The 144179-nt window shown below is 41.4% G+C and overlaps 8 protein-coding genes across 27 annotated transcripts in view; 3 read left to right on the top strand and 5 right to left on the bottom strand.

The window, feature by feature from the left end:
- Window positions 1-13248, bottom strand: part of npas2 (neuronal PAS domain protein 2) — a 66673-nt gene extending 53425 nt beyond the window's left edge. For 4 of the 9 annotated variants that reach the window (XM_042091787.1, XM_042091785.1, XM_042091788.1 and 1 more), the window contains exon 1: window positions 12544-13247. The gene's annotated coding sequence lies outside the window, so the exon portion shown is untranslated. Of the gene's footprint in view, window positions 1-12543 lie in introns of all 9 variants that reach the window. The other 5 variants (XM_042091792.1, XM_042091793.1, XM_042091794.1 and 2 more) reach the window with 3 other exon arrangements.
- A 17957-nt stretch (window positions 13249-31205) lies between these two features.
- Window positions 31206-36669, bottom strand: vma21 (vacuolar ATPase assembly factor VMA21). The gene is made up of 3 exons (XM_042093452.1): window positions 36500-36669; window positions 35865-35974; window positions 31206-32270 (listed from the first exon to the last, which is right to left on the bottom strand). The coding sequence occupies exons 1-3, from the start codon at window positions 36523-36525 to the stop codon at window positions 32128-32130; spliced, it is 279 nt and encodes a 92-aa protein (XP_041949386.1). The 5' UTR covers window positions 36526-36669; the 3' UTR covers window positions 31206-32127.
- A 1521-nt stretch (window positions 36670-38190) lies between these two features.
- mtnr1c (melatonin receptor 1C) lies at window positions 38191-63847 on the bottom strand. The gene is made up of 2 exons (XM_042092360.1): window positions 63280-63847; window positions 38191-39095 (listed from the first exon to the last, which is right to left on the bottom strand). Exons 1-2 carry the CDS (start codon window positions 63473-63475, stop codon window positions 38221-38223), a joined length of 1071 nt encoding a protein of 356 aa, XP_041948294.1. The 5' UTR covers window positions 63476-63847; the 3' UTR covers window positions 38191-38220.
- A 3942-nt stretch (window positions 63848-67789) lies between these two features.
- On the top strand, window positions 67790-81436 carry zgc:113208 (uncharacterized protein LOC550591 homolog). 3 transcript variants are annotated; one of them, XM_042092362.1, is made up of 7 exons: window positions 67790-68069; window positions 68283-68471; window positions 68551-68649; window positions 69728-69798; window positions 72008-72138; window positions 72608-72855; window positions 81291-81436. In XM_042092362.1, exons 1-6 carry the CDS (start codon window positions 67922-67924, stop codon window positions 72840-72842), a joined length of 873 nt encoding a protein of 290 aa, XP_041948296.1. In that variant the 5' UTR covers window positions 67790-67921; the 3' UTR covers window positions 72843-72855; window positions 81291-81436. The 3 variants fall into 3 exon arrangements, with proteins under 3 accessions (XP_041948296.1, XP_041948295.1, XP_041948297.1); XM_042092361.1 differs by lacking the exon at window positions 81291-81436 and having other exon boundaries at window positions 72608-73017; XM_042092363.1 differs by lacking the exons at window positions 68283-68471; window positions 81291-81436 and having other exon boundaries at window positions 72608-73017.
- nono (non-POU domain containing, octamer-binding) lies at window positions 77383-89948 on the bottom strand. 3 transcript variants are annotated; one of them, XM_042092357.1, is made up of 10 exons: window positions 89819-89948; window positions 89033-89171; window positions 88713-88906; window positions 88266-88567; window positions 87782-87877; window positions 87388-87584; window positions 86816-87009; window positions 79190-79223; window positions 78816-78880; window positions 77383-77833 (listed from the first exon to the last, which is right to left on the bottom strand). In XM_042092357.1, the coding sequence occupies exons 2-10, from the start codon at window positions 89169-89171 to the stop codon at window positions 77708-77710; spliced, it is 1347 nt and encodes a 448-aa protein (XP_041948291.1). In that variant the 5' UTR covers window positions 89819-89948; the 3' UTR covers window positions 77383-77707. The 3 variants fall into 3 exon arrangements, with proteins under 3 accessions (XP_041948291.1, XP_041948292.1, XP_041948293.1); XM_042092358.1 differs by having other exon boundaries at window positions 77383-77827; XM_042092359.1 differs by having other exon boundaries at window positions 89051-89171.
- A 9442-nt stretch (window positions 89949-99390) lies between these two features.
- tnfsf10l4 (tumor necrosis factor (ligand) superfamily, member 10 like 4) lies at window positions 99391-101632 on the bottom strand. The gene is made up of 5 exons (XM_042092320.1): window positions 101057-101632; window positions 100761-100901; window positions 100619-100664; window positions 100453-100533; window positions 99391-100080 (listed from the first exon to the last, which is right to left on the bottom strand). The coding sequence occupies exons 1-5, from the start codon at window positions 101234-101236 to the stop codon at window positions 99659-99661; spliced, it is 870 nt and encodes a 289-aa protein (XP_041948254.1). The 5' UTR covers window positions 101237-101632; the 3' UTR covers window positions 99391-99658.
- A 142-nt stretch (window positions 101633-101774) lies between these two features.
- On the top strand, window positions 101775-124579 carry aifm1 (apoptosis inducing factor mitochondrion associated 1). Of its 6 annotated transcripts, none has more exons than XM_042092255.1 (26): window positions 101775-102009; window positions 102900-103033; window positions 103642-103747; window positions 104508-104528; window positions 109404-109517; window positions 110401-110466; window positions 110649-110702; window positions 110789-110854; window positions 110949-111125; window positions 111356-111415; window positions 111526-111591; window positions 111702-111770; window positions 111906-111986; window positions 112555-112709; window positions 113441-113571; window positions 115437-115527; window positions 115866-115950; window positions 117658-117734; window positions 118652-118760; window positions 119041-119148; window positions 119459-119547; window positions 119649-119789; window positions 120781-120923; window positions 122382-122506; window positions 122824-123014; window positions 124068-124579. In XM_042092255.1, the coding sequence occupies exons 1-26, from the start codon at window positions 101922-101924 to the stop codon at window positions 124137-124139; spliced, it is 2619 nt and encodes an 872-aa protein (XP_041948189.1). In that variant the 5' UTR covers window positions 101775-101921; the 3' UTR covers window positions 124140-124579. The 6 variants fall into 6 exon arrangements, with proteins under 6 accessions (XP_041948189.1, XP_041948188.1, XP_041948190.1 ...); XM_042092254.1 differs by having other exon boundaries at window positions 112534-112709; XM_042092256.1 differs by lacking the exon at window positions 109404-109517 and having other exon boundaries at window positions 112534-112709.
- A 2577-nt stretch (window positions 124580-127156) lies between these two features.
- The window catches only part of glra4b (glycine receptor, alpha 4b), an 18120-nt gene continuing 1097 nt past the window's right edge, over window positions 127157-144179 (top strand). For 2 of the 3 annotated variants that reach the window (XM_042093266.1, XM_042093268.1), the window contains exons 1-10: window positions 127157-127297; window positions 128956-130104; window positions 132014-132138; window positions 134299-134366; window positions 135077-135300; window positions 136740-136822; window positions 137563-137700; window positions 138009-138223; window positions 142665-142823; window positions 144093-144179. The exon at window positions 144093-144179 is cut by the window's right edge and continues 6 nt beyond it. In XM_042093266.1, the coding sequence (XP_041949200.1) occupies window positions 129893-130104; window positions 132014-132138; window positions 134299-134366; window positions 135077-135300; window positions 136740-136822; window positions 137563-137700; window positions 138009-138223; window positions 142665-142823; window positions 144093-144179 (1311 nt within the window). In that variant the 5' untranslated portion in view covers window positions 127157-127297; window positions 128956-129892. The remainder of the gene's footprint in view (window positions 127298-128955; window positions 130105-132013; window positions 132139-134298; window positions 134367-135076; window positions 135301-136739; window positions 136823-137562; window positions 137701-138008; window positions 138224-142664; window positions 142824-144092) is intronic. The other variant, XM_042093267.1, reaches the window with a different exon arrangement.

The raw sequence follows: 144179 nt of genomic DNA, 5'->3' as shown, positions 1-144179 counted from the left end.
TGTATGTGCAGTAATGGCAGAGGGGACCAAACTTCAGTTGAAAAGAGCTCTTTTCCTGTTTAACACCCATCTAGCCAGATGGGAGTAGTGTGAAAAATGGATTCAGAGGTTGGTCTACGTGCTAGGTGTGTGATGGCTCTGTCATTCATCTCTAACAGTTGGGAATTGGGCAATGGGGAGGATTATCTTGAAGGCAGTATGTGTGATTTTAATGAGTTTGTTTTTGAAGGTGATATTTAACTTTGTGAAAGAAACGGGGGAAAATGCAGTCGGATGGGTTGAATTATGCTTTTGTAAAGCAACAGCAGGAGGTGTGTGTATGTGTGTGTGTGTGTGTGTGGGGGGTGGGGGTGGGGGGTGGCAGACAGAGCTTTGAGTCTCCATATTACTCTTTCAGTCTGTTTCTCTCCATCTCCAGTCCCTCTATTCTGCTCCTTTTTCCTCCCTCTCACATCGCCTCTCCGCCAGAATATTACTCATTACTCCTCATTCTACTCTCCGGCCGGCCACATGCCTCTTTCGAAAAATTGTGTGCGTCAACGGCCTACTTTCCTTAGAAATCTCTGTGTAAAGATTTACTGCCCCCCCCCTACTCACGAAAAATGAAAGAAAAGAAAAGAGAGGAGGTAGGTCTAATGTCATTCCATTTTTATTTTCTTGGGGGAGGATATTAAGAGCAGTCTGGGCTTCCTCCTGCTTGTTTACTGAGACCTGGCTGGCTTGTGTTATGTCCTCTGCGGCAGTCATAACACAAGCCCATGAGCACTTTGTAAACATTACTCCCCGTTTTCAAAAACCCTCAAAAGGCACCCCCACTGCTCGTGGTCTAATGTTACGACTCCTGACCACCAATGTTGATGTTGCTGATTTCAGCCATGCCTCGAGCGAGGTCTGCAACACTGGTCAGCGTGGTTTAAAAGTCCTGCCAAGGTGTATTGTGTTTTACGGCTGGCTGCCTCTAACCCAATTGACAGAGATGTCCTGGTCCTGAGGCAGTGAAAGGCTTGTGGGAGAGTGTGTGTGTGTGTGTGTGTGTGTGTGTGTGTGTGTGTGTGTGTATGTGTGTGTGTGTGTGTGTGTGTAAGAGGCAGTGTAGGTACAGTAGGCCTATCAGACTCCATATCCCACACAGAACAGTAATATTTTCTGTCAATTACACTAATACAGCACAAACCAGCCAGACAAATCTGAGGCCTACAAGAACACCTCGAGCAACAATATCAACACACACACAGTTGAAAAGAGTAGCTTATAGCCACAACTCCTCCATATAATAACAATCATCTTCCATTGTCTGTTTCAGCGATGAAAACCAATCTTGTCCCTGCTCACTGCCACCTATGACAGACAACATAACTTGAAAGAATGAAAGTACCTGCCAAATGAATAACTGTGAGGGTAATGAGTTTGACCATGCTCATGGTGTTGTGTAAGTGTTATGTACTATCTTTAGTTCTCTTCTGTTTTCTCACACTCTGTCTTTATTGTGCCAGCAGTCTGACATGTGCAAACACCTCCTCATGCATGGGAAGGAACATGTGTGGAAAATGGTATGGAAAATATCAATACACTAAAAACCGTTCAGCGTACCAGAAAGAAAATGTTCATCCACACACAACAGGGCCGGAAGAAGCGGCCAGATAAGAGAAGATTCTGGAAGAATCCGGGCCAGCTCTGGAACACATCATCACCAGGTTTCTTCCATTGCAGAGCTGTGGCACAAGGTGGTTTTATTCACAATTAACTAATTGTCTGTAGTGTAGAGTAAACTCTAAACCCACAGGTCTTCAAATAGCTCTCTCGCTCCATACCAAGGGAACACTTCTGACAAACAACAACAGCGACAGCATCTATCAGGCTAAGCATGTTCCTCTCCTTCCTTCAACGGTTGATCTATCATTCCAACGGCGTCTGGGAACACGAACCGCCAGAGTCTCACCCTCAACGCTTCTTGGCCCGTGCCACGCCTAAGTCTTGACAGTGACCTCTTGCCTGCCTGCGAAGGCCCAGATAAAGGCAGGATTACCCGACAAGCCCAAGAATAACCGTGGCCACGAGGTGAGGAGGCCCAGAATAGGCACTGAGAGCCCAGCCAGGGCCGGCCCCAGCCAGGGCCACTAGCAGGGCAAGGCTCTAATTCCAGGGATTCATAGAAGGCACAGGCACGGCTGATGGGTCAGACACACACCACAGGGGTTTAAAGTCGCTGGGATTTCTGAGATTTAATTGTTTTCACCTTACAGGTCAGACAGGAATGCACTGAGGCACATACACAAACAAGCCCCCCCCCCCCCCCCACGCGCGCGCGCGCGCGCACACACACACACACACACACACACACACACACACACACACACACACACACACACACACACACACACACACACACACACACACACACACACACACACACACACACACACACATTTTCACTGATAAAGTAGCACTCATTCATGACCACATAAGCAAATGCACTCAGACACACACACACACACACACAAGCCCAGAAAGGCTATCCTATCAGCGAAACTCCTCTCTCTGCCAACCAGTAGAGGTGATCACAGACATAATCAGAGTCTGTCAAAACACCATGAAAAAGTCTGCCTGAGAGAAAATAAAAAAGTAAAAACACCATTGCTGAACTGAAACCAGAGAGCCCCCCCGAGTCATTCTGACCATCCAACACTATTGGCTGGCTACTCCCCACACCTCAGTCTATTTACATAATTTTGCAATGAAGTAGCGATGTTCTGCCACAAGCCCTATCATATGATGATGCAACAACACTTTCTGGAACACAGACAGACACACATACACACACATACAGAGAGAGCGAGAGAGAGATACACACACACACACACACACACAGACAGACACACACACACAGACATACACACAGACACACACACACACAGACACACACACACACACACACACACACACACACACACAAGCCCCCATTAGAATTGGTAATTTGAGAAGCGGAAAAGAGGGCCGTGAGAGTGGGCTGTGGAGGCGGCCAGGGCTGGGCAGGGGAAGCGATTTTGCTGTGTCTTATTCATTCCCCCGGTAGGAGCGAGCCTCCAGCGGTGGAATCCACGCCAGCAACCGCGCGCCTCTGCCAAGAGAGAGAGTGCAGGATGACGTCTGTACCGGCAGTTATATAACCGTGGCTGAACATTGCGTCTGTCACAGTTAGAAGGTTACAGAGGGTGACACACATACCAGACATACTCGCCGCAGTCATGTGTGACATAGTTCCACTCCGCAAGTGAATCTATCAGGAAGACACTTTACAGAAAACTTGCACACCCTTCCAGTACCCTCATTTCCCCCAAGCCGTCCAATCACTCCCACCACCCCTAACCCCTCGTTCAAATGAGTATTTTAGTCCTGTTCACACTCTCACACCACAACATATAACAGGTTCATTCACACAATGACAGGCATGCTGTGAGAGGATAAAAATGACTGACATAAATAGTATGCTATATGATGTAGCGGAGTTAAACAGTACTATGAAGTTAACAATAAATAAACAGAATATATATCCAGTATTCAGCTGGTACCTCCCAGCATAATATCAGCAACTTCACATAAACCTGTATGATGCCAAATTATCTTACAGTATAATAATCAATTAAAACTGTAAATCACATAGGTTACATTGCATAAGTAACCTACAAGTCACGAGTACAATCACAGTACTCATACCTTTCATTCAAGATGAACACACAATCTCTCTCTTCTCTCATCACTCTCTTTTCCCTCTCACGCTACTACCATTACCACCATCAGCGCTATCACATGACTGACGCGGTGTCGTCCTTATTCATATGTCACTCATGCCACAGAGGAATGCCGTTCCCGTGATGACATCAAGATACATCATTTCCAGGCACTTATATAAATAAAGGCAGATAAGACTCTGCTACAGTGTGAACTGAATATCTAAAATGTGTTAATTACATTGACATTATTTGTCTAAAAGTTCTACTAACCAGGAGCAACTGATATCAAAATAGAGTTTTGTGTGGGGAGGGTACTGAAATGAAAAGGATTAAATTCAACTTGTAGCCAAAAAGGTATTAAAGGTACTTCAAATGTTAATGCAGCATTCATTACTTTAATTTTCATCATAAATTGAGACTAAAAGTGACTGTGGGTTGTACCAAGGGCCGTCCCTATTACTATTAATTTGGCAGGAATCATCAGATCCATGTTCGCTGTCATGGTATGAACTGATTTTATCGACCTTAAATTCAAGCATTGCAATTGGCTGATCTTCACAATCTGTCAATGATCTATTAATCATTCTCTGAAAGGCTGAACAGAAACGTGTCACCTCTGTATGGAGCAATATGATTGGTTGGATAAATGAATATCTGAATTGTCTCCATCAGGTTCTGCAGAGCAGATGTGAGGGAACATCTGCACTTTGCTTTGAGACTCTTTCTTTCCTGGTCAGTCAGACAGCTAGTCATCCTTAGGCCAGTTAAACGACTATCATATCTTCTCCAACAGCATTTTATAGGTTGAGCAAAACCTTACTTTGAACACACCATACATTCACAGGAGTGACTATTCACGATACTGATACATGTTTATAGATTTTAAGAAATGCATTAAATCACACTGTATCCATTTTCCTATTAGATATAGGAGACAAATGATAAAAAATATGATAAATACTTTTCAGCTATGAAAACACCTACTGGCTAGACTATATCAGATTTTATCTCCATTTATGAAATATTAAATAGTCCAAGACTTCATATGTGGAGTTATTTCAGCAAAACACAATGACACACCTTCAGTGAATCTATTTTGAGGTGGCAGCAGTCAGCCTCAGAGGAGACAGAAAACACACTGTGACAGAAAGCTAATAAAAAAAACGTGAGGCAGACTTGACCTTAAATCATAGCTGGAGGATGACTTTCAAATGACTTGTTTCATACACATGTCCCTTAGGGGACCATCAAGAAAAATATACAGAGAGGTCTCTTTCATATTGTTTTTTATGTCATGCATTTATACTGTGTGTCATACTTGTGTGCATGCGTGTGTGCTTGCATGTGTGCATACATAACATAAATATACTGTTATAGTTATTACAACCAGAGGGATTTGACATGATACAGTCACATAATTTGATCACAATTTTGAGAAGAAATAATTCAGGTATATCAATGCAACAAATTGACATGGATCTGAGCGCATTGTCTGGAAAGGTATGCAACTCTGCTCTGGCGAGTGGTGAAGCCATGGTTATGAAATTTGTCAACAAACACCTATAATCCCATCAAGCCACAATATTTCCCACTAAAGAGACCACCAAGTTGAGCCCATGGCAAACAATGCATGCATTAAATGAATTCTGAACACCTGTTGGAATGTAATAAAGTGCAACTTAAGCATAGTTTTAAATATGAAATGACAGTTATTATGTCCACCAACGAGGTATATTTTCAGCACTGTCTTTTTAACTGTCTGTGAGCAGGGTTACCAGCCCGGCTATAGGGAACCTGTTACATTCTGAAGCAAATTCAAATCAAAGAGCAGATCCACAAATTCTTTTTCACTTTCACAAACACTCCCAGACATTTGGGCTTGGGGAGGTTTGCACTCTCCAAGTGTGCTTTATGATGTATTGATAATATGAAACACTGGTCATGTAATGCCAAAATGTATTTCAAGGAAGAAGCCCTGAATAGCATTAGAGATATGGCTTTGAATACATTTCTAATATCAATCAATGTATCTGAGTAGTAATTTAAACTGACTAATAATTATATCTTTTAGCTTAAATACACTACTATGAAGAATTAAATTCATACCATTGACCTGCATGGTGTTAATACATTACATGCATATGTACAATACTGTACTTAAAATAAACACTGTAATAAAACTGCTAACAATAACAAACAACTCGCTGTCTCCAACTGTCATTGGGCCGAATTTCCAGAACATCTACTAAAACACCACTGATAACTAACTACAGTTTTGTTATCTTACTTTACAGTTTGAAAAGCGGTTTTCCTCAGTTTCACCATGTTTTTCTCAGTCCTAAATCTCTGACTTGTGTGTTAGTTTGTCTCTTGCCTTATCTGACAAACCCTGGTATACTGAGAGACCTTGATAAAGGAAACTGTAGTTCCTTTACCCTTTGTCTCTGTGAAAAGAACTACATATCCCAAGATGTATGGCATGTGTGTGTATGGCATGTGTGTGTGTGTGTGTGTGTGTGTGTGTGTGTGTGTGCGTGTGCGTGTGCGTGTGCGTGTGTGTGTGTGTGTGTGTGTGTGTGTGTGTGTGTGTGTGTCTGTGTGTGCGTGTGTGTGTGTGTGTGTGTGTGTGTGTGTGTGTTGAAAGTGGCTGAGTGAATGTAGGTCACAAGCAGACGGGTTTGGACATCTGCCTCTTTGAGCTCAAACTCTGAGTTGTGACCCCACCATACTGCTGAGAAAGGTCAACTGCTGATAGCTGGGGGAGGGAAAAGGAGAGAAACAATCTAGCTGAGAACCAACACGTTGGAGAAAAAGGAAAGGTAAACGGAAAGGCAAAGATTAAAGGGTGATAGCCAAGCGGCACAGAAGGCTCCCAAAAATGCACTCATGTCATTGCACTCAACTACAAAAAGCACTCAGGACCAGATGTACGTACATTTGCGGACGTAGCGTTATCAACAGCATGGCCAAACCACAGAAAGCGAACGCAGTAGATCTTCGGTTTATGTGCTATTTGTCATACCTGTAGCTCATCGGGTAATCAGTGCCTTTCCCCGCTCCCTACCACAATTTGAACATTCACAACTGAACGCATACTTCAGTCACAAGCGCAGTTGAATGAAGTTAACTGATGACAATGTGAAAGTGAAAGTAAGAAAGAAAGAAAGTGTTCTCTGACTGACACCTGCTTTTACAAGGCCGAAATATTTCACCGCAAAACAGACGTGCGCTTTCCTGGGCAGTTTTCGTATACAGGGGAATACCTAATTAGGCGCATTTTACGCTTCTTCTCCCATCTTTGAACACGATACTTCCACTTTCCCCTGACCCTCGAATGCATATGCATGACACGGAAAAGCTCAATTTGCCATTTTCAGCTCCTGCGACAGGCAGTCTGCGGATTGGAATATTTTCTGCTTTACTTGCTGCTGTATGACAGTAAACTGAATATCTTTTGTGGACAAAACAAGGTACTTAATGATGTCATCTTAGACGTTTGGAAACATTGATTGTTGAATTCAACTCTGGTGAAATAACATGTTTCATGAAAATGGCAATCACTTTATAAGTGGCCTTGTGTGTACTGTCAATTGACATACTTTGTTTTTCTTGAACCTCCTCTTTGAAGACACAAACTTGGCTTAACCTTTAACCCCAGTCGAAATATCTACAGCATGACCCTCACAGGGGTGGAGTCTGAGGGCGCATTCACACTGGGTCCATTTAACTGTACTGTCCCCGAGTGTGATTACTCCCCCCTAGCCCTGACCCAGCTGGTCTCTGTTCACATTACATTTTTGTTTGCGGACCTGGGTCTATTTATGTCATAAACATTAGCTTCTTTTTATAAATATCGCTTGGCAACGTCGCATAAACGGCAGTTTATTTTCTAGTTTTGGAACAGATAGCATTCAAACCGCACTGGCGTTCTGACGAACCGTACCTCAGACCCCTGTTTTCTAGCGGACCCTAGTCCGCACCCGGGTTCGGTAGACTGCGTTCACATTAGCAAAAATCACCGAACCATCGGTCCAAACGAACTCGGTTCCGGACCAAGCGGTCTAGTGTGAATGCACCCTACACAGAGCCAGATGTGGGCCTGATCAGGGCCACACCCAGCTTCCAGTCAACACTGCCTTGGTGTAGAATTAATCATAAGAATTAAAATGAACAAACAAATTCACTCTCATGATAGAAATTGAAGATGGTCAACATAGGGTCAATTCTGTACCTTTCTGTACATACGTTACTTTAGAAATGATACTGTTGAAAGTACAATAGTTTCCCTCACTAATAAGTATCACACACCCTGCAGGTCGGACCAGGTTAACACAAAGCCAATCCACTAATCAACATTCTCACAACCACAGTCCGGATAAGAGAACTAACACACAGGAGTTTCAACATTCACCACTGAACTGTGATAGAGAGAGAAGGGGAGGGAGAGAAATTGGGTAGAGGGTGAAAGGGACAGGGAGAGACTGAGAGATGGGCAGATACTGAGAAAGACAGAGCATGAGTGTGAAAGGGAGGCAGCGAGAGATAGAAAGATTAGAAGAACAACCAGAGGGTGACATAAAGAAAGAGGGAGCTAAAGAGGGACAGAGTGAAAAGGTGAAAAGAGACGCAGAGAAAGAGAACAAGATAGATAGATAGATAGACAAAGAATGAGAGAGAGAGTGAGTTAGTGTGTGCATGTGTGCGTGTGTGAGAGAGAGAGAGAGGGAGAGAGAGCCGTGTTTAAAGGGCCAGTCATTCATTAGGTCTTATCAGGCAGGGCAGAGTCTGCAGAGCCATTTCTGCCTGTCGAGTCACTGTAAGCAGCTCCAGCGGAGGCTGTGCGCGCGCGCGCCGCGTCTGAGCTAGAAGAACATGCCCTAGTAACCCAGTTTCCCTCCTGGAGCGAACAGCGTAACAGCGCAGTAGCGGCCACCATGTCATCCGTTACCTAACTTTTTCTCTTTCTCTCTTCTCCTTCTCTCTCTCTCTCTCTTTCTCTTAGTCCCTTTGTCACTTACACACATTCACACATACACACACCCATACTGATATACACTCACGTGAGAAATCAGTTAATTCCAAGGTTAGTGTTACATCTTTGCTATCTGCACTCATACCTCACAGTAATCGCTGATAACTGAAGCGAGCCGGATGGTGTTTTGTAAGAAAATAAAAGAAAATAATGGAAATGATGAACACCAGCGGAAGTAATGCTGTATTAACAATGCCCGCATGCATGTGAGATGTGTGATGTATGTGTGTGTGTGTGTGTTGCCCTTGGCAACTAGTTCACCGCACACTTTACTTCATCGCATCAACACTTAACCTCATTCTGACTCTGTGTGAGAGAGATTACCCAATCAGATATCACACACATATCACACCACCAGACCCGGTGACGTTGAAAAACTACAGTCAGCTACCTTTTCAAATGTGTTCACAGGCTGTACTACCTGGAAAAATTGAACTGACATTAAAGTTGTTCAACAACAACCTACCATATAAAAGTACTTGGAAATCCACTGGAAATTAAGTTACATTGTCCAAGCTCAGGCCAAATCACCTCAAATGCTATGTCAGTTTCTGAAAGCAGCATTGCATTATGCCGTAAAAACCAAGCACTTATTACAGCACATCCAATCAAATCACACCGTGGGAAACCTGCCCAATCAGAGGTTTCCCTGATGAGTTCTCCTCTCCCAGGAAAAATTCTCTATTTAGTCTGGTTTCCCATACGTAGACATAACAAAGTGAGATGAGACAACCACAGCACGAAAACAGCTCTGAAGGGGCCTGGCAGCCAGCAGTTCTGTAGCTGCGTAATGACCTAGACACCTGTAATATTAGTCACGGTGGTTGGCCTCATGCCACTGAAAAATACATTCGCATGGGTATGAAATCTTGATGGGGTGCAACTTTTTTGGCCAGCAGGCCTTGAATTTGAGACACAATTAAAGTGTTTCTAACAGCTTTCACTTTTTACCTTCTGTCAAAAATACCTGTGGGGTGGAGTGTAGTTGCACTTTCAGGCTCAGTGACTGTCGGACACCTACGCGCTCACCTCTATCCAAAACTGTGTTGCACTTCTGGATTTTGCTTTTCGCTCCAAGATATCTGCTCTGCCCTGTGGGTGTTTAGCTGACTCCAACATTGATCCCCCTTGTTAGAAAAGCTCTCCATCTCTGCTTGAACTTATTTGCTTTATTTTGCTACAAGATCTGCTTTTTACATCCTGTTCAGCCACACAGAGAGACAAAACCTCAGAGAGGCACTCTACATTACCAGGACTTTGAACTTGGCCATGACCTGCTGTCAAATAAGTTTGTACTTCTTCTATTACTTCTTTATGGAGCTTTACAAGACTTTCGGTGGAATTCAGAAGCACGGGGCGTGTTTTCTTAAAACACACACACAGACAAATTAGAAGAGAGTCAAGTGGCAGTATAACTGGTTGCAGCACTACCCAGTCCAATGGCTGGTCCATATGTCAGTGACCTTGGATTAATGTGGCCAGAGTGCAAGAACTCTGCTGACCTTTTGCTTCTCTGAGATTTCCATACAAAGTCTCGCAAGATAAAACTGTCTGCTTTGGCAAAAACAGGTGTGGAGGAGCAAAGGGCACCAGAGCTTGTCCTCTGGAGGCAATCTCAGTCTTACATTCCTCATAACACAGGAAAATGTATACAGGCCTGACAAACAAGCAACAGGATGTTGGTTAGTGCTGTACTAATGCAAACAGTTTCAGGTAAAGGGACATTAAGACATTAGAACATGTTTCAATGACTAGTAACATCAAAATAACGCACAATGAACTAGGTTTACCAAAATGCTTTTCTTGTATAATGACAAGAGAACTAAGACTTCAGAACAGAACAGAACAGAACAGAACAGAACAGAACAGGACAGAACACAACAAAAAGTGAAAAGCCAATGCCCTGTTAATTCCCATGTTGTAACACCATGGCTAGAAATAGCAACACACGTCTAAGTTGCAAAAGTAACTAATCCCATTGCCACTGAAATCCTTCCAACACCAGGACCACAATCTCTATTTTGACCAAAATGGGAAAATTACAGCAGGAAGCCACCATACATGGGAGGAGCTCTAATTTAAAGGGGGGGGGGGGGGGGGGGGGGGGGGGCAGGGTTTTTTGGTGACATTAGGATCTTATCAAAGAGGTGAATTCAGGGACATTCAGGTTGAAATTGAGTGGATTGAGTAGAGGGTCACACACACACCCACATTCAAAGGAGTACAAGGAAGAAAAGACAGAATAGGGGGGAATTAGATAGTAAAAAAAAGAACATGAGACAACATGAAGAAAAGGTGCGGAGGGAACATAATGGGGAAAAGTGGGACAGGGCTGTTGCTTTTGGCATATTTCGAGATGGATATGACCTCCACCATTCAGGTTCAAGAGAGGCTCTCGCCCTCAGCACTTCCACTGGCATTCCTCAAAAACGGAGGGCCCCTTGGAAGAATATTTCTGAAGCCCCCTCCTGCCGAGAGGGAGCTGGTGAGCCCCCGGGAGACTGTCTTTTTAGTTACAATGCCCATTGTACCGCTTATTATGCACTGAGGAAAACTGTTGAGAATACTTTCACAAAAGCAGTGTGGTTCATTTGCAATAGCAGATAGTCTAAATGCCTGCAATTGTACAGACGGGCTGAGGCATGACAGGCCATTTAACACTATTATTCAATTATTATGCCCTAATTTCCTCCATATTTATGAGGTCAGAGAAGACAAACTAGCTGCCAAAGGCTTAACCAATGATATTATTAATTGGGATCAAAGGGAGGTGGGAGGGCAGCATAAGACTAAGCATGACAGGACGTTGGTCTCAAAGACCCCACAATTCTTCATGGTAAATTAAGTTATGAAGAGTATGAATAGAGTCCTCCTGTAAAAAGGCCGACTTAGCAAGAAAAAGTGGAGCAACCCGTGCTGTCGGATCAGCTAATTGGACAATTGATCGGGGCTATTGATCACCACTGATCCCTTCTTGAGATGAGAACACATCACAGCGAAGACGAGACCAGATGTAATGGCACTCTTCAACATCGAGCGACAGAGGCAGTGAAGAGTGCCGCGGGGCAACATTCAGCCTGTTACGTCTACCAAGCAGCCGGGGTTGAACTTTTTTTCAACAAAATCCAGGGCATGACGTCACTGCAACCGGCTCATGATTCTCAAGTCATGTGTTACATAACTAGCAGTCTTTCTGTAATTGATTTTCTTTTATCGTTATGCATTCATATCTCTAACAGACTACATACTGCCACAGCATCCAAGAAAGACGGAATTCTTTACGATATAGAATGAATAGAATAGACCACAACCAGCATGCCTGTCCCAAATACATATCCTGAGACCGTCCCTGTCATTCTACTTCGCTCCAGTTCTTACTGACTTTTTTGTTTTCAAGTATTCCAAGTATAGGCCTACATTGATATCATAATATTACGCGCGGTCTCCATTTTCATATTGTAAAACGCTATGGATAACTTTTAAATCAGTTGATGCTTGCTATAGGCTGTCCACCTGAACAGGCAAAGAAGCTAGGATGGAGAAGCAAATTATTATGACAATAAGACTAGGCTACAATTATTAAACACAGCAAAGAACCGCTTTTCAACACTGCTTTCTAAACATAATCACGCCTCGCCTTCACACCTTTCTTCATTTTCAAGTTCAGACTATCATTCAAGCCAGCAGCGTCCTGTCAACGGGGTCCGTTATAAGGTGCTGCACACTTGTTAGACTGTGACACACTTATCGCAAGAAAGAATATAAATGTAGCTTTCTTACCATGCATTGGTGAGCAACCAGACGCCGATTCCAATAGAAAGAGATTATGAATCTCTTACTTAGAGACAGAGAGAGCTTTTCACCTCGCCTTACTCGTGAAATCAAGTTATGTAACTGGCACCGTTTCTGTGGGCAATGAGTGACTTCCAAGCGCTTTTTTCATTCACTGATGTTCATTTTCCATCCCACACACACCTCACTCTTTACGTCATCAGCCGTCGTCGCACCTTAAATGGAATGGGGAGTGACCGTAAGGAGCGAGCCCTGTCCGGATTCGCTATAGACGGAGGGATACGCACAGATGAGAGTAGCCTGCGCTCGCCCTGTGCCTTCTGGTGTCACGCACTGGGCTGTCGCGCTGGTACAATGTCTAGCCTACTGGCAGAATTCTCTTTGTATTTCAGTGTGATTGCAGATTGTCTGTGGGCGATTTGTTTCAACGTTTCCAGGTTAAACGTTTTTCAGAGCGGCTGTAGTGTCGTTTGCATCGAGTGAACAGACGACTGAAGGCTATAGGCTACTTTGGTGAATCAGCTATCTAGCGCTTCCACAGACGGAATGAGGACTCAGTAACCCATATGACGTGTGTTCAGTGTTTGGTTACACAACAACTATTGTTTCATAAGGCGTATTTGTAGACTTATAGCGATGTTTCGGTTAATTAGCTCCAGTGAAAATGTTGAATGGACCCACACAACCCCAGGTTCAGGGAATACTGAGAGACCGTCCGTCAGTCTGTATTATTTATGTAGGCTATCTTATATTATTATCATCATTATCATTATTATTGTTATAATTTTCATTTATTATTGTGCATATACCTATACGAATATATGATATGATGGTCGTAAATGTATTCAGCGCTGAATGACAATTCACTTTAATCGGATTGAACTCTTGGGGGTTTTAACTAGGTCACACAGAGCAGCGATTGCCATCTGGTGACTGGTTGCTTTTGTGCTTTGCTGTTAATGATACTACTGTCGATAAAGCAAACCCGGTACAATTTGTACCCCAGGGGGCAACATCACAGAGCGTAAATCACGCGAAGGGTTGTTCAAAGCCAGTCAGTTATTATGGCCAATAATCTTATGAAAAACAATCCTTCTTGGATGTGGTAGTCACGTAGTGGCACATTCCATCCGTATGACCGGTATAGTCTCCTAAAGCTCTCTCTCTCCCAATGTCGATGTTATTGAATAAAAGTTCACAACTTCACTGGCACATTGTCCTTTTAATTGGCAATAAGACAGACTCATTCAATTTGACCATTCAGATTTACAAATTCTGCCCGTACAGTATAGGCAACATACGTGATGATTGTGCGCTTGGTGGATGAAGAAATCAAGGAATAAAACTAAGCTATATTGGCATCATGCATGCTGTTGTACAATGCATTATATGCACTTAGGCAATTAAGAACGCATTTAGTTATGAAAAAATACACTGTTCAGATTAATTAACCAACATTTTATCTGTTGATGATACTGTTGAAAATCATAGACTATTGAAGGGCAAGGCAATGTTGGACATTTCAGAACATTAAACAGAATCAACAGTAGGCCTATATCAGAATAAATAATAAGTTGCTTTGGATATAAGCGTCTGCTAAATTAATAGGCCTATATGTAAATGTAATAAATAACAAAATCAAAATTGGTAACAAGTGATTGTTTTGGGCCCACCCTTCTACCTCCATCTCCACAGATGAACTTCAACCTATGGGGGGCCTGCTCGCGTTAAGGATATGGTATTTAGCAGACACTTTTGTCCAAAGCGGCATACAAATAACAACAATACAAAGTTACATTTAACAGTAAACAATTTAAAAAGTTGGTAAGACTACATTAAGGAGAATAGAAATAATAAACAACAATGTCAATTCAATCAATATAGCGTAATAAAAATAAATAAATACTATAATATACAAACCATAGCGCATAAGAAACGCTTAATAAACTAAGTGCATGTTGAACAGATATGCCTTTAGACCCCTCTTGAAAGACCCAAAACTATCACAGGAACGGAGAGCACTGGGCAACTCATTCCACCAACAAGGAACCACTGAGGAAAAGTCTTGAATTTGACTAGGGATATATATCTTGATCATTGAATTAAGATAGCAGGGAGCAGATCCAGTCAGTGATCTATAGGCCAAAGTGAGAGATTTAAATTTAATTCTGGCCACTGAAGGAAGCCAGTAGAGAATAACTAGGAGAGAGGTGTTACAATAATGTGTCCTCTTTGGCTGATTAAAGACCAGGCGTGCTCAGTTTGTAGACGTCTGTTTGTGTTGCTCTCTTGAGGGAGGCAGTGGGAAAGAGAAAATCCAGCGCAGCCTCCAGCGAGGCTGGCCTCCCACTCTTCTGGGTTTTAATGCCGCAGTAATCGTTTTTTTTGCCCCAGGTCCTTTTAGGTTTACAGGGTCTGTATAAATGCCTTCAATTCAAAAGCTAGAAGTTCATGACAATCTTGTGAGGGGAGAATGTAATAATTTCTGCCTTTCTTACCTCAAACCCAACATTTATGGATTGCTCTGCCATGAATGGGAGTATGAGAGAGAAGGAGGGAGGGAGAGACAGAAAGAAAGAGGGAGGGGGGAGAGATCTCCATGGCAATCACCCTTAGTTACTATTGCACAATCAAAATACAGGATATGAGTCCAACCTGTGTCCATGGCGACAGTGGGGATGTGTCCTATTTCAGAAGAAGACAGCGACAGTGAATGATTTTGGTAAACGGTATAGCTCTACCAAACAAAGACCTGCCAGTTTGGCAGTATTTTCACCAGTGTTATGACACTGTCTGGTCCAGCCCTTATTCACCGTTTCCATGTCTGCATAGCCTACGTGACCCGACACATTTGTGACCTTTAACATTTCAGAAACTGGTTTAACTGAACATCAAGTGCATTTTTAGTTCATGTTCTCATTACATTCAAAAGAATACCATCTCAAACAACACAGTTAGTGTGTGGGTGTTTAACAATATGTAAATGTCATACAGAGATTTTGGTTTTAATCGTCATTTTCACAGTTTGTGCACTACACAACCACAACTCAATAACTACACTATAATTAGCATAGGCACAATATTTAAAAGTCATGACATTGAAACTACAAACAGCATACTACAAAACAGCAGAGATATTCAATCAGCAGCGACTGCCCCAGACACATGGAATGGGGGCTGTGAGATTTTACACTTCATTGCAAAATATTTACAGCTTCTTTAGGGCCGAGGTGGGTGGCCCTCTCTCTCAATGACCTTCTCATGCCCTTCATCCTTAATTTGAACTGGACATTGTCATTGTGCCTGCAAGTGCTTACGTAAGAGAAGAATTTCCATGTTTGTTCGACACACCTGCTGCTGCTGATGTAATCTATTGTTTAGATGGAGTAAGGGAGGTCCTCAGGAGCCTTCATACTGCATACGTTGTGAGGAAACGAGTCTATACAATCTCCCCTATACCATTCTGATCTCGTGAATTTTTTTAATTAAGGCATTAAGATCAATTTCCAAAAGATTTTTATATTCCTCTTTTTAGTCAACTTTAGCAGAGGTGCTAATAATTCTGGAGGGTACTGTATATACACACACATATGTGCACGTTCACACCAATAGCTACGTTCACAAATACATGCAGAGCGACAGAATATCCTGCATGTTTGAATCCAACCATATTATACGATAATAATAATACGATAATAATCGATACGATAATAATCAAGCACATTGGACTTTTTTAATTTAACTTATATAGTATATTTAGTATTTAGTTTTGTTAGTTTTCTTATCTTCTACTGTCTTTATTGTACAGTGGAGTTTAGTTATATGTTTATACTTATATTTACCATTTCTGCTGTAAGTGCATGTTGTGTGTGATGTCTGTATGCTACTGAGACCCTTGAATTTCCCCTTGGGGATCAATAAAGTATTTATCTATCTATCTATCTAAAGAACAGGATAAGAAAGGCAGTCTTTAGAGAAAGAAAAAAAGTTCTCAGATTACGGTCAAAGCCTAGCATATAAAATGATTGCATACTTACTTTAATTTCTGACAACTACTTTACATGACCTCTAAACAAACCAGCACAAAAACTGTTTATGTATACATAAAAATGTATTCTTTTACTTAATGAAATATGAATATATTTTGTAATATAGTGTTGTTCACTGTTATATGCACTGTTGACAGAGAGTTACTGGAACTAAGCCGTTACAATATCTTAACTGTGTCTTTTGCAGTATGGTGCCCTTAGGCTACTGCAATGTACTTGTACAGTATGTCGCTACTGATACTTAATTTTACAGTAACTCTGTGGCAACAGTGTTGTAATCTATTATTTTTTAAAATACATGCACAATACAAATGTGTGTGGAGAGCATAAACTAAACAAAAAAAATTACATACTGGACACATACAAATGTGTGTAAGGCACAAATAGGCAAGTTTTCACATCAGATACTGGAGCGCCTTGACAGAGTAAGCCAGTGCCAAGTTGTCTAGGTGGCTGAGAGATTTTGATTTTATCAACGTCAGAAAAAGAGGCTAGTTTTTGAAATTGGAGCCTTCTCAATCTCCAGACAGAGGGTATCTTTGCTGCGGTATGCACTCTTATAATTCATTATTCAGAAATGTTCTGATATTCTCAATTTTTGTCTTATATGAAAGTCATAAAAGGCATGACAGTATAGTGATGTACAAATATGAGAACATGCATATAATCTGTTACTGTTATAAATGTTACTACCATTCCAATTACTACTTCTCTTATAACACGTCTTACCTTTTAATTTACATTGTTTCCCCTGGTTGTTAATATTCAATTACAATTTCTCCTTTATTATCTGGGTGAAAAAATATAAAAAATAAAATATAAATATAAATACATTTTGAAAAAAGACAGGAGGGAGAATAAGCTTTATTTCTTTGCAAGACAAGGGGCTGATGTAAAATAACATTGATTGTCTCCACACACCCAACATCTAAAACATATGACAGATTACTTAAGGTTTCCTCGAAAACATGGGTCTTATTTAGAGCATTGCATGTCAGGACCTCAAGCAGGCAGATTACGTAAGGCTGGAGGAGCCAGTAGACAGATGAGGGCGGTCGATGACCAATGGAGTAGAATCATGATGTCCTGGGGACAGTGAAATTCCAGAACCCCAGTTCCACACCGCCCCTCTTCCACCCCCAGCCCTGCAGTTCTTCCTCTCAAAGACTCAGACATGTTCTCAGTCTTTCCGTCTCTCACTGTTTAAACCTTCCATGTCTTTTTGGAGCAACTTTTTTTAACATTTATTCCACTTTCACATGTTCTGACTCATAGCCTGAGCATTTAGAGAAACTGCTCATTACATCACAATGCAGAATGTTCAAAAACGTAATCAGGCATCAGCGTCCGTGTTTAAAGGGACCTAACCAATCATTGTAGTCCATCCTGCACTCTGAACAGCTCAAGGCTTCCCTCCTCACTTACATTCAAGAGGACAATACCCAGTCATAATTTGCATGCTTCCTCTGTGCTCGGCCCCAAAGCTCATGCCGGGGAAATCATGATGGACATTTCCTCAGAGGAACCAAGGAACAAGGAGAGTAAACAAGGAGCAAGTATTTTTCAACTGAAATACATGATGTATTGTCCAAGGTGGAGGTGGACATTCCAGCAATACCAGTCCAATAAGACTTAACAGTTTATGAGCAAAACTAGATATTCAGTCAAACAAAGAAAACAAAACAATGACACTTAGAAGGTTGTGATTTTTTATATATATATATATATATATATATATATATATATATATATATATATATATATATATATATATATATATATATATATATATATATATATTATTATTATTACTATATATTATTACTATTTTATGAGAACAACAAACTATTTCACTTCCAGACCAAGATTTTTCCATTAAGCTGTAGTGTAGGCCTCATATCTATATCAAGATTCAGATTGAGAGAGATTTATTCATCACATACACAGTTATATCAGTATAGCAAAAAGTGACATGTAAGCCTGGTTAGCTTCATGACTGTGTAAAGTAGAAAGAATTTAAGTAAAACAGATACAATATTAAAAGTAGAAATTAATCATAAACAATTGAATAAAATAATAAAGTGACATGAATAATAATTATAATAAATAATGTTATTAAAATGGGATAGAGCTAGCATACCACAGTGATACACAGCAGTGTAAAAAGTTTTTAAAAATCACTGGGGGAACCTGAATTTTCAGTTGTCTCAGGTAGTACATTCGTTGTCTGGCCTTTTTAACCTGAGCTTGGATGTGAGTAGCCCAGGTCAGGTCCCCAGAGATGTGTACTCCCAGATATTTAAAACCACTAACTAAGATTGTCTGCAATGACCTCACTGTGAAGTTGGCCTAATTCAATACATGGTTTGCTTAAAACAAGTGAAGAATGATTTAACTGAATTCTTCATATCATGTGGTTTTTAAAAGCTGTCGTGCAATAGTAGCAATCCAGCTGTAATCTATTCAGTCTGGGATTCATGCAATAACATATTTAGCTTAATTTATTGTCTTAACAGGAGACTAAGGCTCTGCAATTGCTCTGAATAGGGAACAGCAGACAAGGAAAATTATGATAAATCATGCAGTTAAATGAAGGCCTTGTATGTAACAAACTTAATGGTTATTTTTGTGCCTCTTCACTATTTCATAGTCCTACCTTTTGAATGTATGTTAACATCCTTGATTTCTTATGTCATAACAGAATATAATATATTTATTGTCATTACACAAGTGGAACTAGATTACGTTTGCAGCCGCAATGCCATGAAGAGCAATAAATAGCTGTGTAAATTACAGTGTCAGACAGTAGTCAATAAAGCCTGAATAATAAGTAGAATGCCTGATGGAATGATTCAGAGGAGAAAAAGCTATTCTCACTCTGGAGGTGTTGGCATAGATGGTGTTCTATCTATGTCAAGATCGTTTGCAATAACAAAAGACTTAAACATAGTCAGCCTAATTCATGGTTTGTTTAAGATGACTGAAGAATAATTTAATTGAATTCTTATCAACAACAGGTGATACCTCTGTCACAATCCTGCCCTGGATCTATAGGTCCAGGTTCATGTTTCTTGTGTATCATGTGTATTATGTCCCTGCCCTGTAGTGATGTCTTTGTATTTAGCCATGTCTTCTGTTCCTTGTCACTTCCTGTGTCATGTAACATGTGTTCCTTTGTTTACCCTTGTCATGTGCTTTTGTTACTTCCTGTGTTCTGAACCATGTGCTGCTTTGTTTACCCTTGTCATATGCTTTTGTTCCTTGTTTCCAAGTTTTGCTATCAGCAGCACCAGTGATATCGAGCATCAGATTGCTGCTATTGGTCTTATGGAGGATAGATGGATGGATGGATGGATGGATAGATAGCTGGATAGATAGATACTTTATTTATCCCCAAGGGGAAATTCAAGGTAGCATACAGACATCACACACAACATTCATTTACAGCAGAAAAAGTAATTAAAAGTATATAAGTATAACTAAGCGATAAGGACAGTAGAAGATAAAGAATATACTAAAATACAAATTGTACTAAATAACACTAAATCTAAATCAAGTCTAAAAAGAGTATCCACATAGTGGGTGATTAATCATGAGGTGCTTGCAATGACTAAGGCAGGGACTGAGCCTGTGATTCTCTGTGCATAGTAAGGTAAGGGGCTCTGTGTGAGTGAGTGTAATGGTGCAAATGAGTAAGTCCAACAGTGCAACAGTGCAAGAATAAAGTCTAGAGACCAGCATAAAATAAATATGGACATATAAGAGAGTAGGCAAGGTAATATATCTATAAAAAAACTATATCTATATATATATAACTATATTAAGTAAAGGTATAAGTGTGGCCACAATCCGGCTGTGGGATGGAGGGAGGCGTTATGCATATGTGCTAATATAGCACACAAACAGTGAGGCAGTAAGACAGTGGTAAAAAGGGGCTAGTGGACAGACAGTACACAAACATGGAGAGGGTGGAGAGGCAGACAGACTATGCAGAGAAGTCTCTCTCTCCTCTTCCCTTAAGTGAAGCATTGAACAGTTCAATGGCCCTGGGGACAAATGACTTCCTCTGACTTCCACTGTCTGTTGTACAAGGCAGTGAGCGAAGTCTCCAACTGATCAGGCTCTTCTGCTTTACAATAGTGCTGTGGAGTGGATGACACTCATTGTCCAAAATGTTGATCAGTTTGTTCAGGGTCCATTTGTCAGATATTGAAGTGATGCACTCCAGTTCAGCTCCCACTACAGAGCAAGCTTTCCTTGCCTGTCAAGTCGCCCAGCATCCTTCTTCTTTGTGCTTCCTCCCCAGCATACCACTACATAGAAGAGGACGCTGGCAACAACAGACTGGTAGAACATCCTGAGGAGCTTGCTGCACACATTGAAGGGCCGCAGCCTCCTCAGGAAGTACAGCCTGCTCTGTCCTTTCTTGTAGAGTGCGTCAGTATTGGCTGACCAGTCTAGTTTATTGTCCAGGTGGAGACCCAGATACTTGTAGGTGCTTACCACCTTCACATTGACCCCATCAATGGAGACTGGTAGCAGAGCGGGCTTAGACCTGCGGAAATCCACCACCATTTCCTTCTTTAAAGTGTTGAGTTGAAGGTGATTGAGTTTGCACCATTGCACAAAGTCCTCCACTAGGCTCCTGTACTCCTCCTCTTGCTCGTCCCTGATACACCCCACAATTGCAGTATCGTCGTTGTAGCAGAAGTCAGATGTGTACAGGGTGAACAGGACTGGAGGGGTGCATCTGGGATCTGTGTGTCTGATGGCTGTTGATTGAAGTCGTTGTCACCTCATTGTTCGTGGTCGCCATGTGGGAGAGGGGTGCAATATCCAGTGATGGTGGGGGTACGATAGCCTGTGATGGTGGAGGTGAGTGTTGCACTGGTAGTGAGGTAGTACAAATGCAAGTGAAGTTGCTTTGCTGTTGCCAGGGATGGGCACAAATACATCAAAATGTATTTCCAAATAAAATACCAAATACCCACCTTAAAAATGTATCAAAATAAACTACAAAATACAGGAGCCAAAAATTTATCAAAATAAAATACTGTATTTTTGTATTTTCAAAATACTACAAAATACTTCTTTCTAAAAGCCTTTTTCGTCTATTCCTTCCCTACCTGGAAAAACATCTGAAAGCAAGAGACTCCTTCCATAATCAGTCAACAGGTTAGATATGCTGACCCCTCATGTTAGACATCCCAATATAAACCTCTGCCAGGGTCGGTGCCAGCGGGGAGGGGGGCGGGAGATGAGCACTGACCTGGGGGGGGGGCACCTCCCCTCACTTTTATTAGTTATTATTCCAAAATTGCCATATAATAAAGAGCATTCTTCGAGCCTTTTGGATAACTGAAACAATATGATCATGGGGGAAAATAGTGCAAGGACATAGTGGTCATAGCCTATAGCAGGGGTGGGCAAACTGCGGCCCGCGGGCCGAATCCCGCCAAGCACTTTCATCCGCCCCGCCGAGCATTTCATTTGGTTATCAGGCTGCTCGCTATTTTTTTCCTGCGATAGAGACGACGTTGGTTAGTTTTAACCTTTAATTTTAACCTTTTAAGTTATTTAATACCACCACCACACAGATGAGTTTCATCACAGATGAATAATTTTGTATATACCTGAAACTGGTGTGTGCACAACCTCTATCAATGTAAATAAGAAAAAGTAAAAATAAAAAATAAGGTTGTCACATTAATACCATACAATCAGTTAAGCCAATTAGAAGCCAATTATTATGACATTATCAATCATTTCTTATTTAAAATGTGCAAAATTGGAAATGTCCTTGTTTGAGGTATCTTGTAAAGTTACCATAGCACTGAAATATTTCACAGGTCAGAGAACATAGACAAATTTAAAGTCCAGCAAAGGAAAATAAACTCTCTACTGAAGCAGAGGGGCTTGACCATGCAAGGGTAGCACAGACAGACAGAGACAGAGATTTTGTGCTTTATAGATAGTTAGATAGATGTCATCACAGTGTTTCACAAAAAGTATTTTACAGTATTTTGAAAATACAAAAATACACAACACTGAAGTATTTTGAAACAAAATACGAAGGCATTTTCATTATCTCAATAAAATACAAAATAGTATTTTGTATTTGAAATACGTATTTTAAATACATGTATTAGAAATACTGCCCATCCCTGGCTGTTGCTTAGAATGTTAGATTCTTCCGATCGATGTCTTCAGACAATAAAAAGTAATTTGGAAGGGAATTTGAAGAGAAGAGTTGCCCCCTGCGTTGGCAGTGATTCCCCTTTAAAAATCAGAGGTTCACAGGCTACCTGTGGCCTTGGTCAGTGGCGCCGCCAGCCGTAATCCTGTACGCACTGTGCGTACAAATTTTCAACGCTTTATTCATGAAATCATTCAATATTACAACAATTAAAAAGCCTGTGTAATGTCTTAATTGAAACATGCTTCGCACACAAATGATATAGGGCAAAGAGAATGGACATCTCAACATAAGGATACATTAGGCTAGAAGATGATGATTGGTGTAAACTTTGTCACACGACGTGATAAGCAGTTCTGGCGCTTAAAAACGCAACGTTCCATTCAGTCATAAATCATTCAAGCGTAGTGTTCGTCATGAAAAGAAAACAGCAGCTTAATATTTTTCAGGTGTTTAACAGTAGGCCTAATAGGCGCACTGTTAGCAGTTATGCCGAAGGCAGTGAGATTAGGCATTGCATCCTACAGTCACTCTGTTTGGAACATCGCAGTTCGGGTTGATAAGATTCAGTTAATGCGAGTATGGATCGTCTCAAAGTTTGGGACAACCAAACAGCAGTGTAGGCTAAGCAAATCCTAATTGTTAGGTTACCATAGCTGTCTTTTCTCTAGGCCTAGGCCTATCGGAAATCGCAACATAAGCTCATTCGTTTTTTTTTTCTTTTCTTTCTTGTTCGCGTGTTGGGTAGTGAAGTGATAATGCATTTAAGTACATCATGTGAGCCAGATATGGCCAGAGCTGCTTGCTCTGTAAAGGTATTTCTGTCCCACCCAAATTTGCTGAACTACTTGCGAAGTAGCCTATTCATCCCAGACATCACATGTATCACACGAAAGTTGGTTGGTTGTAACTTTAATCTAATCACATTTTCTGCGCCCGTCTCCCTACCCATTCATCTTGGTGGAATACTTCGCGAACTTTCCCAACACATGACAAACCATACATCAGAATAAAAAGCAGACCTTACCGAACAAAGGTGTAAAGCATTCCCCTGTACAGTTAGCCATTCCAGAGTAATCCGGTTTTAAATTTGCAGCAATGTGTATATGCATGTCTACATGATTTTATAACAGGCCAAATACAAAATAAATGTTACAAATATCGCCTAGATATCTGTAAACATTAAAATCAGAGGATATACATAGGGCAGACAGACGCTCATGAGTTCATGCTTTGTTTTATCGCTGGATTTTAGGATAGCTTATTATAGCAACCGATTGCATTCCGAGCTACAGTCAACTCTAGCAGGCATTAAATGACTGGAGACTTTGTGAATTTAAAGTTTGTCATAATGTCTCTGCTATTGCTGCTTTTGATCAGTTAGATTTATTTGCAATCTCCTGTGGTGGGCTGGACATAGCATTAAAATGCTCGCCCAGATTCCCCTTTCCGCCTTAACGCATTCACACTGGTGCCGGAACTTATCGATGAGGCAAAAAGTCTAGGGTGCTTGGTAGTAAATTTGGCAAGACACTTCGTCCCACTGTTCTGCCTCGGTCTATGTGAAAAGGACAGGCGTTCTGCGAATTTGGTACATAATTTTGTGGGGATTTTGTCAGTGTGTAAAGGCGTCAGGCGGGGGCAGGGCGTGAGGTGATGGTGGTTTAGGTCGTTGGGTGTCACCGGGATGAAGAGCTGGAGAGACTGGGAGGTGGGGGTAGAGCAGGCACGCAAACAAGAGCAGTGTCTGAGTTAGCAGGGGGTGGTGGACAGACCACTGCCATTGGAGCTGGAGCAGGGAAGTCAAACCTGTTGTAGAAGTGGTTCAGCTGGTCCAGGTCCCCCTCCACAGAGCTGCTGCTCTTCTTCAGGCCAGTGATAGTCTTCATACCGTTCCATGCCTCCTTCATGTTGTTTTCCTGCAACTTCTGTTCCACCTTCCTTCTGTAGTCCTCCTTAGCCTCTTTCAGCTTTGAGTTCTCCTTGCACGCGCCTCAGCTCTGCCATGTCCCCCTCTCTGAACGCCATCTTTTTCCTATTGAGAAGGGTCTTGACATTGCTGGTTATCCAAGGCTTGTTGTTAGGAAAGCAGCGTACAGTTGGGAACAACAATGTCCATACAGAAGTTCGGGTAGTCAGTTCAATGTGTGACCTCCTCTAAGCCCTCTCCATTCTGTAACACATTCCAGTCAGTGCACTTGAAGCAGTCTCTCAGAGCCTCATCCGCTTCAGGTGTCCACTTCCTGAAGGTGCGCGTGGCAACCGGTAGCCTCTGTACTTTGGGCTTGTACATTGGCTGAAGATGAATGAGGTTGTGGTCTGACTTTCCCAGTGGGGGAAGGGGGGTGGCGCTGTATGCATCCCTCACGTTTGCATACATGAGGCCTATTGTCCTGTTTTTCCTTGTAGGGCAATCAACAAAAAAGTTCTGGTGGGAACAGCAAAATACCCTCTCCTCAAGAGCCATGCTCGTGGGGAATCCTGGTTTTGAAAGACTGACAACTGACACTACTGAACTTAAGAGCTTGCTGGCCTTGCAAGACTCTCAGAAAGGACTTAGTTTAGATCCTGCTAACTCTGGCCCTCAACAGGTCCTTTTCAGTTCTACCCCAGTGCAGCTCCATGCCAGTTCTCGCCCTGCCTCACTCGACGCCAGTTCTAGTCCAGTGCCGGTCCATGTCAAGACTGTTCCTGTAGTGACCCACGCCAAATCCAGCCTGGCTCCGACCCACGGCAAGTCCAAGAACCCAACTATGTCTACTCGTCTTGCCTTTTCCCAGACATGTCCCTGAACCCAAGCCGGTCCCCGGAACTGATAAGTGGTCCAATTATGAGGAGTGGATCAGTGAGGAGGAGGAACGGGCCACTGACGAGGAGTGGACCAGTGGGGAGGAGTTGTTCTCTGAGTCAGTTGACCTCGGGCCGGCGTGCCTCCATCCTGATTTCTTCCCACCAAGAAATGGGTTCTGGGGGACTTGGTTAGCTATCAAGCCATTCCCCAGAGGACAGAATTCGAAACCTCGTTCTGTCTCGCTGCCCCAGCTCCCTAGTTCAGCCAGCTATAGTAAGAGAGGTAGCTCTGTCTGGTAATCCAGCTGATGCCATAACTAGTGCTCAAGCTATATCCCTGCCCCAGGTCATCCAATGGTACCCATTTTTGCTTCAACAGGCCCTGCTGTCCCTGCTCACTCCACATCAGGTCTAGCAGTTCCTGTTAAAGTCCTGACTGTCTCAGCGGTGCCTGTTCAAGCCAGGTCGAGCCCTAAGGTTTCCACTCAAGACACAGCGGACCTCCCAAGACCTACACTCCCAGGGTCGGTTGTCCAATCTCTGGTACTTGCCACAGCAGTTTTCAGAACTCGAACAAGCCACGCCAGAGCTCCTAGATCCTGCCCAAGTCATGCCCGGGGGTCTCTCCATGCCACATCGGACCCAGTGGAGTCGCCAGTTTCAGCTCCTCTGCATCTTCCAGCATCCTCTAGTCCTCGACCACCTGAAATGCGATCCAGTCCCGAACCCAGTGCTTCGTTGTCTCCAGTGACCAACTCTTCTCAGAGGTTTGCTCTTCCAGTGCCATCCCTGGCCAGCTTGGATTTTTGGACTTGGGTTTTGTGGACGCCAGGTTGGAGGGGGGGGTACTGTCACAATCCTGCCCTGGATCTATAGGTCCAGGTTCATGTTTCTTGTGTATCATGTGTATTATGTCCCTGCCCTGTAGTGATGTCTTTGTATTTAGCCATGTCTTCTGTTCCTTGTCACTTCCTGTGTCATGTAACACGTGCTCCTTTGTTTACCCTTGTTATGTGCTTTTGTTACTTCCTGTGTTCTGAACCATGTGCTGCTTTGTTTACCCTTGTCATATGCTTTTGTTCCTCATCTCCGCCCTTCACCTGAGCCATGTTCCCTAATTATTGCCTTGATTGCTTTCCACCTGTGCCTTGTTAGTCTTGTTAAGTGTTGTGTATTTAAACCCTGTCTTGTGTGCTTTGCTGGATTATTTCATCTCTCGTCAGGTTTGTGCATGTTCTCGTCCAGTTTGCTATTGTCGGTCTAAGACTTTATGTTCTTGTTAAGTTTTCTAAAAAGTTTTTGTGTAAAAGAAGACACAGTAAAATATAGTTTGAATCCACTTCGGTCCCTCTGAGTCTGCGTTTGGGTCCAATCTGCAATCCTGGCATGCTGGCCGTGACAGCCTCTGTGTCATCAGTGATCATCTTTTAACGCATGACTGAGCAAATGTGGATACCCACACAAGCACATCTCTTCTCTCATATGTATGTCCTTGATTCCTCCATCCTCTTTGTATCCTACCCGAGTTCCTCCATACTCATCTCAGGCTAGGCTAGGACATAAGAAAAGGATGGAAAGGAGGAAGGACAAATTGATACCCAGCATTAGAGGGTCACAATTTTTCGTGAAATTGACTCCCGTACTGCAGGACCCGCGGGAGTCCTGCAGTACGGGAGTCAATTTCACTGTTGGTAACGTGATAGGGACGGGACGGGCAGAGATCAACGGGAGTGGGCGGGAGGGGAACGGAGCCGGAGATTAAATTAAAACATGCGGTGAGTGCACCCAAAGATTGCAAGACATTTCTAGAAAAGAGAACCACTTACAACTCGCAATACGTTTGTTGATTGGCTACTGCTAGCCGCAGAGTAGCCTAACAGAGCAATACAAAGCAGCTGCCCTGTTCACAAGCCAAATAAAATAGCGTCAGCGACTACCCCGAAAACTGAAGGTGTTTTCTATTGCCATATCAGCGTGCGCTAATCGCTAACGTTATCTGAGATGCTAGTTTTTGTAACGGCAGGAATAAACACACATGGTAACAAAATCAATCTAAACATGTGTAGCTTTACTCAACACATTAACACTATGATACAGTGTAATTGTCAAGTTGTATGGCTCACTGTGTTCAAAGTCGATCTTGATAACCCTCGTCACCTCGACTAGCCTATATATGTGGTGGTTGTTATGGGAAACTAGCTAATAAATGGCAATGCAGCTTTACTGTAGTGAAGTTCGCAAGATTGGAAAGAGGAAATAGCGTTCACATGTCCATTTAAATTATAGCCTTTCTAAAGCACTTTTGTGCATTTTAAATCCGAAATAAAATGGAATGTGAAGAGACTGCTATTAACTTTAAAGAGGCCTATCTACAATTGACGCAAATAAACCTCATGTCCGGTCTATGGATGTCTGCTTTAGCCTATTGTTGACAGCAGATTTAAAATGATACTTTCTAGATTTTAATGGGCCATGTTGAAGAGCTGATATCCGTTATTGTTCGTGCAAATATAAACTGATTCATGTCCCTTGCATTTTGCAACTGTAAGGTTGCGCATGGTGGTAGGCGCCCGACAGATATTGTTTCATTTTGCGAGTGATATCCACGTTCTGGCGGTGTTCTAAATGTGCACAGAAGGAGTTCCTAAGCTATATAAGGTATAAGCTAGGCCTATTACACAACATAAATTGTCACTATACTGGCGACCCAAATAAAATCTCCTACGACCCACCCTTTGGGAACCAATGCTTTAGACAACATAGGGAATGAAACGGGAGTGGGACGGGATTCGGGAGCCTTTCTCTCGGGATTTTGCAGGACAGGATTTTTTTTTTGGAGGGGGGGGGGGGGGGGGGGGGCAGTCACATGATCGGGATATGAAGGGAGTATTTGTGTGGGCTTGGGATGGGACGGGAGTGAAAATTAATTCCCGTGTCACCCTCTACCCAGCATCTGTACTTAATTCCTCATTCTCCTTGCATCCCTTGGAGGATCTAGGACATAAGGAAGGATCGACAAATAAGGATTTGAAATGTATGAAAGCCCCACCCACCATTGTGCAGGGCTTTGTTATTCAACACTGACCCTTTGGTCCTGGGTCTGACCTACAGTAGCAAGCGAATGCGCTCCTGTCGTTAAACCATAGGCTGTCAATGAATACTCAATAGATAAAACAAAATTGGATAAAGAAATGGATATTGGATTATGAAAATTCATATTCAATTGCGAAAAGGTTTTAACCACAGCTGTGTGCCTCATGAGTTCTTGCATAGGGCAGGAGTGCACTGCCACTGGGGAGGTTGTTTCTGGTGTGGCTTGTTTGGCTGTAGGCAGGGCGATTGTGAGTGTGTGGTTTAGTGACAAGTTCACTAAGACTAAGAGTAGAGCTAAACCCTTATTAGAGCAGCCCTGGATGGTCTTTCAAGTACATGGTTAAGCAACAAACCTCGGCAAGTTAACTCGTTAATTTGTAAATCTCCAAAAAGAGTCCTTCATTTTCTTTTCCTATGAGAATGAAGCCACAAACCTCTTCTATTAAGAGGTTTGTCACTTTCTCAGAATTAACTTACCCAAGTTTAATTGGCACTAAACCACATACTTGAGAAACCGCCCTGATGCTTCATTCAGCAAAAAGTGATCGCCCTTCCCTGTAGTTTACCTCTTACTCTGACTTAATTTTCCCTGTACTTTACTCACTGGTCCAAACAGTGTAACATGGGCCCAGAAAGAACCTGTTATATTTTGGAGCAGATCTAAAGGACAAAGTTAGTTTTTTGTTAACGCTGTAGCATGCATGTTTTTTGGCCTTGTTGGTCTGTGCTCTCTGAGTGGCCCTCTAATTGAAACTGAAATGTAGGTCAAGCTGAAATGAGCAAGTAATTCAACAACAACAACAACCGTGGTAGGCCAAATTATGGATTTCCATGTTTGGATATACTGGTACTCTCCTATTTTGATCAGACAGCAAAATTGAAAAACCTCGAGATAAAACTTGCTATAAACTACAGTGAGCCTACCATTACAGCACTAGCAGGTATAGTTTATGGCATGTTTATGTTGAAACATATATAACTAAACAACTAGATATGTCTTTCACACTAGTTTGCCTTCTTATGGACATACATACAGGTGGGTCTCAAAATTTGAATATATATATATATCTTTCATATTTTCATGATTACGGCTTACAGCTCATGAAAGCCAAAACTGAACTAAAATAGTTCATTTATACACTCAATACTTGTCCTGGCTGCTTTTGCACAAATTACTGCATCAATGTGGCGTGGTATGGAGGCAATCAGCCTGTGGTACTGCTGAGGTGTTATAGACGCCCAGGTTGCTTTATGAGGTCATCTGTCTCATTTTTCTCCTGACAATAAATCATAGATTCTCTATGGGGTTCAGGTCAGACGAGTTGTCTGGCCAATTAAGCACAGTAATACCAAGCAAACCAGTTACTAGCAGTTTTGGCACTGTGGGCAGGTGCCGAGTCTTGCTGGAAAAGGAAATCAGGATCTCCATAAAGCTTGTCAGCAGATGGATAGATGGCTGCATTAACTCTGGACTTGATAAAACACAGTGGACCAACACCAGCAAATGACATGGCACCCCAAATCATCACTGTGGAAACATCAAACTGGACTTCAAGTAACTACTTCTGTGCCCCGATATCCAAATGAAATGCAAATTCTGTTTTTATGTGAAAAGAGGAGTTTGGATCACTAAGCAACGGACCAATTCTGTCTCTTCTTAGGCCAGATAAGACGCTCTAACCTGGTCTCTGATTCAGGAGTGGCTTGACCCTAGAAATATGTCATGACATCTGTGCATGGTGGCTCTTGATGCAGACTCCAGCCTCAGTCCACTCCTTGTGAAGTTCCCCCAAGTTTTTGAATCGACTCTGCTTGACAATTCTCTCAAGGCTGCGGTCATACAGCACTCTGTGGGCCAACCCCAAAGTCCGGACTCACACACACTCACAGACTTTGGTGCGCATTCTCACGAAATTTGTAAGGGCTTAGGGCTGTCCCAATGTCAAATTTCAAAGGGTGTGAGGGTTTTTGTACACACTTACCGAGAGCCCTTTCAGTGAGTCTGCATCGGTGCAGACTTCACCAAAGGGAATTACCCACAGTTCAAAGCGTTGTGACGTTTACCGCGGAAACCATAGGGAAATCCAGAAATTACAAAGGTTACAACAGCACGACAAAAGTGCATGGTGCACGTGTCAGCAACGTCTTTGTTATTAAACATCGTTAAGTGCTGTCCCAAGCTGTGAAAACTTTTTTGTGTTTATGATGAAATCCAATATAGCGACCACTATTGCTATGAAGATGACATCACACATTTCCATGTCTCATCCTTGGAGTGTTTGACAAAAGTATGACCAGAGAGTACAATATAATTTTCAATGAAAACACATTAAGAGGTAACTCCAACTTTGTCCCATTGGTGGCACTAGAGCACTTGAGGTGCATACATTAATCCTGGTGAAAAGAATCAGTGTCCCCAATGAGTATGCCAAATTTCACAACTTTCGATAATACGGTTCTATAAGCTGTCATAGACATCCATGGCAGAAGATGAAAATAATAATTAACCCCAAACTACAAAGTCAAAATATACATTTTTTATTGTTGAGTATTCCATAGTCTATGATCATTTTCATATCAAAAGTAGTGGTGCAATCAGAAGTAGACACTTTGATATGTACACATGATCACAATATCACATCACAACAGAAATACAAAACAGTGCAATGCAAATTTCACTATAGTTTTAGTCTAGAGAAAATGAGTGTCTTTATTTTGACTGACTTTGACCATATATCTTTGATCATTTTGGTGTGGATTGCTTTGGCTAAAGAATCACATAACTACAGATAAAAATGTGCTTAAGGCACAGCCTTCCCAAAAAGGTTATTTTATAAACATTTAAATATTCCACCTTAGGTTGGTTTCTGAGTAAAATTGCGTAGATCTGAACTTTACAGTTAAAACACCTTGAAGAACCTTTGGGAGTTTATGTTCTTTCTAGGTTCCTTACACAACCGCTTTCACTCTCCTCTTCCATCAGAGAAGCCTTGAAGAACTTTTCAGGGACCTGTACAGACCTAAGGGCCACAACATAGACTTCTAAATAAATCTGAAAAGAGCCCTCTATTTAAACAATCTGCGGATCCTTGAGGAACTTTTAAGGGTGCCATGAGGACAAACGTTATCTTCTGTAGATGTAGCAGCCTTGGCAAAAGTTAATGGATTAATCCACAGAGCATTTCTGCTCCCTAGTCACTGCTTTTGCCTATTTTTCTGGCCTCAAGCCACAAGATCGCCTGGCTCAGTACGTCTATGCCCTCCTTCAGGTCACCTGGTGAGGAGACACAGCCAGTTTCTACAACTCCCCCACTGAAAGAGACAGGCCAGCTGGGGACTCTTCCCAAAACACTGGGTGTAAATTAGAGACAGATGTGTGTGTGCGTGCGTGTGCGTGTGTGTGGCAGGGGAGAGGGTGTCCTGTTTGTGAGTGTCTTCTGCTCTTCAGTCTTGCTTTCCCACCCTTGTCTGCTGAGATCCCTCATTCCAAGCGACGTAGACAAAGAGCGCAAGGATCACGTGCACTGCCACAACAGCGACAATGGCAGCATAGAAGAAACTGTCATTACTGGAGTAGCCCAACGAACCTTTGAAAAAGTGGTACAGTTTAAACTCCAATTTCCAGGTCATTCATTTATTCTCTACATAAAACTCATACAGCTCGATACAGCTGCTGGGCATATAATTGTTGCTCTTAAGCTGATGATTCACAAGGTTCGCTATGTTCGTGAAATATTGTTGTCTGGCCACATTCCCAGGGACATTGGTCAAATTAAATTTTGGAAAACTTAATCATCAGAGGGAAAATTGTAACGATCATCTACCCAGAACAAATGGAAACGATTACGCCCAGCAACAAAAGTTGTTCCATGTATCATCACCTTTGGGCCAGAATGCTTTTGCTAACATCAAACATCACCGCACATCAGCCTTAAACAGTCTATCACCATTGGAATACATAATTGAAATCTGGTAGTCTTCATTTTGCCAGCTTTGAATACTTGTTGCCATATTATTCTATCAATGAATTCATCTATTTGCTGTCTCTTAAAGGTGGAGTTGAAAATTCTAATCCAATACAGTTATGTTGTTTCTACAGTTAGGTTGTTTCAAAATTACTCACGCACAAGTATTTCAAAATAACACATTAACACACTGAATATAACCCAATAGCCAGGACACTGAGAATTATAAATGTTATCTATTGTTTAGACAACTGCAATGCCTTGCATATTTTTATTTTCACAGGTGCCTTTGGGTTTCTGAGGTCATTTTAAACCTTAACCTTAATTAACTTCAAAGTATAACATGACCAGCCACCTAAATACATAAAGATGGTTTTAATACCCATCCATCCTCAAAGTCATCTCATCATGCTAGACCAGCTGATGGATGTTCCGGAGTGTAGGGTGAGAAGCAACTGTTTAGTAGTAACTGACTGTGTTTACATACATGCACAAGTGTCCCGGTTTGTATTTGAGCATATAAACATGTCCCGATTTCAGAAACTCGGATAAGCCCTTATTTCGGTTTTGAATAAACCGGTTATGCTAGGTGGAATACTCCCAAAAGAAACCGGGATACTGTTGTGTATAATAATGTATACATCTTATCCTGGTTTCTCATTCAAACGTGCAGAGCTGTGTTTATAGAACTGTATTGTTGGTAATCGGGATACTAAGCTAGTATTTCTCTGTGTTCATGTAAACACCATATCCAGAATATGATTAAAATTTGGATGAACCTCATAACGGGGATACTGAAGAGCATGTAAACGCAGTCATAGTAACTGTGGTTAGTAGTAACACATATCAGGTGTCTGGATGTTGCTACTTTTGTTTCTGTTTTTTGTATTACTGCTACATTGTTTTTAACATTGGGTCATTCCAAGTGAAAACAGCCAAAATCGGGGTATCATGTACATGGTACCTCTCAGATTTAGCTGAAAAGCGGTGAGAAATATGCCTTATGTTACCAAACAAGGGAATCTGAAGTTTCAGGTCAATATCTCAAACGGTTCGCCCGTGACGTCCATTTGAATTTCGGGTGCCACGGCCGTAATCGACACATTGGAATTTCACATTTCATCTTTTGCCATTTTTGGAAGCCCATAACGTCTGTTCTAATAGTGGTAGAAGGCTGGAAACTGGTGTGGTAGTTCATTGTAGTCTGTACTACACAATTATGGAGGCAGAATCAACATTCCTTACTGTTTGGGTGAGAGGTGGGTCACCAAAGTCCTAAAAAATGTTGACGGCATGTGTGATTTTTCACTTTTTGGGTGGCCTTAGCACCACAATTAATGATCATATTTATTCTAAACAGGATTATTTGTTATATGTGGGAACCTTGCTCTTGCCAAAATGAATTTGAAGGGTATGGTACCACTGGCGGGGGTTTTATGGGGGTCCAAAAACCCTCTCTGGCAGAGGTGACTCTTTTGGAACCCCATATTTGGACCCTCAAATGACCATGTGGGCACTTGATGATCCTAATGGGATTTATACCAGATAAAGATACATATTTGTTCTTTCTTGTAATGAAATAACATTTTTGACTATGAAGCTCCATAATATGAATTTTATTCTTCATAATGCACCATTATGGACATTGTTTCCAGAAGTCTGGAATGTAGATCAGGGAGAATTTAGTGATGATAAAGCATGAAAATAGTGGAAATAAGTTAGTATTATGCTCAGTGATGGCGAACAATTAAATACTGAGACGGTCACGGATTAACCCGCCATCAAACTTTTAAAGAACTAAATAACAAGAATGTTACATAGTGTAAGAGTTTTTCCTTGCCGCTGTCACTCTCCAAATAAAATTGAATTGAATAGTGTCTTTAACTATTATCCAAGAAATTGTGGAAGCAGTGGCATAATTTTGTCATGGTCCTTTTGGTCAAGTTTGTATTGGCGAGCACTGCGTCCATAGATGTCTGAGTTGGCGTGGAATGATCCCATTAACAGATACTGGTGGCGTTTTTTGGAGCAAATGTGTATTACACATAGCCTGACGAGCCAGACCCACATTAAAATGTAGGGTCTGGGCACTCACCGTTCGCAGTGCTCAGTCTGAGGGGCGGGATAATCGGTTGTCTTTCAAATTCCCTCTGCACGCAGTAGGACAGCGCTATGAGTCCCATGCGTTTCCCACCAGCAGTTCAAACTTTTGCCAACTTCATAAAAGCTTAACTCGTGTCACACTGTTCGCCAACATCAACATCCATTTTATTTGTTTTCAAGTAGCAGGGAATTCAAGCCAAACCGTTGCAACTCTGCCATCAATCATTATGTTAAGCCCACCTAACGACTCTATACACGATTTGATTGGCCTGATAGAAGTTTAATTTTTCGAGCTCACAAGCCAATGGAGAGTTGCTAGACTAGCCCTGGCAGCAAATATTATTTGCTGCCGCTAGGGTGCGTCTAGATTTCTAGGCTATATTACACATACACTGACCACTGACTGACCTTGCCACTGAATTAAAGCAGTCTTGAACATTACTCAACCAAAAATGGTTGTTTTTTCGTGTAGTAAAATATCATTGGAGTAAAATGCCAATGACACCTTCACCTTTAAATTAAATTCATAGGCAACAACTCTGGTGGACATTATTAACGCAGCCAACATGCCAATTGGATGCTCCCCCAAACTTGTGACGTCAGCAGCATTGTGTGATAAAACTGCACACTTTAGAGTGGCCTTCACACATCTGTGCAAGGATTATGCTTTATATTCAGCATATATTGACATGCCAGACCTGTCAGGAGGTTGGATTATCTTGGCAAAAGGTGAAGTGGTAACCCATATTCTGTACATAATATTTGAGAGAAATTTAGCTTTTTGTGTGCATAAAGGAAATCTTTTGCTTTTTCATGAAAAATGGCTGCAACTATTGATTATTTTCTGTTGATTTTTTTTTTTTTTACAAAGCCTAAGAATAGCCTACTTAAATGTCTAGTTTAATTCACACACAAAACATATTTTGTCATAGAGAAGTAAGTTAGACTAAAATCCTGTTAATCAGTTTAGTCTAACTTCTTGACCATGTGTCCTGATAATTTACCATAATCATGCTTTTGCTTTTTTTGTTTGTTTTGGTTTTACAGGGATGGCTGTTTGGTATAATATTTGCATAAGCATGAGCCTAAAACAGGAAGATGTATCACACCTACCTTGGAAAACATAGGCTTTGGTGGCAAAGTATAATCCTATTGGTAGAGTAATCATCATGATTGTGAAGAATAACAGCGTCTTCAAAACCGATAGTAGTGATGCCTCATTTCTACCAGGGAAAAATAAATAATCACATTAAAAGTAGATCACCACACCAAAGCCCACAGACTTGACCTGACCCACCGGCATAGCCTATCCTGATACAAACACACTCTTTTCTGCATTGGCGTTGTATCATGGAAGACTGGCATATTTAGGTTATTCACGCTTACATATCCATCCAAATACCAATCATAATGTTGTGTATTTATGAGCAATACATTAACGTTAGGCCTAAAGAATAGCCTAAGTTCCACTCTTTTGGGGACTAATTAACAACAAACTGTCGTTGAGAAAATTTGCGACAGGCGGTCAAAAAAGACCAGTGACCAGTAACTAGTGACCAGCGACGAGTGTTACTTAACTTAACAGAAATATATCTGGGGTTTTAGGCGGTTGAGGCAAACTGTTTGATACTCTAGTCTAGGCTCTTTCAACTTAGCGTCAGCTAGCTGCTAGCCTACTTGGTAGCCTACGTTAGCAAACCCAGAACTCAATTATGCAAGTTATGCGAGTTTCGATTTCACAGTCTTACCCTCTAACATCTGTTGTAGTCTGCATTGTCCCACGCAAAGTTCTTGTTTAACTTTACGGTCTATAAGGGTTTATAATTGCAATAGTTTAATCAATGTAGCCTACAAACACCTCTGTTTCATGCATTGGTTTCATGTCATCATCGTCGCTACTTCCGAGGTTGCGTCACGTGACAATGTCACGTGTAAGGCTAAAATAATATTTAGTAGTCTAATAGTCGCTAATAGCGCTAGTAGTCGGCTATAGACTAATCCATTCTTCAAGCTTGTGTGGCAAAAAAAATGCATGGCTGAAAGTTGTATTACTGTAACAAAGCATTAAATAATTTACTTATCTGCGCAAACAAAAGGCTAAACAGTAAATCCTCTAGAGGGAGACAACACTGCACATATGGTTTTCAGGCTGTAGTAACTTCTCACTGAACTGTTTCTTTAGGAGCAGAGTTGCGTTGTAACAATTAATCTCAGTAGAGTAAATCTACTCTCTGGTACCTAGGCAGTACTGTAAGGGCTTGAATAGTTGTAACCCTCACTTCAAACACGAGTTTTATGCAGCTTTTAATAAGACATAGGCAACTAGATATTGAGAATGCTCTAACAGAGTAGACCGAATACTGTCTTCCCATCAAATTTGAATTGCTCATAAGCCAGTGGGCAAAGTTAGTTAGCATGGAATTTCTGTTATCCAGATTTAAAGGTCTGCACAGTAATGAACTAAACCAGTAACCTCAGCCTTGGTAGACCAACATTCATTTAGCATTTTGTTGTATCTGGTAGGCCAAGGTTATGCTCTGTTCGCCAGTTCACAGCTGAGGTAAGCCCATGCCAGCTGTTTTGCAGGACACACACACACACACACCACAATCTGGGGTTGACAAACATATTGTACCCCGCTGTTGTTCGCTGAGGTTGCAGAAAGAGGGAATTAAACAGCCTGCATCTGAGAGGGGTCACTGACCTGAGAGATGAAATCAATCCGCCCGTGAAACACAAAGACAGAAACCTTTTGAGGGCAACCAGGATAAGCGCTATGTCATCACATCTGTCCTTCCCAGGACAAATCTGGTTGTCGCAGCTCTGTCTCTGCGAATGAGTGATGATCGCCCTCATCACAGGTTCAGGAAGATTAGACTGAATGAAACCAGCGTGTGAATGAGATGATGTTTGAAGTGACCTTGCAGCTATTACAAGCTGGATAGAATATTATTAGCTGTTATTACCTTATGGATGATAATGTTAATGAAGAGGAGGAAGGAAAGTGGAAACAAACACAATATTTTACCTTGATGATGATGGCCTTATTATCTATTGTCTCTGCATTTGCTTGAAGGTTTATGAGAATGACAAAAGTAACATGCCGTAGGGATGGAGAAAGAAGTGATCATTTTTATCTGAGAATTCAAGCACCATAACATCCAAGTCAAACATTTTCATAACAATATATAAGCAGCATCAAAATATGCCAAGAAAATAATACATATTTTCAAACTCTATATGTCAGATAAAAATCTATGCTACATATTTAATCGTGTGTGTGTGTGATAATTTGGTTGGTTTGTCAGTACAAGGACACACGCACACACACACACACACACACACACACACACACACACACAGCACTAATGTTCTACAAACAACCAGTGACAACATTATAAAAAATTATATATATTATTTCTATAGTTATATAGCCCCTACCAGTGGTAACCCCCTGACCCCTAACCAATCACAGTTGGGCCTCCATTAAGTGGTTGTTGGTCGCTGCTGGTGACTGCTTGCTCTTGAAGCCGTCCGTGGCACACTTTGAGCTGTCCATGAAGAGTGTGCGTGGGGCACACAGTGCCAGCAGGATCTGTTTGTATTCACGCCGGAAGTTCTGGTTCAGCAGGCCATACACCACTGCGTTCAGGCAGCTGTTGAAATACGCCATGAAATAGCTGGTGATGAACAGCCACTCGGGCACCTTTGGCGCCACCCGCTCTGGGTCAATGGCCACGGCCAGGCCGATGAGGTTCAGCGGTGCCCAGCAGACAGCAAACAGTACGAAGACCACAAACATGGTGAGGAAGTTGCGCATGTCGCCAGGGCGACCCCGCTGGCCCCTGCGCGAGTCCGGCGGCTGCACACGGCTCTTCACCCGGATGACCAGCATCCAGATGCGCAGGTAGCAGAAGGAGACCACGGCCAGCGGCACCAGGAAGTGCACCACCACCACGCAGATGGTGTACGAGGAGCTGGCCGTCTGCGTGAAGGTGCAGGAGTAGACGCGTGGGTCGTAGCTCAGTGAGCCCACTAGGAAGTTGGGCACGGTGGCCAGGCAGGTGAGCACCCAGGTGAGCAGCAGGTACAGGCAGGTGTTGCGGGTGGTGTAGAGGTGGTCATAGTGCAGGCCGTGGCAGATGTAGCAGTAGCGGTTGAGTGCGATTGCCGTGATATTGAAGACGGAGCCGATGACACTCAGGCCCATGACGAAGCCACTCAGCTGGCAGTGCAGCGAGCCCATGGTCCAGCCATTGTGGAAGATGGCCAGCAGTGCCAGGGGGTAGGGGTACAGCGCTACCACCAGGTCAGCCACCGACAGGCTCACCACAAAGATGTTACCTACCAGGGAAGACAGACCAAGCAGACTAAAAACAAGCTCGACCAAAGACATTTTAAACACTGCAGTATTTCTAATATCAACACAACTACTTTGGCGATGCCCGGCCTATTTCAGCTGTAGATCTCTATAGAAATATACAAAAATGACACCTTATTAAAACTAAGTTATCAAATACAAAAGTGTGTGTCAGTGAAAATTTGTGTTGAAGCACAGGAACCTAGGGAAAGAAAAGCGACCCCTTAGACTCGTCACTCCATGGAAGTGTGCTACAGGCTATTTTATCTGATGAAATCCCTTCAAGATTCCATCTTTGTGGAGATAGTTTCAAAGCAGCTTAAAGCTGACGTTTGGGGGCGGGAAAAAAAACCCTTCAGAGACCAAATAAAGATGACTGTCCCCAAGAGGGCAAAAATAGGACTCACTCAGTACAGCAACAGCATGCAGTTGTAAACACCTTGAGTATCTGTGTCTTCATGAAGGTGTTGGAATCTCTAGCATGACATTTCAAGCACAACAATTTCCCTCACGGGATCAATAGAGTATATATACTATACTATACAACAGGATGTGAATTCTAAAATAAATAGTTTTTCATGTAATTTTTAATGGGTTGCATTTACAGGGAAATGTTTCTATTTCCCTCATAATAGCACCATGACTGTTAACTTGAACTGAAGCCGTATTGCAGAATTCTTGACTACAGCAGTTGATACAGTGTCATTGCGGCAATGCTTGCAAACAGATAATGGTGCCATACCCCGAGAGCAGTTTGGGGAGGAGATTAGGTGGGAGATTAGTTTAGAAGCACATCCAGAGCCAAGCTGAACCCCCAAATTGAGTCACAAAAGGTTGTGTTCTTAGCCATGGTTCTGAATGGCTATAGTATTCAACATACTCTGTGTTTAGGATTATGTAGATTGTTGATACAATCAAAAGATTAAAAAGGAAGAGGAGAAAACACCTCTACAGTAACACATGTCTAGTAGTTCATAGAAACCCATGGCTTGACCACAACATTTCCAGTCACAAGCAAAGAGATACAATATGTTTGATCTCTTCTGTAAGGCTCTATTGCTGACACATCCTAGGGCAGTGTCTTATGTTCATTTTAAAACAGTATCTCAACTGAGCTGTTTGTATTTCCAAAGCAAGGATTGAATAGAAAACCAGAGATATCCGCATAGACTTGGTTGAGAATGTGTATCTGTATCACAGCGCATACCTTGTGCTTTCAGGAAGAAGATTGTTCGATAGTAAACACATTTGTCTTAAAGGCAATCATTTTTGAAAGCAAGTGACATTATCTGGCCTGATCAGTAAAATGTCTAACACATCCAAGTAATATTTCAAAGGTCTACAGAGATAATACATTTAGAAGCAACCTAACTATTAGCCTCGTGGGACCTTTCCAAGCCACAGAGACCTGGGGTCTGAGTTTAATATGAGCTTGACAAATGCACCATTGTCTAGGCCCCGTTGCCTGCATATGGGCTCTCAGACAGTCACAGAGTGTTGATTTGTAACAGTGAGCGATACCAGCTCACGGTGACCAAGTGTGCTATGAGCTCCAGGACCTTGACATCATTACACAAGAGATGATTGAGAGAGAGTTAGGCGGTGAGAAGCAGGTCAGAATACAGAATGTTTGTGATGTATAACCTTGACCTCCGAGTTCTCCTGTTGATTGAGAAATGATTGTGTGCGCGCGCGTCTGTGTGTGTGTGTCAGGTCAGGTTATCATGTCAGGCTGCAATTGGGCTACAATTGGATGGTACACATTTAAACATCACAGGCATCTTAACAGGGAAAAAACAAAGAAAAGTACAGTACCATAAAATAATTTAATGGAGTCAATGAAGACCTTCTGGCTGCCTTGTCCACACAAGAATAGCTCAAACCCAAACAGATTTCATAATCAAAGTAGCATGAAATTTCATTCAACACAGATCACTAAACTGACCCTGTTCTCTAACTATTTTCTGACTTTGCACAAAGAAACTCTTCAAGCCATCATATGACCAATGGAAGAAATTATGGATTGAGTACACTTTTTATTGCCTATTCAGAACAACAATCCAGTGATTGTGAGTGAGACAGATTCCCTTGTATGCAATGATGGTTTGCAGACTGATGATAAAAAATGACGGTAATGGAAAAGTTCACCTTTTCTTAGGACAACGCTGGTTTCTCATTTTAAATTGTTGATAATAACTGTGCTGACTCGGGAACAATATGTCTTTTGTTGAGTGAGGATTTTTTTCCAGGTCAAATAAAGATGCAGACACCGAATTTAATTCTGACCTCAGTCACTGTCACTGTCCCCAGTTCTTAACCAGACTCTTTTCTTCAAGGATTTTATGTCACAAGAAATACTGTGAAACATGTAGCGAAATGGCATTAACTTCTTAATTCATTGATTCGACTCAGTGAGGTATCATAAATCACCATGTGGAGAGTTTGGTGTAATTTGTTATTTGTGGTGTACATATTAGAAAAGATTTCAAAGTGCTTGCGCCCTCCAGGACTATGTAAGTTATTTCAGTCAGATTCTGTCATCCTATGGAAATTAGCGGAAGATAACATTTAGTCAAGTCAAGTCGGCTTTATTGTCAATTTCTTTACATGCACTGGTCATACAAAGAATTGAAATTTCGTTTCTTACTTTCCCATGCAGACATAGACATACTTTAAATACAGACATAGACATACTTTAGACATAGACAATAAACATTAAATTAAAGTGCGAGACTGAAATATAGAACATATATCAAAATATAGAAATATAGGACATATATCAAAAAAATAGAGGTAGTTGTGTTGTATATTTACATAGTCTTAACAGTTACATGAAGTTTAAACTTGTGCTTGTGTGACCTGTATATTTACATTAATATGCAGTAATTTCAAGTATATCAGGCTTGATGTGAAGCAGCAACACGTTAGGCTGCGCAGTCACAGTGCAGTTCCACAGGGCGGTGTTGGGTGGGGGGGTGGTGGGGGGGTAGGCTAGACAGGATCCTAGGTTCCTAGGTTCCTGGCTGGCTGGTGGGTGGGGGGGGGCTGTCAGTGATGGGAGAGTGGGTAGATTGTTCAGCATCCTGATTGCTTGGTGGATGAAGCTACTTGCAAGTCTGGTGGTGCAGGAGCGGAGGCTCCTGTACCTCTTTCCAGAGGGCAGGAGGCTGAACAGTTCGTGTGCAGGGTGGGTTGTGTCCTTGACAATCATTAGTGCTTTGCGGGTGAGGCGGGTGGTGTAAATGTCCTGCAGGGAGGGGAGTGGTGCTCCAATGATCCTCTTAGCTGTGTTAACAATGCGCTGGAGGGTCTTCCTGTTCTGATCTGTGCAGCTTCCGCCCCACACTGTGATGCTGCTGGACACGATGCTCTCGATGGTCCCTCTGTAGAATGTAGTCATGACGGGAGGCGTGGCACTTGCCTTCTTCAATTTGCGCAAGAAGTAGAGGCGCTGCTGGGCTTTCTTCGCCAGTGATGCTGTGTTGGTGGTCCAGGAGAGGTCGTCGCTGATGTGCACCCCCAGAAATTTTGTGCTGTTCACTCTCTCCACAGCATCTCCGTCGATGTACAGTGGTGGCAGTTGTTTGTGGCCTCCAACATTTACATTTATTAATTTAGACAGTAATGCCCTCCCCTCCCCCCAGACTCGAGGTTGCCAACCCGGATGGCGAAACACTACTGACTTTGTGATTAGTAGATAGGTGGAGGGTGGCGCATCAGGCCAAAACACAACATGACATGACAAAACACAACATCAACATCAGTTGAGGGCTGCAACTTCACTTTTTAAATGACAATATCCTGGCCGGACTACTGTTGTCAGTGATATAAGTATTTGAAATGAACATGATTTCTTAATGTCTAGTGACATATCAGGGCCATTTTATGATAAATTGAAATACATTTCTTACATGTGGTTCCTTTAATGCCTTGTCTCTGTCCTAAACCATCTTCTGCCGATATTCAGAGTGGACATCCCTCAAGGAGTGTTCAGCTGACTGTCCAACTATTTGAAAGGGGTCTCTGTGGTCTTGCCTTGTGGTCCCACTGCTAAATCAGTGATGCCTCTCTATCTCAAGCAGCACAGAAATGCTCCTAAGGCATATAACTGATGCAGCTGTGCCTTCTCCACATGACTGTCAGTGTGAGACATTGTCTAACCCCACAGACAAGTCTCACCACACATATATATGAAGTTACTTGGCTTTGCGCTACTTATAACCTCCAAATCCTTAGATGCCCCTAATCTCCTATAGACCCTTTCAAGAGAGTTCCATTATCAGCATGGGCGGACTGGCCATCTGGCATACCGGGCCAGCACCTTTTGGGCCGATAGAATAGGCTATATAATTTAATCAAGTTGGTACAGTGTCGGCCCAAAAGGAAGGACAATCAGCGGCCCATTGGTTACATTTCCATATTGACACTCGACTGATCCAATGAAAGCTCACGTCAGGCCCCACCCCTCGCATTTTGGCTCAGAGCCAGGATTTTGTGAGCCGTCAAAAGTTAATCGAAGTTGCCTACACGAAATTGCGGAGGGAGCAATTCAGCAGTGACAATATTGCAAAAGTAACACCAATGTAGAAGCTTCAAAAATACAATATTGCAAGTAGGCTAGCATATGTCAGCAACATGTTAAAGTTCGTTGAGTTGAACGAGCATGTAAGCAACCATACAGAGCAGAAGGACAGTGAGCAGGTGGTGGAGCCTAGTTGAGGCTACATGATAAGAACTCAGTGGTGGAGCAGGTAGGCTACTGTATGTGTGACATCATGCCATGCTGACGATGATGATTATGATGACTTATTAATTGCGGTGATATGGTAATGATAACGTAAGGCCGTGCTGTGATTATGATAACAAATAGCGCAACTTAAATGTTCTAAATGAATGATTTGCAAACCCGGACAGCAAAAGACTGTCAAATCGATGTTAATTGTTGGTGAGATTGATCAGTTTCCGTCAGACGCCCAAAATTCAACATCGATGGCATGAGTGGTGGTTGGTCTCTCAAAGTAGAGCGTAGAAAGGGTTCTATCTTGGAAGGGTTATCATGGTAAAGATGGGCTAAAAGACTGTAGACTGACGGAAATCTAGGCTACAAAACATAAAGTCATATTCATGCACAAGCCAACTAATATACAGTAACATATGATAGGCTACTGGAAGACATCAAAGATAATTAGTTAATGTAGCTATAATGTTCCAAAATACGTACCAGCAATGTAGTATAGCCTACAGGAATAAAATATTTCCAGCAACAGCCCTGTTTATTTTGTGTTGTCTCAGTTGTCCTACAGTGATTAACGTCTACGACAATCTAGGTATGCCTAATTTAGCTCTTTACACATAGGCTTCAATAACTGTTTGGTGCTGCTGTCAGTTGAGCATTGTATAGTTTAAATGTTGAATAATTTGAAATGATACTTTGAAATCAAGCAGAAACTCTTCTTTAATAATTGCTTGTATAGCCTAGGCTACTTGAATATGGAGATCATGTGCTCCATGGCTACTATACCTCTGATCAGTCAGAGTGATAGCCAATGAGGCCTACATCACTTTCAGTGCTCCATGACAGTTGAAAATATATGCATATTTAAGGGTAATTCAAATATTTTGTATTTAATTAGGTGTGCCCGACCGATTTGAGGGCCGCTTGGACCAAATATGCCAGGGCCGATTTTTGGTCCCAGTCCGCCCCTGATTATCAGCATCATAGTAGGCTTCCGTTTTAACATTCCATATGTTATCTTAATGCAGAGGAAGTCGATTGGGAACCAAATAGAACATTCAAGCATTGTTTTTGTTTTTATTGTTGAAAGGGTCTATATTCCATTGCATCTTCAATTATTTTACTGATGGGGTCCAGGGAGAGGCCCTCCCTGGCAACACCATATGAGATTCTTCATCATTCTTTCTTCCAGGAAGACCTTCCAGCTCTGGTCTTCTGGTTCACCACAACTGTCAAAAAAGATCCAAAAAGTGCTCCCAAATAGGAAATGGGGTTTGCAACGAAAAAGAGAAAAAACTACGGTTCAAGCAGCCACCTGAAAACTCTTAGTCTAGACTTTCCAAACAGTGGACATAACAATGAAGCATCCAAACAAAATGTTTTGGAATCCAACCCCGAATCTTCTAAAATTGCAGACCTAGTTTGGTAAAACTACACTAGTAGGCTTAGGGGAGAGTAGCACTCTGAAATTTGGTCTGGAGCACAAAGATTAAGTTTATTAAGTCACTGTAATGAGAAGGGCTTTGTGATGGTGTGTAAAGAATTTTTATGCTGTCGTTTGTCTTTGAAACAGTCCTGCCGGGATTAAAAGAATGCCTTCTTCACAGAAAAACTGGCGAGTACACTGGAGATTACAGATCAAACTCATTTAAATGATGCATAAATAATCAAAGTTGATATGACCATATTAGGAGATTATCCAGGGTTCTCTTGCTGTTGTAGTTCTAGACCTCTGTAATCCACCAGAGAAAACACACAGGGAGATCTTTCATAGAAAAATGTTTTGAGAACCAGAAAAAAACACAACAACACTCCAGCAATCCATGAACTTAAGAAATAAAATTTGTGTTTATTAAAAACACATGAGGGGAAATTCTAATGAAAACAGCATCACAGGAGTGTTATAAGACTATGAGTGTCAGAAACAAACACAAAATGGAGTGAAAATGGGCACACATGGACACATTAATGGAAGAATAATTTCATATAATAATTTAAAAAAACATTTCTCTACAAACGCATCTTTTACAATTTGATTCAACTATTAATTATGATATCAGACCTTTATTACACCATGTTGATACCTGCTATTAGATTCTGTTGAGTAACTTGATCAGATGCTGATGTATTCTTCAAACTGCTGCATGTGACTACTCTCCATCATATAAAATGTTACTTCATATTTATGACTTATTATGGATGAAGAGCAAACTATCAGTGGCTCTTAAGTAAATGTTCAACATTCAGCCTGCTTTTACTACACGCTCAACTACAATTAAACTGTCAATGTGTCCAACTGTTTAGCGTCACCAAACTCATCCACAACTGGTGATTGCTTGATAGTTTATGGTGGGCAAAGAAGATAAAGTGTGACAGTGATTGCACTATCCCACTTTCTATACCAGCCATATGTAAATCTGACAAAAAAAAATCTTTCACAGAATTGCTCTAAAGTTTCTCTTACTCGTTGCCACTTCTGATAAGGGACAGTGAGTGGATATGTAACCCCTTACGTCAGCAACGAATAAACATGCAATTTACAAAAGTTTAAAAACACTTTCTCTTATTGCATCTTATGTGCATTCCATACATAGCCACAGCAATGTTTGATATATCCTTGTCATCTATGGTATGTCATCTGTGTGAGTCTTGAACACAAACATAGCTGTTGTAGTGGCCAGAGGAAAGAATGCAAGCTAATATTTGTAGAAGAGTTAAAGCAGGGGGGGTCAAACAGAGAGAACTTCTGTCTTCCACAAGCCTGTGCATGACACACAATAGAAATGGAAATGCTATCTTTACTCCCTATTCATGAGTTTCATTAGGTCCCTCTACACAGGTTTATTAATCAAGCACCATGCAGTCTGCATTCATAATCTAGGTGCTTGATTTTATACACCTGTGGAAAGGGACCTGATGAAACCCATGAATAGGTACTTTCCGATATTTTGCGAGTGGCTCTCACCTCCCATATCAGCCCTGGCAGTGGCGGCATGGCACAGATAAAAATGTATGAGCTGATAAATAACGGGCACGCTGACCTGCCCTGTGCCGCCTGGGAGGCTGAACCACACAAATCTACACTGAGGACATATACAGTAGAAAGGCACAGTTGTTCTGATTCAGCTTCAGACATAAATTCCCTGAAACTGTCTAGACCTCTAACCCCTGGGCACAGAACATCAGAGAGAGAGAGTGAGAAAGAGCGTGAGAGAGGTAAAAGAGAGAACAGTTTTCACTCACAGCTGAGTTGACAATAGGCTACTGGTAAGGACCGCAATGTTGTTTACCTGCAAAGACTAATCTACAGTGTCCAGACCAATTAGTTCAATTACTTTCAGTATATACTCAACACATGTTCATCCTCAAACCATGGTGTCTAACTACATATTCTTTCAATAAATTACATTAAGTCTAAGAAATAACTATTGTGTAATGAATTTCCTGTTCATTGTATTTCACATATTTATATTGTACCATTCTAAATTTCACATACAACAGGCCTGACCATATCAGAAATTATCATAAAGGTTACAGGCTCAAGAAGAGTTTAGAGGAAATTATTTAACCACATTTGGGGTAAGCCAAAAACCATAAGCAATCTCTCATTTAAATCCCCCCAAACCACATATCAACTATTACTCACACTGACAATCTTACACTCCCAGTGGAAATGCTTTCAGAATTAATCCTCCCTCTGATTTGAAGACAGAACAAGCTAAAAGTATCAAATACAGTGATTAATATGTTTTTTTTTTCTGAATGTCCTGTGAATCATGGCTGCCGTCTCCCTGCTTGATCCTCACAGGAGTCAGTTCTCATGGTATCCTACGGTATTTGGTCTGCAAAATATGGTCTGTCAAAAGTGGATGTAATTTTACCTGTTGCTGATTAAAATAAGCTCTGCTCTGAATAAGGACGCAATTACATAAACATACTGACAGAAGGGAAAGAGAGAGAGAGAGAGAAGCGAGGTTGTGGAGGGAGGGAGATAAAAGGAGAGAAAAGAGAAAAAGATACTGTATGTGTCTGTGGTTCAGGTGGACAAAGGAGTCAATTCAGAAATGGGAACCAGAAAAGAACCAGGGACATAAAGGACAATAAAGTGTGCACAGTGAAATTATGACCGAAGAGGAAACAAAGGTCCGCCTTAGGGGTCAACTGATATCTATATCTAATGCCCCTGGGTGGCCAATAACCGATATTTGACCGATATTTTGGGCCAGTATTAATTTGTTTAACTGTTATTTGGATATTTGGCTGGTAATTAAACAAACTTACTTGAAAGGAATCATGTAGCTCCGACTATACTGTCGCCAAACTGAAAGTGCAATTTAGCCTACTTCTTTTAACTACAACCACATTGGGACACTGTGTAAAATCGTGTGTCTGCATTAAATTTCCAAGAAAGGTTCAGTCACCCATCTTAAGAAACCCAGGCGGTAACATCAAAAGTGTCTCAAGTGAATGTATTCTGTACTCTATAGTGAGAGTGGTGCAGCATATCAAGCGTGTTTACTGCTGTCACATATCTTGAGGTTAAGTTGCCAACCAGCAGCCTCTGTAAAGTAACGCTAATTAAAAATGATTAAGTATAACAATAATTGTAAAGTAGTCTATATGGTGATACATTTTAGTTTAAGTGAACTTAACACATTTAAACAAATATCAGCAAATAAAGTGAGTATAAGGAGACCGATACCAATATAGACCGATAAGTGTCAAAATGGGTCAAAACTGAGTCTACCTGTAGTGTGCCTCTATCCTAACATTCTCAACATGACAGATAAATTGACTCCAGGTCAGGGGTCCCTTTTCCCAAAAGCATAGTTGCTAACTACGATGCATCTTCCTTGGTAGCGTCACTGACAAATGTGAGATGACCGTATTTGAGTCACACATAAACAGTACAGAAATACGGTGTTGAATATCGGTCGTATTTCGGTCACATTTTGTTAACAGCTAACAAATATTTTCCAAAATTAAAAACCTGATGTGTGACAACATGAAGCTTAAGTGTTTGTGCATGCACAACTCAAATCTACGGAATCACAATTAGCAGTGACACTATCAAGGTACTATCATAGTTAGCCAATATGCTTTTGGGAAACGGACCTCTGGCTGCGAGTGGATCCGGGACATATCATTCTCTCTCTCTCTCTCCCTCTCTCTATCTTTTTCTCTCTCTCCCTCTCTCTCACAGACACACACAAAACCATAGACAGATAAACATACAGGGAGACACACAGATAGACACACACACACACACACACACACACACAGAGAGAGAGAGAGAGACACACACACACATCTCTCTCAGATACACACACACACACCAGTGAATTTCACACACTTCACACTTAGGTCGCATGATAACTGATAGGTATAAAGAGGCGACTGCTTTCAGCCTTATCACTGCTTCGCACTGGGTGTTCCTTTCTTCTCTCCTCATGAGACACAAGCTCATGCTGCGGCACAAAAACGCATTAGTATAAGCCACAAACAGTGATATAAACACCACAAAGTACAAACAATGACAGACCAGACAATGGTACCGGTTAAGCCTACAGGGAAATACTGCCTCTGCTAACTTCCAAATGATCTGCCTGATGATAGCTTGAGCTAATAAGCAAAGTAAGGTGGTCAGGAATGTACAAAACCCTGTTCTCATAATGTTCCACGTGCATGGATAAAATGACAGGCAGTAGATTTTATAAATGACAAAAGACACAATACATGTTTTTTTTTCTGAAATCAATTAAGAAAATGAATTGGAAAACTGCTGTTTTACATTGCATTACATTGTATTATAATATACTGGACTGTATGTAATGCACTGTAATAATTTGGAAAGATGACTCCCTGTGAAACATAATATAAAGACCAAACCCATCCTATAACTGTCTGAGCCCCATCATTACTGTTTCTTCCAGCCTCAGAACCAAGAAACTGCACTTAGAATTTCTGACTCCGTTTAACTTGTTTAACCGAATTCTCTATGCACCTATTGCCCTCTTTCTCTCTTTTTGTTTGTCTCACACACACACACACACACACACACACACACACACACACACACACACACACACACAGACAAACACACACACTGCAATGTAGTGTTTCAACAGAGGATAAGTAAACTGTGTGCTTGGAGTAAAAAGCAAGCCAGGGCCACCATTTCTCTCACCTCCACTCTCTTCCATGACTCATGCAGTATGTCATCCCATAGGAAGCACATATGCAACACACTCTCACTTTCAGAGGTCAGACAAAAAAAGTGAGAAAAGGTCAACGGGAGTGAACTCAAAAACAATATCAAAACAAAACTCGCCAACTCATACTCCCAGGTCATCCTCAGCAAGTGCTGCTTCCCAAAACCTGCTGAGTTCTAAGTGTGAGCTGCATATTTTAATCTAAAATACGTCAGAGAATTCTATTTCAGTTTTGCGTGTGATTCTACGTAATGAGCTGACTGCGTATAATAGAGAGCTTGCTACTCATCGGAAAGACTTGGAGACGAAAAGGCATGAGGGGCACAGACTCAGACACACAAAGTTAAAGTCTGTCCCAACACTTTCACTGTGCTGTAACCCATCACAGACAACAATGTCTGTCAGATGCCATATTGTAAATGTAAATACAACCTTTTAAGTCTAAATGACAATAAGAGTAAGTGCTTAAATTCAATTTTGTTGTTTGTCTGTCCTGCCTGCAGATTGGTTTAATGGAACTTTAAGTGGGTTCCACATGCACTCAGTGGGTTAGCTAGTATAGAAACACTGTGGTGTGAGGGCAGGCCACAGTGCCTTAAGAAGAACATACCGAATTTGGGAGTGCCTATTCCACCAACAGGAGGTTCTACTTTCATAGATCTCCACTCAACTGGCCAATGGACACACATCAGGCAGCGAAGCACATTCTTGTATTTTTCCTTGCAGCAGCTCATGGATGTCATGGGTGTCTTTCACCAGGGAGATGTTTCACACGGAGAGAAAAACAGGCATCAGCAATGTCTTCACCAGGCTCCAGTTAAAGGGACACCAGGCAAGCCTGATGCTTTTTCTCTACGAAACTCCCCCTCGCTCGGTCTGAAGCTCTTTTCCTTTTCTTTGCGTCTTCCGTCAAGGGTTTTCGCTGCTTCTTCGCTGGCTCTGCCATTATACACACGTTTGCTCTCTCTCAATCTCTAGCGTTTTGTTAGCCTGCCTCTGTGCTGTAAACTGATCCTGCTTCGGTCAGCGGGTAGGATACACCGAACTTGCAAGTGGGATATTCTTCCTACAGGCAGTAGGGGCGGGCGAGAGAGCCTTCATTCGCCCCGTAATGAGTCATTTAACCATATACCGACTTACGAGGATGATTAATTAACACGAAAACATTGCCTGGTGTCCCTTTAAGTAACAGGGGCATTACTCAGCTTAAAATGTCCCGTTAATCAGTGGAGGGTGTGCCGGTAGTGGGCTGCATGTTGAACAATGGCTGCCGGGGCATTTACCTCATTAAATATTCATTAACCATCACAGGGTGTCCGGGCATTGCCTCCTGTAACGTCTCTGCCGTTCAAATGAGGCGTTTTATGGGCTCTCCCTATCAGGTCAACACAAGCAGGACAGCTGGAAATCATGTTTAATGTGTGGGCCTTTGAGTGGCAAACACCGCACCACCTTCAGACTCTGCCTTCATTCCCTCACACACAGACAGCTTAACGGCATCAAAGCCTTCCAGGTGCACACACATGCACACTCTCACTCACTCACTCACTCACTCATTCACACTCATAAAAGGGCAAGTGTCAAAGATGACCATATAAGGTGTGGGCTCCATTCTCGTGTTCTCTAAAGCAATGAAAACAACCAACCTCACACAGCCAGCTCTCTTTTGGCCCTCCCGTTTTCAGGAGGCTATCTTTGTCTGCGTCCTCCATAGATGAGCTTTGACAGAGACCACTCAGGTCCATGCTGGAAAGAAAACTGTGCTCTTGGGAAACACACACACACACACACACACACACACACACACACAGAGGAAGACACATACATACACACACTCACACACACACGCATGCTCCATCAATGCAACATGACATGAGGGAAATGTAAGGTCCCTCTCAAACAAGATTCATCTTGACACTGCGTCACAATCATCTATGGCAGACCACTGTTTTCACATTTGACTGAGGCATAATCCAATCCATTGGACAAAAGCATCCACTTGTATTGCACTCCTCCAAGTGCTCCACTGTGGGCTATCACAAAACTTTTAAAACATCTACACACACCCACACAAACACACACACACCCACACACACACACACACACACACACACACACCTCAACATGCTCACATCAGTCGTAAAAAACTTTCAAGTGGTTTGAAAACATCCAGGTTTAGGGACGATTAGAAAGGATTGTAATCATTTTAATAACATGGGAGGTCTATCACAGATAAAAGGTAGGGGGTTGTTTGAAAAATTACTTTCAATGTATGCAGACACTCTGAGGCAATTACCTTGCCTTGTTTGAACTGCAAATGTTGACACAGGAGCAAAAGATATAAAATACTAATTAAAACCAGAAGTGAAAAGGTCAACTTTGAGGTACTTTAAAAAAAACAAAAAAAAAACAAAACATGAGAGCTCCTGGCTAGATTCTGTTATTCTGAGTGTGACCTTAACTGCACGATAACAAGGGGCAACTAATGGAATGCTGTAAAACAGAATATACGGACACGATCACTGGGATCATGTGACACACATGGTCAAAGAAAAGCTGAAATATTCAGACAAATAATATAAATATTTGAACCAAAGACAGTTTGAATTAGTTTCAATGGTGACTTAAAGTCTATGCGGATACCAATGCACCACCTGGGCCACAACTACTGTACATTTCCCAGTGCTCTCCGGCCTTCAATTCTGTTCCTCCTGCCCTCACTGTTGCAGTCACATTGTCCATGCTGCTGGTTTTTCATTTGAAGTATCTCTTCTATTTAACACTGTCAATATAAACATTGTGGACTGTAAAAATGGTTTGACAACCCGACAATTCATATTCTTCCACATACAGTGCCTATAAAAAGTATTCACTCCCCTTGGATACTTCCACTTTTATTGCTTTAATAAATAGAATCTTTATCATTTTAATTGGGCCTTTTTTTACAATCATTTACAAAAATCCCCTCTTTAATGTCAAAGTGAAAACAAATCTATTCTAGCTCCATTGACTTGAATGGGATTTCCCAAAGTTTTACCGGTCATTATTTAAGCAATAAGCTGGCCAAGTTTCATAAAGTAAAGGCACAGCAACTAGAAATATAACCAGTTATTCCTAGATAATCATTCTTCCACCAAGAAATATATTTCCTCTATCTGAACGGTTGCCAACGGTTGAGACGCAGCTACTTTAACTTTTGTATCAAGTTATGGTAGCACAGTAATATAGAACGAAATGCGGTCAAGGTGTATGTTTATGCTGCATTTTACAACGGCATCAAACACGATTCAGCCAATTTATTTTCCCAATAATGACCGGTGTTCTATACATTATCCCTTACAAAATGCAAAATAAGCGATTGCATAAATATTCATCCCCCGTTAAAGTAACTGACCTAAATCAACAGCCGTCCAGCCAATTGGTGCTAATAGTCCCACAATTAGTGAAATGGAGATCGCCGTGTGCAGTGAATGCGTATAGTATAGCAGGCGAATCGAATGTCATGTCAACAATATGGTCGCAGCAGTGTTTACGAATAAGCCCTATAGACACCAGCGTCTGGAAGCTCCAGTTACTGGTCAATCAGTATTCCTGGCTATAATTCCACCATAAAGACAAAATAACACTCCAAACAACTCAAAGAAAAGGTTGTTGACAAGCATAAGTGAGGGATGGATACAAAAAAAATCAAGGAAGTTCAGTGATTCATCATTAAAGAATGTAAGGAATATGGCAAATGTGCAAATCTGCCTTGAGCAGGCTGTCACCACAAACTGAGCAACCGTTCAAGAAGAATATTGGTGGGGGAGGCCACCAAGGCCAGGGGCGGATCTAGACATTTTTTCCTGGGGTGGCGAAGGGGTGGCATGAGGTTCCAGGAGGGGGGCCATGGACATTATTCAAAACTTAAAATTCTACGGATTTCATTGAATATTTTGTTCAATTATGTTTTGTTCTCTACACTACATTACACAGGGTGGGAGGCAAATCGGTGTGTTTTGGATGATGTGGGTCTTAATATGTGAATTTCTTTCTCTGTGTAATTATAGTGTCAAAAAGCAATTCTAGGGAGGTTTGGAGGTATGTTCCGCCAGAGATACCCTCAAATGATTTCTTCTAGTTTTGAGGGAATATGGACACATTTATAAAATAAGCCATCAATAGATTTAGGTTATCTGGATTGAAACAAGATTCTGATGATTTGGGTATATGCTCCCCTGGAGACATTTCTTTTAGTGAGTTTTGAGGGAATATGGACAAATTTAGTCATACAAAATAAGCCATCAGTAGATTTAGGTTATCTGAATTAAAACAAGATTCTAATGCAGGTTTGTTGCAATGATAACCATGACTGTGACTGTCAAAACATTTCCATCTGATTCAATAAAGACTCAGTCAAGTAAGTACCTTCTTAGTCAAAACATTCTTTTTGGATTTATTATAAATTGTATAACAAGAATGTAATTATTAATCTACCACCTCACTAATAAACATGCAAACACACACACTGGTGGACAGTAACTAAGTACTGGGTATGGGTATCTAATTCAATTATTTAATTCTTTGGAAGGTTTTTACTTCAACCCCCACTACAATTAAAGGCCAAATATCTTTAGCAGGGATTAGAAACGGTTCAAAGAATGAAAATGAAAACCAGAAACGAACACAGTTTTTGGAAGGACGTAACTGAAAACGGGAGCAAAACCAATTTCACTTGTTCCGAAGTGAAAACGTCATTTTGTTATGAATCGGTATCTTCCCTGCATAATTGGCTAGAACTACTAGTTGAAAAAAAAGAACACTAATATCCAACACTATCTAACTGCCTTTTCCAAGTATGTAGTCTAAATTACTGAAACAATTTGTTAAATACCAGAGACACTAGGCAAATATGTATAGGCCTGTCATGCAGTTGGTAGCACCATACATAGGTTAGGCTATTGCAAGGCTTAAAGCAAGGACATTTTCTGTGCCTGAAGTTAGGCTATCAAGCATTTTTAAGACCTAATATTATATAGGTATTATAATATTATGATATAAAATAATGTTTTTGCTCATAACGAACCTAAATGAAAATCATTCTGTTTTCAGTCCCTGATCTTTAGTGCCAAATTATGTTTTGCCATTCACAATCTAGGCTACTCACTCACTCACAAAGTGGTGAATAATGAAGTACATGTATAGTTACTGTATTAAAGTACCTTTATAAATCTCCTATTAGGAAACAACCTTAAACACGAGTGAACAAGCAACATGTTAATTTCTTGAGAAAACAAACTCCTGTGCTGGCCTCAGCTTGTTGGTTCATCTACCAGCAAATGATTGAAATCTATCACCCAATGAAACTGGAAGATTTAACTGGAATCTAAGCAATCTCACTAAGCTTCATATGTGATCAAACGCCTAGTCTAGTAGCCTAGGGTTTGTTTGAAAATAGTACATTTACTTATTGTGATTGAGTAGAATTTCAGTCATGTAGGCTACTTTTACTTGTGTAGATTGATTTACACCATGAAAAGAAAGGAAAAAGAAAAATGCAACCCGCAGCATGACACCGATTAGATATCCTACATTGATTTGACATTTCGACCAAAATTGGATAGTCATAGATGCTGGGAAAGTGGATGCATGACAATTTTGAGAACCCATGTTGAATTATCACGTGTATTAATGGGTTATCATCGACAGCAGTATTTACAATCAAAGGTTATTAACTAGCGACACACACAAATAGACTAACGTTAAGCTACGCATGAGCATGCCCTTATTATCTGACCTGACCATCATCGAAAAATTTGATGAGACAAAGTCTTGCGGATGTAAATAACGTAGACTAACAGTGAGGTTGTTGCCGGGTTAACTGATTATGGACTGACTATGGGTCTGATTATGGACTTTTTCGACTTGGTGGTCAAACTTACCACTTCGTTGTACAGACGTTGACATCTAGTTCCATGCACTGTGCACTTGCTGGGCTGGTGAAATTTCGCGGGGGTCACTGCGCTGATGGTGATGGGTGAAACCATTGTGAGGGGGCAGGGGATTCTAAATCTGCGATTTCTATTTGAGAGGAGTTTGGTGCGGGTTTCACACCTTCTCACAGTTCTCAGACCAACATGTATGAACATAAAATATACTTAAAAAAATATTATCTGATTCATAAATGGGGTGGCAAGACTGTGTCCTAGGGGTGGCAGCTGCCACCCTTTGCCACCCCGTAGATCCGCGCATGACCAAGGCACCTATGACAACTCTGAAGAAGTTAAAAGCTTCAGCAGCTGAGATATAAGAAACTATGCATACAGCAACTTTTGTCCGAGTTATTCACCAGTCAAAGCTGGGTGAGTGGCAAAGCTCTTATTAAATCTCGACTAAAGTTGGGAGACTCCAATGTCAAATGGAAGAAGGTTCGTTGGTTTGATGAGACGGAAATTGAGCATTTTGTCCATCAGACTAGATGCTATTTCTGGCGGACACAAAACAATGCACATCACTAAAAACGCACCATCCATAATTTGAAGCATGGTGGTGGTAGCATCATGCTGTGGGGATACTTCTCAACAGCAGGGCCTGAAAGGCTTGTAAAGGTAAAAGTAAAATTAATTCAGCAAAATATATGGAAATCCTGGAGGACAATCTGATTCAGTCTGCAAGATAAGTACAACTTGGGAGAAGAATTTCTCTCAAGCAAGACAATGATCAGAAGTACAGCAAAAACTACACAGAAACGGTTTAAAGACACCAAGGTGAATGTTCTTGAGTGGCCGAGTCAAAGCACAGACCTCGATACTATAGAAAATCCTATAGACCTATCCACGCAGACTCCATACTTTAATTGCGGTCAAAGGTGCATCTACTCAATGCTGACTTAAAGGGGGTGAATATTTATCAAATCACTTATTTTGCATTATATGTTTTTAATTAATTAACATTACTTTGTAGAAATATCTTTCACTTTGACATTAAAAAGGGGATGTTTGTAAATCATTGTAAAAAAAGGCCAACTTAAATCGATCAAGATTCCATTTATAAAAGCAGTAAAAGTGGAAATATCCAAGGGGGGTGAATACTTTTTTAGGCACTGTATAATGTTTCAATACGTATGAGTGCAAAGAGAACTTCCATTTGCGTTGTCTGAGAGGCATGACCATTTATTCAGTGACTTTCTGATACTACATTAGAGAGGGAGACTGTTGCCTCACTGAACCTTTAAACTTTTATTGGACAAGGGACTTCTGGAGAATTCTAGCGAGCAAAAAGTGCGCCAGGACCACCAGACGACAAGTGTCAAGAAGAGAAGACACTAACCCTGTGCCTTAAAATAGCTGAAGACAAAGCTGTCCAAACTGCCTTTTCCCCCTTCTTTTCTGTGACTGCAGCTTTATTTCACAAGGGTCTTCTTTATTTCATGAGTTTGTCCTTATCACACTCTCCAGTCTTCCCTCTAGCCCTGCGGCACTAGCGGAAACTGGAGCTTCAGTATTATCCCTGGATGCATAGTTGAGTAGCCACAGCCAAGTGCTGCCTGCCTGCGAGTGCTAAAGCCGCTCTTTTTTCCCCAGCGCTGCTGCCACAGCAGCTACTATGCGTAGCTGCTGGAGCTGTCACTTATATCGGCCGCTGGACCTTCCCCACAGTCAAGGAGTTGGACACATCTTGGTCATTTTTGTCCTTTTATGTCAGATATTGCGCAGAGCCAGCCAAACCATGTACTTGGAACCATCCCTAGATCCAGGAGAGTTATGAACTGCTGTCAGACTCAACGGCACCAGCAGCTTAGCTCACCACTGGGTATACCCAGCTGACCCCAACCTGGCACTGACACAATCATGCACCTTTGTTTGCGTTTCCTTTACATTTATCTGTGTTCCCTCTGAGTTAAATGGCACTGACCCACAACTTTACAGTGTTATCATACCCAACACACCCACAGGGCATTAAAAGAAGACTTGTATTATGAGCAAACAAACAATCAAGAGATTGTCACAAAACTCTTAAACACCCGTCAACTGCAATAACTATCATTGAACAATAATAAATCATAGCCTGGCCCTAACCCCAATCTTAAATCTGGGACTAGTTGTCCTCCTCAGTGTAAAAGTGTCAACTGACCAACTGACTGGACCTAGTGATGACAGTGCTGACTGCTGAAGATGTGGGACTGTGTTTTGTTTTAATTCTCATTATATGAAAATAGCCTCACCATGACACACATTGTTGACATATTTTGCCTAATTTGTGCATACAAGTCAAATTATGAAACTGTGGTAAAGGGATATATACATTTTTCATTAAAAAGAAACATTTGTCAACTGTTTTTTCAAGCAAAATGACTAATAGATTCATTCCTGTATTGGTATGTCGAAAGGTTTTGAGATATTGGCCCCTTGCAGTTGCACACTTATCAGCTGTGGAAATTGGAAAACTAAATAATCTAATATCCTAATGGGTCAGCATAACAAGGTCATTGAATGTCAAGTCCATGATGTATGAACAAAGGTTTTTCAGGACATAAGATGGACAGACTTCCAAAGAGACTTCTTCAGCACCTTAATGTATACAGTAGGACCTGGATAAGAACATAATCATCACTTTCCATATTACAGTGATCTGGGTTTCAGATATGCCTTTATTAAGAATCTCTATCTGGGGCAAACTGGTGCTGAAACAGAACTCATTAGGCCTTTCAAAAATATTCTTCATTCTTACCCTGAACCTTAAATATAGTGGCCTCATATCACTAGAGATGGGATGAGAATATTATTCACTGTTATGATTGACAAAACACCAAAATCAAATACCCGGAAAAAACAACAGTAGCGTGACAAAAAAGGAGATTTGCACTTGGAAAACCAATGATCGCAGGGAAGTGGAATTTTAAAAATGTCAGTGACACGTTTGGCTGAAATTGATCTCTTACATTGACAGAAAAGCAAAAAGTCACTCTGTCCAGTACAAAGTGAAACAAACAAAACAAAAAAACTCGGACTGAATAAGTAACATTCTTGTCATAGTATTGTAACTGGCAAACAATGACCTTAAACTGTTCCTGGGGTATTTCCAAAGACCATCATCTAATGTTGTTTGCTGCAGAGTGAATTAGCATTGTTATAGTCTCTGGCTTAGAAAAGTCTTGAGATACTTAAAAACTCAATCAGCTGGTGGGAAAACATAGCCTGGCATAGCCTAGTCTCTATGTTTACATTCCCCTCAGCCACCAGTTAGGCAGGCCAATCAGCAATGAAAGGGGATGACGTTAGTTTAGAAATCGAAAGTGAATGAGGTAGACGGTAGATGGTGCAAACATAAAATATTGACGTACATTTATACAGGAAAGGTAAATCCATTGTTTCATGACCGCTGATCCGGTTTACTTTTTGTTTGTAAAGGTTAGGCGGAGTAGGAAGTAACATTAAGTAACATAAGTAACATTCAACATCTTGAATTTCCCCCGGGGATCAATAAAGTATCTATCTATCTATCTATCTATCTATCTATCTACATTAGGAATCCCTGATCAATGTGATTGGTTAGGCTGGACAATGATTTCAAAGTTAATGCAGAGTCTACACCCATTATGCTAGGGTTGGAAACATTTCCAAATTGTGAGTACCCAGACTCTTTAAGTAAGTATTTATCATTAAGTAGTGTGTTTGGTAAAGCAGGCTAGGAGAAACAGGAAATGTGAATGTTTGTTAAGGGCAATTCCATGCAAAACGGTCACATCCATAACGGCAACACAATGCCATGTTATTTAGTTGGCATTATGGACGTGACAGTTTTGCGTGGAACTGCCCTTAAGAGAAGAGAATATAAAGAATACAATAAAATTATCATGGGAGTGGAGAGAGATAGAGAGAAAGAGAGAGCAAAAGAGGCTTGACAGGAGAACTAGAAGAGCACACACCTCTCCTAAGAGTGACCATACCCAATGATTAAGAGGGCACTTACAGCCCACTGCATTATCCAGCTCTCAGATGAGAGGGCTGACCAGGACCAGGGCAGGGCCTCCTCTTAGTGGGCTGCTTATATCCCGCAGGGGTCTGCTTGAGCGGAGCACATTGAAACCCATTTGTGGCATTTTTGCCTTGTGTCGAATAATGGCCCCTCTTACGTTAGGCCATTTTCCTGATGAACATTTCATAAGTTTGTCCTGCCGTTGCTGGGGTCTCGGGAGCTGCTGTATAACACCAACAGCAGGATAGATTGTGATTGGATGTGGGCTGTGATGCACTTGGCTAATATGTGAACAGGGGAAAAAAATGTCTCTCACCTTTAGGAAACTGCCCGAGAGGTAGAGAAACACAAAATAAATAAAATAAAACGCTGATATTAATTGATTCAACCTCCAATAACTATACGGTATTTTGATGCCAAGATGTGCAATACTGTGACTTGAATAATAGACCTGAGATTAACAAACTCATGCCAGCTGTTTGGTCGTCACGGACCTCCAATGGAACTGTACAAAACGGCACTTTATTTGCTAATGAGAAGAAGAACTAGAAGCTCTCGTTGTTCCATTAAAGACATTAAAACAATGGAAAACACGTGGGTGTTGTGGTGAACCTGTTCATAACCAACTCCTACCCTGATTAACCCTAATGACTCCCAAATTACCCTACACATTTTTGCATCTTGTGAACATTTATTTTCTTTTAAAGCCACAAGCCAATATTTTCAACACTGTCTTTCAGTGTAACACATACATGACACAATGTCTTTACATGTGTTCTGGCAGCAGTGAGCAAAGGGCTATTTTTAAACTACCACACCATTTGCGTTTGACGGGCGTTATCCGTGAGCCACGCTTGTGCGGTTAACATGCTGTGGTGCGTCCATCGGCACCTAGTAAAGCTGTCTGCTGGTGCGCTTGCAAAAGACCTATTTTCGGAACACGCTGCTGGGGACTTTCGGCACGGTGATCTCTCCTGGGTTCAGGATTAGGAACTATCATAGAAAATGACAGGGAAAAATTCCACAATCGGGGGGTTTCCTGCCTCTTTTTGCATATCACACACAAGCATGTCAGAAACACTGCAATAGCGTGGCAATCCTGCTGCTATACTGCAGAGCACATCTGCTACACAGGCACATCCCATGCTCTTGTCCATAGAGTCAGCCCTGTAAGATATAGATAACTGTCTTGAGACTGATGCAAGAGTTTAAAAAAATGTGTACATTCATTTAAAGCAAGAGCAGCAGTACTGCTAGACAGGCAGGCAGGTCATAATAGATGAGCATTGAGAAACTCATTTTTGTAATGTTCAGAGGCCCCCTGCATCATTTACAAGACAAGGCTCCTTATTGCAGTCATCTGTCTTATTAACAGGGAGTTCAATGGAAAAACAAATATAAAAGACTGTTCATGGAAACGAATGTTGGAGTGATCTGGAACTAACAGGCGAGCATCACCACCTATGTGACTCTAGTTTCATATATCTGTGACAACAGCTGTGTGCTTTCCTAATCCCATTTACAACCTTTTGCGCTTCACTCGCAACAGACCTTCTCCAACCCCACATAAATAAATCATTAGCACCCATGCTAAAGTAAATAAATAAATAAATAAATAAATACAGCCCTGACATAATCCTTTACAGCGATTAGGTCACATGTTTCTGCCACCATTTTTTCATGGTGCTATGCTGGCTGCAGGCATACAGGCAACCCCTTCCACATGCATAATGCATGCTTGTATTATCAAGAATGGGCCTGTGATTGAATGGTGGCCCCATGCACCTTCAATAAGCCAAGAGGGAAATGGTGGGGGTGGAGAGGAGGGGATGTGGGGTTGATGGTGATGACTGAAGCAATGTGTTCAGCTCCTGGATGAGGAGTCAGTGGCCATTCCCCTCTCCTCTCCTCTCCCCTTATCAACCATGCACTCACAAGGGCAGTGTAATCATGTCCAGCCTCCACATCAACCAGTCAAGACATGCTATTGCAAATGATGTTGCTCTCTAAGCCTCTTTCATCTCTATGGACACTGCTCGGACCATGAACGCATGCATGCTGACTTCATTTAATATTTCATTTGGTTTTTAAATATATTTTACAGAGAGGCAAATCAGGTTAAGTTATACAAAACACTGACTTCAAAATAACATGTTAGCAGAACAACCATTTAAGTGTGAAAGAGCTGATTGTGTGTGTGAGAGAGAAAGAGAGAGAGACACATATAAAGTTGAAAATAGACAAAGTACAGAAAGAATGGCTAACAACATCATGCTCACTGCTCTTGAGGGAAATTACTGAATCGCTCGCTGAGAGTATCTGTCTATCAAAGACCTTATAAAAAGTACAGTCATCCCAAGAAGAGAAAGGGATGACTGTTTTGAAGCACAATAATACTCTTCATCAGCATGCTGTGGGCCTATTTGAGGATGTTCTCACCCATTCTGGCATGAGGGAATAAAGACCACAGTCTTCAGGGCAAACTGAAGTTACGCACTTCAGTGTTTTGTGGCTCAACTGAGTACCACTGTGTGAAAAATATTTCAGGTGTCACCTGAAATAAATCACTAATAGCCTCACACATGGTGTGATGGTGCATTAGGGTATTTTCGGCATCACCTTTCAACACTAGTAAACAAGCATATACAATGGGGGAAAGGGAGTTTACAAAGACTTCAGAATATTTTTTCTGGCCTAGCCTTGCAGTCATGTTGATCTAAATACTATAATGAGTTGTCATTCATGTTGCCAACCAAGTTGAGTAGAAAAAATCACTATTTGTAATCTTTCGTCTTAGGCTATATTATAAATTTCTACTATTTTAAATACATGCAAAAATATTCCTTTCAGCTTCAGACTCATAATATGCTACCCCCCCCCCCCCCCCCCCCCCCCCAAATAAAATAAATAAATACACAAACAAACTACAAATAAGTTGTTTTAAACGACTGTGTGAATTAGATGTTTTAAGATCACTGGAAATCCTTGATTTAACGCTGGATCCAAACAACAATTCTATTTCCGTGCTGGCTCGAGGAGCGTTTCAATGTAATCATGGTTTTATAACATTGTGGTGTGAGGTGGCTAATTTCGACTAATTGTAAACTTTACATGGGTAGGCGAGCGGTTACATGTAAATGTTCAGATTATTTACCTTTCACTGTCTCTGGCAAAGCGTACATAAAACAGTTACTAAAGGTTGCAGCTTTTCATGGGATTTTTGGAGTTCTACACAAACATCGAAATCCATCTCCAGTTTCATACCTGCGTTCCGAAGCTTCTTGTTTCTATACACAGACAGGATGACGAGAACGTTCCCAACGATGTCAACCACGATGGTAAAGATGAGCACACTGGCCAGAGTTGTCGCTACTCCGGCAGATGTGGTATGAGAGGATACACTTTGATTTGCACTCTGGGACAAGCAATCGATACAGCTCAAGTTCACCTTCAGCGCCATTCCTGATTAACACTACTGTGGAACATCAAAGTTTTTGTCCGCTCCAAATCCGGGAAGCAGGGTCCTTAAACGTTCGAATTTCGCTGTGAGTGTTCAGGAAACCCATGGGTTCGCGCGTTATTCCCATATGTCCCCATCCACGATGGTTTCGGGACAGTTTGCTTGAAGAGCATACAGCGCGTAACCAACATATTGTGTTGCCACGACGATTCCCTGTCGCGTCCTCCCTTTACTGAATTGCATTACACGAAAATTTGATTTTTTTTTCTGACAGTCTTATTACTCAATTACCGTGACGTTGGCTAGTCTCTCGAGATTTAAGAGATAGAAATAGCTCTTGAAGTCCTTAACTCTTGAAGCCCTTTACTTCTATGTGATGGTCCACAAGAGAAGACTACTTGTAGGCTAGTCTGCATCAGCCCTAACGATAGAGCCAGCGTACTGGCTGACTTTTCAAGGTCCCTGGGGTGTTTTTTTCTGATTGTTCCAGGCATGAAAGCAAGCTGTCATGTCTCCCGTGAGGTGCAGATTTCCAAAATCAACAATTAAACATGACTGGGATGGGTTATTTTTATTTGTATTAATGGAGAGAATTCCTTGGCCCATCTATGACCTACATGCCCTTAACATTGCAGATAGATAGATAGATACTTTATTGATCCCCAAGGGGAAATTCAAACGTTCAAATTCAAATCATTACATGGTCTGGTCTGCAGATATCCCAAATGAAACATAATAAAGTGAGAATACATTCAGAGTGGGGAATTGTGGCCCTTGCTCAGGAAAACATAAATGTCATGCAAGGACTCCTTCAGCATGTCTGCAGCACTTAAAAATATACATTACATTTGGCTGACGCATTTTTAGCCAAAGCGATGAACAACATGGTAAACAGTTTAAGCCTTTTAAAGCCATTCTCCCAACAATTCTAGGACAATTTAAACAAAGGTAGAATACAAGAATAAGTGCATCAGTGAGTGCTGTTTTTAACCTTCTAACACTGTTCCATAAATATGCCATTTTTCATCAGATTGCCTCAAGACCTCCTTCACAAAAGGTATTTGAACACATGGAATTCATTGTGACTAATTTCTTTGAATTTTGAGTGATTTATTCAACTTGGTCACACTTTTTTTGTTTACTTTTTTTCCATAGGTGGAAAAGAGTATAATTTTCATCCAGGAGTTGAAAGACATCTCAAAACACACACTCATACAACTTTCCTTCGCGTGTGTGCCCATTCTACACATGAATCATACTTTCCACAACAATGCTTAGAGTAAATTATGGGAGCTCAGTGTTTTCATGACTAATGTACTTCTCCCCCAATGTGAACCGTACCATAGGAACCCATCTCAATGTTCGCACACACATGCATGCATGCACACATACACACACGTGTACACCCACACACACACACACACAAACACACGATTCATGTTGTCAGTTCATGTTGTCATGTTGCCACTTGTGCATGTGAACCACCAATGTTCGCACACACATGCATGCACACACACACAGAAACACACACACCCACACACCAGACACACACACACACACACACAAACACGCAAACACACACACTAATTTGACTCCAGTACCATCCAATGCAACTGCAAGAAAGAAGTCACATGACTCACAGTCATTTTGCTTCCTCATTCAGGGACTGTGCAGGTGTCTTGCGACGCCACATTTTCCAAATATATTGCATGCATTTGTTAAAAACAGAGTTATAAATATGTAATACTTTACTTTTTAATTGTACTGGCATATGTCTGTTTCTTTCCACACTTGCAACTGCCTGTTTATGTGTGCCTCCTAATTACTTTCTTACCTTTTACTTTTAATCCTGCCTCCCTCCCTTTTTACCCTACAATGTTCAGTGCTTTGAGTACATGATGAAGTGCTCTACAAATAAAATGTATTATTATTATACAAAATAATATTAATACACATGAGTCTGTTTTTTTCATGTTGCGATTAGAGTGCAGGTTTTGTATTGGGGTTTGAGGCCAGGTGGGGTGACTGCTTTCTCCTTTTGCTACATAATGCCAGAAGTGAAGGGGCTTTGATGCTTAATGAAATGTGCTCAAAGTAAGAGTATGAGGGACCCCTGTATGAGGGCCCCCATGGAAAGGCGATGCATTAGTGAGGCACCCTGTGGTGCAGGTCTCAGAGGGAAAGTGGATGTTGTTATGTGTGTGTGCATGAGTGTGCATGGGTATACATGGGTGTACGTGCACAACTCATGGTGTATGTGCGCAACATGGGTGTACATGCGCAACTCATGTGTGTGGGTGCTTGTGTGTGTATGTGTATACCTGAGAATGTTTGGGGAGATGTATGGAGCTTTTCACCAGTAAATAACAGTGATTTTGATTATTTCATATGATAATTTGTATGTTTTAATCATTATAACTTCATATCTGTAAAATATTGATTTTCATTCCGCATTGGTACAATGTTGCCTGGGAGCAACAACTGATTTTAAAATTAGATTTTTGTTAAGTATGAGACTTGTAATACATCGAAAACCAGATACATATTTTTGTTCTAGTGTTAAGTTATATAGATAGGATAGGTGTTTTAAATGAATAAGTTAGCTTTAATTCTTAAAAATAGGAATTATTTTACTTTTTTTTCGTTATGGTACAATGTTGCCTTGAGGCGACACATCTTAAAAATATATAAAAATGAAAAAAAATATATATAAAAATATTATTATTATTGTTAAAGTGTACATTTTTAAAAATGTTATCCACAAGGATATCATGATGGGTACGATAGAGGGTTAAAAATACTTTTTGTCATTTTTATTAAAATAAGAGCAGTTAAAACTGTCTGGTCAAATTTGACCATGAACAGTAAATTAAGGGGGGTAGCAGCGAACAGTGTTTAAAGGTTAAACAGTCAAGTGTTAGTCAGGTGGTAAGTGCTAGGATCAGCAAGACTAGTTGTAAGTAGTGCTACGATAGGAGATGTTCTCTGAAGAGCTGGGTCTTCAGAGTTTTTTGAAGATGGAGAGGGATGTCCCTGCTCTGGTAGGAACTGGTAGTGCGTTCCACCAACGAGGAACAACACATGAAAAAATATGACCTTTAGCATTTTGAGTAATTAGTCATTTCAATTGTATATAAAAAAAACCTGAAACTTTTTGAATTTTCATCTAGTTCAAGATTCAAGATTTATTTATTGTCGCATTTAATACTTATATAAGCAGGATACAATTCTTGTGTTTTGATCATTGAACTGTTAATCTATTTTACAATTTTACATTAAAGAGTTTACTTCACAATGGGCTATTGAAGTCTTAGAGTATTATTTGTGTGCATATTCACTTGGTTATTATTGATTACATCCATCCACACACACACAAGGCTATAAATCTACTTTGTGACACTGACAATATGTTTGTTAGTTTTCAGTCAAATTTCACGGGTCTTGTTGATTTATTTTTTATCCTCTGTAGACTACTCAGGCCTACTTTATCTATGGTTATGATTGTGTTTGTTTTGACTATTGTTGACTTGCTTCATGTTTTAGAAGGCAAATATGCATGATTTATGAAGTGGTCCTATTGACTACCTGGTTGAAGATTTATGTCAGAAACTTTGATGAGGTTTAACACCATATTCACAGACATCTCAACTTCTATCCACACAACCCATTGCCTGCATGATAAAAGTGACTGAAAACAGGAGAAGGCTTAACATATAAAAGCCTGCATCACTTTGAAGCCTGCATGAAACTACTTGAATCTTGAAGAGTTGATTTGCAAACATTATAATGTATTTGCATAAATGGCTAACAGCAATCAAGTCTATGTTGGGTTGTTTTGATTAGATGTATTTTACAGTTTGTCATATAAATGTCTTATAAATGTCACTATGTACAATACAATTGATTAGATGTATTTTACAGTTTGTCATATAAATGTCTTATAAATGTCACAAATGTCACATCAAAACATGATTTTTGAACATTCATAAAAATGCAATGTTTTTGCAAATGAGCAATTAATTTAATTGTTTTAGGCCTAAGCAGATCTATGAAAACTGCAGCTTTCCAATCGCATGGTAGGCCTACATGTTAACTTTTTTAGGCTAGTTAAAATTAAATAAAAAAATAAAAAAATAAAAAAAGGAAATATCAGTGAGATTTAGCACTATATCAGAAAACAATTCACTGGGAATTTGCGGACTTGAATTGAGTTGATGTAATCTGCATATTTTGAGAATTCATGGTAGCCTAATTTGTGCTGCGCGGAAACTGCGTCACGGTTTGATATCCACCGAACATGCGCAATAGCGAAAGCGGCAATGTTTTGTAACACTGAAAGAAATGCATCTGAATTTTCAGAGACAAAGTAGCCTAGCCTAGGGGGTATTTATTCTTTGCACCCAAAAGCGAAGCTACGATTTAGACTTTTAGCCTATACATCTAAAAATGGATACAACTCTGATCAAGTCTAAGGTAAAGCGAAAATCATCAGGGAACGAGGAAGAAACTGCCAGCAAGAAGAAGACTAGAAAAAAAAGCCTGTTAAGTTGTGAGGTTACGAGGGGAAAGAGTTCGAAAACACATGGAAGTGCATGTAAGTAGACTATTCAATAATAACGACTGTCTTTTTGGAGTCATTTAAAACCACCAGGGCTTTATTGTGTAAAATCAACTGGCATCTTTCACTTTTCGTGTCTATCCTCCCTAGGTCTGTAAGCTCCTTTACCGAATTCTTGTCACGCCCAATGTAAGTTGAGTTGTATGCATTAAGTTTACATAATAACTGTAGGCCTTCACATTTCCCCAGCATCCAATGAGAAGAAAGCACACGTTGAAAAAGTGAAAAAAGATGCAACGGATACAATTCTAAATAAACCAAGAGCCTCTCAAAGCTCCACTCGTAAATCTAAAGAATCGGGCAAGGAGAAGATGAAGGATGACTCCAGGAACACATCTGCAGTGAAGAAAAATGAGAAAGGACAGCTGGTGTTCAAAGGTAGCGTTCTGGGAAATAGGCCTACCTTGATTATATTGTGACAAACTGAATGGTGATGAATGATGTTTCTCGTCCTTAGACTTCCCAGAGTTCAGGCCCAACATGACTCCTAAGGAAGTGTTGCAAGCAGGCAGCTTTGGGGGTACCTATTTCAGACCCATCTACTCAAGCGTCACAAGTAAGACTGACCATCACACATACTCAGCTGGATTCTGTTGTTTTTTCTATTTGTTTCTGTCAATTTTTTTCTGTCACAGAACATTGGCAGTGATTATGGTGCAAACATTGCACTGCAATGCATATCCACACTTTTTGCACAACACATGGCTAACTGAAAACATGAATGACATGTAAACATGTTCTTGACTTTTTTTGTCCATTAAAAAGGTCATCAAATAGTCTATAAGTTGTTCAAATCTTCTACAAATAGCCCCCTCCAACACACACACACACAATACTGTAATAACTTGGTCAATGTTTTGGTAGCATGCCACCAGTAGTTGGGGGCAAAGTATGTAGACATCCATTGTGTGTAGCTTTTCTCATTACGGTCAGGCAGAGAACCCATATATCTCAAATTTAGCTATTAGAGGCCAACAGGGAACTTGGTACCTTTTCTTTACTTCTGCCTTTTCCGCCTTTTCCTCCTTTTCTTCTTCTTATTATTCAACTTCTGTCCTCTGCCATTGGATTCTATGGCAGGCTTTAGTAACGTCTGATATCCTTCAGAATTATGCCAATTAAGGATAGACAGTTCAAATATTACAAATGTACAAATATTTGTCTTCTGTCATCTGACTATGACTGTTTTGTTGCATGAATGCTTTATAATTTTATTGGCCTGTAATCATTTGAAACGTTTTTCAACTATGTAGGTACAGTTTGTGCAGTGTGCTCCAGCTTTGTCTAGATACCACAAAAACCTTTAAGGAGAAGCTATTCAGTGTAACAAGGAGTTGGTGATGTCAAAAGCTGAGCCATGCAAACTAACTTGGACCGACATTTTCTGAATAGAGTGATGTACAGTACATCCTCATAATTCACAGATCTAGCTTGCCACTAGTTATAGCTGTCCCTCAGTTCCAGCTAAACCTGGTGTATTCTGCACCATACCATACCTTATACCACCAGCAGCTCTGAAAGTGATTGCAGCATAAATATTGCATGGGCTGTATTTAGTGGCATTGCATATTTGTACACATTTAAAACAACAGTTGAGGTAATATGACAAGTTTCATTTGGGTGGTGGTTTGCAGAACAAAACTACAAAGATGTCTTTAAGGAACTTCCCGAGGACTGGCTAGAAGGTTTAAACATTTCTAAACAGGTAAGCCAGTGATGTTCACTTCCCAGTTTTAAGTTGGAATAACAAACTGTAGCATGGTATCCTGTAGCCCAAGCAATTATAATGGATAACTGCTACAATTCTAAGATCACCACGTTGTGTGATTTTACACCCCTGCAAACTAACTGTGTTGATGTAATATCCAGTGTGTTTTATAAATTCACTTCTATTTGCAAGTTGATGAATCTATTCGTTGTGTTCTCAGGACCACCCTCAGTAATTCTGAGACGCTTTTCTCAGAGTCAGACACTGAACTGGACATTAAGTAGGTTAAGGCATAACGGCCACCGAGGTGTCCTGAATACGGAATTAATGGACGAGGGCGAGAGGCAGAGTTGCCTCCGCCCAAGTCCATTAATTCGGTAGGCTATAACAGGACACCTCGAAGGCCGTTATCCTGTTTATCACCCGGTTGCCACTATAGGCAATAGCCATGCCTTTGTAGCACACCAGGGGAAACAAGCAGTTCCGTTTAAAAAGAAGACTTGTACAACTTTCTTTGGCCCTATCAGCGATAGCATGGACAGTTAGCTTGTTTACAGTTGATTCCATTGTTGCGAAGCCTGCTTCCAGGCTCAACCGTCATCCTACTATGGTTGTTATAGTTACCATTCATATGCATTGATATGGAACGGTGATTAAACTTTTTTTTTACCAGATCTACTTCATAGGTGAGCGCAGCTCAGTAACTTATCCCGGATGTCTTAATTCTGCTTTTGTGCAACAGGCTCCAGATCTACTTCATAGGTGTCCCGTTATTCAGAATTAATAGCCACCCCACCAACCAATCAGAAAAGAGTATTTCTTCTCCCCGGGTGATGATAATGAGTAAAGACCATGCAGCCTACAGGCGTTACACCAGACATTTTCAGAGCCTTCTTGTATATTCAGTGTTGCTTTATATATTCAGTGATTCAGTGTTGCTCTGGAGATATTGCTTTGCTATTGCTGTAAAATGCAGACGTTGGCAACATTGTAGCATATGACAGAGGTGGCTTTTAGCTAGATGGATGACAGCAGGCTAAGTAGCCTAAAATAGCGATGTTTCAAAGCTAAAGTTCATCAAAATCTTGGGGTACGCCCGCTTGACAACGGGAGGGATAGAACTAACGACTGGCCTTTGGCTGTAGCAACCATCCATTTAAAACTAGTAACGGCAGTTTGTCCTGCAAGTTGAGAAATTAGTTGATATGTGTCGGAAGAAATTAGTTCTACAAACAAGACAGTTTTAGCGATTAAAACATTTAAATTGTAACAGGAAATGAACACAACGCAAGTTGCAACAGTGGAATAAGCGGGATGGACTCCATGGTGGTCTGTTCACAGAAATGAATGCACTTACGAGGTTTAAACCGCCGCTTCGCGTCGAGGCCGTTTTACAACCTCGACCGTGCAACCTCCGCTGCGCGTCGGGGTCCGGTTCGCCCTGTCGGGACTTATTTTCCCAATAATAACCAGCGTTCTATACATTATCCCTTACATATAACTAGACCCACTGTCCTTATTTAAACGTTTGTGATCATTAATTTCAATCATTTTGGATAGACTATAAGGCTATATATAAAATGACGGAATATTAGGGCCACAGAGAAAACCCACTCGCCATGGTGAATCAGTGGATCTGTGATCGGTGGCGTGGTCTATTTGAGGGAGCCGTGAGCGCGCACTTATCCAGGATCGGTTTTACCTGGCTTGATGAATCCGTATCTGCTCATCCTGGCTTGGTCTTTGTGCAACCAATTAAGCCTGGACGCTCTTGTTTTGGATTCATTGAGCTCAGCTCAGTCACTTATCCTGGATGTCTTGATCCTACTTTTGTGCAACGAGCCTCTGATTATGGGACAGACAGCTAGTGGATCATTAGGAAAGATTAGATGAATGTGATCATTTATGTTTGGGTCTTTTTTGAGCCTGAAATCGCTGATACAACCTTTAAATCATGTATTGTCTCATTTTATTTATTTCAGGATCTGTTTCATATTTGTTTATTTTATTATTGACTTGGGCATTCCATAGTCTTTTGCCTCTGCCACCTCAAACAAACTTTTTGGTTGCTTCAGGGAAAAGGGAGGATGTAGGGGTGCACAAATATGCTTTGGGGTGGACAGCATGACCCCATTTAGCTCACTAGCCAAGACTTAAACAGACTAATACACACATTTCTCATCCAGTTTGATTATTTTCAATGCAGGTGGCCTCACCAACCTACAGGACCAGTGTGAACACGTATGAGGTGAAGTGTGGAGGCAGTTTAGAGATGTGGGAGAGCAGTGGCTGGATTGTGTCTCAGGACCCTTATGGCTGGTTTCAGTGGTACTGCAGGTAAGTGCTGACCACAGGTAAACCTCCATCACCACAGCTGAATCAGGAATATGAAGGGGTTCAGTTTCATCATGATGTGTATGGTGTAATGGCCTTGTAGGTAACCTGATGTTGCGACATTTCATCTTGGCTCAGTCTTTGTTGGAATTATATTTGAAAGGAGTTTGGTCCACCAGATTCTTGGCAGGCCAACAAGTGAACTGTGGTATGGTTCATCAACGTGTAGTGTCCTTAACCCAAAGGTTCCCTGTGGAGGATTTTCAGACCACTATGAATGCAGTGAATGCCAGATGTGGGGAGTGGATAGTGTTATAGATATGTGAAACGTATCGTATTACTGTAGAGACATTTTAAGTTTCCCCAGTAGACATCTAGAACTACGATGTAGTCTAAAAGACATTGTTTGTCTGTGAATAGAAAACCGCTCTTGCTGTCTGCATTCTGTCAGTGCACGTCTTGTCTTTTAAAGGTTTTATCAGGGTCGCCGCACAAAAGATGATGAACGCCAGATCAGCCGATGGGCAAAGTGCGCCGGGGTGAAAGGACGCTGGAGGAACAACCTCATCACTAAAATTGTACGGTCGGGCTGTGGTTACGACAACCACACTGTTTCCCCTGTGGTGAGACAGACTTTGCAGCACTGGGGCTACCGACTCTGTCAGGAAGACTATACAGAGGGTGCCAAGAGAGTCAAACCCAAGTGACCCACTGCTGAAACTTAGGGTGTAGGGTTGAATGCATTAACGCTGGTGGGAGTTTTGTGTTTGTATGAATATCTTGGTAACACTTTACGGTAAGGGTACATGAATTATCTAGCCTGACGTTGTCATACTCAAATTCTAGTCAGAATATGAGTCTGATACTGCTCCATTGGGACGTAATTATGGGGCGTGTTTCAACCGATACAGGGGGGGAATGCCTCTGCACTCAATTGGATAGATTTAACCAATCAGAGCAACAAAATAGCTTACCGTGAGGTGTAGGAAGAAAACACACGAACCATCCTTCTTCTCCTATATCCCCTCCGTTTTTTAAAAATAATTCTGTTGAACAGTGATATGCTACAAACATGTTAAACAGCTGGGAAAGGCTGTCGCAAATCCTTCGAACAGGTGGTCAATCAGAGATTTCAAACAAACAAGGGAACATGTCACAATGCAACAGCGCTGTTTTCCCTTGATGAAAGTGAAACCACCAGTTTTCCCACATCTCAACTTTGGCCAAAGTTTTCAGAAATAATCGTTTTCAGTGATACAACCTCATTAAATAATATGAATTTTCCATATGGGGTCTTAAAAGCCATGTATCCTTCTAGCCACAGCGTTTTTGTTTCAAACATAAGCCTAATCTAAGCGTGCTCAGATGACGTGATAGACCAGGCGCTGTTGCTCACCTGTCCATCATCGTAAAGCCTGATTTGATTGGTCCGCCCGATTTAGGGCGAGCATACTTCCACCACAATGGAGCAATGCCAGACCGAACTTCCCGTGGGGCGGGACTAAGTTCGGAATGGCACCCAGGCTATGAATTATCATGAATTCATGCATGAATTAATTCATGATTTATGCATTACTTCATTCCTTTATATCTTATGAATCATAAGGAATTGATATGAGTTCATAGTCTGTAATTCATGACCTCATGCATGAACAACACATCAACTAAAGCATTAGTTATGATGGGTACCGTAAAGTGTTACCAATATCTTTTATTATTTTATTGAAAGTCACCGCACATGTATGTATATTATGCAGTTGCTGATGAGTGAGGGTCATTTTACCTTGATTTTAAGGATATGCTCCATTCTCTGCCTTTATTCTATTAAAGTTTTGTGTTTTATAATATTTATTTGGCTCATGTTAAACCTTCCAACTGTTTTGATGTATATTTCTCCATGGTGAATAATCAACAGGCAATGATGCACACAATATAATCAGTCCACAAAAGTGTTGAAGCAGATTCATATGTGAATATACAGTGGTGTGTGTTTGCCCCCTTCTTGATTTCTTATTTTTTTTGCATGTTTGTTACACCTAAATGTTTCAAATCATTAAACAATTGTAAATATAAGACAAAGATAACACAAGTAAACACAAAATGCAGTTATTAAATTAAGGTTTTTATTATTAAGGGGGAAAAATCCCAACCTACATGGCCCTGTGTGAAAAATGTGGCTGAATTACAACAATTCTTTAAAGATGAGTGGGTCAAAATTCCTCCACAGCGCTGTAAAAGACTCATTGCAAGTCATCACAAACTCTTGATTGCAGTTGCTGCTAAGGGTGGCCCAACCAGTTATTAGGTTTAGGGGGCAATCACTTTCTCACAGGGCCATGTAGGTTAGGATTTTGTTTTCCCTTAATAACAACCTTCATTTAAAAACTGCATTTTGTGTTTACTTGTGTTATCTTTGACTATTTTAAATTTGTTTGATCTGAAACATTTAAGTGTGACAAACATGCAAAAAAACAGAAATATTCAATCAATGCCAGTGTGCTATCCAGTAGCCAGTAACAAAAATGCTGAAAAACACCTAGGTACACTGAATACCAAAAAGTAGCAAAACTCTCTAAAGATGGATAATTCATTAAATAAAGTAATATCGGTCACGTTGGTGTATATCCAGTAGACTGTTGCATAAGTCCATCACACTAAAATACGAAATGCCGTTCTTCATGGGTATGTTGAGGTGCGACATGACAATAAACAATCAAGATTGTTTGGTTTGGCACAAATAAACTGATTGTTATGAGAACTACAACATGTATATTTCACATAATACTAATCTTCATGTATTACAACCCCCAACCTCCCAAGAATAAAGTTGCCTAAATATTTTTCCAAAATTTCATTTCATTGGCCCACAATTAGCTTTGATTGCTGCTCCCATTTGCCATGGCATTGTTTTAACCGGCAACATGACAACATTTATTTCCATCCAGAGTTCCATTTTTTGCTGAGATCTTGTATAGACGTCAGGAAAGTCAAACCACATTGTAAAATGTTCTCCATTCTCGCATTCCTAAGACTTTCAATAAGTTTACGGTCAGGACTCTGTTGACCTGACTCCCAGAACCTGTCTTCCATAATCAATCCCGGCATTGTGGTCCTGGAATATGACTCTGCCATCAGGGAAGGACAAATCCATTGATGGGATTACCTGGTTATTCTGTATTGAGGTACTGTAGTCATCTAGCTTCATTTGTTAGCCACATAACATTGTTGAGCCTCCACCTGACTGAGACAACCCTATAAAACGGCCTCCGGAGCCTCCACCTCAAACAACCCTAGAACACTGCCTCCAGAGCCTTGTGTTGTGGACATTATGGGGGCACTGCTTCTTACACTTGAACTCGTACCCATTGCTCTGGAATAGGGTAGAGCTGGAGTCTTCAGATCACAATCAAATATTTATGATACATCCATGACAATGCCAGGATTCATCTGCCTCAAACTGTGTCAAACATGGTTCAGGGAGGTGAATGCATGCCATAATTATAGCAAAAGGCAGTCCAATCAAATATTAAGAGTGTGACCTTTTTTGACCAGACAAAGTATCACAGTTGTGACATTGTAAATCTTAATGGTAGTATCTCCAATGTTCAAAAACTATAAGACTCATCTGAGGCTGTTCGACACTATTATTTTTAGCGGAGATTAAATGTGGCAAGGGGTCCGTCAAAGAGACTGCGCTCATTGATATTGCCCAATTGTATTAATTTCAATTAACTCCCTGACAACATTGACAAAAACTGGAGACCTTTCACCTTATCCAATCACACATTTGGCATTTGGAAAAATGTTTTGCTCATGACTTTTTTTTAATTTTGCTTTATCGTGGAAAAAGTATCTTTCAACACTAATTATAGTGAGAAGTAATTATGTGTCACATATCTGATGACTATATAAGGTTGAGGAGGATAACTGGGCCAAAAACATTCCATTATATTTTTTTCCCACGTCTCAGGAATGTAATGAATTTAAAGGAGAATTCCGGTGTGATATTGACCTAAAGTGTGTTGAAACATGATACCGAGTGTGAACGTTTGTCTCATAGCCCATCTCGGCTTGTCCCTCTGGCGCTAGTTAGCAGATGCTACCAACAGCTTTTTCAATGGTGGCGCTTCGGCATCGGGCTAGCCATGCAAATAAATCACTGTTTTACACCACTTGCGAGGCTCAATGTATCTCCACACTTCATTGGTAGACTTCCGAGGGCCCTGACATTTAAAGAATTGAGAGAGACATTGAGAACTTTGAGCACTGGTAATTTACTTACTGTCTGTATAAATCATCTTGTATCTTCATGAAGTTTAGCGTTTGCAGCCATCTTGAATTTAGTCACGATAAGTCGAGCGACTAGTAAGAATGAACAGGTATGATAAGGGATCAGATTCCAAAAATAATTCCGTGGAAATGCATGGATTCCAGTTGCTGCTACTGGAAGAAACTGGAATCCATGCATTTCCACTGAATTCTTTTTGTTGTTGTAATATTTTGCTGTTGGTAGCATCGGCTAACTAGCGCCAGATTTAAGAGTGCAGGGGACAAGCCGAGATGGGCTATGAGACATACGTTCACACTCGGTATCATGTTTCAACACACTTTAGGTCAATATCACACCGGAATTCTCCTTTAAGAATGCATCTCTGAGGTAAGAAAATGCAGAATTGTGTCGTTTCTGGATAGCTGACCATTGCCTTATTTTTGACTTTATGGAAGCCAGCGTTGTATTGTTGGGCAAGTGGTCACGGCTCCTACACACAGCTGCGTGCGTTGCGTTGCTGGAGACGCATCCCATTCACTTTACATGGGCTCACGTCATCCGTTGCCGAACTGAATTGTGGGTCCGTCGCGTCGCGTCGCGTTTCTCTCGTCGCTCGCGTTGAGAAGTTCAGCTGTTGCTGCACCGACAGACGGCATCGGCCAATCTACGGACGGCACCAACGAATCACATTACGGTTTTACTTCAAGTCATTTGCATAGCTACCGTCGGGAACACCCACTGGCATGCGTTGACGGAACGCAACTGTGTGTAAGAGCCGTCAGGCAGGCAAGCTAAACTCCCCTATCTGACCAGTTGCCCAACAATGCATCACTAGCTTTCAGGTAGTCCATAGTGTAGAGCAAACACACTCCAATTCATCGAGTGTATTAAGTATGAATGTGCATCAGGTTATTCATTATCAGCAATATATATCACAATTTAAAAACATGGCAGAAACATTTCAAGAGAAAACACACTTTTTCCCAAAACATGTTGGATTTAATAAAGGTTGTTAAAAGCATAATCCAGACTGTACCTACTACTATATAAAAGTATGTTGATCTTCAAAATACAAAGCGGAAAAGCAAATCATGTCTATACAAAGGAAGCATGAAACTCAGAATCTAGAAATGAAAACAGCTCCGTACTTCAATTAAAAAAAAAAAAAGAAAAGAAAAAAAAAAGTATACAGTTTTACAAATACTCTGTCTGTGGTCGAGAACTTGACGTGAAAAAAATTACAGTGTACAAAGGGACTTAAAAATGAGGGTGAGAGATAAAAAAAAAAAGGCAGTAACAGTCTTAGAATCGGCGACGCTTGTTGTGGGCAAAGTCAGCAGGTCCTGGGGGACCCCTTGGGAAGAGGGCTCCTCCAACTGGCATGGGAGGGTTTCCCATCAACCCTGCACCACCACCACCACCACCACCCTGGAAAGACACATCAAGAGATTAAGAGTTAATACGACCCGTAAAAAGGGGGATGGAGTGCCTGAATAGGAAAATAGGAAAGGAGTGCAAAATAGTTGTAGTTCAAATTTAAAAATTGGGGAATCAAATTTGTTAAACTGTGTTAATTATGTATTTCTTACAAACAAAAGAAGAAATGCAACTTCATAAGAATAATACTTAATAAAATCATATTAAAGTGCTTTCTCTCAAGGTTCTACTTAAACAGCTCCAATTAACGTAATGCAATCTCAATGGTGTTTGAAATACTCCACAACAAAGGAAGCTTCACAGAGAACATGTGCACAACAAGTTGCCTTGTTTGCTTTTTAAGTAATTTTTCCACTTTAATTACCCCTGTAACTTTCAACATAAACACTGTGCTGAATCTGATTAACACTAAGCTGACAGGTGAGCGGCTTGAATTGGCATTTTTAAAAGTCACAAAGCCTCTGGTTTCAGGCATTTTGATACTATTTCTTGCCAGTTTAATGCACAATATATAATGCATCATCTTAATAAACAAAACATAAACCTTTATATATGAAAACATGTTGCTATTGTATAAAACAGATGCTTTTGTTTGCTGCTTTTTAAAGCACTGTTTTCACATAGATCTCGGTTTCTCGAGGTCACCAAATACTGTAGATATGAAATAAAACAGATCAGTGCTACCTTAGCTCAAGTTGCTGCAGCCAGGCAGCTACAGTACTAGACTCTGGGGGCATCTTTAAAATCATGTTTCCAGAGTGTATCTGCCTAGCTGCTCTAGCTAGGTAGCACCTTTTTTTATTTTTTTTTTATTTCGACAGTATTCGGTGACCTTGAGAAACAGATATCTATGTGAAAAATGGCCGGAATTCTCCTTTAACACTAATATAATGCAGGGCCATAAAATTGTAAATATATGCAACAGAAACTCATAGCAGTCCAACAGGTTGCTAAGCGCTAACGTCTGTCTCACCTCATTGTTTCCTGTTCCTGGCTGGGCAGCATTGCCTGCCAGTGGGTTCCTGTTCATCCCAGCACCTTTACGCAGACAAACAAACATACCCATCAGTATGATGAATCATTTAATTTGGAAACATGTATTTAAACCTGATTAAATCTGGTGCCATTAAAGGTACAACCTATGGTGCTACTCAATACACTTAGTCAAATACTGTTCCTTGTGGTCCTATAGCCTTGTGTTATGAGTGTGTGTGCCAAAAAAAAGGAGTAAAGAAAGGGTGCAATTCTAGTGGCTGTTGAGCAAGATACAATTAACTTTTTGCCACAATCGCAGATGGTGCCGTCAAGTCTCAGTGCTGAATGTAAAGTTAAAAAAGTTCATCTCACCTTGCATGTGAATCCTCATTTCCTGTTCCCTTTGCTGGACAAAAGAAAGGGTATATTTTCAGTGATTACTCAAACATAACAATACATATTTAAAAAGACCCAAGTTAGCTTCATTTTCCTTGGTTTGTTTTTTGCCTAAGCTGTCCGGTGCCCTGGCAATAAATCTATGAAATATCTTATATGTTACAGTCTTAACAGTTAGCAATTACATACTGGCTGATCCACAGAATTCAGAGACTTCAAGTGACTCCAAGCGACTTCAGAAGAACAGTGGGGGCATTGATGCTAAGAGTTTGGTTCAATATTACATTTTTCCTCAGCTGTCAAACTAATTACAGGCTTTAAATACATTCCTGCTTCAACTATAATCAAATATGATACGAGTCTATGGAGTGCTCAAAGTACAGAATTCTTTGCATGGAACAACTTTGCTTCTCTCCTCTCTACTCCTACTCTGGGCCCATTTCACCAGCACACACAGGACCTTACACATGTGATGTTCTGTCCCCAATCTGCACCAAACACTATCTGACAAGCAGAGGGTCACTATATGGTGTTATCAACTCAACACTCCCACCTCCTGTGTAAAAAGAGTATTACAGCGTGATCTGTGGATAGTAACATTAAAGAGCAACGTGTAGGTTGGTAACCCTTATAAAGCATAGTGTAGTTAAATGATGAAGGAACTAGATTCTCAGAAAGAACTATTATAGCTACCCCAGAAATAACATATTGTGAGAAAATTACTTCTGCATATATAAACCACTATTAAAGCGGAAGTGAGGTAACATAGGGTAAACAGGTCAAGTTCAATGAATGGTGTGATGGATCCTGACACAGATCTCAAAGGAGATTATAAACAACAAAAACGCCTGTGACCGGCCACAATTATAAGCCACGTAGGCAAGATAGGGGCCAGGGAGAACAGGGGAAGGAATGAAGGGCCGATGAACGGGTCGCTAACGCTGTGTCTGTGTTTATTGACATTATTTGGATATCATTTAACAAATCTGCTTTATAGGGGTGGAAATCTCTTGGCACCTCACGATTCGATTCTATTCCGATTCAGAGGCCAACGATTCAATTCTAAACCGATTATCGATGCAACAATTTTTTGAGTTTGCAACTCAGACTTCCTACTTTTGTGATGACCATTAAAGATAATCAACAGATGAATGACCTTCTCTAATATTTTATTAGAAAAAAAGGTTATTTCCTGACACTATCCTTGGGCCGGGCCCTTGATCAACCATTTGTTTCTTTTTTTAAGTATTATTATTTAATCCTTTTTTTATTATTTTTAAATCATTACTAGCCAAATTGGGGCTCGGATAGGGTGGGGCTTGATTTTCTACCTTACACACAGTGTAGGTTTTGTCCAGCTTACCCTCGACCTCATAGAAGTAGTTAAACTTTGTAAACAACTCGCACATGTGTTTGGTGAGCATGCGTGTATAGCAGAGAGCCGGCAAGCAGAAAGGTAGCGCTCTGCAGGAGGCTAACAGAATGTTGCAGCAGGCGAACTAATTTCATTGTTAAAATTCCAATTATTAACTTATCTGCATCGAAATCACGATGAATCACGATGCATCTAAAAATCGATTATTTTTCCCACCCTTACTGCTTTAGCAATCATACTTTGGACATTGCTGTTGATCAATGATTGAGAAGATTGTCTTCATTTGAAGTCCTATTGGAATGTTCACAATATTTTGTCACAATTGGGCAGCATGGGAAATAACATCAAACTGTGGTACGGCCCATATTTCTTCTGTCACAACCTTCTGGTGGAAAAGTTTAATTAGCGTAGTAGGCTACAGCTTCGGAAAAGGGAATGGGAATGAAGGTAGGCTACATTTTTGGATTGAGGAAGAAACACACACATAAGCTAAGAGACATAAGTGGCAGTAGCAGAGCCTTTAAGGTTGTTTTATGCTTTTGCCTCAATCAACTTAAATTGTTCTGATGAAATTATAGTATTGGGAGATTTCAACCGAAATTGGCTTGATAGGTCTTTGAAAGAGAGGAATCAGTTTGAAGGCCTAAATCTTACTCAATTAATACGGGAGCACACTAGAGTGGAGGGGAACTCTAGGTCTCTCTTAAATGTTCCACATACTCGACGCACCCGACCGGTAGCACGACAATGTGACATCACAGAAGCGCAGTAACCATTTATACTCGCGCGTCGTGGTCACGACACTAGTTGCAATATTCTCCTGAACAGAGGTGTCGCTGTTGTGAAAAGATTAACGCTAACTATGTTACACAGCAGAAGAAGCTGCATTAAGAAACACTAGTAGCAGAGAATGTAAACGGGCTCTGCTATTATCTAGCCTCTTTGATGGTGCTTCAGACTTTGGTTGCTACTATTCACAACTACCACCATCATAATCATCTAGTTTCCAAGGTGTGCGCACAAGTAGATAGATAGATGGATAAATAGATAGATACTTTTGTCATCCCGAGGGAAATTTTTAATAATTTAAACAGTTTAGTTAGCTCGCTAGCTAGCTTGCAGCTGGCTGAGTTTGTGTAATTTCCTGAAGTGGAAAGAGATTTTGATCAGGCCTTAATAGATATCCTTTGTTTGAAAATAAAAGGTTTCTATTCTTTCCTCTTAATTCCATGTGTTGCAACTCTCGCTGGTAACTTTGTTAACTTATCCAGCAAACTATTAAAAATTCACGACTGTAACAAAACACTGCAACCCTCGCTTGGCCTCGAACTAGTCCATCTTCCTGTTTCTGCTTTGTCGCGCTCGTCTGAAAAGAGTGGTGCGCTACCTCGCGCTACCTGGCTAACAAGATCTACGTCATTTTGACGTCACGGTGTCACACTACCGGTCGGGTGCGTCGAGTATGTAGAAGCCCTTAGATTGGATCCTGGTCACGCATCCCAACAGAATTGCTGATTCAGGTGTTCTATCTGATTGCTTCAGTGACCACTCAGTTATCTTCTGTGTCTGGAAAATAAAGCTACCTCGTCTGCCACCTAAAATAATCAAGGTAAGACAATTCAAAAATATGAATAATGATGCATTTATTCAAGATTTGTTATGTATTAATTGGAACAGGTTGGAATTAATTCCTTATGTTGATGATGCCTGGAATTTCTTTTATACTGAGGTACTAAAGGTTATAGATAAACATGCACCATGGGCATCAGTCAAAGTGAAGGGTAGGCATTTACCATGGATTGCTGGTGACTTAATACATCTCTTTAAGCAAAGGGACAAAGCCTGGAAAAGATACCACTTAACAAAAGGTCTGGCAGATTGGATTGAATATAAGCGATTAAGAAACGAGTGTACTGTTAAAACAAGAAAGGCCAAATCTGACTACTATAAAAAAAAATAAAAATCACTGTCAAATGATTTTACAAATCCAAAACATTTTTGGAAAAAACTGAATTGCCTGCTGAATAAACCTAATAAGAATTCCCTTACAAAACTAAGAATAAATAATAATATTATAAATGATCCCACCTCTGTAGCTGACGCCTTTAATCAGCATTTTTCTTCAGTTTGTAAATTATGCCCACCTGATTTCTGTTACTCCAACCCCATACATAGTAATGTAGCAAACAGTTCCCTCTCATTTACCACAATACTTCCCATTGAGGTACAGCAGGCAATCTCCGAAATTAAATCTGTAAGTGGTGCTGGTATAGATGGTCTGAAGATGAAGTTTATCAAGATTGCTTCTCATGTTCTAGCATATCCATTATGTGATCTATTTAATTTATCCATATCTACTTGCAAAGTTCCAGTCATGTGGAAGTGTGCTAGAGTAACACCTTTGTACAAAAGTGGTGATCCACTTGATCCTAACAATTACAGACCAATCTCAAATTATTAGTAATGTAGTAAAAGTATTTGAAAAAATTATGTTCAAGAGACTGTTTAAATATATTAATAAGTTTTCTATTCTTTCTCCAAACCAATCAGGTTTTAGGCCCAATTATTCCACCACTACTGCTCTCACTAAATTTGTAAACGATGTTACATCTTCTTTGGACAATAATATGTCCACTGGAGCAATATTTATAGATCTTACCAAAGCGTTTGATCTGGTTGATCACTATATTCTCCTTGATAAATTACATAACATTGGTCTTTCTGAACAGTCCCTTTTATGGTTTAATTCATATCTTCACTACAGACGTCAGTGTGTACTTTTCAATGGTGCTCTCTCCCAGCTCACGATAATGGAAAAGGGTGTTCCACAAGGCTCTTGTTTAGGCCCTCTTTTGTTTTCCATTTTCATTAATGACCTCTCACAAATGTGTTTGGACAGTCAAACTCTCCTGTATGCTGCTGATACAGTTATTTATTCTTCAAAACATGAAATTAATTTGATTCAATCCTCACTGCAACTTGATTTTAATACTATTCAAAAGTGGTTCTCAGATAATGGACTCATACTGAATAAAAGAAAATCATACAGCATGTTATTTGCCACTAGGTCTGCCCGACATATCCAAGGTAACAGTATAACAATTAAATTCTCAGAGGGTACATTAATGGAGAATGTTGAGGAATTTAAATATTTGGGCCTCTGGCTCGACTCCTTTTTTTTTCTTTCAGGCCTTATATTGACTCTATAGTGAGAAAAGTAAACTATAACTTAAGATTGTTATACTGTTCAATTAATTGCTTCACACAACAGATTAGATTAAGAATTGTAACTCAGCTTTTATTTCCTATTATTGATTATGCGGACATTGTTTATATGAGTACAACAGAATCACACCTTAAATCCCTAAATGTTGTCTATAACAGTCTCTGCCGATTTGTGTTGAGATGTCCGCTCCTAACCCATCATTGCCATATGTATCAGCAATTGAACCTCTTATCCCCAAAGGCCAGACAACAGCTACACTGGTTTCAGTTTGTTTATAAATGTATCTTTTTTAATTATCCTTTTTATTTGAAGCAACATTTAGTCATATATAGGTCAACTTATGGCCTTAGACACCTTGATCATGTCTTTTTTTCTGTCCCAAATATGTCTAAAGAAATCGGAAGACGTGCTTTCAAATTCAAAGCCCCCTCTGACTGGAACAGCTTACCTTGTTCCTTATGGTCTATCTCTTCCTTTCCACTTTTTAAGGCATCCCTCTTATCTTACTTGCAATCCGGTGACCAATGTAAATGTTTCCCAAGTGTATGACTTGCACTTTTTTTCATTAATGCACCTTCTCTCTCATTAATGCCCTTATTAGGAGATTAGGTATGTATGTATGTATGTATGTATGTATGTATGTATGTATGTATGTATGTATGTGTGCACTAGTGTATATGCGCCTTTATGTGTACATGTGTATGTGTACAGTATGTATGTATGTACGTGTGTATGCATGCATGTATGTATGTACAGTATGTATGTATGTATGTATGCATGGTTGCGTGCATATGTGTGTATGCATGCACGTATGTATATGTATGTATGTATGCATGGATGCATGGATGCATGTTTGCGTGCATATGTGTGTGTATATATGTATTTTTGTATATGTAAGTATATGTATGTATGTATGTATGTATGTATGTATGTACAGTATGTATGTATGTACATATGTATATGTATGTATGTATGCATGGATGCATGTTTGCGTGCATATGTGTGTATGCATGCACGTATGTGTATGTATGTATGTATGTATGTATGTATGTATGTATGTATGTATGTATGTATGCATGTATGCATGTTTGCGTGCATATGTGTGTGTGTATATATGTATTTTTGTATATGTAAGTATATGTATGTGTGTATGCATGTATGTATGTACAGTATGTATGTATGTATGTATGCATGGATGCATGTTTGCATGCATATGTGTGTATACATACATACATACATTTTTGTATATGTAAGTATATGTAAGCTACAGTGATGGCCAAAAGTATTGGCACCCATGCTAAAGTTGACTGAAAAGAGGAATATAAAATCTTTTGGAAATTGATCTTAATGCCTTAAGTGAAAATGAGGAAATATCGAACCTTTAAGGACACCAATTTTTTTTAGTGAATGAATAATGCATCATAAATAAATAAATGTTCTTCCTTAAAATACAGGGGTCATAAGTATTCCCACCCCTATGTTAAATTCCCATAGAGACAGGCAGATTTTTATTTTTAAAGGCTAGTTATTTCATGGATCCAGAATACTGTGCATCCTGATAAAGTTACCTTGGCCTTTGGAATTAAAATAGCCCCACATCATCACATACCCTTCACCATACCTAGAGATTGGCATGGGTGTTATTTCAGTTAGCCTATTAGCTGGTTTGATGCTCATTGAGCTCAATGCAAATCAAACCAGCTAATAGCTGTGTTGATAACTGGCTGCTTCAAGCAGCCTACTGTGGGGTGTAGCAACATGCTAGCTCACTGACATAAGCTTTGCAAATAAACTCAGACATATTTTGGTTACAATAACAGGATTGTCTGTTTGTAAAGTGTCTATTTGTCAGTAATCAGCACTTCGCCAGCAAGCAGCACTTTGTGGCCAGTTGTGGGAAAGTTTGCTTGCTAACACAACATAAATAAGCTGGTAGACACCTCGCAAATAACCCCAGACTTATCTTCTGGTTACAATAACTAGGTCATTGGAATGTACTGTCTATTTCTCGATAACTTTTTAAACATCTAAGCAAAAGGTCAAACAAATAAGATTAATATTTCAGAACGGCAGTCTATGGAGTCCACCATTCTGACACAGAAGACGCATAATTTGAAAGGTTCACGCCGGCGTATATTCAAGGAGTCGATGCAGAAGCATAAAACAGCTTTTAGCGTCTCACAAGCTGTTCAGTTTCCACAGAGTAGTACAGAATGTCTGTAGGATGCACCTAATGCAGTGGCAATCCTCAACATATCCTTTATTGCTAACAGCATTGTTACTTCGCCTGTGCAAGCTCATTCACTTCAAAGCTCTCGGTATGGAGAGATCTAATACATCAGCCCACTTTTAAATTCTCTGTGACATGCCGGCAAAAGCTAGCATATTAGTATTAATATAAAACATAAATTACACAGCAGCCGATTCTAATAAACTCACAGGCCACACAGCAAGTGAATGTGAAGTTCAACCAAAGCCAAGAGATGTTCCTGCTCATCTGACCACAACACTTCTGCTGCTCTTACATAACTTGCACCACTATGCTACTTGCTTACTTACAAACAGGACTACCTCGGCCATTTATTGGCCTGACTTTGCACTATTATATTGACTGTCTACGCACAATTTCAACCCAATTTTGCTGCTCTTATTTCTTCATTGTATGTGACTTCTTATTTACTCATTTATTGTTTACTTGAATGTTATGTTTGTCTGTGGACCTAATTGGTAAAATATGTCTCGTCTTCACCGTGGGATAGTGAGAAACGTAATTTCGAAGAAATGTGAAGAAATTGACAAAAAAGCAGACTTTGACTTTTAAGGTGATAGAAATTGTGATGAAGCTGCATGTTCATGCACATTGGATTTTATGCCTGATCTTACTCATTTTCATAAAACAACTTTTGGGATTGTGTGTACACATGGTGGGGGGGGGGGGGGGGGGGGGGGGGGGGGTGGAGAGAGAAAGAGAGAGAGAGAGAGATGCACACAGGACACTCACATTCTCTTGGAAGTTTCCACCCTTGAAGCCAGCTTCCTGTTGCCTCCTCATTATCTCCTCATTATGGAGGCGCATGTCATCCTCCCGCCGGCGCCGCTCCTCCTCCTGACGCAGCTCCTGCTGCTTCCGCTTCTGCACCTCCTGGTTGTGCATCTCCTCCATGCGACGCAGCTCCTCCTGACGACGCATCAGGTCTGATGGATTAAACAAGTCAAATATTAATCTTTCAGCTTAGTCTTTTCAAAGAGTAGGAACAATGTTTTAAAATACAGTATTAGATTAGAGAGTAAATTCTCAGTGTTAACTTCTTTTGCAATGTCACACTGTTATACCAAATGTATGTGTGTGTGTTTGGGGGGGGGGGGGGGGTCGTTTCTACTAGCCAGTCACAATGGCTTAAAGATGCAAGGGAAGTCACACAAAAAAAACAGCAACATCATTACACTTCATTCAAAACATAACGTGGGACAAATTTGCAGCTATCTGCCAACCGGCAAAACCGAGACAAACAGGAACCCCATCCCTGTATTTAAAAAAAAAAAAAAAAAAAAAAGTCAGGCCCGTCAACTCACCCTGCCTCATGAGCATGACCTGGTGCTCGTGCTGTGCCGCCTCCATCTCGGCCTCCAGCTTCTCCTGGGCCTCCTTGATGTTGCGGTCCACCTGCTCAAACTGCTGCTTCTCCATCTCCAGCAGGGCCTTCCAGCGCATGGCATACTCGTACTCAAACGAGCCAGGCTGGGCAAATCGTGGCATCTGCTCTCGCTCTCTGGTGGGGCACAGCCATGATGGAGGGGTCAGAACAGAAAAGAGGACTAAGAAAGAGCGAGTGAGGGCTTGTTATTAATCAACAATTAATATCTGTTCTCAGGAGAATGACTTGACGTACTGTAGTATTACAATAGCACAAATATAATGCCAAATGCCATTACAGAACCAGAACATTAGTGAGTTGGTTCCACATACTTGTGGAACTGTTGATTTTTGGTGACAAGTTTTTCTGGTAGTCCCTCATCATCATCAAACTGTTCCATTGGTTCCACGGTAATTGGACGGGGAAATCTGTTATGGAACAATATGAAGAACACCAGCATTTACCTCTATGTGCTTTACAGATCATTTCATTCATTCATTCGTTCATTCATTTAGCAGATGCCTTCATCCAAAGCCGCTTACAGTACAAAAACATGTTATTAATAGTATACATATTACTTCCTATGACTGAATCGTATTACCTTGGTTTTGATACCACTTTGCTCTACTAACCTAGTAAGAACATTATAGTGTTCACCAAGACACAACCACATCAAGGTGGATTCAAGAAAGATACACTCGAATGAATCTTTAAATCTTTACTCAGATAAGTCACAGTCTACATCTTTCAGATACAATTCAGACAATCCTGTTAAAAAACAAACAAAAATGCATGTCATTCTCTCTGATAACTTACGCTGTAAGCAGGAAAGCGCCATCTGTGCAGCGGTCCAGTGCTTTACGGGCAGCTGGCTTTGAGGTGAACTCTACAATCCCCTTCCCTGTGGGACGCCCGCGGTCGTCCACAATTACGATAGCACGCTCAATTTGCCCGAAGATGGAGAAGGCTTCTTCCAAGAGCTCGTTGGAGACAAACTGTGGCAGGTTCTTCACTGTCAGTGCTGCGCCGTGCGTGGCAAACCGAACACGGATTTGACGCCCACGGAACTGGGTGTCATCAAGCTCTGCTTTGGCTATGTCTGCCATTGTTTTGGTTTCCTACAAAATGGAGATAAGACATTACTAAACGTGTGTCTTGTCAACAAATTAAACAGTGTACACTCTTGTTCTATGGGAGCTTCACTTGGGCCTTTAACTGCAGACAGAAAGTCTGGGAGAGAAAGGGAGACAAAAAAAGACCTACCAGCCTGATGAATCCAAATCCTCTGTCTTTGTTGATAAAGATTTCAGATGGTTTGCCATATTTTGAGAAGAGCTTCTCCACCTCCTGCTCTGTGACGCCATTGGGGAGATTGCCCACAAACAATCTGCTGCGCTGCGTGTATGTCTTCTCTCCGGGCTTGCGGAAGTTCTGAAGGTCGATGGTTATGCCAGCATCTACAAACATGTGCACATGAAGGCTCGACTTTATTACGCCCCACATTAGACATCGCTGTAGCTCTCAATCACACGGATATGCAATAAGAATAACTATGAACGTGTTCAAGTGTCCTTGCTTCATACTTGCGCTTGGCTGCTCACTATTGTCTGAGTGCTGTCCATTGCTATCGCCGCCTGGTTTCCTCTGTTGGTCCTGGTGATTGGGCCTTCTTTGTGGAGCATGGTTCTGCTGGTCCGGACGGGGCCCTCTGTTGCCTTGCATCTGATAAATACGGTGTAAGTGTTTGAAATGGATTGTTAAAAGAAAATAATACTTGTTTGGTCAAATTTGATCCAGTGACGCAGACACAAACCCCGACTGATTTGGTATCTGTTCAGTTTGACATAGATAACGTTAGCTATCTAACCACTCAAATCATCAGTTCAGGTAAATGCTACAGGATGAATAAACCAACTTTATTACGGAAAGTCCCCTCTCAGACAACAAGTAGTCATTCAACAATGGCAGCTATTGTGGTCGAGCTAGCTAACGTTAGCTAACAATTATACCTTAACGTTAACCATAGATATGGTAGCACACAATGAACAAAGTTAACAGCTGGTCTAGGGTGCGAGCGGAATGTATATGATCGGCAAAAAGCTGTACATAACGAGCGTGCAGATGTGCATTAACTGAGGAATACAAACACAACAGATCTACTTTTGCCTTTAGGGTGTTAAAATAACGAAGCCAGCTAATAAAATCTTGATCATAGCATTACCTCGCGCTAACTAGCGACAGCTAACGGCTAGCTACGGTTAGATAATAGACATCCAGTTCCTCAGATTAACTACACTACAAAGATCTACGTGCAAACCATCAAGAAATGCTGTTTCAGTATAGTAATCTAAAGTATACCGATAACTTACCGTAAATAGAAAGGAGAGAGAACCGAAATAACACGTCTTGAGGGAGAATTTAGGTTATTGGGTTACAAAGGGTTGGAAAAGTGGGACGTCACAACCTAACCGTGTTTTCCTCGTGAAAGATGATAGGCTTGTGACTAAAGTCCGCCCCCAAATAAAATATCATGATTGGCTGAAACGTTCAGATACAGATTACTATTGGCCTAAGCAATTTTGAACCTTTGCCCAGGATGTGACATAATAAAGTTTGAATGACTTGGCATGAATGAATGCATGCATCTGATGCATCTCAGAGCCCGTCTACGGATTAGACATACATTCTTCTCTGATGCATCTCAACCTTCTTTAGGCATAATCTCAACCCATGTCGGTCTTTAAACATTCGTGCAATTCAGTTTTCCTGGCATGGCGCTTTCTGTAGATGGCAGCAGCACCACCATCCCTTGCTCCAACCAGGTCAAGAGCCTTGGTGTCATACACTCTCATTTAGTGTGCACATTTAACAGTATTTCTCGAAGTGCCTTTTTCCATCTAAGGAACATTGCACGGCTTCGCCCAGCGCTCACCCAGCAGAGTGCAGAAGTCCTTGTCAATCTTGAATTCTTGAATTTCCCCTTGGGGATCAATAAAGTATCTATCTATCTATCTATCTATCAATGCGTATGTGACATCCCGCCTTCACCTTGACTACTGTAATTCCATTTTGTCTGGAATCCCTAAACTACTCCACCAACTCCAAGAATTCTGCAGCGAGGATTATAACATGCTCCAAATCACATGTGATGAAGACAATGGAGCGGCTGGTCTTAGGTATGCTCAGACCCCAGGTACGCCATGCACTAGACCCGTTACAGTTTGCATACCAGGAGAAAGTGGGCGTGGACGATGCCATCACTTATCTTCTACACAGGACACATTCTCACCTAGACAAGGGGAAAAGTGCTGTGAGAATCATGTTCTTTGATTTATCAAGTGATTTTAACACCATCCAACCCCTCAGACTGGGAGACAAGCTCTTGCAGATGGGTGTGGACGCTCACCTGGTAACCTGGATTACAGATTACCTGACCGAGCGACCACAGTTCGTCAGACTGAAGAACTGTCTCTCTGACACTGTGATCAGCAGCACCGGAGCGCCACAGGGAACTGTGCTCTCTCCAGTCCTGTTCACCCTGTACACATCTGACTTCTGATACAACACTGAGTCATGCCACATGCAGAAGTTTTCTGACGATACTGCAATTGTATCAGGAACGGGCAGGAGGAGGAGTACAGGAGCCTGGTGGAGGACTTTGTGCAATGGTGCAAACTCAATCATCTTCAACTCAACACTTCAAAGACCAAGGAGATGGTGGTGGATTTCCGCAGGTCTAAGCCCACTCTGCTACCAGTCCCCATTGATGGGGTCAATGTGGAGGTGGCAAGCACCTACAAGTATCTGGGTCTCCACCTGGACAATAAACTGGACTGGTCAGCCAACACTGACGCACTCTACAAGAAAGGGCAGAGCAGGCTGTACTTCCTGAGGAGGCTGCGGTCCTTCAATGTGTGCAGCAAGCTCCTCAGGATGTTCTACCAGTCTGTTGTTGCCAGCGTCCTCTTCTATGCAGTGGTATGCTGGGGAGGAAGCACAAAGAAGAAGGATGTGGGGCGAATTGACAGGCTGGTAAGGAAAGCTGGCTCTGCAGTGGGAGCTGAACTGGAGTGCATCACTTCAATATCTGACAAAAGGACCCTGAACAAACTGATCAACATCTTGGACAATGAGTGTCACCCACTCCACCGCACTATTGTTAAGCAGAAGAGCCTGATCAGCTGGAGACTTCGCTCACTGCCTTGCACAACAGACAGACTGAGGAAGTCATTTGTCCCCAGGGCTATTGAACTGTTCAATGCTTCACTTAAGGGAAGAGGAGAGATAGACTTCTCTGCATAGTCTGTCTGCCACTTCACCCCCTCCATGTTTGGATACTGTCTGTCCACTAGCCACTTTTTACCACTGTCTTTCTGCCTCACTGTTTGCGTGCTATATTAGCACATATGCATAACCCCTCCCTCCATGCCACAGCTGAACTGTGGCCACACTTATACCTTTTCTTAATATAGTTATATATATATAGATATATAGACTTTATTCTTGCACTGTTGCACTGTTGGACTTACTCATATGCACTATCACCATGACACTCATTCACACAGAGCACCTTACCTTACTATGCACAGACAATCACAGGCTCAGTCCCTGCCTCAGTCATTGCAAGCGCCTCTGGATTGATTAATCACCACTATGTGGATACTGTTTTTAGAATTTATTTAGATTAAGTGTTAGTTAGTATAATGTGTATTTTAGTATATTTAGTATATTCTTTATCTTCTACTGTCCTTATTGCTTAGTTGTGTTTTTTATATTATGTAAGGGATAATGTATTGTCTGTCGGTAATTATCAGAAAATAAGTCCCGACAGGGAGACGCGCAGCAGAGGGGTTTTGCTTCGATCTGAAGGGACTTATTTTCTGATAATTACCGGCGGACAATACATTATCCCGCTTATTACACGGCTACTTGCCGAAACGAGAAAAGAAACCTAACACAATGAATCTTTAAAAATGATTTTGCTACCGTTTTGTGTCTTCCACTGACAAAATAAATAGTTCGCCACACAGATAGAACTTGACAGTTTCAGGTGTTGTGTGGCAACGTCTTACTAGCTTACTTTCCCTTTCAATGAAATTCCATTGCAATAAGCGAACGGAATTCTTGCGGAGGGATATGAAAGACGTTAATCAACCCGTTGCCATTGACAGCGGTGATTATATACTTTGCCGGTGATTTATGTAGATTTAACATAGGCCCGAACGTTGGGAAGGCCCATTCATGTGAATGGAACTTTCTGCAGCACTCTGAAGAGCCGTGTAATAAATACTTTTAATTACTTTTTCTGCTGTTAGTGAATGTGTGTGTATTGTCTGTATGCTACTGAGACCTTGAATTTCCCCTGGGGATCAATAAAGTATTTATCTATCTGTCTATCTATCTAAATCCGCCATGTAACACCATTGCTCATGCAACTGCACTGGCTTCCAGTTGCCTAGAGAATACGTTTCAAAGTCCTGCTCCTGGCATACAGTACAAGGCCCTACACAATTATACCCCCACCTACCAACTTCTTTGAAGTTTACACCCCGCTCTCTGAGATCCTTCTCAGCAGGCCTACATGTACGGGCCTAGTGTGAACCAGCATCCTGGAGAGGGGGCTTTCAGCTACATCGCCCCCAAGCTGTGGAATTAACTGCCAAACTACATCTGACACTGTGACTCAATTACTGACTTTAAAAACAGACAAACATATCTCAAGATGGCTGGGCTGACTGACTTTTATTTTTATGAGCTGACTATAATTTTAACAACTTTTTTTGTTTGTGAAGTGACCTTGGGTGTCATGAAAGGTGCTTTAAATAAAATGTATAATTATTATTATATAGGGTGACAAGTTAATGAAACACACCAACTGGGGCCCGTTGCACAAAACTAGGATAAGGGATTAAGCCGGGATATCTTGGTTATCCTGGCTCAATTTATCCGTGATCCAGTTGCACAAACGCGGGATGGGGGCAGCAGGATATGTTATGGTATAAGTTACCATGGCGATTTATTCTGTGGAGCTAGCCTGCTCCAGACCAGGCTAAGTTCCAGGATCTATTTAATCTCATCCCTTATCTCAGTCAGCAGTCACCACAAACGGAAACCAATAATTTTTCCACTGCCCACTACACATTGTTATCACATATACCTAGACCCACTCATGACAGGTCGGGAATGGCGATATGTAAAAGTTAATTAATGATCACAAACGTTTAAATAATGACGGTGGGTCTAGTTATATGTGATAACAATGTGTAGTGGGCAGTGGAATAACTATTGGTTTCCGTTTGTGGTGACTGCTGACTGAGATAAGGGATGAAATTAAATAGATCCTGGAACTTAGCCTGGTCTGGAGCAGGCTAGCTCCACAGAATAAATCGCCATGGTGACTTATACCATAACATATCCTGCTGCCCCCTATCCCGCTTTTGTGCAACCGGATTACGAATAAATTGAGCCAGGATAACCAAGATATCCCAGCTTAATCCCATATCCTAGTTTTGTGCAATAGGCCCCTGGTAAAAAAAAGTTTAATCGCCGTTCCATATCAATGCTTATGAATGGTAACGACGATAGTAGGACGGTTGAGCCTGGAGGCAGGCTTCACAACAATGGAATCAACTGTAAACAAGCTAACTGTCCATGCTATCGCTGTTCTCTTTCAGTCGAATTACTCGGCGTTAACCAATGGGAATACATTCTATGATCATGTGATCGCAACTGAAGTCCTCTCACAGGTCCTGCTAAGGTTCTGTTAGCGCTAAAAACCATAGATATATATAGAATGGCTAGATGTCTCGTCCGCGCTGCTTGCCAATGGAGCTCGACGTCCGCACCTCGCGGCCATCTTGCCACAGTCAGCTCGCTAACTCAACATTGTGTTTCAATGGTGCACTGTAATGACAGAGTGACCTGAAGGTGTCATTGTTATATCCTGGGGGCATTGTTCTGCCTTTAGTAGAAGAAGAGCCATCAGGTACCACAGAGCCCACCAGATAGCTTGTCTGTGACAAGATGGCTGCCGGTGATGCCGTTGGAGACTCCACCATGAGACATCTAGCCATTCCATATATATATATATATATATATATATCTATGCGAAAAACGGCTCGGCTATAATAAGCCGCCACAGCCAACGACAATCACTCTTTTTGGTTCTTCAGCGACATCGCTTGAAGTTTCACACAAGAGGAACAAAACACGGTCTTGCGAGCAAGAGGAAAGGCAAAGATATCGTGAGAAGTAGACGGAGCAGGAGAGACGGGTGTCATCGGTTTCAGCCTTGCAGGGGAGGAAGACGACTGCTGCCGACTCTCTTTCTATACCTCTCTCTATTTTTATCGCTTTTCTGTCTTGTTTGTTCTTTCATTTCAAGGTTAAAAAAAAAAAAAAAATCTAAAAAGCATGTCTGAGTCGGTGACCGCCCAGATGCGGAGGTGTAGTCGGAGCTGCGGGCTCAGCTGTCTGGGTGTTGACCATGCCCGGGCAGCGTTGGCGGTCCCCGAATCCTGCCCGCACTGCGAGAGGTTGGGGCTGAAAGCTGTCATATACCGGGCTCGTGTGCTCAAGGAAATGGCAGTCAACGGCCCCCCTCCCTCCCTCCCTCCCTGGTGATGCGCTTGCGCTCCCGGAGCAGCTGCTGGTTGAGCAGGGAGAGGCAACTTTACCTGGGACGGCTCTTTTTTGCTGAGACCTCCGCAGACAGCTCTCATGAGTCCGATGACGATGACAGAGTGTCCCTCGTCGCCTCAGAGAGCTGCTCGCTGGAGCAGCAGGGCCTGGTTGAGAACACAGGGGATGATGCTCCACCGGAGTCTGCGCCCCTCTCCCGAGAGCTGGCCACCGTTCTTGAGCACGCCACTAAGTTGCTCGGCGTTCAGTGGCCGGTGCAGCCGGAGCGCCAGGGCTCCTTAATGGACGGCGCCAGGTCCCGCCCCCTCCCAGCCCCATCCCTGACTTCCTGGCGGAGGTTCAGAAATCTTGGGGAAAGCCATATTCAGCTCCAAGGGAGCATAGGCCCGGGGACCGCCGGCATTGCCATCAAAGCCCTGTCGGGTTACGGCTGGCCAGGCATCCAAGGCATGCCTGTGTAGGGCAGGCTTGCCGGGCCCTCAACACAGCAGTTGTTCTCCAGGTGTACGCCGGGGAGAGTATGAGGTTGGCCGCCGAAGAGGAGGAGCGGAAGGCCCTGGACCTCTCTCTGCAAGCGTCAAGGTGTGCTGCTCTGGTGCAGAGCAGGGCAATGGGCAATTTGGTGGTGCTGGTGCGTCACCTGTGGCTCACACTGAGTGGCGGAAGGCCCTGGACCTCTCTCTGCGAGCGTCAAGGTGTGCTGCTCTGGCGCAGAGTAGGGCAATGGGCAATTTGGTGGTGCTGGTGCGTCACCTGTGGCTCACACTGTCGGACAGGGAGAAGATCCCGCTGCTTGATGCGCCGCTGACCCCCTCGGGGTTGTTTGGACCAACAATGACCAGCATGAGCGTTTTGAGGCAATGAAGAAAAGCGCGGAGGCGCTGAAGAGCTTTCTGCCCACAGCGGCAGCAACAACAGCAGCAGCAGAGGCCGCCTGGACAATGTAGGGGCATCTACCCGCCGCGGCAGGACGGGCAGTCAAGGCGAGGCTGGAAGCGGGGCAGGGAGCAGTCTGCTTCACGCCCAGCCCCCACCGACCCAGCCTCGGGCGAGCTGACTGTTGGGACTGTCACGGGAGGTTGGCGAGCTGTTCCCCAAGCGCGCTAGGATTCTCCAAGGTGACAGTTCATGCACAGTTGCGCTGTTGTATCCACAAGCACTTGTTAATAAAAAAAATTAAAAAACACCCCCATCAATCAATAATCATGATGAGGCACGGCCAAGCCCGTGTGTCTGCCATGGCGCTACGGCCTGTGGCAGACACACAGCCGGCCCCAGGCTTGATGGAGTGCGGAGTGGCAGAAGTGCACAAACTCCCAATGGGTTCTCCATACGCTGGAGCACGGGTACGAGCTACAGTTCGCCCATGCTCCTCCCGTCTTCACGGATATCAGGCGGACAAGGGTCTCGCCCATACGCACCCTGGCACTCCTCAGGGAGATCCGGGAGCTGGCGGCCAAGCAGGCCATACGCCTGGTGCCACGGGGCCAGTGGATGGAGGGGGTGTATAGTCAGTATTTTTTGGTTCCCAAGAAGGATGGCAGCCTTCGGCCCATTCTGGACCTCCGGCCACTAAACGCATACTTCAATACATCAAATATACCATTCAAGACGCTGACGTTGCAGCGCATTGTTCAGAGCATGCAGCAGGGGGATTGGATGGTCACGAGAGACTTGAAAGATGCATATTTTCATGTTCCGATTCATCCTCGGCACAGAAAACAGAGGTGTGGTTTCGGTTTTATGCTTTGGGCTGGCTCTAGCGCCCCGCACCTTCACCAAGGTCGTTCAGGAAGCGTTGGCCCCTCTCAGGAGGCGAGGTATTCGCATATTGAACTATCTGGACGACTGGGTCTTACTGGCAGACTCCAGGGCCCTTCTGGAACAGCATGTAGCCGAGACGCTAGGCCATCTCGAGCGGCTAGGTTTCCAGGTGAATTGGCCAAAGAGCTGACTCGCACCCGCGCAGGCAATCCCCTACCTGGGAATGGGGATGGGCATGACAGTGTCATTGTCTCAGGCACGTCGGGCAGGCCTTCAGCACTGCATCAGCGTTTTTCGCCGAGACGCTATGGTCACCGTGTGCCAATGTCAGCACCTTCTGGGGCTAATGGCGGCGGCTTCGCATGCGGTTCCCCTCGGCCTTCTCCACATGCGGGATCTCCAAGCATGGTTCACAGCGCTCCACGCTCATCCTGTCAGGGACAGACACAAGCGCGTTCGGGTGGATCGGAGATGCTGGAGAGCTCTTGCAGCTCGGTGAGATAGCCTCGGCGGCCGTTATCACTTACTGAGTTCCGGAGAAGTTCCTTTTTTTTTAAACAATCAATGGTTATCCTACACCTAAGAAAAATACAGTCTCCCTTCTTGTCATGAGTTCCTGTAGTGGTTTTCAAGTAGCTTACTCAAGTTTCATTCTCCTCTAAGTTATCTGAGGTTAAAAAAAAAAATCTGGGAAGGCTCTTTGCATCCTATCTCAAGGAAATTCATTCAGTGTGCCTTGGCAATGACAGGTATCAAAGTCTTAACCTCACTGTAGGTGTGCCTCACGGCCAAATATCAGTTGCCTATAACACCACATCCTTGGTGAGATGATTTGCTCCCATGAATTTTCCTATTACTGTTATGTGGATGATACTCAACTTTACCCTTTACCTGACTTACCCACCTGATGATTACAATTTCTGCATGCCTCTGGGATATTTCAGTCTGGATGAACGAACGACACCTTCAGATCAATCTCACCAAAACTGAGCTTCTGGTATTCCCATAATACAGCCATTCCCCAACAGATCAGTATCTAGCTTTGGCTCATCTTGCGTTGACATGCACTTCAATATTTTGGTTAAAGATGGGGTAAGCATGGCGCATGACGAAGCTCAGACATTATCTAACTAGCCATTGGTTGTGTTGAATGCAAGCAATTGTGATTGGATCCTGCGTTTTTGGTCATTTGGATATGCGTGTCCATGGGATCCTTTCCAGACTGACCTGCAGAGCAAATTCGCTAACAGGTTTGTCTGCTCCAAAAACTATACATATTCAGCAAGCCCCAATAACAACATAACTCTTCCAGTTTTAGTTCTTGTTCTTCTTTTGTGACTTGGGTTAAGTGTTTACTTGAGTATTTTTTTTTTATCTTATCCTTGCTCTTTTCCTTAATTAAGGACACCACACCAAAATATTTTTTTAACATGGCATGGTAGCTGACATCAAACCCATTTGGTCATTTTAGAAATCAAGGGCAATGGGAGTAAAACCTGCCAGAGAATTCAAATGCACTCTCAGGCAGTCCAGGTAGCCAATAGAGAATGTGGAAAATTGGATAACAATTGCTCTGTGTATGACTCTTTTCCTTATTTCATTGATATCAAAACTTTATTAAACAATATTCACTTCCAAAATACAGTTAAGAGCAAAATAATTCATACACCTGGCAAATATTGATTTAATGTTTGACAATGATTGATAAACATTTTTATGAAAAAAATGGTATCCTTTTTAGGTAATCAATGGACATTTTAGAGTGGCCCAGCTGGAGTCCAGACCTCAATCCGTCAAAAAAGTGAGCACAAGTGAAGGCAAATAAAGATGTTTCCATTGATTATTTAAAAATGGTATGAATAATTTTGGACATGCCATTTTACATAAATATGTTAACTCATTGAATGCCAAGCTGTTTTCGAGAGCTTTGTCCCGCTTTGTACAGCTACAGCATATTCTGTGTTATAGCTATGAACACATACAATAGCTTGATTAAAAGGTGAGACTTTAAGCTCTCGGTGGGTGCAAACCGTGTATTTCTACACGCCTCTGTTCCTAAGTAATCCCAAGCTAAACAGTGGCTAGTTTTCATCAAAAACGCTGTTTTCTTTCTAGAAATGGATATATAACGTCTTTCATGAAATATGAAGTGTTGCCTGTTACTTACTTGTGTAAACTTTCCGTGAAGTGATCAGCGAGACCTGGGGAGACTGCCACCTAGTGATAGACCCACGAAAATGGCCTGGTTTTGACCTGATGTGCATGCGTCACTGATTCGACCCAAAGCGGCAACCGAGTTATGATAAAATGTCCAGATTGTGCGTTTTCATGAGTTTCACGATCGTCATATATTTCATTTCCATTCATCACAGAGTTCCCAAAATCACATATAAGGTGTGTAGAGTATCTAGTTTCGTAATTTAAAAAAAAAGCTAAAAACGTAATATTACGTTTTTGGCACTCAACGCATGGGAAGAAAAAACATAATATTACGTTTTTGGCACTTAATGAGTTAAAAAAGATTAAAACACTTTTTTTTGATTCCATGTTTCTACTACATTATCTTACAACCTTTTGGCATGTGGCAGTGTGATTTTCAGTCAGAACAAACAAAATCAACATTAAATCAAAATTTGCCTGGGGTATGAATTGTGTATTTACTGTAGGCCTATGTCTTATAGATAAATAACAGCAACATACAATACCTCTTATGAAATGATATGACTTTGTTAACAAATGTAGAATATTCCCTGAGGCTTAATTATAGAGAAATAATTTGATCATAATACATATAGATATGAAACTCATTTGACCATAAATGCACCAAAATATGTGGAGTCTGGCAGAAAGCGAACAGCATTCATATCCCAAACAGAGAGGAAGAGTTTGTCTCCCTTATGCAGTTGGAACAGTGCCCCCTGGTGGCTAGAGAAGAGTTGGGTGTTAAAGGTCGGATCTAAGCTCGGCACCTCCCTTGCTTTTGCAAGAGGAATGGGCTGTGAGTGAGTGGTTGTCCTCTTGTATATTGTTTGAAAAAAGTTCCCTCCAGGTGGTTGTGATGGAATCATCTGGAAATAAACCTGCGAGTAAACAAAGTAAAGTCCATCTTGTGGCACTATAATTTCACCGTCAGGGCTGACACGCATTAAGCCATCTTCAGTGACCTGCTCCTCAATATTATTCCACCGGAGGCGATGTGTTGAAGTCCTCTCATTTGCTCCATCACCTGTTATAAAACATGATGGTATCTCTAGTCGATAAACCTGATAAAAGCGGAGGGCACCCTGTAAAGGCGTAGGTCAGGGGAAACTCTCATCTAATAATTTCAATAAATGAGTGCTCCCTTTCAGCTGCAACTGTAGCAACAGCATGGTAAGCTTGAATATACATTATTTCAGTCTTTAGGCATACTGTAATCCTAATAGCCTCCTCTTTAAGACTTCAGATTTGGTCCTGACAGGCCCATGGAGATCCATTTGCAAGCTATGGTTTACAGCCTTTAAAAAATGTCTATATGCAGTGTTAATCTCATAACCTCTGACCTCTAACCTAAAATCTGATAACCTTATATCTCCTTTAAACAGGTAAAATGTTGTACCTGGTAGATGATTAAGCTGGCGAAGTTCAGTCTCCGCTCCAACATGAATAGCAGGTAGATACTTCTGGCTTATATTGCATTCTGACATTGAAGAAAAAATTGGATTATTCAATACGGTTTGTATCATAGACCTAGCCTACATGTTCATATGTTAAATTACACTCACCATCCATAGATTCAAAGATGACATTTTTTATGTCCCACTGCAGCCGCTAAAAACATGAAATCAAAGATCATCAATAAGGGAAATAGCCATTACTGTATGCTAGACTGCAAAATAGTACAGTGAAGCAATGAAGCAAGCTTACCCTTTGGGCTCCATGGCCGAACTCGTGAATGAGTAAATCACAGGTTTCCAAGTCTATTTGATGATAGGTTTGAATGTTTATATCTAGAAATTTGTACAGACATTCAACAGGATACTCCCCATATTTAACTTCATCGTGGGCCTGTAAATAAAATGAAGAGATAATGTTAAGCTAATTGTGCCATTAAACTTACCAATTGAAGCATTTTGGGTTCCGAAGTGGACCAACGGCTGAGCAGAGTGATAAAAAGTATATCTCTGGGCTTAACAAAGTCACTTAGCCATTAATGAGCCTACCTTTAAAATGTCCTCGAAAAGACCATGCAATAGACGCGCAGAAATGAACGTCTCCGCGCCAAGAATGAAGCTCAAAGTCAGCAGAAAAACATTCCATTTTGTTGCACAATCCTTTTGATTTTGTTTGGTGATATGTTTCGATATTTTGTCGTTGTTGTGGATTTGTGCATCGGAGGTCATGCTAAATGTTCGATGGAGATGAATCGCAACTACCCCAAATTCCGTGTGACAAAAATCAGTTTTATTTTACTTTCGATTTAATTATAGGTTACCTTCATCCAGTCCGGTATGTTTTCTAGATAGGAAGTCCCAGTTGTCACCGCCCCTCTTATCAAATTTTCGCAAAGTTGGGAAATTTTATGCCTGCCATATGCATCCTAGCATTAATTGAAGCAAAATAATACTTGCGGCGCAAAATACACTGCTGTGCGGACTAAAAGTGTCACATATTATGTAGGCTACCCTTAAATCGATCCATTGGTCTAAAACGAACCATGTCCCTGTATTGTGTTATAACCTTATGATATTTAATGATATTCAACTAATTTGTATACAAAAACAAAAAATCACTATAGCGAGTCAAATAACTTTTTGAGAACTTCAGAAGACCTGCATGACGTTTGGGCTAGATTTTCACACCAACCAATCGTATCAAAGGAAAATACGTCAGCCACTGAAATATCTCGAATGAAATTATCCTTCAGTGTTTAGGGCGGTGCTTAGAACTCGGAGCGGAAGCATGTACTGAATCGAATGACCTATGAAAGTCTCCGGCCTACTGCTTGTGACAGAAGTGTGTACAGCGTTAGCGTACCCCAGATAGTAGTTTTAGCGGACAACTTTCTGTTCGTCCCTGCAGACCACAATGCTGAAGTGCAGAACTGTGTGGAAAAAATTGGCGCCATTGGCCAGGAACTCTTCAACTTTGTGTCATCAGAATGCGAAAAGAGCAGGCAAGTAGGATTCGCTAGTGCTGTTGACGTTCGCTGGTTAGCTACGTTAGCTAGGTGGGCAGTAGCATTTGGACACTGAGGTCCACATGGTGTAACGCAAGCCTCGTAATCATCTTCAATAAATTCGAGAAGCCGCCCGTAGGATTGCAACTGCAACGTTAATGTTGGCTTGATAACTACTTCTAAGTCAAGGTTTAAAAACGGATGCTCTCGGCCCCGGGACCCCATTCATTCAGTGTCATTGTTGCCTAACCTAGCCAGATGCCAGGCGTTAATGTTAGCTAACAATAATATTAGTTAGCGCACGAAAGCGTGTATATTTATCCGCCATCTAACCTGGCGAGTGTGTAACCTTAAACAGGGGGTGGTATTATTTTATTTACTCACAAGGCATCAGTTTTCTTTTTATATTGAGTGGTCAAAGTTGTCCTGCAGACATAATAGCAGCTAAGTATCGATAAGAAGTTTGACAAATTAAAGTTAGGTGTCAAGTATAGTCGCCAACGTGGCGATTATACTTGACATGTCATAGGTAAAACGTTTCATGCAGTAGATAACACATTCTACACACAAATTGTTGTATGCCAACCATTAAGTCAGCGGTCGTACGTTTACGTCAATCCAAGGTCGTTCATGAAATCCCATGGTGGTCACTATAGTGTCCCCTGGCTCCGCTATAGGGCCCCCTGACCTAGTGGTCCTATGTTGACAACAAAGTTATGTAACGTGCATGTTTTTTTTCTTCATACCGGTTGTATATGCGTAATGAGTAATACTATTACTATTTTATCCTGCTGAGGTTTAGAAACTTGTACCCGTCACCCCGTTTACCCACACTGTGCGCTTTCTATGTATGATGACAGCTGTTACACAAATCTTTTCCATGGCAGTGTTGAGGAATGAGAGGAGGCCAGGTCTTCTCCAGAGGGCCCAAATGTCTGCCGGCCCATCTGGGGGAGGTGGCACTGACAACACCTTATACTACGTCCTTGTCGGAGCCACATGTTTAGGGGGAGCTGTGTATGTAAGTATGAATCAATGACTGTTTCCATGCACACCATTCTGATTACGGACTATATTGTGGTTATGGTAATATTCAGAATAAGATGTCCAGCAGAAACGGAAACATTTCTGTTTAAGCTTACATGTTAATTGCCTCATTCTGAATAAACCAAAGTGCAGTAGAAGTAGTATCTGCGGCATGATGTCTCGACGGTCTCTGTCCTTGAATTTCATTCATGGCCGCAGAGTAGGTGAATTTGGCCAGATTTACATGACTCGCACACAATCGGAATATTGTCATTATTCTGAATAAAAGTGGAATATGGTTTGCATGGAAACGTAGTCAATCTTTCCTTGTGAATCCTGAACGTGGTCCAACAGCTGATAGCCAGTGCTGTTATTCCAACCTCATATTCCCCACAATACAATCCCTTCAGTTATTGTAGCTTTAGTTTTCAAGTCAACATTTCCAAATACTTTATTGAGATATTTCATGCTACCAAATAATTCAGTATACATGAGCAAAGTATTTTTAAGTCTGAACTTTCTATGTTTGTAATTGTAATGTTTGTTATGAAACAATTTGCTCATTGGTTAACATAAAAAAACATCTTTATTTCCTTATTCCAGGCTTATAGTACGTTACGGGGAGACAAGCAGAGGTATCAGGACAGGATCAGTGAAATTGCCTCCAGACCAAACAAAGCGACACAAGAACAAACAGAAATACAGACAGGTGAGGATCAAAATGGCAAGTCATGTAGTCGGAGCGGTCATACCTCATGAAGTTAGTCAAGCTATCAATACATTCACTGTGTCAGGACTGATGAGGTGTTCCTATAATGTTGTTGAAAACACTGCAATGTTGTGTTAGATGCTAGTTAATCTGGCAGTTTGTACGATTCAGTTACTGAGCATAGCAGCAGAATGTGTATACTTGGCACAACATGCACATTTCTGTCCTTTTGGACACCGAGTATAGCAGTGGGAAACGGTCAAAGTTGATTAGGACAATGTCTATCAACAGAATGTGAACAGGCCTGAAAGGAAGGATTGCTCTTCCCAAAAGGAAAAACTTTGCCGTGGAGACATAACAGTCTACATAATTTTGCCCTAATTTAGCAATGCATCCTAAATTCCAATACTGCACATGTTGATATATAGCCTAAACATTTTTATGGTCCTCATAAATTAATCAATGAAAGTATGCTCATAGTTTGTGGACCAGTTTGAAATAATATATTTGAGCTGTATCGTCACACTTATAACACAGGATACTTTTCCTGCTGATAACCGCATATGCCATAGCATGAACTGTCTCAAGCAGGGTGCATCCCTGAATCTGGATTGCTGATGTCTGCATTGCAAAATGAATGAATTATTGATGTAGCCCATGTCATACAGTCTTCAACCAGCTTAATAATTGGTGTTGAAGTGGATGTAAGCAGTCAGCCCAACCATCCAATGTTATTTTTGTTTTTGTGTTTGTCTTGCAGCTGCTTCAGAAGCCACAAAAGGTGAGAGGTTGTTTACCCATCAAAGACGAATTGACATCAATGCTTTGTCATCTTTTGTCAGCAGCTAGTATTGCATTAATATGTTATCCACAGATGACCTTTAGCAAGTTAAATGGACACCAGAAACATTTGATATCTGCTGTGAGTTATTTTTATTTTGTTTCATGAAGCGGCATGGACAAATTGGAAGAACATTTCCATTTCCAAGATAACAATGTTTTCTTTAGATGAATGAAAACTACTCTTGCTTACCTTACGTTATGGTTTTGTGAAGCAGCTGAAGTAGTCATGTCCACAGGTATATAAAATGTAACTTCTTATGCAAGGATTAAAGTTCTCCGTCGTAGGACGGATTTCCGTCAATTTGATTTTAGAAATGCCATATTTGAGATCGATGCAGAGGGGGGGGGGGCGGACTATCACCTTTTTTTTAAGGCAACTACAAATATTAGGTCCGATTAATTAATGTGTGTGATGGTAAATGTTTAAAGACCTAATAGTGTCTCAATCAGTGACCGCTCAAGAAGATACGTCAGCCATGAGTTTCGCTTTGTTTATGTTGTTGCTACACGCTTGTCTCATCGGCCTGGGGCGTTTGCTTAAAAAAAAGAACTAACGGTCTAAAAGTTGGATTATAGTGACACAATCGAGACCGCTGATGAGGTTGGCCAATCCGTTTAACTTTTTTGGATATGATACATTGTGAGCTCTATGTGCAAATTCGGAGAAGAGGCGTAGGCTGTGTTCTTTCCGTGCATCAATGTAGACAATTTCTTGCAAACTCTTGTCAGGGGAGGTCATTCATTTTGGGTGTCGCTATGACTTGAACAGACAGCCTGCTATGGCACCCGATGTAACCTATTATTGTGACAGTTTTTAATCAGTTCAACTAATATGTGTAAAGCGACGCAATATAAACCGTAGCCTATGCAATTTATTATCCCGTCTGTTATGACATGTACAACAATATTTTTCACAATTTGCGGTAGGTTTTGCGGAAGGTTTTGACTAAGCATGTTAACATAAAATAATAATACTGTCATCATCACAAACTGTTGAGTAAGGCGGTCAGTCGTGTTTGTGACGCACAGACAGCCTTGTAGCCTATTTTGCTTAGGCCTTAACATTTAACGACAGTAGGTTGTGAGTGTATGTTGACAAAAAATAACCATGCAATTAAAATAGTCAACTTTAAACATTGCTATAAAATATTATTAATTTATAGCACAAAATCATGACCAGTAGGCCAACCAGAACCTCGCATATTAGCGTCATGATTTGTGTGCGTTGTTGCTAAAGGTAGATAGATAGATAGATAGATAGATACTTTATTGATCCCCAGGGGAAATTCAAGGAAGGCACAGGTGTCATAAGTTTAAAAATAAATGGAGATGGGCGGCTGTTGGAAACGTGGGAGAACTACAAACTACGTTTATCTATGGCTGACCGTTTTTGTGCTCAGAAAGTAGGCTACGCATGTTCTTTCATAGCGCAACACAACCTGTCCCTCACCATATCGCAACCTCTTGTCAACCTTATACAATCTGATGCTGAAGACAAGCTACCTCTCCAGATTGTCTTTATCAAATGCGCAGACCTCCTGCATGAGCACACACAGTATTGCTGCTCATTGGAAATCTGAGTTGTCTGTAAAACTCAAAATTACCACGTTTTCATTAAATGCGGATGAGGCAACAAATGGAAATATGAACAATATCTCGAATGTTCTGATTCATTACTTTGATGAGGAAATGGGAAGTCTTGCAAACTTGATTTTATAGATTTTACTTGGTGTTGAATTGCATATTAACAAGAAAAGAAAAAAATCTCCCCTTTAAACACTTTTGGCCTGAAGTAATTAAATAAGAGTGTAGTTAAAGCCCTTCTACAATATTGCTGCAGTAGAAAAGAACGGCAATGGCTTGTCAGCAATGGTCAGGGATGGTACTGAAATATTGTTTTGTTCATCAGGAAAACTCAATCTCAATCAAAAACACTCCCAATTCGCCTTATTCACATGGCGGCCATTGGCGGCTAAAACGAGGCTACAGGGTACACAAACGGATTGTTATGTTCTATGCATTCACCTGTAGGTGGCATTAATTATATAGTAAGTGTACCCTGTAGCCTCGTTTTGGTTTAAACAATGGTCGCCGTGTGAATAAGGTGAATACTCCCTTTACTTTGCTGTTTGCATCTTTTTGTACATTAAAAATTAATAGGTCGCGACCGCAAAAGGGGTGCTATCTCTATAGATAGGCATGAACAACGTATGACTTATGGCCTGAAAAAAGTTCAGTCAAACGATTTTTTTTTTCACTTTAATCCCTGTCTTATGTAAATTTTGAGAGTAACCTGCAGCTCTCTTGGACTTGAATCGCAGTGTGGTTAACCTACATTAAAACATGTTCGCTTCATCTCATTTTATCTCCCCATCCCTGCTTAAGCTGATGCTCATAGTCTCTGTAGCTCATCTTGCTAAGCTTCTCTCTAAGATTTAAGCCTGAGATGTTTCACTGTTTTTCTCACCATCTATTAATTTTATTGCCAGTAAGTGCTATTTGCAATGCCCTCTTCAGTTACACTTATAGGTCACTTTTTGGGATCTTTACCTTTGCCAGTAGACAAAGACCTTAACAATTCAGTAGCTGTGGCTCTGTAGTTGAGTATGAGAGGCTTGGTGTCAGATGGGTCTACAGGGATCAGTGAATGTTTTAAGAGGATTAAAGGCCTTCACTTACCAGGGCTACAGGCTCCAACACACAGAGAGAATCAACACCTTGGAGGGAATGTAGACACACTTTCTAGCCATTAAAAACCATTTAAATGACTGTTCACCAGCCATGGTGACTGTTTTAAGTCTACACCCTTTATAATTACACAGTTGCTCTGATAACATTGTTATTTGAACAATTTACTGTAGGATATTAGCAGGTGAGGTCAGGTCAGCATTCTTATTGCAGTAAAAACTTGATTAAAAAAAAGCCTAGTCCCAATTAGACACAGACCCCTCTTACTGGTATGGCTCCAGATTTGGACAACTAAGGGCAGGTCTCAATAAAGGCCTGGGGGCTTATGTACAAAGCTTGCGTTTGCACAAAAATGTTGCGTACGCCATCTTTCACACTGACAGTCAGATGTATCAAGAGTAAATGAGCGTGAGTTTCTCTCGGGTTTCTCCACACCAACTTCATGTCTGGCGTACGCACATTTCCAATGTGTATTGTCAGTTGGCTACACTTAGAGGCAATGCAGCGCAACAACAGTTGATCATGAGTCTAGGCCTTTATTTGCACAGTATATTGTGAAATATGGGTTGTTAAAATGAAAACACTTCGAGGTAGGTCTATGTTTCTAGATAAATGGACATGCAACATGTGCAAGTACTGCTAAGCTATGCAACAACTTTGCAGGAGCCCATGGAACAGGATCATCCAAGTGTATACTTAGCTATAGCCTGACTAATAAATGCGAGTTGTAGCTATTTCCCTTAGTGTGATTGACGGCATACTTTGACTTTCCTCGAGTAAGCATTCGCATTATTGTTATACTTGTGTGCAAATTATAGGAATATGATCCAGAAATTGCAATGTTGGGGCATGGTGGCCAAATAAAGTGTTGACTCCTTTGGTACCTTTGGTTGCCAAAAAGTCTGAATATGTGCCCACTGCTCGAGTATTTATACTGTAATCAATTTGATAACAATTCCCATCTTTGCTAAGCAGAAGTTTTGTGTGAAAGGAATTAAAGGCCTGTCCTAAATAAGCAGGTTGAGTATGAGCGAATGAAGCAAATTAAAGCCAGGCTATTATATGTTTTTACGGTATGTAATTTGTAACCTGCTAAAATTGAAATGGATCAACTTTGTGTAGGCCTACCAGGATAGGTCTTTTTGTCTTCGCGAAGGTCTGCGTACTCAAGTGGCGTTCTAGTTAGCATATTAAATTTAGTGTGATTGAGAGAGGCGAGAGGGTGGAGTCTAATGCTCATGCATGTGCGCTTAATGGGATATACAAAGAAAAGCGTGGAATGCTGCATACATCAGAATTTTTTTGTGCATACACTACTTTCCAGGTTTGCATGTACACAATGTTTTAGTATGAATTCCATGCAAGTCTTTGTACATGAGCCCTCTGGTCTGATTTTTAGGCAAGTTTTTTTGGTTGTGTAACCCTCTTAAATCCCACCAGATTTACAGCTATTTCTATGCTGCTTAGATCACGCAGAAGTTAGAGTAGACTGCACTGCTTAAAACAAACATTTTCCACTGATGAAAGGCAGGCAGAGTTAGCCAGAGTTCCTCAATTTTTAAACTTATATCAATATGGACACGCTATATGCATTGTTAGATCAGTTAGTCACCACAATTTAAGCGTTAAGTTCATTTCACAGAAACCAATGAGCACTAAAGTAGGCTACGGTCAATCATGGTAAAGAGAGGCCAAATAAAGTGTTGACTCCTTTGGTACCTTTGGTTGCCATAAAGTCTGAATATGTGCCCATTGCTCGAGTATTTATACTGTAATCAATTTGATAGCAATTCCCATCTTTGCTAAGCAGAAGTTTTGTGTGAAAGGAATTAAAGGCCTGTCCTAAATAAGCAGGTTGAGTATGAGCGAATGAAGCAAATTAAAGCCAGGCTATTATATGTTTTTACGGTATGTAATTTGTAACCTGCTAAAATTGAAATGACTAATTTGATTATTTAGATACCCTTCTCAATAGGGTATTGTAGACATATCCACCACCATCGCATTTTAAACAAAAAAAAGACTTTGTGTAAATGGCAGTTATCTAAAGTTAGTAGCCAGTAGAGTTTAGGAAGTTGGGGAAGCTGCTTTCTAGCCATGTGATGTGTGATCTCTCATGATAAAGAGCTCGCTGAGGAGGCTTCTGAGCCTCAGTCAGTGGCTGATGAGGAGAGTGTCCCGTCCACACCCTCAGAGGAACCCTCGCCATCTGCGGAACCACCAGCGGAACTCCCCTCAGGTTCTATTAAATGAGTTCTGGAACCTATACTCAGAACTTGCCAGCATTTTCCCTGTCATCATGTCTCACCAGTGTCTGTGTGTTAGCAGAAAAAAATAGACTTTTTTGCATCCAAACAGCATCCACATGGGTTGGGGTTAGGGGTGCATGCTGCTTTGAGATGCATGTGCGAGTAACAGCCAAATGCTTGATTTCTTCTTCCTGCATGTACGGTGCCACCATATCCTGCATGGTTCAATATTTCCATTGCATCTTACCCATGCAATTTTTACTCTTTTTAATTTCACTCACACCTTTCTTTGTCATGGTCTTGTATATTTTGCGCCAGTATGTTCTTCCAAAACTCCACTGACATTCCTCACCCAACTACAATTTAGCACATGCTTAAACAAATGCTAGTTTAAGTTTAAGTAAGGTTTAAATGGTAAAGAGTCTGGATCTCTGAGAGGATTGGTTTGATGTCTTTAAACATGGTTGGCTTGAGGGTACGTCTGTGAAGTTTGCACACTGTTTGTTTCTCCTCATATCCATGCTTTAAGTGTCCTGTCTACACCACAAACCCAAGTGGAACTCACTTGTCTCTCTTCGCCTGTGTCACTCATCAAACTTTCCATTACGAAAGTTTATTCTTGGTCATTGTAAATTCTTGGTCCTTTTCACACATGCCCTTGGCATCTCTTGTTAACTCTAGCTAACTCTAGTATGCAAGTATTTTTGCAAGAGTATGCATTTAAGACCTTTATCTTGATGACTAGCTGTTGTGTTTTTGTTTTGATCAGCATCAATCTAATTTTTCTCGTCTTTCTGAAAGTCTAAAGCATCATTTTTGGTTCACATGAAGACTGCTTGGCAGCATTTGAAAACCTGCATTTACTCCTGACAGAAACAGAAACATCGGAGCCTGTCTTGGCTGAAGTATCAGAATCCCCCTCTGGTACAGCAGAGAGTGGTAAGAGTAGATTTCTCCGGAAGATGTGAAGTCTACATCAATGTAATGCATAGATTTTACATTTGGTCATTTTGAGCTGGAATGAAAATAATTGTTCCAAGAAGATTGGTAGTGATCTGGAATTGGGCTTGCTTGACAACTTTTTTTTTTTTTATGGAATCCTGTCACTCTTATGCTCTCAGCAACTGGTGTGGAAGTTGTGACCCCTGAAATACCAGAGGATCCCGGGAAGAGTGGTAAGAAACGTTAATACAGTGAAGAGCCTCGAGTCCCCCATCTGTTTTCTTTTCACAATAATTCTGGAAATGGATTGTTTTGTTAGTACCCCAAGAAGAGGCAGCACCTGTACAGTTTGAAGAAACGCCTATTGTGGAGTCATCTGAAAGTGGTAAGACCAAGTGACCCTTACTGGAAGATGTGTGTACTTTTTTTTTTTTCCTACCGTGTCCGTGGTGATTAAACAATACTCCATCATGGCAAAGCCCCCCCAGCAGAAGCAGAAGCTCCTGAACCTGTGGTGTCAGAAGCAGTAGAATCCGTTTCAGAAGTCATTGCAGAAGCTGCTCAAGAAGCCGTATTGGAGTCTGTCAGTGAACCTGCGCAAGATTCTATATCAGCAGCCCTACCAGAGCAGCCAATCGTGCAGGCTGAAACGAGTGGTAAGAACGAATGAAAATGAAAATGGGTTTCTTCCCCGGGCCTTCTATCGTTTCCATTTTAAAATTTTGCCATTTTTACTTTTGATTTTGTTCCTTTTTTGATACATCAATACTTACACCTAACAGTGAATTTGGAAAAAACTTAACCAACCCTACCCCCCTGTAACTACAACCAAAAAATTGAAGTATCATCAGCTCAGCAATCAAGAGTGTGTTTTCACCAATAACAGAGTCAGCACCAGAACCATCTGCTGAGGAGAAGACCTCAGAAGAACCTCTTGTGACAAGTGGTAAGATCATGTGATTGTGCAAGATGAGGATTTTATTTTTTATTTTCATTTTGCCTGAGTGGCTTCCAAACGACTTCCCCATGTTTTTCCGCCATTGTGATTATGGATAGAGCCCATACAAGAAACCCCAGTGGAAGGCCCAACTGAGCCCTCAGCCTCCCTGGCCGAGACCACTGGTAAGCCTGAGTGAAGGATGAAGCATTTTGGTTCAAGTTTTTCATCAATTCCATTCTCAAGTCAAGCAACATTTCTTGTCTCAATAACCACACTGCACTATGCCAACCAGAGCCACCATTGGAAACACCCACACCGGAGCCAAGCGAACCTTTCTCCTCTCCCGCTGTTGTGGAAAGCGGTAAGAACAGTCGGGAATAGTGGTCGTCATCATCAGTCTTTGTGGAATTTAGTCCCTTTTCTGTGTGGAATTACGAGATTTAACTTTTTAAATATTTCTCTCCCTTCCCAAACCGTTTTGGGAAACACCTACTAGCTGAAGCGATTCCAGTAGCTGTAGCTGAAAGCACGCCTGAGGTTTCTGCTGAGCAGATAGCGCCTCCTGTGGCCGAGAGTGGTAAGGGCCCTGCTGCTATTGCAGCATGGGAAAAAATAAACCCTCCCTTCGAGATTAAACACATACCCTCTCCTCCGTCTCTCCTCAATACCGGTTTCACAATACTCCACTTTCAAGGATAAAACCCTACTGTTAATGTTAATAGTAAGTGGTACGAGCACTCTCACATAGCATATGAGATGGATTTCCTATTGACAGATTCACTATTCCTTCACTTTTCCTTTTTTTCCCCCTGTGTCAAGGTTACGGATAATCGCTAAGTGCTCACACATGGCGGATTTCTATCTAAATTTTGAAGAAATTATCCCTCACGTTTCTACTTCTTTCTCAAGGTTCATGGTGCTGAAGGATTGTAAGGTTAAAGCTAATTGCTCACACATGGGTACCCTTCATTCTCCACCTGTACAGAGTGAAGACACAAACAAGTTGTGGAGAGCCGCCGCCACTCATCGTAGTGATGGCAGTTAACAAACCAGCCAATGTGCACTGTTAACATTGTGCTTTCCTTTCTGTCCCCCCCCCCCCCCCCACCCCAAATCCTCTTTAGCACCCGCCGCCCCAACGCCAGCTGCAGCCCCTGTGACGCCAACACCTGCTCCTGCAGCCCCCACAGAGTCCACCCCCGCTCCGGTGCTTGAACACGCCCCCTACCTCCTGATTGGTGGAGGCACTGCCTCCTTTGCAGCGGCCAGGTCCATCCGGGCGAGGGACCCAGGTGCCAGGGTAAGCAGAGCTGTGCTTCTCATCGCACATTACTTGGAAGTGTTTTTTTCTGAGCGAGCAGAGATTGTGACAAGCCTGTGTGTCCACCTATGTCAGGAGTCAGCTCATTTCAAACACTTACTCATTGTGTAATGCTAAGCAGAGAGTGTGCGATTCTGGCCCGATTTGTCGGGTCCTGTCCGATATGTTGTGTAGATTGACCAGGCTGACAGTGCCCAGTTAAAGGACATAACAATCACTGTTTAAGCTCCCACCCTGTCCTACTGGATTTCTGGCATGTCAGAAATTGGTGTCAGCTTTCTTGCAGTGTGAGCAGTTGAACATACAGTAATCGCATTTAATTGAAATGTGTAGTTTGAGTTACCGTGTTGTATGTGACCGGAAAAAAAACACGCAGTGTTTTGTCTGGCAGCTTAATCATAGATGATAATAGTTTCAGTTGTTCTATGCCAGAGAGTACAGAGATTATGACTAATATTACTGAAAGTGTAATCCCAGACTTAGGCTGGGTCCATCATTGATTTTATGTGAAATGAAAATGAAACTACCGCCATGCAAGTCAGTACTGACAGCCATTGTCATCAACATCAATGGATTTGTTTGCTATTGAACACATTACCTGAAAACTATTTATTATGTTAACCTATATGTAACTCTGCAATATGTATTGCATGCATGTGAGCCAGTGTGCTTTGTTTGACTGGATTGCTAAGTATAGTGTGTTTGCACAGGTGCTGATTATCACAGATGAGCCAGATCTCCCTTACATGCGACCCCCTCTCTCCAAAGAGCTGTGGTTCTCCGATGACCCAGAGGTGACGGAGTCGCTGCGCTTTAAACAGTGGAATGGCAAAGAAAGGAGGTGTGTGTGTTTGCACGGTGCGTGCGGGGCGTGCCTATTAGCAGGGGTGTGGGTCTGTGCGTGTGTGTGTGTTTGCACGGTGCGTGCGGGGCGTGCCTATTAGCAGGGGTGTGGGTCTGTGCGTGTGTGTGTGTTTGCACGGTGCGTGCGGGGCGTGCCTATTAGCAGGGGTGTGGGTCTGTGCGTGTGTGTGTGTTTGCACGGTGCGTGCGGGGCGTGCCTATTAGCAGGGGTGTGGGTCTGTGCGTGTGTGTGTGTTTGCACGGTGCGTGCGGGGAGTGCCTATTAGCAGGGGTGTGGGTCTGTGCGTGTGTGTCATGGAGCATTTTGGACGCTCTTGTGACGGCTTGTTAATGTGAAAAAATGCTTTTGCAAGGCCTTAAGGTTAATAAAATTAAACTGGCAGATGACATAGTTACATACTGAAGTGGAAAGAGGTTAAGTGCAGCTGCATCCCTTAGAGGTAATTGTATGTATTCTGCATATAGGAGTGTTACATGACTCGGTCATTTAGTTTTAGTTTTAAGTATCCAGTGTTGTGCTTTAAAATCATATAGATCAATAATAAGGTAAATGTTGAAGATCTGCTTGTCAGCATTTGCAATATTGCGGCTGCTTGCTACAAAAACAAACACAGGATGTATTGCCCCTTTTTGTTCTTATACTGCGTTCCAAATTATTATGCAAATTACATTACAATACAAAACAATTTCCTAAATAGTTGATGCACAGTCAGTATAATTTTCAAGTCCTCAACCGTTAGAGTATAATTCGAATTTTATTGAACAAACCTCCCAAAAACAGTATTTTTTTCCAAAAATAAACTCAAAATGCACTGTTCCAAATTATTGTGCACAACAGAGTTTCAAGACATTTTATAGGTTGTAAAGAACTAAAAAATGGTCATTTGTTGAATTTGCAGCATAAATGCATAAAGATGATTTTGCTATGGAAGGCATGGTTCTTCTTTTTGTACCACGGAAGAAAGTGGTCAGTCAGAAACTTTGCCGAGGTCATTTTCACACCGTCAGGGACCCTTAAGGGGCCTACCAGCTCTCCCCATGATTCTGGCCCAAAACATGACTCCGCCACCTCCTTGCTGACGTCTCAGCCTTGTTGGGACATGGTGGCCATTCACCAACCATCCATCTGGACCATCTAGGGTTGCACGGCACTCATCCGTAAACAAAACTGTTTGAAAATTAGTCTTCATGTATTCCTGAGCCCACTGCAACTGTTTCTGCTTGTGAGCATTGTTTAGGGGTGGCCGAATAGTAGGTTTATGCACACTTGCAAACTTCTTGAGGATCCTACACCTTGAGGTTTGCGGGACTCCAGAGGCACCAGCGGCTTCAAATACCTGTTTGCTGCTTTGCAATGGCATTTTAGCAGCTGCTCTCTTAATCCTATGAATTTGTCTGGCAGAAACCCTCCTTATTATGCCTTTGTCTGCACAAACCTGACTGTGCTCTGAATCAGCGACACATTTCTTCACAGTACGATGATCACGCATACGTTTAGGTAGTTCACAATTTCACGCTTTTCAGCAGCAGAGAGATCCTTTTTCTTTCCCATATTGCTTGAAACCTGTGGCATGCTTAATAATATGGAACATCCTTAAGTAGTTTTCCTTTGATTGGGCTCACCTGGAAAACTAATTATCACAGGTGCCTGAGAATGATTTCAATGATCCAAAGAGCCCTGAGACAATACCATCCATGAGTTTAATTGAAAAACAAAAAAATAAATGTTTATGACACCTAAATCCAATTTGCATAATACTTTGGAACATGGTGTATGTCTTCTGGGTTTAATGATAAAACATGGCACTGTTTTGTGACCGTCTATTCTTGTCTTTTTTCCAGTATTTATTTCCAACCTCCCTCATTTTACGTCGATCCTACGGAGTTGGCCAAAGTGGAGAATGGTGGTGTAGCAGTATTGACAGGGAGGAAGGTAATTGGGGTATTTTTCATCTTTCATCCACAAGGACAATTGAAGAGTGAAGCACAGTTTCCAGTAAATCAGTTTGTTTAATAGGCTGTTGAGTGAACATTGATGTTTGTGAGTGCATTTCCTGTACATTCCGCGCATGTGCCATTTACATCAAATGTAACTCTCATTTTTATAAGCAATATTTATTGTTCAAGGTGCTAGTATTTATAGTATATAACTGTTCTAAGGCCCTCAGCACAACTTAATATTTATAGAATCTCTGTATTTTGTCTTTTCATGCAGTGGGTTTGACAGTTCTGTTTGTGGAGTGGCATAAATGACATTTGTTTGTGGCGCAGGTGGTGCACATGGATGTGAGGGGAAACAAAGTTAGATTACAGGATGGTGCAGAAATCTCCTACGACAAATGCTTGATTGCCACAGGTGAGACAGAAACACACACACACACACACACACACACACACACACACACACACACACACACTAGGGCTGGGCGATATACGGAATATACTCGATATATTGCAGTTTGCTGTATGTGAGATACATTGTTATCGCAAAGAGTATTTCACCATCATCATTTTTTTTTTTTTAAGCGGCAACACAACACTTACTTTGCCGTTTCGCCATTTCTCTTAACCTCTCCCCCTCCCTCTCAGTAACAACGTGAACAACGCACATCACACTCACCAACCAATCCTGAGCAATCTATTCAGATGAGGGTGTGACGTCTAGGTGTAGACGAGAAGAAGTGAACTTTCAGTTCCAAAGCGGCGGTATCATTTCTATCTATGGGTACCATAGGCTAGTGTTGTTCAACAATGAGCTAGGTAAATAGATGGAAGCAGTTCTGATTTGGTTACACGAAACGAAAAACAAAACGAAATACTAGATATTCAAATTAAAGTTACAATGATATCCGTGCATTAGGCTGAAGGACAACTGTCTATGTCTATGTGCACGTTTGACTGTTTCGAAACGACAGCGCAAGTGACCACATCTCACTCTCCACACATGCTTTTCTCGTGCTAAATGTTTGTCTATGCTTCCCTCCAGATTATATTTTTAAATTAAATTTATAAGATCTGCACATTGAGGCAGATTAGGCTACTGTCTATGAGCGCATCTGACTGTCTCAAAACGAAAACGCAACCGTGTTTTTTTAATCCTTAAAACAACCCTTAACGTTCGTTTTTAAAACTGTGCAACTCACCAAGTGGTTAGTGATGTTCGTTGATGTTCCAAAACAAAATACAGTTTCTGTCGTGTTGTATTTGGCATTTTGAAAAATCCTATTGATTTCTGTTGGAAGACTCATTGCTCATTGATATCACTGCGCTACCGGAAACGGAAAGGGGGTTCTGTTTACAGTTGTAGTCATTCCTCCGCGAGACCTTCTTTTACTGTCTATGCTTCAGACTCTCATATTGAGCAGAAGTTTATACGCGGTTGTGAGGTATCTGGAAAAAATAGTTCCACAATAGCAAATAACACGGATTGAAATCATACATTGCGCCGAGTGGATAGGCAGAGGGGCCTTTCAAAGAAGGCAGGGAAAGAAAAAGAGAGAATGATAAAGCCAAGTAACAGGCCATGATGAATGCTCTGCAAACAGGCTAAAATAAATCACTTTATGTACCCTATTTAGGTATGTTTTTACATGCACACTTTCCCTATGAGAAACTTAGTAGGCTACAGGCAAGAATTCAAAACTACTTTCACCCCTGCTTTTACATGCAAATTTAAAATAGAAACCACTTGTGAATAACCAAGAATGTTTTAATGCGGATATAATTGGTAGCGATTGGACTGGTATGATTTATCCTAGCCTACTGCATCATACAGGCATGATTTAAAACGGGGTGAAAGTGAGAATTCATGAAGTCCTTTTGAGAAAATGTGAAAATATCGAGATCTGTGTGATATATATATATATATATATATATATATATATATATATATATATATATATATATATATATATATATATATATATATATATATATATCGTGAAATATACACACACAGCTGTTGTATAGACTACTCTTGGATACATCATGTTGGATTTATAATTGTCACTGACTAACTGTTTAAAACGTTTTATATGTTTTCTTTTACTCCTTCTCTTTACAGGTGGCGTTCCACGCAATTTGCAGGTGATTGAGAGAGCGGGAGATGAGGTGATGCAGAGAACAACACTTTTCAGGAAGGTAAGTGGATGAAGCACTGCCTTAACTCGTGTCCTGTCATTGCATGTGACGCATAAAGTGTTTCAGCTTAGTAACACTTGCTTCTCTGGGGTAATACATGTTGCAGCGGTAACAAATAGCTCATGCACAGTGGGCATTCACACAGACGGAGCACATTGGCCGGTGGTTTACTTTACGTCAGTCTCTATCTATGAAAGGCTTTAACTCAAGATTCTTCTGAAGTTCTTCTCGGCAGCAATGCTTGCCAACTCATGCTGGCGATGTGATCGTTTCATGGGGTGAACATTTGGTTGTCATTCAAATAAAGACGAGAAAGGTGTTATCCTCCTCTTGTGTATTGCACACTCGTTGGCATGGCTCCAGACTCCGACCAAATGCTTGCATTTTGCGACCAGTTTTTGAGACAAATGACTGCAATAAAAATGGAAATATCTTAATACCTATAACTATAATTTATATATTTATACCTAAGTCACGTTGTGTGAGAAATTTTATGTGCCTTAGATTTAGTACAAACTTAAATAGCAAATGCTAATTTCTGTATTTATTACCAAAGCATTTATCAGTAATATCGTTGAAATGGGGGAAAATGTGAATAATTGCGTTGCACATCAATTTTTGGTGTGGCACCCCTACATTTTCGGCTAGTGCTCCTACAATATTTATTTAGGGGTTACAGTGCTTCCTAGTAAAGAAAAGTTATTCTGGAGCCCTGGTGGGTCTGCATGTGACCACTAGAGAGCACTGTTGGGCAGTGAGCACAGTGATGGAAGTGCTGTCTGTTCAGTTGACATCTGTCCTTGATGTTCCTCTGAAAAGATGTAGCATGACACACAGCATTAAAAAGCTGATTTAAAACTGAACTAAAACATTTATAGTCATACCATTTTTTCTGTGTATGTGTCTACGCTTTCTAGATTGAAGACTTCAAATCCTTGGGAAAGGTTTCACGAGAAATCAAGTCCGTCACCATCATCGGTGGAGGGTTCCTGGGCAGTGAGCTGGCCTGCGCCTTGGGAAGGAGATGTAAGCTGAATTCTTTAAGATGCATTACATTTACCATGAGCTCCCCATCCTCATGGATTAAAATGCAATGTATGCTTCAAAAGCCCATCTCTAAAAGAGAAATAGCCATACCTGTCAGCTGTACAATGTAGTACAACATGGGCATCTGAACAGTTTTAAGTGCTTGAGGTTTGTGTCTACCGTAGCCATTTATTTACAGGGTATCTGTTTTCATGCAGAAAATATTCATTATTAGTATATATATTTATGTCTTTTATTCGTGTCTTCTCTCCCTGCACAGCTGCAGACCTAGATCTGGAAGTCATCCAGATGTATCCTGAGAAGGGCAACATGGGTAAGGTGCTGCCAGAGTACCTGAGTAACTGGACAACAGCAAAGGTCAGAAAAGGTGAGTCCCCCTCCACAATTTTCTGAGTTTCTGCCAAAATGGGATTTGGTTGGTAGGATGGAGAATGTAGAATGTTTCGGGCTATGACATACATACAGTACATTCAGTTCCATACCCCGACAGAGCGCTCGGAGTGGTTAATTTCTAAGGCCTTTCTGGATGGTGTTAGAGTCTTCCCTAGGCACTCTGACCTTTTGAGTGTCAGTTAGAGTTTTCTGTGTTTTGGTTTGTCTGGCATTGCCTTGTGCTGCACCGTAAATGGAATGTCCTGCATGACTGATTCAGCGACCTGTGGTTTGACCTTTCACAGAGGGGGTGAGAGTCATAACTGATGCTGTGGTGAAGAACGTGAGTTTTAAGAATGGCAAAGTGGAGATTAAGCTGAAGGATGGACGGACGGTAAGACCACGTCACAAAGTCACCCTACATTTGGTTACAGTGCAGCTCCTGGTATCTGTCGCAAGAGCACTGATCTGCTTGTTCCACGTGGGCTTCTGCAGGTCAAGACAGATCACATAGTAGCTGCTGTTGGCTTGGAGCCCAGTGTGGAGCTGGCCAAATCAGCTGGACTGGAAGTGGACTCCGACTTTGGAGGCTACCGTGTCAATGCTGAACTCCAGGCCCGATCAAACATTTGGGTGGTGGGTATTTTAGCATCTTCCACTTCCTGTCAATTAGGGTGAGCTGTACTCAACATGCATTGATAGCTGTACACTTTTCATTTTCATAACCTTAAAATAACATCTCAAATCATTTTGAATAGCGCGAATGGCTCTTCTACTGCACTCTGTGCAGGACGTATGGACTAAAGAACTTGCCCCCTTCGACAACTAGTAGGCTCGTAGGTGGAGTTAGCAAACTAGCGATGTTCATAGATTGAGCCTACAAACGATGACAATAAATATCTGATTGTGAAAAGTTGCCGATTCCTCAGTTTATGTTCATAAGCCAAGTAATTCAACAAGTCAGCGGTTTAACCAATGGATCAGCTAATGTTATGCCTATTGGCATTGATGGCTAGCATGTTTGTTAGTCTTATTCTGATTTGAGTGCTTGCAAAAAGGTTGATTGCCAAACCACAACAAATGTCTGATTGTGAATTTGAATTTACTTCTATGGCAACTAGTTCTGAAGATATAATGTCTTCACTATGCACATGTCACAGCATAAGTCATATTGGTTACCATCACTGAGTGGCACAAAAACTAATTGAGTGGCAGCATTCCATTTGAATATCCAGCAAAAATCTAAATGGAAAAGAGCTGCTATGCTATAGACTGTAGAGTACTAAGATAGACTACTTAAAGGAATTTAAACTGCTGTCCGTGCATTCCCGCTATATTGTATCCGAGTTATGTTAATAGTTTGTTACAAAGATGCACATTTATTATATTAACAAGTTAATTTATTATTGCACTTCTCAACTGTAGGGGGACCCCAAAAGCAAATCTTTAATGCTGCTTTAATGCACACAAATAAGACGGGTATCTTTGGCTTAAGAGCTTATATCCCGCATTATGTATAACGGCTGCATTCAGATGATAGACTAGATATATTTTTAAAGCGAAATGCGTTGGGTTAAGTGCATTGCATTATGATCTGTGTTGATGTGTGTGACTGACTCTCTCCTAGGCTGGTGACGCAGCATGCTTCTATGACATCAAACTGGGCAGGCGGCGGGTGGAGCACCATGACCATGCAGTGGTCAGTGGACGGCTGGCAGGCGAGAACATGACCGGGGCCAACAAACCCTACTGGCACCAGTCCATGTTCTGGTATGTCCTCATCAGTCCGCCATGATTACATTTACATCAGAGAATGCACCTGATGATGTATATACATCATTGGCAGACCATGGGTTTTGCGGTTGCCACCCCACCCACCCTTAAACGTTACGCGAACATAATGTCACCAATATCATATTTTGCAGCAGATTTGACACCCTTTAGAAATACAATTCCTGAGTTCTATGTGTTGTGAACATATGCAGTATTGTCAGTGTTTGTTAACTGTAACCTTACGCTAGCTTGTTTGCAAACAAGCATCACAATTAAATGACTGACCGATCAAAGCTTCAACTTAGGGACTTTTGTCTCTTGATGATTACCAATCTGCACATTAGAAAAGGCTAATTTACTGGCATATATGTAATGTCCTTAAACACCTAACATTAACATTAATGTTTGGTTAGGTTAAGTTGGCTATCTTACTAGTAAGCCATAACTAAGTTAGCATCTTGAACAACAGCCAAACTTTAAATACCTTGTGACTTGTCTGTATTCCTTCCTTTCAATTATTCCACAACAACTTGTGAGATCAAGTCACGTCAATCAGAAAGCGGTAAAATGTGTGATGACAAAATGCTTTGGATATTGTTTTTGAACTGAGAATCCAGATTCCATGTACCTCGCCAAAATAAATCTTTTATAATTGGCTAATTAAACCACTACAGCCAGTCAATCAAAATATAACTTCTCAATGTAATGTGCCTGGAACTGCTAGGAACGCATCGAAGGCCTGATGCGGGGCTTTACAGAGAACAAAATTTGATTGGTCTCCCTCTCCCCACTTGTTCTTACGTTGTCAATCAAACCACTTCATAGTAAATGGAAGTGGGAAGCGATCAGGAAAAGAGGCAGCAAATAATAGATGGTTACGATATTAAAGAATCCATGTTTCATCAGTTTGAAAATAGTTAGCCCTGCAGAGAAGACCTTGCAGGCCCTGACGGTCTGCCACTGGTATACATACATAGTGAAAATGTGACACTACGTGTGTACGGAAAGTGTGTGTTCTTGTTAATGACTGTTTCATCCCTTGAATGCCATGTCAAAAGAGAAACCTCTAAGAACGTCACTGAATAGAATTTTGTTTATTGGGTTTTTCATCCTCCAACATTGTCTCGGTGCGTCTGCATAGGACTCAACTGAATCTGAGTTTGTGCAGTAGAGATGGGCTAATTAAAGTGTCTGGGAGAAGGATTAAGAGAAGGGTCTGACATGCTGAGCTTTGGAGGAGGGTTGAGAAAGGTTTCTGACACTGAATGCAGGAAGGGTTCAAGAATAGTGTCTGTAATTTACATTGTTGACGCATACATTGTCTCCAGGGTGGCAAGAGCAGTGACCTATATTTACGCTCCATGTTGTTTTCTCATGTCAGTGTCATCTCTGAATATGCTGCTTGGAGCTGTTAACTTCATCATTTGTGTGTGTGTTTGTGTGTTCTGACTAAAGGAGTGATCTGGGTCCAGATGTTGGATACGAGGCCATTGGTATTGTTGACAGCAGCCTACCCACCGTGGGTGTATTTGCCAAAGCCACAGCTAAAGACACCCCCAAAGCTGCAGCTGAGAAGTCAGGTATACCAACGCCAACGCACCTTTCTCTCATTTTTCTAGTTTGTTGTGGCTCTGTGTTCTTTAGGAGAGTATTCAACTCTCATGCTTGAAAAAACAACAGTAAAAGTTTAATAAGGAAACAGAAAAAAATGTTTGGAAATAAAATGTACATTTGCTGTGGTACTGAACAGTACATCCATAAATACCATGCTCTGTTCAAACCTTTTTGTCATTTCCTTTCTCTCTCAAGACACTTTGTCTAGCTACATTATAGTGAACAAAACATCGCAGCAAACCTCATGCTGTATTTAAAACCTCTTGGACTCTGAATTGTGCAGGAACTGGGATCCGCTCGGAGAGTGAGACCGAGGCAGTGGCCGTGAGCGTGAAGGCTGGGACCGCCACACCGCCTTCTCCCACACACCAGACGGACGACTACGGCAAGGGCGTCATCTTCTACCTGCGGGACAAGGTGGTAGTGGGAGTGGTCCTGTGGAACGTCTTCAACAGAATGCCCATTGCCAGGAAGGTCAGTAACAGTAGCCGCTTTGTGCTACACGTTTACTTTCTGGTCTAATGCAGCTCAACTGGTAGAACAAGGTAGTAACAACCCTAAGGTCATGGGTTGAGTGTCCAGTGAGCGAACGCATTGGTGAAACACACTGGTCAAACTGTAAATCTCTTGGCTTTCTAAATGAATAAAAGGAAGTGAAAATCCCTCATGGCTGTCACAAACCACACTCTTTCTGAGAAGAACTGTGAGTGCAGTGATGCCCACACTCAACCAATAGCTGAGCAGCTTGGGACTTGCCAGCCCATGACCTTGGCTGCTGAACCAGCTGAGCCACAAGAGCACATAATTAGGCACTTGATAATCATTAGAAGCTTCCAAATGTCGCCCAGAATTAGAACACGTCAAACTGATTCCTCGCCGTGGCTATAGGAATATCAGCGGATCACCATGACAACCCTTCTGCTAAATGGCAATGTGTCAGTTCTGTTCAGCATGATCACAGGGATGCAGCATCAAAAATATGGGTCAGATTTGACACTCGACTGCTCCGAATGTTATGTTTATGGAATGTTCAAACGCTGTTCAAGTTTTGTTTTTCCCCCTTCGCTGTGTGAACAGACTTGTCTAAAACACTGATATGATGCCATTTATTGCTAGAGATACATTTTTGAATTTTTCATTTTGAAAAGTTTTTTAAATATGTGAAGGTGTATTTTTCCAGCGTTCTTCTGTTCTATAATAGTTTTAGTTATACAGAACTATTACACAACTGGCATGTGCTAATTTGGCCCCGAGTATTTGTCTTGGTTAATGAGGTTATGATTATTTAGTATGGCTGGTAGGTGTGTAGGAGCACTGAAGTGAAAGAGGTGGTCATAAAAAAAGTCTGAGCCAGTTGTCTGATCATTTCTGGTCAGAGATGGGGAGGGGGGGGAACAACTTTTAGAATATGTTAATTCTTCATCAGCCCTAATATTTAAAACAAATATGGTACATTGATTTAAATGTCCAGGGAAATGTGTTGAGTAAATGAACCAGTTCTTGGCTTTTGTGTCTCTTCTGTTTTAGATCATCAAGGATGGAGAGGAGCATGCAGACCTCAACGAAGTGGCCAAGCTTTTCAACATTCATGAAGACTGAGAATTGAACATCTGATCACACACACACACACACACACACACACACACACACACGGGAACCCAAACAGGAAAATTTGGGCCTTGAATGGTCAGTAGTTGTACCTCAAAGTCTATGGCTGCACCCAACTGCACACCTCGGCCACCGCCAGTAGAGTCTGGGAATCCTCTGTCCTGTTCTCGTGTGAGGGACGTTTTTCATATGGTCTATTCATTTGTATTCCGATTCTTTTTTTCCTACGGAGAGCTGTATGAGTATGCAGTCCAAGCACTTGAATCACTAAATGCTGCCCTCCCTCCCTTCCTTCCTTGTTTGCTATTCATGTTCGTAATGTCATTGTTTGCGTTGGAAATAATGCCATTTGGAATCAAATGATAAAGGTATTTGAAGCTTACACACATTATCCCTGTTCACCGCAATAAAGTAAATTATTTTTGAACATAGTCCTTTTCATGTCTGTCTTTGTGGTTTGAGGTTTATAAATAATGTTAATATTAATGACCTGCTGTGGAAGAGGCATAGTCTGTGTCATATTTACCAACAACCCTCATAAGCCTCAAAGACACTAAAATAGTGTTTTGTGCAAGTGGACACTCTTTAAATCAAGTTGCGCAATAGCGTTTTTCGTTTTTGTGACTGGAGAAAAACAAAAACAGGAAAAGTTGGGAATTGTTTTTTGTGCTGCTGGAATCTTTTGTCTTGTTAAATGTGTTTTTTAAAAGACATTCTTGAAAGATTTTCCTTGGCCATTGTAAATAACTTAAGACGTATAAGGAACACACTCTAGCTTGTGTTTATTGCGAGTGAACATAGAGGTGCCACTCTTAGTTTGTGTAAATTGATGGATCCTATGGATCAGAAACATGCAGTAAAATAACCTTCTCTTTCTCTAATGATTTTATCAGACACTCATTGGATCCATGGGGCCAGAAACCCCATGTGGCGTCTCAAACTCCAGTGCTCTAGATGTAGTTTGTTGGAACGCCTAACCGAGCCAGAGGTAACGGTAGACGCATCACTGAGGTGACGGCGACCGGTTCTGCTCCTCTCCTGTGCCTCTGTAATATTTATATGATGCAGCACTCTGTGTGTGTGTGTCTGGCATCAGACCAGCGAGAGCCCTGGAGAGCTCTTTAAGGGAGACTTCAGTCATCTGCTGGATCTCTCGACTTAGGTAAACAAAAACTAGATTAAATGTTAATCTTCACAGGGTTGCACGTTTATTAATATAAATGAGAGCGGTCTGATTTCTATGACTGAATGGCTGTTTTGAGAATGTAAAGAAGAGTGCTGTGACTGTTTGAGATTGCGCTCCGTGCAGTGTAATGGCAGAGACCATGCTGTGTGTGAAGTGGAACCTGTTGAGAACTGATTCGTATTGAGAGATTTCTTTGTCGATGCCTGGCTCCAGCAGCATTGAGACATTCACACACAAAGTGTTTAACATCACCGGCCAAGTGAAGTTGTGAGTGGTGAAGGTGCACTACAAGGTATGCTCAAACGGCACATTACTATGACATGAATTATTCAGACTCATTGTTTTAGACTGATTTTTTTCCCCTGTGATAAAATTGGACAAATATGGTTGTCTTATTCTACTAATCTTTTTATTCCAACAATGTGAATATCATGACAGGTTCAACTTGTGTGTTGTGTTTTGTAGTGCAGAGAGGCTTCTGTAAAAGCAAAAGGAGCTTTCTTTTCCTTTTCATCCTGCTTTATCTGACAGCAATTCAAATAACCTATGGACCCTTAATGAAATTCCACACAAAGTTTTTTTTTTTTCAGTCAGTGTGGCCTTGGCACACATTTTTACCGTAGTTTAAAAAAGAATGATCCGCCCTTTTTTAAACTTTATGATTTCATATATTCACATGTAGATACATCTGCCCTTCCTCTTGTCCTTGCTAAGGTCTAACGGTGCATAAATCTAAGTACATCTGACATATACTACCCACAAATTCCGCTTTACTCATTATTTATTGAGCAACACAAGCCAAGTAATCCATAAAATCTGTGGGGCTGTTCCCTCTTTTTCCTGACACTGTAAATCGAGGCAGTACCTCTTAATGTTTTATTTCTTTTCAGCTGCTGTGACATGTGCTGGGTTACAGCCGAGTTATTTAAGCCTTTATAGTGGCCCAGTCCTCCCAAGGTCACAGATGTGAGGGGAAGACATAAAACTGCTTTTTTCTAATGGTCACAGGTCAAACAGGAAAAGTAAGTTCCAGGATACAGTAACAAGACAGATATATACTGCTGTGGCTTTAGTTCCCACTTACAGTATACACATAGAATGTTCTCACAGTACACTGTAATGTTTCATAATGACAGAATGCTCATCAGACTGACACAAAAACAGTTATTAACAGTTAATATACAGTATGTAACAGCTAACTAATGTCTTGGTGATAGATAGTCATTGGTGACTCGTTGGTGATAGTCTGCTGGGTGGTCTGACCCTAATCACAGAACTGCGTAGAGGCAGCTAGTTGGAACGACAGGTGTTTATCTGTCCTTCACCGTATGCCATGAAAAATACATCTTAAGATGATTCCAGTGTACAAACATCAAAAAGTGGCAAATGTACCATATTTACTTGGTTCAATCATCCCAACAATGATTATAACTGAATTGTAAGTAAGGGATAATATATTGTCCGCCGGTAATTATCGGAAAATAAGTCCCAACAGGGCAAACAGAACCCCGATGCCTAGCGGCAAGGGCGTCGTAGTGGGGGGACAAGTGGGAATAAATTACCCGGGCCCCAAGTGGGGGAGGGCCCCTAAGGAGTTGAATTTTATTTAATAAATAATTTCCTTAATTTAAAGATCTTAATAAATGTTGTTAACTAATATAGATGCAAATATTTCGGGTAAATGCATCAGTTGATTGATGTATTAAATTGTGTCCAAGCCAACATTGTTTGAGGGCAGGCACCCTCTCCCTTGCACGAAATGGTTCAGTCCGCCTTCCCCTGCTAGGCGCATTTTTGAAGTAACGTTCCTTCTGCAGAAGCGGCAATGCAGACTTTCACGGTGTGAAGATGTCTAAGTCTAAGAAAGCTAAATCCGGTTCCCAGAAAAGAAAAGAGAGGCAAGAAAGGGAGAAAAAAAGAAATGAGGGAAAACAAGTGTTAACAGCCTTCTTTCCCAAGAAAGGTGAGCCCAATGTGAAAGCAATAGTCTACAAATGAAATGAACTCCTGAAGGTTACAAAACACTTCAATACCACCGCGAATCCGCGATTATCAGTGCTAAAACAGCATTAACACAAAATTAGAAATAACATGATGCCTGATTTATAGCCTACCACAACATTTCAATTGCCTACTAATTCGAAAATTATTATGAGCTAATAGCTTAACTTAGTAGGCTCATGAGGAAAGGCTGTCAATTTAGTAGCAAAGCTAACTTGTGAAACGCATCACACTCAGTTAGCTATAGATAGCTGTTCTCTCAGCCAAAAGTGTTCAATTTGTATAGATAGCTGTTCTCTCAGCCAAAAGTGTTTTCATTCATTTCATGTTCTAGCTTTTAAACATTCTTCAAATAAAACAGAAATTCAGTGAAGTCTTGGGTAATAAGATTATTTTCTGTTATACAGTACATATAAGAGTTGTTAGATTAATTCAATGTGTGATTAGATAGTAGTTAGTTGTGAACCTCATGCTTCATGCTTACAGCCGGTGGTTGGTTAGTTGGTTGGTTGGGGGGGGGCCCATGGCCACCACTTGTGCATAGGGCCCAGAATTTGGTGCTACGCCCCTGCCTAGCGGATTGCCATTGACAAGCGGTCATTATATACATTGCAGCGGTAATTATATAGTTTTAACAGACCTCCGAACGTTTGGAAAGGCCCATTCATGTGAATGGAACTTTCTGCAGCACTCTGAAGAGCCGTGTAATAACTAGAAATAATAAGATGAGTAGACATAACACCTGTTTGAGATTAGATGTTGAAATAATTCTTCACTGTGGTTAACACAGTGCACAGCGCAGGTTACAGGCCACTGCAGCTAGCCAGTGAATGTGGTACGTCATGAATGTTTGGCTCAGACTGGGGGAGGATGAACGCAAGCTCCAAGCATCTCAATTGCAATTCTGCATTGCCCCCTTATATGGGCGTGTAGAGCACACGCAAGCCAGGCACACCATCCCATGCCATGTCATGTCTGCTCCCCCACCATCTCTTGCAATAATGAGGTCAGTTCCCTTGACCGTACTGTGGCAGCGCAAATATGGGAACACAGAGCGATATGACACGTCCGATTGAAGATGTTCACCAGTAAGGCGAAAGCTTCAGTGAACACGTTCTGGAATTTTCCGCAAAATGAAAATAGAGCAGCAGCAGGAGTAGCAACCCCCACTCCCCACCCCCCAGTTCCTGTGATGACAATGTTGTATGTCACTGTACAGTATAAACCACCCAAGGAGAGAAGAGCAGTGTATGACCTTGCCCCCCCCCCCCCCCCCACTCCCCCATGGGACCTGCAGCTGGGGGAGGATGAGCCTGGGGGCATAGAACACTGGGGGCTGAATAAGGGGGTGGTCAGGGTTGCAGTTGTGGCATGGGGTGGGGGCGGGAGTGATGGTGCTGTTGTTGTTGTTGTTGTTGCTGGCGGTGGGGGCTTCAGATGGGGGCATCCTCAGCTGGAATGCCGTGAGGGGATGTGGCGGCAGCAGCAGCAGTGGCAGCGGCTGAAACTAGGTCTGTGGGCTTCAGAGTGTTACTCAGGAGACTTAAGACACATTCAAAATTAAGAGTGTCCTACTTACTCACCCTGCAAATTCAAATGCTCTGCCATGCTTGAGAACAGGACCGTGGATCTCTAATGATCATGGCCTCTGCCCACCTCTAGAGAGACTCCTCAGAGCTGGCACAGAGGACTGCCACTTGCATGGGGGTGAGTACAGGAAAAACTTGAGATGAAGTCGTAGTTCATGTGAAGAGATGACCACCAACTGGACTTGGACTTCCACAGTTTTCTTTGTGAAATGTGGTCCAAATGTGGTCATTTATTTCATGAACTGTAGCAATAAAATAATCCTGAACATCATGAATCACGAAACAGAAAAAATCTAATCATGCTCTCTCGAATGATTTTTCAAATCATTCATTTTCATAAAAATGACCGAAAGATCAAGAGGTTTTGTTTCTGTTTTGTCTTAAGAAAGAAAAGCATCTGGACTCCTTCTGGACTAATGACCTTTGGTCCAAAAAGTTACAGGAGCTTCACAGAACAAGGGAATTCTCCCAGCATTGTCTAAGTCTCCAACTTGCTGTAGTTGCTTGCAGTCAATGGAAAACCTCAACCCCCCATGGAATTTAAAATATTTACAATTAATGCCTGATAAATGGAAACCTGTTTGATGAAAAGAGGAGTGGAGGCTCTCTTTCACACCAGATCACGTCCGCTGACAAAGTGTTTATCCTTGGAGGATCATCCTCTGTGACAAACACTGTGAGTGTTTGTTCAAGAGATATTTCGCTTGTTGGAGTTGGGAAAATGCATCTGAAGTGATGCTGCCTCTTTAAATCTTCCCACTGCATTTCCTGAGGCTAACATGTGGGCATAAAAAAGAGATAAAGCGTGCAATGACACACACACACAGACACACACAGACACACAGACACACACACACACACAAACGTATAAACTTCTCCCAGTCCGTGAATAATGGAGAGAGAGAGACCATCCTGGATTCACCAGCAGTTGTTGTGGCGTGGGAGGATGGTGAAGTTTCCATGAGGACATGAAGTCATGGTCACAGTGCAACAGCATGCTCCCCCTCAGTGGCCACCCCCCCGACCGCTCCGACCGTAAACGCACAGCATCTGAGCACCATCTCCTCGCCGGCTCACCACAGGACTCTGACGTAGAGCAGGGCAAGCAGAAGATGAAGCTGGCGCCTTTCACACGGACTTTACTCTTCTCTCTCGCCTGCTCACTTTTGGGTCTCAGCGGGTAAGCCAAAGGGGTGTTTGTCTTTGGGTTCGGGGTGGAAGTGTGTAAAACCTGAATGAAAAGCCTCCTGCTGGATGAAAATGCAGACTTGAGGTACTTTGACTGTAGTTACAGGTGTCCTGTCTTTTGGAGCTGGTTTTTCATTTACTGACCTGTGAACTTCTACCATCTTTTCGACATTCGACCAGAGTATAAAATACAGAATTAAAAGTAAAAATACAGAATTTTTTCGGAATATGTAAAATTTTGCAAAATAAATCAGAGAATACAAAAATACATTTTAGCCTTGACCTGTATTTTGTCATCACAAATGGCAGAAGAAAGTAAAAGTTTGCTGGTTTTCTAAACAATATTTCAGGGGCTTAGTAGTGTTACATTGATGTGCTTGATTGAACTGATGTTTTATTCTCTGAGAAATACATGAAATGTAGACGTCAGTGAAATCAGTGGGAGTATTTGTGTCCAGGTCTTTGCTTTCCCTGGGACACTTGGTTGTGTCCCATTTACACAAAAATACAACAGGTCATGCTAATATTTTTTCCCTCTGAAGTTTTAATCTGAACAAAATTAGAGGATGTCTTGGAGAAATTAGGAAATGCGGTCAGATGTTGTGTATCTCAGTGAAAAAAACAGTACAGCGTGATGAAAGAGACCGTTTATTCATACTGTATACACAAAACAGAGAAAAGGGAATGTCTACTTTGAATTGCAAAAATGTTTTATATTGTGTCTCAACATTTGCAAGAGAGAGGGACAGTGAAAAAAGGAAAAGTGAAAGAGGGAAGATTAAAGAGAGAGAGACAGAGAGCGAGAGAGAAAAAGAGAGAGAGATCTGTTGTTATTCTAACCAATTCGTATTTCATGTCTAACATTAAATATTAACACATACAACAACTCAATTTAAGATGAGGTACTGAAATGATTTTCACGGTTTCTAAATTTGTCCAATTTAGTGCTTGACGTACTGTAGGGCAGATGTCATTTTCTGAACAGATGCAATTTTCTGAAGTGAACATTACAAATGTCTCAATGTTTAAAGAATGTTATCATTGCAGAGTTTGAGATTGATAGCATTTTGTTTTTGAGTCAAAGGACCCCGCTCCTACTTTCAGTATTGTCTACAGGTTGTCAAGCCCCATAACAACTGTTTCACTAGAGCAAAACAGGTTAAATTTAGCTCAATGTTCTGGAAGGAAGTGCTTTTCTTCTGAGACAATGCACACACGTTCCCTCTCACATTCTCACTGTTCACAGGTAAAGCCTTTTAGTCATTTTTCTAAAAGCATATGGGTCCCTGTTCAGATTAGAGTTAGTCATGAATAAATATAGCTTGGAGGGGTTCCTGGCACTTTTTTCAGGGAGATATTACTTCACCAAGTTATAATAATAGATGGTCTCATGAAAGATAAAGATGAGGAGAAGGAGTGAGAGAGAAAGAGAGATGTCGACTCCGAAAGTAACTGAACTGAACTAATCCATTTTTCTAATGTGATCTTTAGTTGAGTTGGTTAATTGCCATTAAACTGACAAGCCCTAGCCTCTGATTGTGTTTTCTAATTGGGGTTTCTCTCCTTAATGACTGCCTGCTTAATTGCATAAACCCCTCTAAAATATGCCCCAGAGCTTCAACAGCTGAATCTGTCTTTGAACAGGAAATGTCTTTCTTTGGCCCTCAATTCTTGCCTCAGGTGTTTCATCAGTCAAGTACACACCCCCAGCATGCACCACAGGACACTGCCCACTCAAGTTAGCTTAAAAAACGTGTAAAATACGGTTAGGTAATCAAACCGAGTGCATCATTTTCATGAAACATCAATAAAACCCCACAGTTAATGTAACTCTATATGGTGTGATGTCCTGATTAATGGTGTTAACGCCACTGATTTAAAGGCTGATTGCTCCTTCCCAGGCCTGTATCGGGAGCTGACCAGATGAAGTATCCTGGCAGAAGACCCCCATCCCCCTCGGACTTCCTGGACAAGCTGATGGGAAGAACCTCAGGCTATGATGCTCGCATCAGACCAAACTTCAAAGGTAAACACTAACTCTCACGCTGAATGGATTCCTGTGGTAGACCCAACATCATGCAGAACACCAAGCTGAAGACCCCATTATCCGGATGCCATAAATGCCTGCACATTCAATTATAATGGTAAATGTTGAAAAACGGAAAAGTTATCTCTGCTGTTAAATCCTTGTTGTTGCTCCTATTCCTCCTATTGTTGCTGTTTGGAATTGATCCATGCAGAAGCACAACAAAAAAGATTGTGGCATAGTTACAGAATGTATCACAAAATGTGAGGCTGACTGTGATGAAAAAGACAGGGATGGTGTTCTAAACGGCTGTTTACTTTAGTGGAGTTTCCTTTGCTGTAAGCTGGAGGGCGTGGTGAGAATGAGCTACCATCCATTCAGAACGAAACAGTGCTGTGAGTGACACATACTTAGCCTCTAGCTATCTTATACTCCACTGCACATGTTTATATGAACACTGAACTGAAGAGAGAGAGACAGAATGAGTGAGAGAGAAAGGGGGGTAGGCTTTTATTAAAAACCCTGAAAAACCAAGATCAACTCATTTTTTAAAAATAAAAAATATACGTAGCACTTAAAACAAGCATTCCAAACTTATTCATGTGGGCAGAGCCAGAGAGAGAGAGAGAGAGAGAGAGAGAGAGAGAGAGGGAACAAACATCTCTGAAGACAATTATGAATGTTAGCGTTCTTTGTGTTAATTCTATTTTGCTGATATATGCATATAGTTCCCCCAAAGGCTATCCACAAGAGGAGTGAACAATGAAGTGAATCAAATGTGGTCTAATCTGATTTATGTACATATAATTTTAAAGGACTACCTTATTACTAAATTCTGCCCTACATTTTATTTGTATTTGTTCCATACCTTTGACTATAGACTCCACATGTAATGAATTACTGCTGAGATAAGGGATTCAAACTCTTGTTTCACTAATTGTTTCCGTATACTTTTTCCTTTATTTTACATATCTAGATGACATCATTCACACAAGCACATCTGAAACAAAGTAGTTGAAATAATTTGTTTTGAATGTTTCCAATGTTCTTATAGCAACATACTGTTAAACCTCACATAGCACTCAGGCAGCTCTCTGTGGTCCATTTTGACAAGCCCCCCTGAAGAGAAAGAGTGGCGCCAACTGTCCACCCCAGCCCCAACACCACCCAAGGAAAAAAATATACTAGCTGTCAATGAAATATCAAGGGGCTCTTACTGTAGAGGAAGTGATGTCCCTTTTTAATTTTGGCCTTTAAAGTCAGTGTAAACAAGCAGGCCATCAAGCAGCTGGAGGAGTTGACTCCGCTGTCAGTTCCAATGCACGTTAACCTACAGACCTGGAATCTGCTGGTGCTCTTTCTCTCTCTCTCTCTCTCTCTCTCTCTCCCTTCCTCCCACTCGCTCTCTCTCAAACACACACTACACTACTCTCTTTTTCTCTCATTCCCCTTCCCACTTGGCCAATCCAGTCAGCAGATTCATAGTGACACACATCCTGTTCAGTTCTCTTTGAGCATTTCTTCTTTCTCATGCATATTTTAGCCCTGTTCCACATTTTGCCAAGCCTTGGAGTCATGTGACGCGCCCAATCCCGGGCGATTGGCCATGAAAATGGTTAATGGCACTAACACACAATCAATAAATGATACTCTCTCCTGAGAGCCACACAATGAAATATTTACAACTCCCTGTTGTTTTCTGGGTATCCTATGAACTAATTGGAGCACATTGGAAAAGTCAACATGTCTGGCTGAGGGGAATTTAAATGAGTGTCTTTCAAATAGCTGCCAGCATTTTCTGCTTCTTTATTCTTTTCGTTGCTGACGGCTAACATGACTTGCTAGATTGTGCATGCCACAGGTTCTGTGGGACTGGAGCTACTGCCACTAGTCATTAAGTTGTGTAAGAAAGACCTAAATACACACGATGGATGATGGGCAACCTCAAAAGTAACAAGCTCAAAAAGTTAACAAGGGATAATTTGATTAACCTAATTTTTAGACCTACTTTCATTGCACTATGTGATGTACATTCTGAGTTGTCTTTCTGCTCAAAGGCAGAGAACCACTTGACTCATCTTTTCTCATTGGGACTGTTTTGATTGTGATTTTCATTGCGACTGTGTTGATGCTTCAGTTTGTTTCAATCCTTTTTTTTAGGTCCTCCTGTTAATGTCACCTGCAACATTTTCATAAACAGCTTTGGGTCCATTACAGAGACTACAATGGTAAGATCATGTGTATCAATCAATGATAGAGCATTTGGATAGTTATGTCCTGACGAGTAAGAAAGATACAGCACGCACATCCAAAAACGATAAATACTGGGTGCTGGACAGAAAAGCAGGTGCAAAGATAAGAACGATGAGTCCGCACACCAGAATCTGCTCCTTAGCGTTTTTTTACCATTAAAAAAACGCTAAGGAGCAGATTATGATGGTACTCGTCAGGACATGCAAAGATAAGAACGATGAGTCCACACACCAGAATCTGCTCCTTAGCGTTTTTTTACCATTAAAAAAACGCTAAGGAGCAGATTCTGGTGTGTGGACTCATCGTTCTTATCTTTGCATGTCCTGACGAGTACCATCATAAGCTGGGGAAATTATTCACTGTGTCTTGCTCTCAGTGAAACAGAGATGAGTGATTCTGAGAATACATTTTATAACCAAACTCTCTGTGTCTAAAGCAAATAAGCTCCCAGGCAGGCAAGTCATCATTATTACTCTGGCCTAGTTATCTATGTGGAAATGCCAATGACAGTTTCAAATGTGCTGTTTCAAATTTGCTCCTTCCAAATAACCTGACACTCAGATTCATCATGAACATCTAGACTAAACACTAGATGTATTCAGGACCACATGGTACACATGTCAAAAATGGCAGCAACAACATGACTACTCATTCATTAACATGTTCTGTACCTGTTCCCCAACAGGACTATCGCTTGAATGTGTTTCTACGGCAGCAGTGGAATGACCCTCGGCTGGCCTACAAAGAGTATCCAGACGACTCCTTGGACCTGGACCCTTCTATGCTGGACTCCATCTGGAAGCCTGATCTTTTCTTTGCGAATGAGAAGGGGGCCAACTTCCATGAGGTCACCACTGACAACAAGCTGCTGCGCATCTTTCAGAATGGAAATGTTTTATACAGCATCAGGTGAGTACATGAACACAGCTACACTCCTCTAAATCTGGCACAACTCTAATTTTTTGTTTATTAATGCTATTCTCCTCAGTGTAGTCTTACCAACTTTTTAAATTGTTTACTGTTAAATGTAACTTTGTATTGTTGTTATTTGTATGTCGCTTTGGACAAAAGCGTCTGCTAAATACCATATCCATAACCATAAATATGTCCTCCTCTTGGCCACTTTAAAGCATACTTAAAACATGACAAGTTTCTTGCAGGTGCAAGTCTTGCTGTCAAACAGCTTTGAGTGCATGCTTCATGAAAAGTCATGGGAGACATTCAGGATCCCTATTAGAGTTTCTAACAGATTAGAGCCATTGAATGAATGACTCCACAATAGTCTTGGTGGCTTTCTACTTAGAACTTTCAACTGTACACAAACTATTTCATCAGCTCCTGAGTGCAACTGACATTAGTGCCATCCTAACTCACCAGCTATTCTGCACCATTTTTAGCCACAGCATTAACTTACTCCAGATGGCTCTTTCCAGGATTCTCTGTTAAACCATTGTAGAGTATGTTTGGTGCAACGACATCTGGTAAGCTGAAACTAGAAGCACTCAGTGTAGGAACACCCATTTGTACAGAGCTACACAAGAATACTTACCCTAGTTTTGTGCCACAAATAGCAATGACATTATGGTTTTTCCTGTCCTTTCTAGCAATTAATTGCATTTCATTTCATTTCTTTCCCACTGCTTCATGTTCAAGTCTTTCTCTCAATGTCCAGTAAGGCTGCCCTGTCTTTTACTCAGTGTAAATCTAACTCTGAAGTTCAGGCTTTTTTCAGTCATTTTTATTTTAGGATCCAATATGTTTGTTTTGTACAATGCAATGGGCAATGCGCTGTAGTCTTGTTCATCTCTTCACATGTCCAAATAAATTGGGACTGTTTTGGGGTTGTCTGTTCCTTTGATTCATGTGTTACAAGACCCCCTGGCACCACGGCTCAAACAAGCCTCCATTGCTTCTTGACAGATTCTACATGCCTCCAGTTCCTCCAACAAAATCTGTTTGTCTTTCACCCCCACACCCGGCTAGCCAGACTGCCTGCCCTGTCATACATCTACCCTGCCGCCCACTCGTTTGTGCATACACTTCTCTCTCTCTCTCTCTCTCTCTCTCTCTCTCTCTCTCTCTCTCTCTCTCTCTCTCTCTCTCTCTCTCTCTCTCTCTCGCGCTCCTCCTTTCCCCTTCAGCTATGGCTTCCATTTCTCTCTCACTGTGGACTTGATTTTCTCTGCTTGTTCTCATACAGAAATAGTGTGCTGGCTGTCTACTTCTCTCTTTGTCTTTCTCGCCACTCTTTTGCTCTCCTGTGGTTTGCCTATATGTATTTTCTAACAGAAATGCTCTCTCTCTCTCTCTCTCTGCTCTTTTCACTGTTACTTTCACTAATGTGCTAGGTTAACTCTAATCCTGTCCTGTCCAATGGATCTAAAGAACTTTCCCATGGATATCCAGACGTGTACCATGCAGCTTGAGAGCTGTAAGCTTCACCTTTTCCAGTCTACCTGTGCAATTAGGCTGCCTAGATAGATTTTGTCCTGAGAAATCTTTTCACATTATTCCATAATATGCCAAAAGAAAATTTCCGTCAAATGGCAAAATCGTAAACAAGGTCAGCATGTCTTAGACCTGCTATTCTCGCAACACAAAAAGATGGGCCCAAAATGTTGGCCCAAGTTACAAAAGCTGCAACAGTAGAAGACCATGAGAAGACTCATTAACAACACCAGCACATATTCATCAATACTCTTGCATAATAATTAAATAAAAGATCAGATATAATTAAGTTCAGATGATTCATGACCACTGATCTGCTATAGATTAGTGTTAACAATAGGGCAAACCTCACATAACACACCTTTTATGTGGAACATAATATCAGTTTGAACCCTGCAGTATGTTGTCTTCTCACAGCCATTAGTTCAAACGGGACCCAATGATTATTTTGACTTATGTGGTTCCATGCATTCAAAATCAACATAATGAATGGCTATTTTCAGAGCATCTTACACCAAACATCAAAATGAATTAACATTAGGGCTAAGACATTATATGAAATGTCAAAAATACTTACATTGCTAATCTGTGCGCGCCTGTATAAAAATGTACTTTTTACATACTGTAGGCTTCGGAATTATTTATCGGTGTGCAATTCATTATTTTCTTCCTCTGTTTCCCTCTCTCTTTCTATCTGTATTCCTCATTTCTGCTGTACTACAGTTGGCTACACTATGAATGATCTAATATTCCAGTGGCTGGATGAGGGCCCAGTGCAAGTGACGGATGATCTGGTACTGCCCCAGTTTGTGCTCAAGGAGGAGAAGGACTTAGGCTACTGCACCAAGTACTATAACACAGGTGAGAGCCTGCGGTCAGCACAACAACAACACAGTAGCCATCACGCAAACACATTTCACTGAACTCAAGACTCAGATGATACCATGAAGCACAGCTTTGGTTATTAAATACATTCGGGCTCATTTGCATTGCCAAGGATAAACTTTGGGAGCTGCTATTAGACGTACAGGTGCTCCATCATCTTCTGTCTCACTTTACATATGCACCAGTGTTTGTGTATTTAGGGTAACAGCTGAATGTCTCCATGCTGTGTTAACACTAGATTAAGGGTTATTGAAATTCTCTATTAACCCCCTCTGTGATTTCAGGAAAATTCACTTGCATCGAGGTCAAGTTTCACCTGGAGCGCCAGATGGGGTACTACCTGATCCAGATGTACATCCCCAGCCTCCTCACGGTCATCCTCTCCTGGGTCTCCTTCTGGATCAACATGGACGCCGCTCCTGCCAGAGTAGGCCTGGGCATTACCACCGTGCTCACCATGACAACACAAAGCTCTGGTTCCAGGGCTTCACTGCCCAAGGTGGGAGAGAGGCTTACGTTTTATTTATTTATTTATTTATTTATTTAGTAGCACCTCTACCATGGAGGTTATGTTTTCAGTGTGATTTGTTTGTTTGTTTATCAGCAGGATTCTGCATAACCTACAAGCCATATTTTCATGAAACGTAGACTAGTAGAAGGGCCTAGCATGGACCAAGGAAGAAGCACTACATGTAGGTGCATATCTGTATCACAGGCCAGATCTACGGGCCATTTTTCACTTTCATTGAGGATCAGATCTACAACCCTGAGCTTCAAAAAGACCTGCTTCTGTAAAGAAAATCATTGTATGGGCTCAGGAAATCCAAAACACATGTGAACCATCTATAAACACAGTTTGATTCTCATCCACAAATGCTACAGTACTTACAACTCCATGTCATGCCATTGCTATGCAAAGAAGAAACTATATTTAGACATAATCCAGAAATGTAACTGGGCCCAAGCTCATTTGAGATGGACTGAGGTGGGTTGGAGAACTTTTCTGTGCTTACACCAATCAAAAATTGCACTTCTTTTTTGGAAACCATGGACTCTGCATCCTCCAGACTAAAGAGGAGAGATGCCATCTAACTTGTTCAAAAGCCATCATCTACTGTATGATGTTACGAGGGTGCATTAGTGCTTATGGCACGGGCAGCTCACACATCTGTAAAGGCACAAATCTGAACAACTTCAGCTGCCATTCAAAGTCTTTTTAAAGTAGGACCTTGAATATTTCAGGAAAACAATACCAATCTGCATTCTGCACATATTTCAACAGTATGTCTCCATAGTAGAAGAGTCCAGGTGCTGAAATGGCCTGCGTGTAGTCCAGACATATTTATCCAGCAGCCAGACCAATGGATACCTTGTCTTAGCTGAATTATTGAAGCCAAGCAGGTGTGGGCCTGGTTAGTACTTGGATGGGAGATGTCCTTGGAAAATAGGTTGCTGCTGGAAGTGGTGTTGGTGGGTGGTCAGTAGGTGGCACTCTTCCCTCTGGCCAAAAAGATCGATCCCAATGCCCCAGTGCAGTGACGGGGACACTGTACTGTAGGAGATGCCGTCCTTCGGGTGAGACGTTAAACCGAGGTCCTGACTCACTGTGGTCATTAAAGATCCCATGGCACTTACCGCAAAGAGTAGGGGATTCCCTGGTGTCCTGGCTAAATTTCCAACCTGGCTCATTCAATCTGGCCCCCTAATCATCCCCCACTATAATTGGCTCAATCACTCCCTCACTCTCCGCCTCAAGCTGGTGTGTGGTGAGTGTTCTGGTGCATAATGGCTGCCGTGCATCACCCAGGTGGGTGCTACACATTGGTGGTGGTTAGTGAGGTCCCCCTTTCCATGTGAAGTGCTTTGCGTGTTGAGAAAAGCCCTATATAAATGTAATGTGTTGTTGTTGTTGTTGTTGTTGTTGTATCACATTTGGGTGCATCATGGAACAAAAAACACGATAAAGAAGACCCGGGACTGTTGAGTAGCTGCAATCTTAAATCAGGCAAGAATTGGACAACATTTGATTCTCAAAACTCAAGCAAATGGTTATGTTAAAAGAAGATGAAAAGCAACATAGTGGTAAACGGGCATCTGTGTTGCATGCTTCAGTTGTTTTGGAAATGAGATTGAAAAAATATATATTTAACAATGGCCTTTTAATATTTAATAAATTAAAATAAAAGTAAAGAATATACTGTAATATCTTTTACTGGAGAAAATGAAATGTAATTGAAAGCTTTGTGATTTAACTACAGCCAATTTCAGGAGTTCAGGCATTCACTTATGTGTAGCTTTAATTCAACAGTCTTGCCTGTGTTAACCAAGATGATGTGTATGCAGAGCTAAATGGTCTGCCGTGGACTTGAAAGTGGCTCTTACTGCTGGGCCTGCAGTTTCGCTGTCCATGGTGCTGAAGCCCCCCTCAACACGAACAGAATAAAACAAAATGAGACTTAAAAGAGACCTATTAACGTTTTTCATGTGACTTATTCTAGGTTCTATTGCTTTGTTTACATCCAGCTGGTAGGCAAGGGACAAGTTGAACCCATTGAACATCGTTGTCTGCAGCTGCCTCTTAGTAGGCTACATCTATGTATTTCAGCAATGTCAACATTTCAGGCATCAATAAAGGTGATGATGAAACGTTATCCCATTGTTCAATATTTGATAGCCTGTCACAGGAACGTTGTTTCGCTAAAATCGCCCTGATTTGGTGCATTGATCTGTATCAATAACGTTATGGGAGAACCTGCATGTAGCCTAATGGTAGCCTAACTTTTTTTCTCTGTTCAAAACTCGGTTTACACAAAGACGATAGACTTTCTTAGAAGCTGTGAAATTTGACCAGAAAAGAACATGTCTTCTGTCTGAAAGTTGACACAAAATTAAACAATATTTGATCATTTAACTTCAACTGAACAGCGACATGTTTTGGTAGGCAGTAGACTCAGCAGACGTTAAAACGGTAGCCTACTGTTATAGCCAGCGTCAGTCAGCATCATGTAACATTAATGGCGTTAAAGTCATGAATCCTGTAACATATAACATAGGCCTATAACAGTGATGGCTTATTCGAAGACGATCTGCATGGATATATAACCACCCAGAAAAACTCAGAATGTGAGTGATAAAGTTCATTAATTGTATGAAACGTTTTATTAGTTATCCGTTGCAGCATCGCCTATATTAGGCTGTTATGCTAGCTCAGCCTTTAAATATGTTGTTATTTTGGTCATGTGGACTTGATTAAAGGGGTACAGATAATTCATAAACTGCTTATTTCTTACATGACTGAAGCAGTAGCCTAGGTTCAACAGTGGTGTTTGAGGTTGCTGTGTTAAGTTGTTGTGTGTGATCGCTAAACAATTAGGATCAAATCAGTTTGTTTTGAAATAGGGGGGTTAGCCTAAGTGACCTGTAACGTTAGCCTAGGCTATAGCACATAAGCCATTCTGTTTTCATTTATTAGAATTTGTTGTGATTATATAATCAAATGACACTCATGATGACTTGAAATAGAAGGACAGAAGATAGGTGATTGATGTCCACAAGCACGAATTTCACAAGACAAATTAGAACAAACTGTTCCGGTAAAAATAATCTTGCCATGTTTAAAATGCTGCACTTTTTCCCTTCATAGCCTATCTCTGGCAATTCATTTTTGGATGACTGTAGATAGTTGTATTTTAGCTTACGTCTTCGTAGACAGTAGGCTACACCATTAGGCCATCTTGAGAATAAAAGACTTCACAGCTGCTAACGATCATCCTCCACAACCACGAGGACAGGTAGGCTAAACGGTCGTTCGTCGCCTTTTTGCTTCTTATTGTAAAACCAACTGTTTGGGCCTACACAAGTGGTCGACATCCCAGTCAATATTTGATATTAAAATTTCAATTTGAAGCTATTTGTAACTATGTGTAGCCTATGCAACCTGCCTGTTGTAGGCTTGCCTACCACTCTCTGCAGTGCCTTGCCTACCATTCTTGCCTACCACTCTAGTTGTAAACAAACGGTCACATGACATTATGACGTAGGTGCAAAACCTTAATAGACCCTTTCAAAAACAAAAACAATGCTTGAACGTTCTATTTGGGCCCCAATCTACTTCCTCTGCATTAAGATAACATATGGAATGTTAAAAAGGAAGTCTTGTGGGGCCAACTATGATGCTGAGAATGGAACTCTCTTGAAAGGGTCTATATAAAAACAAGACAGAGAAATGGCAGGTGAGCCCTGCAGTGCCAGCCGAGTGGCAGAAAAAAAATATATATATGAGAAAAATGTTTTGAAACACAATGTATAAATAAGGCAGAATTTTAAGGTAATGTGCTTCCCTTATAAGATGCTGTCATTACGTGTTTATTGTGTACTTAGAGTAGGGCTGTGTTAGGGTAATGAACTTGTGGGCTGATGTAGAGAATGTAGTGTCATGAACTTGCATTGTATAAAAAGGATTTCAATCAATTCTAATCTATTTTATTGCTCAGAAACCTAGCAAAAAAAAGGTTGCTTACTATAAAATAGGACACTAAAGATTTTGTTTTAATAATGCATTAGATTTATAGTCAGCTCAACAAAACCATGGGCTAAAATTCGACAAACAACATACAGTAAACCTTGTGTATTTTATGTCCACTGACACATGACAAAAGTCAGCCACAAATATTTGATGCAGGCCAAACCAAAAATAGCATGTGCATTTGAATAAGTAATCATGCTGGTGCATACTCAATCTAATCTATGTCATGTCTGTAGTTTCATCCATACTTTTGTGTACCATTTTCTTCATCTTCTTCATTGTTCTTTTTTTTGTTATTTACATTTGTTTTCAAACACACTGCAAGATCTCCGTCCTTGATGAACTGAACACCCTCAGGTCCAGTGAGGCGTCACGTTGGTCACTTTTCTCTGTCTATTGGCACTTGTTCTGGCAGGTGTCCTATGTGAAGGCCATTGACATCTGGATGGCAGTCTGCCTGCTCTTCGTGTTCGCCGCTCTACTGGAGTACGCCGCTGTCAACTTCGTCTCCCGGCAACACAAAGAGTTCTTCAGACTCAGGAGGAAGCTGAAGGAGGAGCAGCGTCTCAGAGAGGTGTGTATGTTTTTTACCAAAACAAAACAAAACAAAAACAAAAACAAAAACAAGTCCAAACTTTCTTGGCCGATCTCTTCTCCCCTATCCTGCGCCGCTTCCCCGCCGCCGTGCGTCACCTGTTTTACGTGACTCCTCCGTGCGGCCTGTTAGGCAAGTGGAGCATGGCAGAGCAGTCTGTCTGCTCTCATAAACTGGTGCTTAGGAGGAGCAGTGACCTGAGAAGAATATGCCTCTTCAGTGCCTCTTCTTTCTCTCTCTCTCTCTCTCTCTCTCTCTCTCTCTCTCACTCTCTGTCTCTCGCTTCAAATGGTCCTTGACTGTTTTTATAAGGAGGTCACCACCGCCACTATGCTGGCTTCCTTCCTGTTTACTTTCTTTGCGATTCCTCGCTCTCTCTCTCTCTCTCTCTCTCTCTGTGTGTCCCCACAATGTTGACATTAAAGGAGGCAAGGCAAGACCTATGCCCACACAAAGTACATAGCCTAATAACAGTTTAAACAACCCATTCTCCATGCAATAGGAACAGAGGAGAAAAAAAAAAAATCATGCATAATATCTATCTTTTTCATGCGCAATGTCAAAAATCCCTACATAGCAAAAATATGAATGCATAATGGACATGTGAAAATGGAACAGAGACTGCAAAAGCCAAAAAAAAAGTCTCAAGTGCTTAAAAGCATAACCTGATGTTACAGCGAGTACATATTTTGCCAACTGGCTGTGCTCACTCTGCAGAAAATGTGTCATGCTGTCTTTGCCTACTGTAGAACCACAGCCATCACCTCACTGCTGAACTTGAGATAGCAGACATGCAATGAATTGCTCAGTGAATTGTTAGATGCTTGTTCTAAAATGCCACCTTTACAAAGGAAGACACAGTAAAGCAACTAAGGGGCAAAATTAACTGTTTACCACCTGCCCTCCTCTAGGTTCATGTTCCGAAACTGAAGACACAACTAGAGGATGTCTGCCAAGACTATTCACTGTGGAATGCAAACTGTAATGTTTTGTAGAGATACAAAAACAATGGAAAATTGTTTTCCTCCACATCCTGGAGAGTAAAAAAATATGTGGTTATATTTTCATATGATTTTCATATATTTCCATGAGGATGAAAATATCTTCTGTCTTTTATTTGAGTTGTGTGACAAAGCTGTAGGATAGCTGCCTTGTAAGTCGCTTTGTCTGTTAAATAACTGATTGATAATCCATGAACTATAAATCTGTAGATGGACTAAAAAAGTAAAAAAAGTTTTTTTTTTACAGGTAGCAAACTCGAAAGCGAAGAGCAACAATGGCCTGCAGGGAAACAACCCTTCCAACAAGGGATGCCAGAAGCACTGCAATGCCTGT

This window comes from Alosa sapidissima, chromosome 5 (assembly GCF_018492685.1).
Source record: "Alosa sapidissima isolate fAloSap1 chromosome 5, fAloSap1.pri, whole genome shotgun sequence".
NCBI lineage: Eukaryota > Metazoa > Chordata > Actinopteri > Clupeiformes > Clupeidae > Alosa > Alosa sapidissima.
The sequence above is the reverse complement of the archived record's forward strand: the minus strand, read 5'-3'. Positions and strand labels throughout refer to the sequence as shown.

Excerpts from the sequence above, each read along its gene's own strand:
- vma21 (XM_042093452.1), bottom strand. The coding sequence starts at position 36,525 with ATGCAGACTACAACAGATGTTAGAGG. Across the intron at positions 35,975-36,499 it reads ACTACAACAGATGTTAGAGG|AAATGAGGCATCACTACTAT; the intron begins GTAAGACTGTGA and ends TTTCCCTGGTAG. Across the intron at positions 32,271-35,864 it reads CAAAGCCTATGTTTTCCAAG|GTTCGTTGGGCTACTCCAGT; the intron begins GTAGGTGTGATA and ends ACTTTTTCAAAG.
- mtnr1c (XM_042092360.1), bottom strand. The coding sequence starts at position 63,475 with ATGGCGCTGAAGGTGAACTTGAGCTGTATCGATTGCTTGTCCCAGAGT. Across the intron at positions 39,096-63,279 it reads CAAGAAGCTTCGGAACGCAG|GTAACATCTTTGTGGTGAGC; the intron begins GTATGAAACTGG and ends CTTCCCTGGTAG.
- zgc:113208 (XM_042092362.1), top strand. The coding sequence starts at position 67,922 with ATGGATACAACTCTGATCAAGTCTAAGGTAAAGCGAAAATCATCAGGG. Across the intron at positions 68,472-68,550 it reads AGGACAGCTGGTGTTCAAAG|ACTTCCCAGAGTTCAGGCCC; the intron begins GTAGCGTTCTGG and ends TCTCGTCCTTAG. Across the intron at positions 68,650-69,727 it reads CATCTACTCAAGCGTCACAA|AACAAAACTACAAAGATGTC; the intron begins GTAAGACTGACC and ends GGTGGTTTGCAG.
- nono (XM_042092357.1), bottom strand. The coding sequence starts at position 89,171 with ATGCAAGGCAACAGAGGGCCCCGTCCGGACCAGCAGAACCATGCTCCA. Across the intron at positions 88,907-89,032 it reads TAGTGAGCAGCCAAGCGCAA|ATGCTGGCATAACCATCGAC; the intron begins GTATGAAGCAAG and ends ACATGTTTGTAG. Across the intron at positions 88,568-88,712 it reads GATTTGGATTCATCAGGCTG|GAAACCAAAACAATGGCAGA; the intron begins GTAGGTCTTTTT and ends TCCATTTTGTAG.
- tnfsf10l4 (XM_042092320.1), bottom strand. The coding sequence starts at position 101,236 with ATGACCTCCGATGCACAAATCCACAACAACGACAAAATATCGAAACAT. Across the intron at positions 100,534-100,618 it reads CATCTTTGAATCTATGGATG|AATGCAATATAAGCCAGAAG; the intron begins GTGAGTGTAATT and ends CTTCAATGTCAG. Across the intron at positions 100,081-100,452 it reads CCAGCTTAATCATCTACCAG|GTGATGGAGCAAATGAGAGG; the intron begins GTACAACATTTT and ends GTTTTATAACAG.
- aifm1 (XM_042092254.1), top strand. The coding sequence starts at position 101,922 with ATGCTGAAGTGCAGAACTGTGTGGAAAAAATTGGCGCCATTGGCCAGG. Across the intron at positions 115,951-117,657 it reads CAAATGCTTGATTGCCACAG|GTGGCGTTCCACGCAATTTG; the intron begins GTGAGACAGAAA and ends TTCTCTTTACAG. Across the intron at positions 123,015-124,067 it reads GAATGCCCATTGCCAGGAAG|ATCATCAAGGATGGAGAGGA; the intron begins GTCAGTAACAGT and ends CTTCTGTTTTAG.